The sequence below is a fragment of the Lethenteron reissneri genome, chromosome 51, assembly GCF_015708825.2.
Source record: "Lethenteron reissneri isolate LAM-NWPU_2019-01 chromosome 51, ASM1570882v1, whole genome shotgun sequence".
Classification (NCBI taxonomy): Eukaryota; Metazoa; Chordata; class Hyperoartia; order Petromyzontiformes; family Petromyzontidae; genus Lethenteron; species Lethenteron reissneri.
In genome coordinates, this window is record NC_083829.1 from 8,199,834 (window position 1) to 8,344,012 (window position 144,179).

General features: G+C 54.0%; 4 protein-coding genes across 6 annotated transcripts; 1 reads left to right on the forward strand and 3 right to left on the reverse strand.

Moving 5' to 3' along the window:
- Positions 1-1,140: 1,140 nt before the first annotated feature.
- On the reverse strand, positions 1,141-24,429 carry LOC133355642 (sarcolemmal membrane-associated protein-like). The gene is made up of 10 exons (XM_061573011.1): positions 24,347-24,429; positions 21,923-21,988; positions 21,163-21,333; positions 14,064-14,138; positions 12,689-12,858; positions 10,991-11,105; positions 10,460-10,577; positions 8,554-8,767; positions 6,704-6,844; positions 1,141-2,849 (listed from the first exon to the last, which is right to left on the reverse strand). The coding sequence occupies exons 2-10, from the start codon at positions 21,957-21,959 to the stop codon at positions 2,757-2,759; spliced, it is 1,134 nt and encodes a 377-aa protein (XP_061428995.1). The 5' UTR covers positions 21,960-21,988; positions 24,347-24,429; the 3' UTR covers positions 1,141-2,756.
- A 10,041-nt stretch (positions 24,430-34,470) lies between these two features.
- LOC133355660 (ataxin-7-like protein 1) lies at positions 34,471-73,124 on the forward strand. The gene is made up of 13 exons (XM_061573049.1): positions 34,471-35,142; positions 40,311-40,400; positions 46,670-46,774; positions 56,955-57,108; positions 57,344-57,424; positions 57,873-58,759; positions 59,795-59,880; positions 61,361-61,668; positions 63,374-63,722; positions 64,410-64,531; positions 64,651-65,809; positions 65,946-66,017; positions 66,427-73,124. Exons 1-13 carry the CDS (start codon positions 35,007-35,009, stop codon positions 66,433-66,435), a joined length of 3,558 nt encoding a protein of 1,185 aa, XP_061429033.1. The 5' UTR covers positions 34,471-35,006; the 3' UTR covers positions 66,436-73,124.
- Positions 73,125-74,742: 1,618 nt separating this feature from the next.
- TRMU (tRNA mitochondrial 2-thiouridylase) lies at positions 74,743-88,554 on the reverse strand. Of its 2 annotated transcripts, XM_061572988.1 has the most exons (13): positions 88,448-88,554; positions 87,632-87,773; positions 86,082-86,253; positions 85,151-85,257; positions 83,946-84,044; positions 81,372-81,544; positions 81,093-81,146; positions 80,181-80,247; positions 78,738-78,838; positions 77,905-77,953; positions 76,497-76,592; positions 75,968-76,050; positions 74,743-75,440 (listed from the first exon to the last, which is right to left on the reverse strand). In XM_061572988.1, the coding sequence occupies exons 2-13, from the start codon at positions 87,711-87,713 to the stop codon at positions 75,264-75,266; spliced, it is 1,260 nt and encodes a 419-aa protein (XP_061428972.1). In that variant the 5' UTR covers positions 87,714-87,773; positions 88,448-88,554; the 3' UTR covers positions 74,743-75,263. The 2 variants fall into 2 exon arrangements, with proteins under 2 accessions (XP_061428972.1, XP_061428971.1); XM_061572987.1 differs by having other exon boundaries at positions 87,632-88,515.
- Positions 88,555-96,220: 7,666 nt separating this feature from the next.
- On the reverse strand, positions 96,221-110,455 carry SLC35A2 (solute carrier family 35 member A2). 2 transcript variants are annotated; one of them, XM_061572970.1, is made up of 6 exons: positions 110,352-110,455; positions 104,543-104,647; positions 101,773-101,955; positions 101,399-101,550; positions 97,036-97,291; positions 96,221-96,681 (listed from the first exon to the last, which is right to left on the reverse strand). In XM_061572970.1, the coding sequence occupies exons 1-6, from the start codon at positions 110,389-110,391 to the stop codon at positions 96,254-96,256; spliced, it is 1,164 nt and encodes a 387-aa protein (XP_061428954.1). In that variant the 5' UTR covers positions 110,392-110,455; the 3' UTR covers positions 96,221-96,253. The 2 variants fall into 2 exon arrangements, with proteins under 2 accessions (XP_061428954.1, XP_061428955.1); XM_061572971.1 differs by lacking the exon at positions 104,543-104,647 and having other exon boundaries at positions 110,352-110,450.
- Between the last annotated feature and the right edge of the window lie 33,724 nt (positions 110,456-144,179).

The following is a 144,179-nucleotide window of genomic DNA, read 5'->3' on the forward strand; positions in this document are numbered from 1 at the left end:
CAAATCCAGCAGGCCGCCCCGTTTATTACTGCGGAGTGCATTGACCGTACAACACTCGCCATCTGCTTCACAGCGGACGTTAAAGATCCCGCGATGCCATTCGAAAAGAGTCGGGCATCGTACGTTGGCGACACGGCCAAAATTATAAAAAAAAAAATACCTGCGGTTGGCTCAATTGGGATTACATGGAAACATCGCCCTCCTGCATCCGTTGCCTGTGAAACAAAACGCCTTCGCGGTAGCCTTGTGCTATTAGGATGGCTTTACGTGTGCTCAATAATAATTACCTGAACTCGGACTCATTGAAATGCCAGAGTGAGAGAAAACGGGGCACCAAATCTCCAGCTGCAGCACAAGTCCAGATCATGGACATTCACGGAATCGTAGGTGGAGGCGCTGCGGTGAACGTGGACACGCCGGGTGGTGGGACTGGCAATTAAACGGCACGGCTAAAAAGCCACAATTGTTGAATTCAGGCCATGTGCAAGAGCAATAGCACAGCTGGCAAGGGTCCCGATGTATGGAATGCATTGGGGCAGCCCGTCCAACATTCCACACCCCGTGCTTCATAGCCTGGTGCTTGGGTACCACCTGGCCCATGGGTCTCGGTGCAGATGCACTGCTTGTACGCATTGTGTTAGTCTATAGGCTCTATGTTAGTCTATGGGAACCTATTCTAGTCCGTGAGTCTCTATGCGAGTCTCCAATCAGCACCTTCGATTAACGCGGCCGGCTACGTACGGTGCGAAATCAGTTCAACACAGACGCATACCGCGGGTCTCTATGCGAGTCGATGGGTCAAGATCCTCACAACGTCTGTGGGTCTCGGTGGCATAGCACAAATGTGCGGCACGAACAAGGTGCAAGCAATGAAACGGGTCCCAAACCCACCCTGTCCAATTTCACTCTCCCCCCTCTTCGTAGCCCGGCACTTGGTGTCCCCCCCCCCCCAACCGATCGGGAGTTGAACCCCGGGCGGACCGGGGTTCGCGTCGCGGTGTCGAGGGCCTTTCGACGCTGTTCTCCACGTGGCGTGAACGGACTCGACCGTAACGACTCGCAAACCGTCCGTGGGAAGCCTGCCATGCACCGACGCCACTGACACCCCTTCCCCCCGCCGCTACCATGCTCCCCACCTCGGCCCCCCCACCCGATCGCAGGTGAAGAAAGCACAGGCTGGAAAGAAAACCGTTGCACACAGAGCGACTTGTGTAGGAAATCTGCGTGACATTTGTAGGAAAGATGAGTAAACCCTGTTTCAGACTGAAAGAGGCTGCTGCAGCCCGAGGTGCAGTCCGCGCGTGTCAGTCCGTCCGTCTGCTTGCCTGCCTGTGTAGCCCAGTAGTCTGTCCCTCTGTCTTTCGTTGCGTGTCGGGGTCTGTTGTCTGTGCTTCTCTGGTCAGAGTACGCTTGGTCTGACACAAGCATCGTATTGACGTTGCCGCCACTTAGTGGTAAGCGGCGGCGGTGGAGGTGGTTGGTTCTTTATGCGTGTGCATGCGTCTGTCTGCCACTCGCGCAAATGTGGTTCGTGTATTGTGTGTCTGTCTTGCTGTGTGTTGCGGGGAGCGGTGGGCGCATAAGGTGCGCTACAAACCCCCGGCGACCCGAGTTCGATTCCCGTTCACGACCAACACCGGTGACGATTATTTGGACCTCAAATTAGTACCTGGTGCGGTGTGTAAACATCGCCACTGGGGAGACAAAGGCGGCCGGGCGTGGTGTTGTCCACCCACCCCCTCGTGTGCCGTGCCGGCCTTCATAGGTGTTCGCTAACAACACTTGCCCCAACAGTATGTTAAGGCTATTCGGGGGATCTTTGTCTTTGTAATGCTGTGTACGAGTGACTGTCTATGCTGTGCCTGTCTGTGTGACTCTTTGCACTCCTCTCGTTCATTGTATTGTTTTGCTGTTGTGACTTGCAGACCCGCTCATACTGGAACATCTGTGAAAAAGAGCTTCATGGCTCATCGGATTCCTTCAGTATAACACGAATAAAGATTCTGATTCTGTGCCTGTCGGCTTGTCTGTGTCCATCTGTCTTCACGTCCATCACTTCATCTACATGCCTATGGTCCGTGCGACTGTCTGTATTTCCATGTGCACCTATTGCCGTGTCCCTCTGGTCTGTGTTACTCGTCACCGTTAATCTGTGTGTGCTCTGCGTGAATGTTTACCTATCTCTGCAGTGGTCTGCTTGTCTCTGCGTGTGTCTGTCTGTACAGCAATCTATCGTGTCTCGACATTTGTCGCCTGCATCTGTGCAGCTGACACTTTTGCCAACGCATCATCCGTGTGCCTGTGGTTTTGCGTGTCCGTCCGTGTACGTCCCGTGGTCCGCCCGTCGTCTGCCTGCGTGTCTTCCTGTTTTCGCGTAAGGCAGCCAGCAGAGCTATGCTCCTCGCCGAGCTCTGACATTGAGAAGTTAATATTTTTTTTTTAAAAATGATTCGGATCAACAAAACACCGTGATTCTCGGAACGCTGCCTTTGCCCGCGTGCGCCGCACCACGTTCCAACGGGTGAACAAGATTGATCGTTCCACTCCGCCCAGCGATTGCGCAACAATCATTCACAATTAAGTCGTCTTATGATTTCTCAAACACATTGTTAGCATCACACGCACACACAGAAAGAAGGAAAGAGGCGACAATTGTCTAGCGTGCAGAAAATCCCGACACGGGGACTATACTTCCGTGTGTCGCCGATACCGAAGGTCGGATGCTGGAGCCCCCCAGATCCTTTTGATTGCAGCGTTCACGACATCAACTTGTTGATCCTCGGGATGACCGTCGCCACGGCAACTGCGATCACTATGGCCAGCATGGGGATACGTTTGATCCACGGTTTCTGGGAAATACACATGTGGGTGTAATTCTTACCACGTGTGTCATTCTCATCCTCAGAATGTGTCTATACACGTCTCATTATAACATCTTTAATGTATACTAGCGGTAAGTACCCGGCGACTAACACACAGACATGGACCCACACACATAGAAACACATCGACTTACACGCACACACACACACATATGGACTCACACAGACAGACATCGACTTTAGACACACACACATGGAGTTACACACACACATCAACTCACACACTCACACATAAACTTACACACATGTGTGTGTGTCTAAAGTCGATGTCTGGATGCTGCTTTGGTGTAATGACTAGCAAACTGGACTTGCATCCCAGTGGTCGCCGGTTCGATCTCTTGGCAGGGCAGCGCAACTGGGTTCTCTACAGTTAGTTGATTGGCGGGACATGCGTGGTGGGGTGAAGTGTGGTTACGTCTACCTCCTCTGAGCCGTGTTGCCAGCGTGGAGCAGCAGGGCCAAACACCCTCCAGAGGAACCCTACATCTCCATCTCGTGGAGGCCCTTCTACCGGCAGTGGTGTGAGCCAGCAATTGCAGGGCTGCACCTTTATATTGTTTTTTTTACATATAAAAACGCAACATTCAGGCTAACAGAGAGAAAGTGAGGGTGGGGCGGATGAGTGAAGAGGTGAGTATCCGAAGATACAAATTGAGGAGGAGGAGCATTGTGATAAGTGGCAGGTGAGAAGAGGTGATGGGTTGTTGACGGCTGTGGGTGACGCCACGTGAGGATGACGTAGGAGGTGAGGACCCAAACTTCCAAATTGAGGAGCATCGTGGGTGAGCAGAGGTGATGGGTTTGACGGCTGTGGGTGAGGCCAGGTGAGAGAATGGCGACGGGAGGCGAGGATTGGTAGGTGCAGGGTGAGGAGCATCGTAGGAGGCTCGGGCCGATGGTGAACGCGGGGAGGGAGTGAGAGCGGGGAGGGAGCGAGAGCGGGGAGGGAGCGAGAGCGGGGAGGGAGCGAGAGCGGGGAGGGAGCGAGAGCGGGGAGGGAGCGAGAGCGGGGAGGGAGTGAGAGCGGGGGATGTTGACTACCTCGCCTGGTACACAGGAGGTCGTGGGTTCAATCTCAGACACTGAGAGATGTTGACTACCTCGCCTGGTACACAGGAGGTCGTGGGTTCAATCCCAGACCCTGAGAGATGTTGACTACCTCGCCTGGTACACAGGAGGTCGTGGGTTCAATCCCAGACACTGAGAGATGTTGACTACCTCGCCTGGTACACAGGAGGTCGTGGGTTCAATCCCAGACCCTGAGAGATGTTGACTACCTCGCCTGGTCTACAGGAGGTCGTGGGTTCAATCCCAGACCCTGAGAGATGTTGACTACCTCGCCTGGTACACAGGAGGTCGTGGGTTCAATCCCAGACCCTGAGAGATGTTGACTACCTCGCCTGGTACACAGGAGGTCGTGGGTTCAATCCCAGACCCTGAGAGATGTTGACTATCTCGCCTGGTCTACAGGAGGTCGTGGGTTCAATCCCAGACCCTGAGAGATGTTGACTACCTCGCCTGGTACACAGGAGGTCGTGGGGCCATTGACCGAGCAACCCAACGTTTCTACCAGCTCCCTCCGCAGGAATGTGTTCAAAGCAGTATATATCACGATGGCAACATGTTACAATTACACAAAAAGTTACAAACGGTTGAATGAGTTATCGAGTTTTATCAACCATTTTATAAATGCCTGTGTGTTCCTCCAACTGCTGTGCGGACAACATCGAGACGATAAATTTCGATTTAAAGCTTTCGTGACTGCAGGGATTCATCTTCTTGGTTCTTTCGGTAAAGTCACGTAGAAGGGAAATAATAAAATAATAAAAATCAAACAATAAAATACAATTTTAAAATACTAAAAATTAAACGTCATAAAATACAATTTTAAAATAATAAAAATAAAACATAATAAATTACAATTTTAAAATAATAAAATACAAGTTTAAAATAATAAAAATAAAACGTAATAAAATACAAATTTAAAATAATAAAAATCAAACATAATAAAATACTATTTTAAAATACTACAAATTAAACATAATAAATTACAATTTTAAAATACTAAAAATAAAACATAATAAAATACAAATTTAAAATACTAAAAATAAAACATAATAAAATACAATTTTAAAATAATAAAAATAAAACATAATAAAATACAATTTTTAAATAATAAAAATAAAACATAATAAAATACAAATTTAAAATAATAAAAATCAAACATAATAAAATACTATTTTAAAATACTACAAATTAAACATAATAAATTACAATTTTAAAATACTAAAAATAAAACATAATAAAATACAAATTTAAAATACTAAAAATAAAACATAATAAAATACAATTTTAAAATACTAAAAATAAAACATAATAAAATACAATTTTTAAATAATAAAAATAAAACTAATAAAATACAATTTTAAAATAATAAAAATCAAACGTAATAAAATACAAATTTAAAAGACTAAAAATAAAACGTAATAAAATTACAATTTTAAAATACTAAAAATAAAACATAGCAAAATTATTCTCGCGACGTTTCGGCCACAATGCAAGCAGCCGTCCTCAGGTGAAGACCAGGTTTGTCTTCTACGTGACTTCACCGACGGAACCAAGATGATCGAGACGATAGTTTGATTCGTTCCAAATGCAGTGGCGGCTCCTGCAAAATCTCTCAGGGGGGGCAAATGTTTGGATGATTGATAAGGATAAGGTCCACCCATGCAATGGATAAATTAACAGCTTAAGCATGTGAAGGCAACTTCACTTCTTTAATATTAATGAAAAATAAAGTGACTCTTACAATAAAAAAAAAAAAAAAAAAAAAAAAAAAAAAAAAAGAGAGCGGGGAGGGAGTGAGCGGGGAGGGAGTGAGAGCGGGGAGGGAGTGAGAGCGGGGAGGGAGGGAGAGCGGGGAGGGAGTGAGAGCGGGGAGGGAGTGAGAGCGGGGAGGGAGTGAGAGCGGGGAGGGAGTGAGAGCGGGGAGGGAGTGAGAGCGGGGAGGGAGTGAGCGGGGAGGGAGTGAGCGGGGAGGGAGTGAGAGCGGGGAGGGAGCGAGAGCGGGGAGGGAGCGAGAGCGGGGCGGGAGTGAGCGGGGAGGGAGTGAGCGGGGAGGGAGTGAGAGCGGGGAGGGAGCGAGAGCGGGAGGGAGCGAGAGCGGGAGGGGTGAGCGGGAGGGAGTGAGCGGGGGAGGGAGTGAGAGCGGGGAGGGAGCGAGAGCGGGGAGGGAGCGAGAGCGGGGAGGGAGCGAGAGCGGGGAGGGAGCGAGAGCGGGGAGGGACGTGAGCGGGGAGGGAGTGAGCGGGGAGGGAGCGAGAGCGGGGAGGGAGCGAGAGCGGGGAGGGAGCGAGAGCGGGGAGGGAGCGAGAGCGGGGAGGGAGCGGAGCGGGGAGGGAGCGAGCGGGGGGGAGGGAGCGAGCGGGGGGGGGAGCGAGAGCGGGGAGGGAGCGAGAGCGGGGAGGGAGCGAGAGCGGGGAGGGAGCGAGAGCGGGGAGGGAGCGAGAGCGGGGAGGGAGCGAGAGCGGGGAGGGAGCGAGAGCGGGGGAGGGAGCGAGAGCGGGGAGGGAGCGAGTGCGGGGAGGGAGCGAGAGCGGGGAGGGAGCGAGTGGGGAGGGAGCGAGAGCGGGGGGGGAGCGAGAGCGGGGAGGGAGCGAGAGCGGGGAGGGAGCGAGAGCGGGGAGGGAGCGAGAGCGGGGAGGGAGCGAGAGCGGGAGGGAGCGAGAGCGGGGAGGGAGCGAGAGCGGGGAGGGAGCGAGAGCGGGGAGGGAGCGAGCGGGGGGAGGGAGCGAGCGGGGGGAGGGAGTGAGCGGGCCCCACCTGGCTGGAATCGTCGTCTCCCTCGAGCGAGGTGAGCAGCTCGTGGCAGCGCTGCAGCTCGGAGCCCAGCCAGTCGCGGTCGTTCTCGCTCCATTGGCAGCGCTCCTGCCACTCGACAACGCGCGCACGGCTGTCCCTGTACTGCTCACGCGTGCGCACAAAGAACAAGTATAACCCGTAAAAACAAAGTTTTTCACTATAAATCCTTTATATGCGTGGCGGCTAGAGTCCTCTCGTCCTCTGGCTTGAGATGGCTGCCACCTATGGGTCAGATGATTGTCTGCCAGTATTAAGCAATTGGTAATTAAATATTTAATTTGTTTTCCCTAAACAGTGTAAAATTTTAGAAAAAATTTTTCACGAACATTAATTGTCTCGCACAACGAGTCTGTGCAAAATGTTAGCTCGATTGGATCACGGGAAGTGGGTTAAAAAACGACCGAAAGATTTGCACGGTCGTAAGCAAGCAAGCAAGCACGCAAGCAAGCACGCGAACTTAATATAAAGGATTTATAGTGAAAAACTTTGTTTTTACGGGTTATACTTGTTATTGTTTAGTTTGTTTACCCAGGAAGGCCACACCGAGCCTCAAGACTTTTCTTTAGGAGGGTCTTGCCAAGTTTTCGCTGTCGGGAGCGATGTTGCTGTCGCTGCTGTGCAGCGATGGTGCAGGTAAATGTTCAGCATTGGGATGTTTGGCCAATACCAGTTCCACTGTGTGTGTGGGTTTAGCTATTTCGGAGAGGGAAATCGGAGAGAACCTGGGGGAAACCCGTGCAGGACAGGGGGCGAACACACAAATTCTACGCAGAAAGCGGTGCCTGAGTCGGGAATCGAACCCAGACCCCCCTTGCTGTAAGACATCTGCTGTGCCACTACTCTGCCGCATCAACAGACTGCTGGGGCAAGTGCTGTTAGCGAAGGCGCACAACAACAACACCAACAACCGCCGTTCGTCACTGAGCCAGGCTAAGTGCACTTCAATGCCACGTGAAGTATCCAAGCATCATCTTCTTGTTCTTTCGGTAAAGTCACGTAGAATGGAAATAATAAAATAATAAAAATTAAGCAAAATAATTCTCACGACGTTTCGGCCACAACGCAAGTAGCCGTCCTCAGGTGAAGAACAGGTCTGTCGAGGAGACAGAGTCTGAATTCAGACTGAATTCTGTTCTTCACCTGAGGACGGCTACTTGCGTTGTGGCCGAAACGTCGTGAGAATTATTTTGTTAAATGTTTATTATTTTATTATTTCCATTCTACGTGATTTTACCGAAAGAACCAAGAAGATGAATCCCTGCAGTCACGAAAGCTTTAAATCGAAATTTATCCAAGCATCATTCGAGGGAGGTGACGGGATAGAGTCATGGGACAGCCCCGTTTGGTTCAGGAAGGCTGTCCCAGTGTCCCATAAGATTTGTGAAAATCTGAATTTTTCTTTCTCCAATATATTCTTGCCTTGTGCTTGACTCAACATATTGGCAAAGCCGGGCCTTACTCGAGTAGTGGGCAGGGCCTTTGAGCAGCAGCAGCAGCCGACGCCACCATCAGAAAGAGTGAAGATGTCGCTCTGAGCGATAGAGTTGTCGTGGCTATGCGCACCTACGTGGAGCTGACGGTGAGAGGGGCTGCCAGCTCACCCATGTCTCCCAGACGACACAAGGCAGCTTTACCCACCGTCTCAGCGGTGCCAGCTCTCGGCATCTCTGTCCGACTGGACATCTGTGAGACGGCTGGACATCAGTGACAAAGAGCTTTACGGCTAATTGTCTTTCCTCCAGTAGACGTAATGAAATATTCCGGCTCTGATTCTGCCCTCCGAGCTCGAAGCAAATCCGACGCCGCGTTACCTCCTCCTGCATGAACTGGGTGCGATCGCGCGTGGCACGCAGCCTATCACGGAGCTCTGTGCCCGAGGCCGCGTCCCTGTCGCTGAGCTCCATGCCGGGGCCGTCGCCCTCCCTCTCGCTGGCATCGCCGAGGCCGGCCGAGCTGTCCACGCGCTCCGTGTCGGCGCGCAGCTCCGCCACCTCGGAGCACAGCTGTGTGTTCCGCTCCTTCGTGCTGCCCGGAGGAAGGTTGGGGAGGGGGGGGTCACGTGGTCCCCGTACGGTCAATGTTCCCATTTATTTTATTATAGACCTTGCTGAGCACGGGCACACATGTGGTACAAAATACCAAGCGGTCAGCAACAAGCAGCAGCAGCAGGTTCTAAGAGATTTTGGGAAAGAGACGATGATGATGATGATGGGAGAGGGGATTCCACAGTGGGGCAGTGCGAGGAAAGACTCAGAAAGGGCAGTGAGGTGAGCTGCAGTGTGGCGAGTGCGTGGGTGAGAGGGCGAATAAGTGGGCGAGTGGTTAAGTGTTGTTCTCAGCCTGCAGTGCGAATGGAGTAGTGGCCACGGGAGGTAATGGCAGGGGAGTCAGCCTGCAGTGCGAATGCACTAGTGGCCACGGGAGGTAATGACAGGGGAGTCAGCCTGCAGTGCGAATGGAGTAGTGGCCACGGGAGGTAATGACAGGGGAGTCAGCCTGCAGTGCGAATGCACTAGTGGCCACGGGAGGTAATGACAGGGAGGTCAGCCTGCAGTGCGAATGGAGTAGTGGCCACGGGAGGTAATGACAGGGGAGTCAGCCTGCAGTGCGAATGGAGTAGTGGCCACGGGAGGTAATGACAGGGGAGTCAGCCTGCAGTGCGAATGCACTAGTGGCCACGGGAGGTAATGACAGGGGAGTCAGCCTGCAGTGCGAATGGAGTAGTGGCCACGGGAGGTAATGACAGGGGAGTCAGCCTGCAGTGCGAATGGAGTAGTGGCCACGGGAGGTAATGACAGGGGAGTCAGCCTGCAGTGCGAATGCACTAGTGGCCACGGGAGGTAATGACAGGGTTGTCAGCTGTGATTGCGAAGGGACTGGTAGCTCCGAGAATTGTTGAGAAGTGAGCGTGGTCAGGTGATGGAAGAGGCCGGTAGAGTCTGCTGGTGGAGCGAACGTCCAGAATCAGCGAGAAGGTTCGAGAAGGGGGGCGTGGCCTCGGCTGGTATATAAGGGGGAGATGCGCGGTAGACGTGGGGCTCTTCCAGTGGGGGTCTCCGCCTGACGTGGAGTGAACGCGTCTTCAATAAAGTGCCACCTCAAGGGAAGCGTGTCAAGTCGTCATCACACAAGCGAAACGGAGAGGCGTTTAACTGTGAGACGCCCTCAGTCTCTGCAGGAGTGGCCCACGCTGTAATTGTTGGGTGGCTCCGTCACGATTAGTGCAGGAGCTGCCCAGAAACGAGTGTTGGCGCGGAGCCAGGCAGTCGGGGTGATGGTTGGTGGGTGAGCAGGGATGAGTGATGGGGAAGTGATGGTTGATGGGTGAGTGATGGTTGATGGGTGAGTGATGGTTGGTGGATGAGGAGTGATGGTTGATGGGCGAGCAGTTGATGGTTGATGGGTGAGTGATGGTTGATGGGCGAGTAATGATGGTTGATGGGTGAGCAGTGATTGTCGGTGAGCGAGGAGTGATGGTTGATGAGTGAGCAGTGATTGTTGATGGGCGAGTACTGATCGTTGATGGGTAAGTGATGGTTGATTGGTGAGCAGTGATGGTTGATGGGTGAGCAGTGATGGTTGATGGGCGAGCAGTTGATGGTTGATGGGTGAGTGATGGTTGATGGGTAAACAGTGATGGTTGATGGGTAAACAGTGATGGTTGATGGGCGAGGGGTGATGGGTGAGGGGTGAGCAGTGAGGAGGAGGAGGCATCACCTGAGTAGATCGAGCTTGAGCTGCGCGAGCTGTCCCTTGAGCTCCGACTTCTCGTCCTGCGCTCTCTGGAACTCCGCCTTCAGCCGCTGGCACTCCCTCTCGGCGCGCTCAAAGTACTCTGCGTGTCGTCGTGGGGGGGGAGGGGGCGGTCGAGGGGGGAGGTCGTTGGTGGGGGGGGGGGGCAGTTGGGGGGGGGTAATTGGGGGCGACGGGGGGGTGGGGGTGCCCAGCCAGTGACGATGTCTTTGGCTGCACTCAAAACGGAGCGGCTTTGCTCAGACCGTCGGTCCGACGTGTGCCACTTGGCTATGTCATCATCAGCCGCTACACGCTGGGCGTGGCTGGTAGGGGGGGGGGGGGTTGCCCACCTTCGGGAGGCGAGATGATGGGGGGGGGGGCGGCCCCTTTCTTAGAGGGGCCACTCGGTAATCGAGTCCGATCCTCGGGTCGATTGGTCGACTCGGCGGGCAAATGGTTTGCGGTGCGAGCGTAGCGGTGGTGGAGGGTGGTGGTGGTGGGGGGGGCACGCACCTCTCAGCTGAGCGACCTGCTCGTCCACTTGGGTCTCCTCGCTGTCTCCCGGCGGTGCCGAGCGAGTGGAGCCACACGCTCTCTCGAGCTCCACCCGAGCCCGCTCCAGCTCCTCCTGCCACCGCACGCACGCGCGCACGCGCACGCACGCGCACACACGCACACACGCACGCGCGCACGCGCACACACGCACGCACGCACGCGCACACACGCACGCACGCACGCGCACACACGCACGCACGCACGCGCACACACGCACGCACGCACGCGCACACACGCACACACGCACGCGCACACACGCACGCACGCACGCGCACACACGCACGCACGCGCGCACGCGCATTCATCATTGCAGCGCGTTCATTGCGGTGCGACGTGGATTCTTCGGCGCCTGGCGTGCTGACGTGACCGCATCTCAAGGCGCTGCCAAGAAAACACTGGGCACGTTTTGTTGCCAGATAGAAGGGTAAAAAAACAATTATCATATTTTTACTGGCAAATGAGGTTCCAATGGTGTAAATGCTTACCCCGAGCTCTCATACTCTGATGGTGCATTGTCTTTGAGTTGCGCGCCTTTTGGCGTCATCTGGTCCAACCCATGTGAGACTAGGCTCTAAGGAAAGCTGTCTCGGGTGTGGACCAATCAACTTCAAGGACAGTGCATACATTATCAGAGTTGTGTTTTTTTTGCATTATGACTGCAGGTATTGTGGTCTATGCAAACATGACTCCTTGTAAAAAAAGGTGTCAGTTTTGTTGCCAGATAGAAGGGTAAAAAACCAATTATTACTGGGCACGCTGTTTTAACGAAGTCGCGTTTTCACGCTGCGACGTCCTCGATGCTCAAGCCGAGACCGCCAACTCGTCGGGCTCGAGAAGAGAAGGTCTGGACCCAGCATCTCAGCGGTGCCAGCTCAACACCTCTGGACCTCTGAGCAAGTGCTGTTAGTGAGCACCTGTTCCGGGCTGGTTACAGCACCATCCTACACTCGTGAGCCAACACGGGGGGGGGGGGGGAGGGGGGTGCTAGGACATGTTGAGATGTTAATGGCCACGGATGTTGGTTGGTCGTGGACAGGAATGGAACTCGGGTGCCAGCTTTGCAGCTCGAGTGCGCAGGCGGTCCAACCACGCCGGCAAATCGGACGAGAAGTCCCCGCTGCCATCCTTGCGGCGGAGACCCACAGCGGCGACTCGGCACGCGTGGGCATGGCCATGCCCTGCCGCGTCCCCCCTCCCCCCGCTGTGGCCCCCCACCCCAACACGCCCCCCCCCCCGTTGTGACCCTCCACCCTGCTGTACCCCCCCCCCCATTGTGACCCCCACCGCTGTAACCCCCCCACCCCGTCGTGCACTCCCCTCCCCCCCCCGCTGTGGCCCCACCCCCCACTGTGGCCCCCACCGCTGTAACCCCCCCCCCACCCCGTCGTGCACTCCCCTCCCCCCCGCTGTGGCCCCCACTCCGCTGTGCCCCCGCCCCCCCCCTGTTGTGTCCCCCCCCTCCTGCTGTGCCCACCCCCCCCCCACTGTGGCCCCCACCGCTGTAACCCCCCCCCCACCCTGTCGTGCACTCCCCCCCCACTCCGCTGTGCCCCCCACCCCCCCTGTTGTGCCCCCCCCTCCCCTGCTGTGCCCACCCACCCAGCCCGCTATGGCCCCCCACCCACCCAGCCGCCCCCCCCCCCCCACGCCCCGTACCTGCAGCTCGGCGATGTCGGCCTCCTGCTCGGCCGACACCTGCTCGGCGGTGGCGCTCAGCGCCGCCATCTCGTCCTCGACGGCGGCGGCGCCGTCACGCTCGGCGGAGATGGCGCCCTCGCGGTGCTCGCGGAGCTCCTCCATCTCGTGTCCCACGGCGCGCAGCTCGGCTGGGACGCAGCGCACAGAGACAAGAAGGTGCCCCGTGTAGCGGTTGGCGAGCAGCGGGTACCAAGAAGAGCGACACGGCGCACACGAACTAACATTTAAAAAAATTAACCCGTAAAAACAAAGTTTTTCACTATAAATCCTTTATATGCGTGGCGGCTAGAGTCCTCTCGTCCTCTGGCTTAGAGATGGCTGCCACCTATGGGTCAAATGATTGCTTGGCACCATTAATCAATTGGTAATTAAATATAATTTTTTGTTCCTAAAAAGTGTAAAATTTTGGAAAAAAATTTTCACGAACATTAATTGTCACGCACAACGAGTCTGTGTGGAAAATGTCAGCTCGATTGGATCACGGGAAGTGGGTAAAAAAACGACCGAAAGATTTGCACGGTCGTAAGCGCGCAAGCAAGCAAGCAAGCGAACTTAATATAAAGGATTTAAAAATATATATTTTGTTTTTCCGAACAGGTAAGGCCCACTGAGCTATCTAGAAGCGACCTGGCCATCACAAATGTTAGCTTAATGAAGTGGGATTATCATCACGTGGACACGTTTAGCAGCCAAATACTCTGAACGCGTGAATGTTGATTCTAAATGTGGAGGGAAAAACCGGAGGACCCGGAGAAAAATTCAAGCGACCACGAGGAAAGAGAGACACGCAAACTCCAAACATACAGCAGACGTCGGTGTTGGGATCGAACCCACGATCTCATGTATACCAGGCGAGGTAGTCAACATCTCCTAGCCACCGTGACGCCCCTCGAGGAGTACGGCCGCCTTTGTCTCTCCAGTACCGATGTGTACACATCGCACCGGGTAACTCATTTAAGGCTGAGTCGACCGAGGGGATGCCCAGGCTCAAGATATAATCGTCACTGGTGTTGGCTTTGAGCGGGAATCGAACTCGGGTCGTAGGGTTTGTAGCGGCAGTGCACTCACCACTTGCACTACCGCTTCGCAGACGTGCGCGCACCGCAACGCATGCGCGCAGAGACCGCTTGAGCGGGCGCTGTTCACGATCACCTATTGAACCGAGTTCACGTCAATGATGGTGAACGATGCTACAAGCCGCCCAGCAGATTCACGCTTGAAAGCAAGCGTCTCAAACTTGTGAGCAATCCAGGTGTTCCGGGCGAAGGGAAAGTCGTGTCCAGGGTGGGGGGGGGGGCAGCAGAGGAGATGGAGTGACGGACCCTCCCAGTACCTTGCAGGCTCTGGATCTGCCGCAGGTAGCCCTCTGCCTTCTGCGCCGACTGGAACTGCTCCTCCTCGAGCAGCACTGCCAAGCGGGGACGGGGAGACGCAAGAACACACGGAGAGATCACCGCCACCGCCGCCGCCGCCGCGTGCTCTACACACACCGGTGGAGCGAGCAATTAATTCTAGATTTGAAGCTTTCGTGACTGCAAGGATTCATATTCTTAGGTTTTTTCGGTAAAATCACGTAGGTAAAAAATTAAAATTAATAAAAGTAAAATAAAAAAAATAAAATCACGACGTTTCGGAGGCAACACAAGCTTCCGTCTTCAGGTGGAACCGTCACAGCACGATAGCTGTATCAAGTAAATGAGGTGCGAGCAATGTTTGCGGGCGCCTGTTAAAGTCGGAGCGGCGCAGGGGCGGGTCCTGTGGTAAGCAGGGCCGGGTGAAGGTGCTTGTAGGCCCAAGGCACTTCTGTTTCGTCGGTCTTCAGTGATCACTCTTTACAAGCTGGCACTGCTGCTGTCCCATGCTACTACGACCGACGCTGTCACCATGCTTGTCTCAGGTATAGCACAGCAACGCCGCCTCGCCTTTCCTCGCACTGCCCTCTGTCGAGATTGTGCGATAAGCACCATTTGAAGATGCTGTCGATAATTTTGCAATTTACAATTTTTTTTGAAAAAGTTCATCTCCGGTGTTAATTTATCTCACCGTATGATGAAGAAAAAATAACGACTGACATGCTTCTTTGGAAAACACTTAATCTATCCTTGCGATATAAATGTATTTATGCAAGAAGATATCTTGGTTTACACTTTTAATGATACAAGCATATTTATTTATTTATTTCGTAGACTCTTTCGTTTTCGTAGGCCCTCGGCACAGTGGATACTGTGGCCTATTGGATAATACGGCCCTGGTGGCAAGCACCACGTCTGGCAGTCTTCGTCTTCCCAGTGCTGATGTGTACACAGCCCATGAAGTTATCATTTAAGTTCACCGAGATGGAGAAGGCCCAGAATAAGTTTTGATAATGTAGTGACACAGCACTGACTGCTGTACAGCAGCTGCAACTGCAGGTGGACATTTAGCGCACACGCCGTTGAGCATACACACGGTGCGTGTGCCGGCAGGGCGGAGGAACTGGGACAAGGGTCACGGTAGACCTCGTGGGGAGGCCCCTGGAAACATCTGGTGGGTTCGACAAGACGGAGAGCGAGAGCTCCTTCGCCCGATCATTGCGCGGCCGGACAGTAGTTGGCTGTTTCGGTCGACGCCGTCGGTGCAACACGGACATGGTCGTGTCTGGGCCGGGTCGTACGGCAGCGTGGTCGTGGGAGGGAGAAGGGGGGCCGGAGTTTTTGGTGTGAACGCGAGAGATAATAAGGAGGACGGTGACACCTGCGACAACCTCGTCGCCGACTGAGTGTGCGTGCGCCGCACACCACCCGCACACACACACTAGCCTCGAGAAGAAGGAAGAAGAGACCTACGACACGACAATAGGACTTGCTACAGATGTTGGCCGTGGCCGAGAATCCAACTCAGGTGGCTGGCTTCGTAGGGCAGCGTGCTAACCACTGCGCCACCACTCTCCGCAGAACTATGAATTATCTCACACTCACAAGAGGATGCACAGAGACACGGAGACACCACGTAAAACAGATGCACTCACACACAGAGAGAGAGACACTCTTACACACAAAGACAAAGAACCCTGTAAAGTCTGTAATAGATTTTTGGGACAAGTGCTTTTAGCGGGCACCAAAGACAAAGATCCCCGTATAGTCTGTAAAAGACTGTTGGGGCAAGTGCTGTTAGTGAGGAACTGTGAAGGCCGGCACATTTAACACCACGCCCAGGGCGCCTTTGTCTCCCCAGTGACGATGTTTACACACCACAACAGGTACTCATTTGAGGCTGAGTCGGCCTAGGGGAGTCCCATGACCGGTTCAGATAATCGGCACTGGGTGTTTAACGTGAACAAGAATCGAACTCGGGTCACTGGGTTCGTAGCGCAGCGGGCGGACCGTTGCACAACCGCTCCCAACACGTGCAAGGTGATACACTCACACTCTCACACACATAACGATACACTCTCATACACACCGTGATACACTCTCATACACACAGTGATACACTCTCATACACACAGTGATACACTCTCATACACACAGTGATACACTCTCATACACACAGGGATACACTATCATACACACAGTGATACACTCTCATACACACAGTGATACACTCTCACACACACAGTGATACACTCTCATACACACAGTGATACACTCTCATACACACAGTGACACACTCTCATACACACAGTGATACACTCTCATACACACAGTGATACACTCTCATACACATAACGATACACTCTCATACACACAGTGATACACTCTCATACACACAGTGATATACTCTCATACACACAGTGACACACTCTCATACACACAGTGACACACTCTCATACACACAGTGATACACTCTCATACACACAGGGATACACTATCATACACACAGTGATACACTCTCATACACACAGTGATACACTCTCATACACACAGTGATACACTCTCATACACACAGTGATACACTCTCATACACACAGTGACACACTCTCATACACACAGTGATACACTCTCATACACACAGTGATACACTCTCATACACATAACGATACACTCTCATACACACAGTGATACACTCTCATACACACAGTGACATACTCTCATACACACAGTGACACACTCTCATACACACAGTGATACACTCTCATACACACAGTGATACACTCTCATACACACAGTGATACACTCTCATACACACAGTGATACACTCACATACACACAGTGACACACTCTCATACACACAGTGATACACTCTCATACACACAGGGATACACTATCATACACACAGTGATACACTCTCATACACACAGTGATACACTCATACACACAGTGATACACTCTCATACACACAGTGATACACTCTCATACACAGTGATACACTCTCATACACAGTGATATACTCTCATACACACAGTGATACACTCTCATACACACAGTGATACACTCTCATACACACAGTGATACACTCTCATACACAGTGATACACTCTCATACACACAGTGATACACTCTCATACACAGTGATACACTCTCATACACAGTGATATACTCTCATACACACAGTGATACACTCTCACACACACAGTGATACACTCTCATACACACAGTGACACACTCTCATACACACAGTGATACACTCTCATACACACAGTGATACACTCTCATACACACAGTGATACACTCTCATACACACAGTGATACACTCTCATACACACAGTGATACACTCTCATACACACAGTGATACACTCTCATACACACAGTGATACACTCTCATTCTCACACACATAACGATACACTCTCATACACAGTGATACACTCTCATACACACAGTGATACACTCTCATACACACAGTGATACACTCTCATACACACAGTGATACACTCTCATACACACAGTGATACACTCTCATACACACAGTGATACACTCTCATACACACAGTGATACACTCTCATACACACAGTGATACACTCTCATACACACAGTGATACACTCTCATACACACAGTGATACACTCTCATACACACAGTGATACACTCTCATACACACAGTGATACACTCCCATACACACAGTGATACACTCTCATACACAGTGATACACTCTCATACACAGTGATATACTCTCATACACAGTGATATACTCTCATACACAGTGATACACTCTCCATACACACAGTGATACACTCTCATACACACAGTGATACACTCTCATACACACAGTGATACACTCTCAACACACAGTGATACACTCTCATACACACAGTGATACACTCTCATACACAGTGATACACTCTCATACACAGTGATATACTCTCATACACACAGTGATACACTCTCACACACACAGTGATACACTCTCATACACACAGTGACACACTCTCATACACACAGTGATACACTCTCATACCCACAGTGATACACTCTCATACACACAGTGATACACTCTCACACACACAGTGATACACTCTCATACACACAGTGACACACTCTCATACACACAGTGATACACTATCATACACACAGTGATACACTCTCATACACACAGTGATACACTCTCATACACACAGTGATACACTCTCATTCTCACACACATAACGATACACTCTCATACACACAGTGATACACTCTCATACACACAGTGATACACTCTCATACACACAGTGATACACTCTCATACACACAGGGATACACTCTCATACACACAGTGATACACTCTCATACACACAGTGATACACTCTCATACACACAGTGATACACTCTCATACACACAGTGATACACTCTCATACACACAGTGATACACTCTCATACACACAGTGATACACTCTCATACACACAGTGATACACTCTCATACACACAGTGATACACTCTCATACACAGTGATACACTCTCATACACACAGTGATATACTCTCATACACACAGTGATACACTCTCATACACACAGTGATACACTCTCATACACACAGTGATACACTCTCATACACACAGTGATACATCAACACACAGTGATACACTCTCATACACAGTGATACACTCTCATACACAGTGATATACTCTCATACACACAGTGATACACTCTCACACACACAGTGATACACTCTCATACACACAGTGACACACTCTCATACACACAGTGATACACTCTCATACACACAGTGATACACTCTCATACACACAGTGATACACTCTCACACACACAGTGATACACTCTCATACACACAGTGACACACTCTCATACACACAGTGATACACTATCATACACACAGTGATACACTCTCATACACACAGTGATACACTCTCATACACACAGTGATACACTCTCATACACACAGTGATACACTCTCATACACAGTGATACACTCTCATACACACGGTGATATACTCTCATACACACAGTGATATACTCACATACACACAGTGATACACTCTCACACACACAGTGATACACTCTCATACACACAGTGATATACTCTCATACACACAGTGATACACTCTCATACACAGTGATACACTCTCATACACAGTGATATACTCTCATACACACAGTGATACACTCTCATACACACAGTGATACACTCACATACACACAGTGATATACTCTCATACACACAGTGATACACTCACATACACACAGTGATATACTTTCATACACACAGTGATACACTCACATACACACAGTGATATACTCTCATACACACAGTGATACACTCTCATACACAGTGATATACTCTCATACACACAGTGATACACTCTCATACACACAGTGATACACTCACATACACACAGTGATATACTCTCATACACACAGTGATACACTCACATACACACAGTGATATACTCTCATACACACAGTGATACACTCACATACACACAGTGATATACTTTCATACACACAGTGATACACTCTCATACACACAGTGATATACTCTCATACACACAGTGATACACTCTCATACACACAGTGATACACTCTCATACACACAGTGATATACTCTCATACACACAGTGATATACTCTCATACACACAGTGATACACTCTCATACACACAGTGATACACTCTCATACACACAGTGATACACTCTCATACACACAGTGATATACTCTCATACACACAGTGATACACTCTCATACACACAGTGATACACTTTCAAGGGCCCCGCGTTAAATGCTTTCAAGCTGTCAATTCCGTTTAAATTTCGATTTAAAGCTTTCGTGACTGCAGGGATTCATATTCTTGGTTCTTTCGGTAAAGTCACGTAGAAGAGAAATACAATAAAATAAAACAATACAATTATCACGACGTTTCGATTGCAACACAAGCAATCATCATCAGGTGTGAAAACCACAGTAAGAAAAAAATCCGGTTCAGTGAATCTGCACTTGCTCTATTCCTAGGGTACTATACTACGAACGACTGGGTGTTTAAGGTTAGCGATTTGTCGTATTCTCTGGCTGTATAGTAAATGAAAAAATACAATTAATTTACTGTGCAAGTTAAAAAACTAAGTGTTTTAATATGTTTTTTTTAGTTAGGGCTCCTTCATAACATATGCTACAGGCCCCGCACGGGCTTAGTTCGGCACTGGCTCCAGCGCTTAGCAGAATTGGAGTCCAATGTCCCCACTGACGGTCCTTTATGCCCACAAGCTCAGGGGCTGCTGTGGAGGCCGCACAGCTCTTGGCGACAATCCCGAGATCATCCGGATCGGTGGGAATGGGTTGACCATATTCCTTAGGTTTTTTCGGTAAAGTCACGTAGGTGAAAATTTAAATTAATAAAAGTAAAATAAAAAAAAAATAAAAAATGTTATATACAAGGACTGTTTTCTTGAAATTTATCTCACTTGATACAGCTATCGTGCTGTGACGGTTCCACCTGAAGACGGACGCTTGTGTTGCCTCCGAAACGTCGTGATTTTTATTTAATATATTTTTTATTTTATTAATTTTAATTTTTCACCTACGTGACTTTACCGAAAAAACCTAAGAATATGAATCCTTGCAGTCACGAAAGCTTCAAATCTAGAATGGGTTGACCACCAAGAATCGGCTGCCGCGGGGTTAGGTGTTGGGCAGTAGATGGTAGTCGTACAGCAACATCCATCGTTGTCCTGTAATTGTTGTGCTCTTACCTGCCTCCCCCCACCCCGTGTCTCCCTGTGCCCCCCATGTCCTTGTATCTCCCATGTATTCCCACCCCAATATCCACGTCTCTCAGCATCCCACATCGTCCTATGCCCCCCGTGCCCTTCCGTGTCCCCTCTTTCTCCCCGCGTCCCCATATTCTATGACATCTTCCATGTCCCTCCATGCGCCCCCCCCCGTGTCCCTGCGTGTCTCTATCTCTCTCTCTTGTGTCCATAACCCTCCGACGTCCCCACCGTGACCCCCCGTGTCTCCATGAACCCGTTGCGTCCCCTTGGTGTCCCCGCGTCTCCCCGTGCCGCGGTGGTGACCGTCACCCTGCAGCTGACGACATTTCATCTCGCTGCTGCGAGCGACCTCGCGAGCGCTGGCGAGCTCCCGACGTAGACGCAGCAGCTCCTCGGACGGCACCTCCTCCTGCTCCTCGTCCACCACCCCCTCCTGCTCCTTCTCCTCCTCCACCACCACCGCCGCTGCCGCCGTCGCGTCTACCCGGGGAGACACCGCGCGTAACGAATTCCCACCCGCACGCGAAGCGTACATGCGTTCGCTCCGTCCGTCGTAACTCTCGGAGCGACGGCGCACGGCGACGTGAAGTTGCGTCGCCGTTGAAGATTCGCAGCGGTGGAGACATCCGGTCAAGTTTGATCAGTTTTACAAAATTTGGTGATAAGGGACACAAAAAAAAATCTGCACTGAAAGTATTGATCGTTGGCATGCGGGGGGGGGGGGGGGGTGACATCACCATGTGCGATGTCGTCACTCGACAACCCAGCTTCATTGCAGCCGTGACCCTGAGGTATTCGAACCCAGGACCTCGGTGGTGTCTAGCCCAGCACCCGGAATTCTAAGGCACCACCTTGGCCACCGTCTCAGACGCGACTGCGACAGAGGGACCCCGACCCTAGCCCACGAGCAGCCCTCTAGCGGAATGTGCTAACCACCGCGCCACCGCTCCACCGCCCGCGGAAAGTGTGAGTTTGCTTGAAGACAACCGTCACCCCTCGCCCAAAGGGAGTGCTGGATGCTGCGTGGTTGGGTTCTGTGCGTCTTTTGCCGTCGGTGAGTTCGACGAACCTGGCACGGCGACACCATCCTGGGTCTGGTCGTCCATCTTCGCGGAACAGCTGCAACGGCAGTGGCCTGGGTGCAGCACCCCGATGGTCAAGAGCGGACAGAACGTGACAGCAAGGCACAGCAGGTATCGTCGCGATTGTGGCAGCAGGTAATCGATTATGTCAGCTGAATATACAACAGCATTGATCACAGAGTTGATGTTGTTGAGTCGAGGGCAAGAATAGCTGAAGTCGGACATCAGAAGAGAGCATTCCGCAGCAGGCGATGTGTGCACCAGCTGACAGGATCAGACATCATATCACAGATAGCATTACATCGCACATCATGAACCACCACCCTTCGTCACGTACCACTCATCATCACACCCCACCCATCACTACACACCACCCATCATCACACCCCACCCATCACTACACACCACCCATCACCCACACCCCACCCATCACCACACCCATCATCACCCCCCACCCATCATCACACAACAACCGCTATTGACTACGAAGTGGCGTTCACGTCACCACGGCGCTTGTCCAGGCTATGTGCACGTTGAGGCCACGTGAAGTGTCGAACGCCCGCTGGCAGGAGGTCACGGGACAGACCCATGTGCCATGGGTCGACTGACTGAGATGACTGGCCGATGCACCGCCTGTGCCCCCTACACCACCCATCATTACATACCACCAATCGACACACACCTACGATTAGCACGCTTGCCTACGTACGGTGCGAAATAAGTTCAACATACATAAATACACCTCACCCATCATCACACACCCACCCATCATCACACCCCATTCATCATCACACACTATACATCACACACCCACCTATCCATCACACACCATACATCACACACACCCATCATCACACACCATATACATCACACACCACCCATCATCACACCCATTCATCATGACACACTATACATCACACACCCACCTACCCATCACACGCCACAGATCACACCCCCACCCATCATCACACCCTATTCATCATCACACACTATACATCACACACCCCACCCTACCCATCACACGCCACACATCACATACCACTCATCATCACACACCGTACATCACACACCCACCCACCATCACACACCATACATCACACACCCACCTATCCATCACACACCGTACATCACACACACACACCCATCCATCACGCGCCACACATCACACACAAAAACAAAGATCCCCCGTATAGCCTGTAACAGACTGTTGGGGCAAGTGCTGTTAGCAAGCACCTATGTAGGCCGGCACAGCACGCGAGGGGGTGGGTGGCCAACACCACGCCCGGCCGCCTTTGTCTCCGCAGTGGCGATGTTTACAACACCGCACCAGATACTCATTTGAGGCCGAGTCGACCTAGGGAGGGGGGGGGCCAGGACCGGTTCAAATAATCGCCACCGGTGTTGTTGGCCGCGAGCGCGAATCGAACCCGGGGCCGCCTGGGGTTGCGCAGCGCAGCGCAGCTGAGCGCTACACTACCGCTCCCCACGCCCCCACCCATCATCAACACACGGCAGATAAACGGCTGTCGCTATGAAGCAGCAAGTAACAGCAGCAGCAGGAGGAGGTGTTGTTAACCCGGTGGGTTTTGTTGGTGTGTGTGTGTGTGCCATCACTCGGTGAACGAGGGGCCTCACCCAACCCGACTCGGCGCCGCTGCTAAAACCTCCGGCCGCCGTCGCCACGGTCGCCCAGCACCACGGAGAGCGACCACCATGGGGTGGGCCACGGAATTTAGAGGCCCACCCAGCACCACGGAGAGCGACCGCCACGGGGGGGGGGGGGGGCACGAGCTCGAGGCCCACCCAGCACCACGGAGAGCGACCGCCCCGAGGGGGGCCACGGAGCTCCGGGGCCCACCCAGCACCACGGAGAGCGACCGTCACCGGATGGGCCACGCAGCCCGAGGCCCACCCAGCACCACGGAGAGCGACTGCCCCGGGGGGGGGGGGGCACGAATTCTGGGGCCACGGATCTCGCGGTCGCCCCGGGGAGGCCGGCACGGAGGTCGCGGCTCCGTCTGCTTCTCCTCCCCACGCCCTCTCGCCCATCATTTGGCACTTTGTGATTCGCGCGACTGTTTGCAGCAAGGGTTTTATATTTACATCTACGTGCGTGTGTATGGAACACGGACAACGACAGTGTAGACCGCGCGTCATTATAAACGTACATTGCACGTTAAAATGCACGTTGAAGACGCGATGCCGGGGGAAGATGAACGCGATATGCATGGGGGCAGCAGCAGCAGTAGCAGCAGTAGCAGCAGCAGCAGTAGCAGCAGCAGCAGCTTAAGCAGCTTAAGCAGCAGCAGCAGCAGCAGCATTTCGCCGTTACGTAGCCTACGAAGGTTAAGGGGCAGAGCGCCCTCGATCAGAAATTTACGAGCCCCTCTCAACCCAAGGGTGACACTTACCTCGCGATTTGTGGAAAAGACAAATGCAGTCGAGGAACCGTGGCTGAGAGACGCCCGATGAGAGAAGAAGACTCCCCGTCACCCCCTCTCCGCCCGCACGGCCCGAGTTGGTACGGTCCGGCGAGACGAGCGAGTCGATCGACGCGGGCTATTCTATTTGCTCAATCAAGGGGGGGGGGGGGGGGGGCTTACAACGACGCAACTTGCACCGGATGTCCAAGATTAATTCACACGATCTGGCATTGGTGCACAGGCACAAACAAATAACAGAAGCCCCACACGTAGGCGACGTTTCGGACAATGGGCCGTATGCTATGACGGGCACCTGCTGGGCCTGAGACATCCCCTACAAAACGAATGTGGTGGTCTGAGCATTATGTCCTGTAATTAGTGAGGCTTCTCTGGGCGGTTTTATATTATTTAAACGTGCATACGGAAAGTGTCCTGGGTCTTATAACCAGGGGCCGTCCATAAATGACGTCACGCACCTGGGGGGGGGCTCAGACATTTGTGACGATGTGTAACGAGAGGAGGGGGGTTTGAGAAATATGACGTCACATCAAAATGCGCAACTTTAAAGAAATATAGACAACACGTTCTACTTAATTAAATAGACTTTTTAATAAATGTTTTCTCCTACTACATCAGAGTGCAGCGACACATTAAATACGCACTACAATGACAATAGTTTACAGCGTTTTGAAGCAAGTTTTATTTTGGGGGGGGGGGGGGCAGAGCTTTGTGACGTCATATTTAAGGGAGGGGTCTGACTTTTTGTGACGCCGTGTGAAGATGGGGGGGGGGGTCAAAAATCGTCCAAAATCGCGTGACGTCATTTATGGACGCCCCCCATCGCCACCTCTCCACGCTTGACCGCCCCCCTGGGTGTGTACGGGGTCAGGGTCAGGGATACGCGTCAGCGTTCAATGGTTTACGTTAAAGGGTTTGGGTGAGAGTTGAGGCTACATAGGTAAGAGCAAGAAGGGGTGAATTGCCGGTGGTGACGTCACTCCTACTAAGCGTCCAACGGCGTCGTGCGAGTGTGGAGTTGTGTATTGTAAAGTTGGCACAGTATGGGGGGGGGGGATACGGCTGGTGCGTCTCTGCCGGTCATCTCAGTCAGCCAACCCATGGCACCTGCTGGGTCTGTCCCGAGATATTTGCTGTCAGCAGCGAGCCTTCAAAGTGCACCTGGCCTGGCACAGGCGCCGTGGTGACGTCACTTGGTGGTGAATGGCGGGTGTTGGTATCGCATTGTAAAAGCTGCGTTACTACAGGTGGCCACCAGAAGGCATCACGTAGCCATGGATTGTAAACATTGTGGTAGTACACGCGTGGTCACCAGAAGGTATCACGTAGCCATGGGTTGTAAACATTGTGGTACACGCGTGGCCACCAAGAGCACGCAGCTATGTATTGTAAACATTGTGGTGCTACACGCGTGGTCAGCAGAGGTCATCACGTACCCATGGATTGTAAACATTGCAGTGCTACACGCGTGGTCAGCAGAGGTCATCACGCAGTCATGGATTGTAAACATTGTGGTGCTACACGCGTGGTCACCAGAGGGCATCACGCAGTCATGGATTGTAAACATTGTGGTGCTACACGCGTGGTCAGCAGAGGTCATCACGCAGTCATGGATTGTAAACATTGTGGTGCTACACGCGTGGTCAGCAGAGGTCATCACGTACCCATGGATTGTAAACATTGCAGTGCTACACGCGTGGTCACCAGAGGGCATCACGCAGTCATGGATTGTAAACATTGTGGTGCTACACGCGTGGTCACCAGAGGGCATCACGCAGTCATGGATTGTAAACATTGCAGTGCTACACGCGTGGTCAGCAGAGGTCATCACGTACCCATGGATTGTAAACATTGTGGTGCTACACGCGTGGTCACCAGAGGGCATCACGTACCCATGGATTGTAAACATTGTGGTGCTACGCGCGTGGTCAGCAGAGGGCATCACGTAGTCATGGGTTGTAAACGTTGTGGTACTACACGCGTGGTCACCGGAGGACATCACGTAGCCATGGGTTGTAAACATTTTGGTGCTACACGCGTGGCCACCAAAGGGCATCACGTAGACTGAGTGGTAAAGTGTTGTGATTCGTTCAACCTGAAACATCGGCCCGTAACTCGAATCAGCCACTGCTCCCTGATGGATAAACTTCAAAGCGCTTGAGCAGTTAACATTCACGAAACAACACGCGACTTGAGTGGAAAGCTCGTTTATTAACGTACAGTAACGGGCGCTTGTGTTGCGCCCGAAACGTCGTGATTTAATTTATTTTATTTTCTACCTACGTGACTTTACCGAAAAAAACAAAGAGTATGGATCCCTGCAGTCACGAAAACTTCAAATCTAGATTGAACGTACAGTAACTTTCAATGCAGTGTTTTTTTTTATTTTCACCATAACAACCAAAACGCACGTAGACGTCTTTCACCCGCGAAGATAAAATGAGTGGCGTTATAATCGGAACTCGGTGTCAGCGCTGGGGTGGAATCCACGATGAGCGAAGGACTCCTGTAATTTGCACACGCTGGCAGTCACCGCACCCCCCCAATCCGAGTACTATCCAGGCTCAGACCTGCTTAGCTTCTGAGATTTGACAGGATTGGGCACATTCCAGGGCAATACGCACACACACTCTGCGTTATTAGATTTCGGGCAGCACTTATGACAGACAAGTGTTCACATCCAGAAAAACAAGTTTTGAGTTCAGGAGCAATTAGATGTAACACCTGCAGTATGAACGCAGCAAAGCTGAAGCCAGATGTGATCATGGTGACGGTGGAAGAGCGGTTCCTTGAATGATACGTGGTTGAGACTACCCATTCGCCACACTTGAGAACGCGGTTCAATTATGGGCGGCCGAAACCCCGATTCGAACCCAGCGTCTCAGTGGTGCCGTCTTCGTGTGTCTGACCTGAAGAGCAAAGAGCATAAGCCATCGTCACGCAAACTCCGGTCATCCTCGCAGCAGTGCCTTGTGGCTAACCATCGAACAAAGATGGTCACTGCATTCCACGTTTTTCAGACGCGCTTCTGGGGCCGTCTGGAACGCTCTTGCTTCCGATATTAGGAAGCCACTGGAGCTATACACTTTAAAAATGTGTTATGGAAAACGAATTTCTTTAGAACTGCTTTTTACATGTAGTTTTCTGTCCTTACCCCGCACCTCCGATGAGCATGGCTAGCTACGTACGGTGCGAAAGAAGTTCAGAATACGATACATACACACGTGTCATCTGAGTGACAAACGGGAGGCGTGAAGCCACGTGGTGGTGTGGGGGCCGTTGGCCCCCGGGGTCCCTCCCGCCTGCATCCCCTATTCGTTTACGTTACCCCACCTCCCTATTACCCGCTACGGTTTCGCCGGCATTCGAACGCGACACCCCTACTATTTACAGCCTCGCGCCGCGCTCCCACGCTGCGAGCATACGTGCGCACATCATCATCAATCAAACGTCGTGCTCGCAGTATAGCCCTGTGCGGCACGTTACCAATGCGCATCCGTATTATACACGTAGTGAACGTGCGCGCACACACGCATACAGCTCCACACGCGATACCCACTTTTGCGCCGCTCTGCGCAGCGCGCGCCGCCTGCTGGCCGCTTACGTTATGAGCGCGCACCTGGGGGACGCCGATTACGCACGCCGCGAGCTTACGCACACAGTACCACACGCGTTCCCACACGCTCACACTGCACGACAAGATCACGCGAGACCACGCTTCGCTATTAATGATTTATTATCCGCTACCTGGAACTAGATGTTAAATCAGTGAGTCGACGAGGCTGGCCTACGCTGATACCTCTATACCTATTCCCGATTTATCTGCTATGATTCTAATTCCCCTTCTTACTCACTGTTAAGTGTCCACGGCGGTCCGCTGATCCCGGTGCTCACCGCGCGCCTCGGTGCGTCGCACGGACGTCCGGGTCGCTGGCTGGAGCTGCGTCTGGTCGCCTGGCGCTGGAGTAAGAGAGCGATTTCCCCTCTGCGCTCCTCTATTTATCCTCCCTACCTCCAAAGGGGATGCTGCGCTGAACAATGGGCTCGTGCACCCCAAGCCCGCGCACGGCAGTCCCCAGGCGCTGTTGATATGCTAATCAGTGAGCGACGTTGGCGGCGTACATCCTAATTACTCCCTTACCCTTCCTAACAATGGGGCCTGCGCGCTCAAGCGCAATTATCCCAACCCCCCATGACTATGCGCAACAGCCCCTGTGACCCCGCTATTCATGCTGTCTCGTGCCTCCCCTGCTTGCCCCGTCGACTCGTGGGGGTGTGTGTGGGGGGAAATGCGCCTCAACCGCGGTGGCCGAATGCCCCACGCCGCGACCACACCATATTAAGGCCGGCAGCAGCGCCGCGGTACCACGTAGCACGGGGGAGGTCATCCAATTCCCTGATCGCCGGAAACCGTGAGAATTAATCCCGATAAGGGTCTCTCGGATAAAAACCGGTCGATCAGGTAACCTTCCCTTCCAGCTCTATGGGGGGGGGGGGGGGGAATGCGTGCGGGTGTGTGCTTATGTGGGGCGGGTGATGGGGGGCAGTGCGGTGGGGGAAGCCGGGCGGCTCCCTGGCTCGGCAGAGCGGCCCCGTCGCTGTGGCACCACAGTGGTGCTGGTGAGACGGACAAAAAAGACAAGGACCCCCCCCTTTCGCCTGAACATTGTTGAGACAAGTGCTGATAGCGAGTAGCACATATAAAGCCCGGCACGGGACACGAGGTGGTAGGTGGCCAGCACCACGCCCGGCCGCCTTTGTCTCCCCCCCGCATTCCCATGCCTACAGCATTATCCAGGTACTTACCAGGTTCCAAACCAGCTTAGCTCTCTCAGATCTGCACCGGGTATTCATTTGAGGCTGAGTCGACCTTGGGGAGGCCCAGGACTGGTTCAGATAATCGTCACTGGGTGTTGGTCATGAGCGGGAATCGAACTCGGGCCGCCGGGTTTGTAGCACAGCGCGCTAACCGCTACGCCACCGCTCCCCGGGGCAGACGCAGAGGTACCCTCCGAGAAGAGACCCCACGTGACCCCCTAGGTAAGATGGCCGCTTCATGCGGCACGCGTCTATTGTACATCAGGTGGCGGCGGCCACCTTGCCTGGGGGGACAAGTTCAATCGGTGTCAGCACAGCAGATTGGAGCCGAGATTATAAAAACACATTCCTGCGGAGGGAGCTGGTAGGCAACGTTGGGTTGCTTTGTCAATGGCCTGCAGGGTCAACGGCGGCGTGGTGTATTCCGCAAATATGCCCGACTGTGAGGGCGGGCACAGGCCGGCGTGAGTAGGTTAAACGTTGAGTTTTATAAGGGCACCACGGGGTGACCAGCCCCTCCCCACCCAGCCCCACCCCTCCCACCCCCCACCCAGCCCCACCCTCCCCACCCAGCCCCTCCCCACCCTACCCCTCCCCACCCAGCCCCTCCCTGCACGACGGACGGACACAATAATCCCCTGTGGGCTGGTGTAACCAGGAGGTTCCTACCAGTAAAACGAGGTCTACTCAACACACCAGACATTAACACCAAACGATAAGCATCGCAGAGGTGCCTTGGTCAGACTCTACAAGCCTTAGTTATAAACATTAGGGGCCGTCCATAAATGACGTCACGCACCTGGGGGGTAGGGTCAGACATTTGTGACGATGTGTGACGAGGGGGGAGTTTGAGAATGTGACGTCACATCAAAATGCGCAACTTTAAATAAATATAGAATTGTTATAACAACACTAATTGTTATAACAACACTCCTACAACATCAGAGTGCAGCGCCAGATTAAATAGTACTACAATGACAATAGTTAAATTTATTTTCAAAATGGAAATATGGTTTTGGGCGGGGGGGGGGCAGAGCGTTGTGACGTCATATTTGAGGGGGGGGGTCTGACTTTTTGTGACGCCGTGTGACGAGGGGGGGGGGTAAAAAATCGTCCAAAATCGCGTGACGTCATTTATGTACGGCCCCTTAAATTACAAGAGCCTTATCCCAGCTCTATGAGCCTAGTATTTAAGAAAGGTGCATGAGTCTGGATCAATGAGCATGTTTAAAAACGCCCGCCTTCACCAACCCACGGTGACCATCGTGGTGAAGTATGGTCAACAAACCCCCACGACCCGCACTGCGTGGCGGGGCCCTCATCCAGCAGTGGATTGACACGTGCTCTGATTTCTTCACACACTAAGCCAGACACCAAATGATGGAATTGGCCAACCATCCACATGTAGCAGGATCCTCGCGAGAATGGCCTTGAGACTCAATGAGGTCTGCCTAGGCAAATAAATGCAATTGTTATTACCTCTTCCATTAACACCACTACTAAAATGTAATACTTATAAAGTGCCTTTCACAGGTGATAAACAAAACACACACACGCCGCAGGCTCACACCAATAAAACCCAATCCTAAAACAGAGGATTCAATAAATAGTAATACATTTCCATGTATGTTCACGTGACCACTTTGTTTATTTGGCTGTGTTGGGCGGAGGAGGGAGTACAACACACGTATGTATGTGTGTCTGTATGTTGAACTTCTTACGCACCGTACGTAGCCTGCTGTGCTAATCGGAGGTGTGAGGGGAAGGACAACAAACTAAACACAAAAAGCAGTTCTAAAGAAATTAGTTTTCAATCTAGATTTAAAAGTGCATGCTCTCGTGGCTTCCAAATATATTTATTTTACTCACGCAATCTGACCGAAAAATCAATTATGAATCGAAACACAACCTATGTAATTTTCAAAGCAATTGTGTCGGTAATCAGAAAATAATGGTTGTGGAAATTGCGTTCATGTTCTGGTTTAAAAGGCCGAGTTACCATGAGAACCTTGACGCGCATGTCTGCACGGCCGATTGTATGATTCTAAATTGATGTTTCGGTTAATGAATGCCATGTATCCAACACCACAAATGCTTTATTCGCTTAGCTTTTGTCATTGTGGTGACAACTCAGATGACTCTTGTGAATCGTGGTCTCTTGAGTTCTCACGAGGTCCCACAAAATCAACTTAAGACTATTTCTCGTGCCAGAAACCCAAATCTGACCAAATGACAGCATGGAGCTTTTGACTGCGGTGAAAATGGTAAATATATTCCAATAATGTAACTCTTTAGACATGATTGTAAGGTTTATGTCAGGGCCCACTATTCGGCCTTGTCATCACAATCGATTTTCTGTTAAATTCCACACTTGTTTTGTTAAACAATTCCACGCGCTTTGGATTTATAGGCATCTAACATTTCAGCCGCAACTCAACAAGCTGGGCAAAGTAACAGGACGTGTGCGTCACAGGAACCACAACAACAGGAGGAGGAGGGTATCATGAGTGTATATTTTAAGTCGTGTCATTTGAAATTGGTTTATGTTTTCCATAATAGAGGTTTTTTTGGGTTAGATCGCGTAAATATATAAATGTGTTGTTAAAAGCCGCCACCACCCGACACAGCCAACTCGTAAGGGCTGACACGTAAACAGAACATGCCGATTCGTCACTAGTACAGCACTAGTGTGTAGTGTAGTGTGTAGTGTATAGTAGTGTAGTGTATAGTAGTGTAGTGTATAGTGTAGTGTATAGTAGTGTAGTGTATAGTGTAGTGTATAGTAGTGTAGTGTATAGTGTAGTGTATAGTAGTGTAGTGTATATTGTAGTGTATAGTAGTGTAGTGTATAGTGTAGTGTATAGTAGTGTAGTGTATAGTGTAGTGTATAGTAGTGTAGTGTATAGTGTAGTGTATATTGTAGTGTATAGTAGTGTAGTGTATAGTGTAGTGTACAGTAGTGTAGTGTATAGTAGTGTAGTGTATAGTAGTGTAGTGTATAGTGTAGTGTATAGTGTAGTAGTGTATAGTGTAGTAGTGTATAGTGTAGTGTATAGTGTAGTGTATAGTGTAGTATACTAGTACAGCACTAACCGGTGTGTTGGAGAGCCAAGCCACAATATTTACAATCTGGGTACGGCATTTCGCCAGTAATTACAACTAGCTTCATCAGGCGACAGCCAGATTTGGGTCGGCAACAGGAACCAGTGCCAACAATTGCCCAACGTCTGCGGTCCTATATTCAGATGTTTACCTAACTCCATTAAGGTCACTGCATAGGCGAGATAGTCTGATACTGGAATAGTCAGTGGGACCTGGGACAACGACAGCGATGTAGATGTGGATATAGTTAACAAATATATAATTCCCTTTATTTGTCCAGGAAAGTCTGACCGAGTTTTAAAACTCTTTTTGGGGAGACGGGCATTGAAATGTTCGGCCAATTTGTTTTGTGTGTGTAAGAAGAACGAAAAACCTGGAGAAAACCCCATGCATTTGAGGTTACACTCAGCACTGTGTGTTCTTGGCCACCCCGCATTTCCATGCCTACAGCACCATCCAGGTACTTACCAGGCTCCAACCCAGCTTAGCTCTCTCAGATCTGGTGGATCAATTTGGTGACACTGCGTTGGCTGTGATGCACAGATAAGCAGAACAGAAACTCAACACATTTGTCAATAACGCTGTGGTCTTAAAATAAAACACGTTCCTTCGGAGTGGGCAGGTAGGAACTTGGTTGGACAGCCCATTCGTGCACGACAGACAGAAAAAATTAACCTGTAAAAACAAAGTTTTACACTCTAAATCCTTTATATGCGTGGCGGCTAGAGTCCTTTCGTCCTCTGGCTTGAGATGGCTGCCACCTATGGGTCAGATGATTTCTGCCAGCATTAAGCAATTGGTAATTAAATATTTTTAAAAAATTCCCTAAACAGTGTAAAATTTTGAAAAAAAAGTTTTCACTAAAATTAATTGTCACGCACAACGAGTCTGTGTCGAGAATGTCAGCTCGATTGGATCACGGGAAGTGGGTTAAAAAACGACCGAAAGATTTGCACGGTCGTAAGCAAGCAAGCAAGCACGCAAGCACGCAAAGCAAGCAAGCGAACTTAATATAAAGGATTTAAAAAGAATCCCTGGTGGGCAGTGTGGAACCTGTTGTTCCTACCTGTAAAAAGATGCATATTGGGTGTAATTTCAGGCAAAGAAGAAGAGCCATTGCCCGAAACGTTACCTATTTTCGATAGTTTCCCTCCAGAGCGACAGTGTTAATGATGAAAGGGTGGTTACATTTTTGTTTTTTATCTGATGAGATCACGTGCATTCACGGGAGTGTTACCACCAGTCCAGGTTTGAGCCAGTGTAGTCCGGGTACTGGCATCTGTGTTTGGGTGGCAAGGGTTTGATTTATGCAGGTAAAACATTAAAGTAAAATAAAATATACGTCGTGATTTTTATTTTATTTTACTTTTATTAATTTTAATGTTTTACCTACGTGACTTTACCGAAAAAACCTAAGAATATGAATCCTTGCAGTCACGAAAGCTTCAAATCTAGAATTGATTTATGCAGTTTCGGTATTGCTGTGTGGGCGCCGTGGTGGCTATGAGATGTTATCTCGCTCGCCTGGTATGCAGGAGGTCGTAGATTCGATCCTAACCCTGACACCTCTATATTTGGAGTTTGCGTGTTCTCCCCGTGGTCACGTGGCTTTAGAAGCATGCATTTGAAATATTTCGCTGCTAGAAATTTGCACGTGATAAGCCACTTCGTTGAGCTATCATTTGTGGCCAGGTTCCTTCTGAAAAAGAGGCCTTACCTGGTAAAAAAAAAAAAGTTTTGCAATTAATAGTGTTGAACTTTATTGCAGTAAACTTCACAGTTTTGATCACAGACCCAGGCCAACTGAGAAATGTTCCCGGGATTGGTCTGCAGTGGAAAAAGTCTCGACCCGAATTGACAATGATTTGGTCTTAGGCGTTGAATTGTGGCTAACTTTGCTTTGTGAGATTTGTGGCATCACCCTGGCAATCAACGAGGTGCTCTTGCAAAGTATTTATTGATCTTCAGTTAGAATTTCAGATGCAATTCCCTGCATTCATTCAAAATACACCATTAACCATCACCTTTTAGCACCAACAGTTAATTCTCCACTGTCGGCTGCAAACACGGGCACTGAAATGGGAGGGGAGTCGATAGGTCGTTGTCGGGTTAAAATTTTTTTTTTTAACTTCCAGCTACGTAACGGGCGCTCGTCTGTGTGTATATTACCACCTAACAAAGCCCGACGCTCACTTAATGGAGTGTGTTGGTGGCTTGTTTATAATTAATTTACTCGCTGCCCAGCAGGCAGCCGATGCTGCTGCTGCTGCCCCCATGGTGGGGGTCCGGGCGGCTGTCGGGGGCGCCGCGTGCCGCCCTCTAGCGGCCGCGTCCCGGCCGCGCCACTAGCCGAGCCCCGCGGCCACCCAGCGCCTCAATGGCGGCCTAAGGCGGCGCCCTCCCGTGTTGGCCTCCCGTGGACGCTCGCGAACGCATCCGACGTCGGCGGTCAGAAAGGAACAGCGCATCGAACCCTCGGGTCTCTCGAGCGTCCGGGCGGCCTCACAAACGGGCGTCCGGGACCGATTTTATCGGCGGATGTCGACGGATTGTCCCGCTGCCGGGCGGGCCGGGCCGGGCGGGCCGGGCGGGCCAGGCGGAGCGGACAAGGCGGGCCGAGTGGGCCGGACGAGGGCGCGTGCCGGCCGGCGGGTCCGGCTAGGCGACGGCGAGGCTCGGCCGCGGCCCCGGGGAAGGCGCTAGGCCGCTCATGGCGGCCGCGGACGGGGAAGGCGGTGGCGACGCGCAGAGGGAGCGGAGAGGGAGGCGGCTACCGAGCCCCGAAGCGTTCGCGAGTCGACCCTGGGCCACCCTGGTGGACGCGGCCAGGGTTCAGTGCGGGGATGGTGAGCCATGGCGGTTTCTTTATTGTGGGTGGTTTTGGGGGGGCGGTCGGTCGGTCGCTTCGTCATCATCATAAGTGGGGGGACACGGGGTGATGATGATGATGGTGGTGGGGTCGATCTTGCGGTCGCTTGTGTTGAGTGGTGATGTTGGTGGTTGTCGTTGCTGTTGCTGCTGCTGGCGGTGTTGCGCTTTGGGTCGACTCGGCCCCGTCAGAGGAACGTGCAGTTGGCAGCGCTCGCCCCTTGTGCACCGCGCGCGTGGCTGTCCCGTCATGTGAACGTGGAATGGCCGTCCTTGGCTTCAGTGTGTTACGCTCGTCGTTGTCGTGATTTGAATTATTCGACTGCGTCATAGTAATGTGGAATGACTCCTGTGCGTGGTACGATTCGGCACGACTGACCCGTCACGGTAATGTGGAATGACCACGACTGGCCTCCTTTACACCTTGCGCGTGCTACGCGTTGGCATGACACCGCCTCGCCATAGTAACGTGGAATGACCGCTGCTGGGCTCGCCTTCAATGCGCGCCTCGCAGACGCTATGTTTGTGTGTGGGGGGGGGGGGGGAACATGGTCAGTGCATTGGGAAAAGTCTGGCACGGGTTTTGTTGCGTTTCGTGTTGTGCGTGGCGAACGGGCGAGGGCGGTGAGGAGTAAGTGACTGTGACAGCATTTGCCACATCAGTGGCGTGCGTTGTTGTGTTACTGCCGTGTTACGTTACAGATGTCTGTTACAGCATCAGGCGCAGGCACTTGACCATCGTCGCGGTCAGTCAGGTCGCCAACCATTGCATCATTGTGTCTCGTTCCACGCGTGCACCACTCAGTCCTCCTTCAGTCACTCATTCCCCACTCGCGCGTTGCATCTCGATCTGCATCCTTCCACCGTCGTTCCATCATTTACCCCAATCCCAACCCATCCATTTACCCCAATCCCAACCCATTAATTTACCCCAATCCCAACCCAACCATTTATCCCAATCCATCCATTTATCCCAATCCCAACCCATTCATTTACCCCAATCCCAACCCATCCATTTACCCCAATCCCAACCCATTCATTTACCCCAATCCCAACCCATCCATTTACCCCAATCCCAACCCATCCATTTATCCCAATCCCAACCCATTCATTTACCCCAATCCCAACCCATCCATTTACCCCAATCCCAATCCATCCATTTATCCCAATCCCAACCCATTCATTTACCCCAATCCCAACCCATCCATTTACCCCAATCCCAATCCAACCATTTACCCCAATCCCAACCCATCCATTTACCCCAATCCCAATCCAACCATTTACCCCAATCTCAACCCATCCATTTACCCCAATCCCAATCCATCCATTTATCCCAATCCCAACCCATCCATTTACCCCAATCCCAACCCATTCATTTACCCCAATCCCAACCCATTCATTTACCCCAATCCCAATCCATCCATTTACCCCAATCCCAACCCATTCATTTACCCCAATCCCAATCCATCCATTTACCCCAACCCATCCATTTACCCCAATCCCAATCCATCCATTTACCCCAATCCATCCATTTACCCCAATCCCAATCCATCCATTTACCCCAATCCATCCATTTACCCCAATCCCAACCCATTCATTTACCCCAATCCCAATCCATCCATTTACCCCAACCCATCCATTTACCCCAATCCCAATCCATCCATTTACCCCAATCCATCCATTTACCCCAATCCCAATCCATCCATTTACCCCAATCCATCCATTTACCCCAATCCCAATCCATCCATTTACCCCAATCCATCCATTTACCCCAATCCCAACCCATTCATTTACCCCAATCCCAACCCATTCATTTACCCCAATCAATCCATTTACCCCAATCCCAACCCATTCATTTACCCCAATCCCAATCCATCCATTTACCCCAACCCATCCATTTACCCCAATCCCAATCCATCCATTTACCCCAATCCATCCATTTACCCCAATCCCAATCCATCCATTTACCCCAATCCATCCATTTACCCCAATCCCAATCCATCCATTTACCCCAATCCATCCATTTACCCCAATCCCAATCCATCCATTTACCCCAATCCATCCATTTACCCCAATCCCAACCCATTAATTTACCCCAATCCATCCATTTACCCCAATCCCAACCCATTAATTTACCCCAATCCATCCATTTACCCCAATCCCAACCCATTAATTTACCCCAATCCAAACCCATCCATTTACTACACCACTCGATATGCGACCCCCCCGGTGGCTCAGGGGTAGAGCGAGAGCTGCACTAAGTCGGAAGGTTGCCAGTTCAAATCCTGTTCCAGGAGGGGGGGGTTCAACTCTTCAAATAAAAACAATTTATTAACACTTTGTAGGGAAGTAAATTGTGGTTTAACACGTAGGCTTTCGCGACCAATATCATCCATAATAGAGGTTTTTTTGGGGGGGGGGGTTTATCGACACATTTATATATTTACACGATCTAACCCAAAAAAACCTCTTGTAAATTGTGCTTGTCCCATGGGGTGGACTTACTCCCGCCATAGGAATGTAGAAGTGCCCATCACTGGCTCAGGACTGTTAATGGGATGCGCACCATCTCAATGCTCGTTTAGGGCAGCACGTGGCTTTGACCTGACTTTCACATGGGCACTTTGGCCAGATAGAAGGGGCCACTTGAGTGCCGCGTGGACTCGTGGCAGCCCCGGTGATGTTTTGATGTTGACCTTGGAGGGAGCTGGACGACTGCCTGGTGACAGCGGCGAGCCCAGTGCAAGGCGTCCATCGATGATGATCCGATCCGTTGTTTTAAACTGCGCTTTGGCACGCTCGCGGGACACGCGGGGAATCGCGAGCGCAGGAAAGCCGTAATTTTTCTTCGTGAAAAACGCTGCCGAATGTTTCCTTTAAGGCTAATGGTTAGAAAAATGCGCGCGCATGCGCGGGAGAGAGAGCGCGGGACAGGTGAAACGGAACAAACGAGAGAGGAAGTGCGGACGAGATGGCAAGTACAGACGGAAAGGAATGAGACCCACTGTACCAAACGATGAAGGTGGTACAAAGCTGACCGTACGAATGAAAGGCAGCACAGACGATGGGACGGGCAGTCGAGACGGTACAAACGGGGCAGAACACAGTGCAAACTAGACACGCTAGACATGCAGGACAAATTAGTCAATGTGGAGCAGATGTACCTTTGCAACCAAGGCTTTCCGTCGAAGCTGCCAGTCAAACTCTACCTGCATAGTCTGAACTTCCTCCTAGCCGTCCATGCTGCCGACTCCCCTGCCCCTGACTGACGACCTCTCTCTAGAACATAGATTTGCCCAATATCTTGGTACAGTGTCGGTAGGTGCGGGTTGCATTTAGATGCTCCAGTAAATAAATCCACGTATTGTGGAGACCCATAGACTTGCATAGAGACCCATAAATTCACACGGAGACCCACACACAATTGAGACAAAATACACTGCAGTTGATTCTTGAATCGAATCATGACCTGGAATCATGACAATTCATAAAATTCTCATTACTCTTTATCTGGCACACCACCACACCTCTGGCTATGACAGTGGCTAACACGAACGTGCCACCTGCTGCAGTCTTTTTACCAGTGACGTGAAACATTTTTGGTGAGCACTCAGGCTCTGGTCACGAGTGAATTGTTCTGTGCCCAGCGAGCAGCGTGAGGCCCGTATTCTTAGTCACGGCTGAGCTCAGGCTTGGCTCTGCCTCAGCTTGAGCCGGCACTGAGCACGCTTCCCAGCCACGCTCAGGATTTCCACGGAGCTCTGCCTGAGCTGGGCTATGGCCGAGCCGCTCGCGCGTCGCTGAAAGCAACGAAGCGGCTTCGAGCCCGGAGCATTAGAGGCCGAGCCGGAGCCGAGAACAAGGCCCTGAGGGTCCCTGGAGGAGCCACGGGGGGACCCCCGCATTAATCGTCACGAGGCGTAGCGCTGACACAACACGTGTAGCACCGGCCAACGCGAGCGTGGTGAGCGGACAGCGCGGAAACGCGCGGTTCATCACAGCTGCCACAAACCCACAGCACACGGGCCTGGTCCCGTGACCTCTTGCACACGGGCCTGGTCCCGTGACCTCTTGCTCGCGGGCCTTTGCCATTCCACCGGGAGCCTCGGCTTGCACCTAGGCAGGCACAGGTCACACAGGGCAAGTGGTGGGTAATGGCGGCCGAGAACGAGGTGACGTTTTTATGTCGCACAGGGTTTTCCCACAAGCTCAATCTGCTGCTGGATGTAAGCCCACGCCATTTCTGTCACGGGCACGGGGAGAGAGGGGTTTTCGCCATACTTCACCATGCTGGTTAGTACAGGTTGGTGATGGAGGAGGCCCAAATATCACCAGCCACAGCCGGGAATCGAACTTTGGTCACAGTAATAGTGCGCTGAATACTGAGCCACTGCTCTTGCCCCTTGTATGTGTGCACATGCCAACAAACAGGTCATATTGGTGGGGTTGCTCAGTGTTTTGTGGGTGCTTGTGTGTGCAAGCGGATGTGAATGTGTGTTTTCAGGTAAAAGGTCACGTGTGTTTGTGTGTGTGTAGGAGTGGCTACAAGCCTTGTGACTTGCGGGTCATTCCTGGCCACGGCAAACATCAGTAACGAGCGGTATCGGAGCCGCCGCTAGGTTGACGAGGCCTGAATGAGGAGCTGGTGTGATGTCTCAGAAACATGAGCACTGGGGAGATGAAGGCAGCGAGGTGTGCGTGGTACTGGCCATGCCCTCATGGCTTTAATGGGTGCTCGCGAACAGCATTTGGTTTTACGACTAATAACACATGTGTTTGTGTGTGTTTGTGTGTGTGTGCATATGTATTTGAGGAGCGATAGTGTAGCGGTAAGCGCGCTGCGCTATGAACCCGGCCACCCGAGTTCGATTCCCGCTCACGGCCAACACCAGTGACGATTATCTGAACCGGTCCTGGGCCACCGCTAGGTCGACTCAGCCTCAAATGAGTACCTGGTGCGGTGTGTAAACATCACCACTAGGGAGACGAAGGCGGTCGGGCGTGGTGCTGGCCACCCACCCCCTCGTGTACCGTTGCGGCCTTCATAGGTGCTCGCTAACAGCACTTGCCCCTACAGTCTGTTAAGGCTATACGGGGGATCTTTGTCTTTATCTTTGTTTGTATTGTGCTCCTCTCTCTGTCCCAGGACCTTCTGACTGGGAGGATGTTGGTGCCGCTGGCACTGGAAAGGATTCGTCGCACAAGAACCGTGAAGTCATGCGGCTCAACAGAGAAGGTGACGCGGTGGGGACGTGCAATGCGTGCGATCGGTCGGACCTTGACCTCGCTAGCTGGATGGCTTAAGGGGGGCAGTTCCACAAAGTAGGGAAATCTCTCGGTCACAAAGTCGCAATCATCCAAACACATTCAACTCTCAATGATTTTCCAAGCTCTGAGAATTTTTTATATCGGTTTTACTGTCTTGCGACGCACCACGCCATTCTCTATAGCAGAGAATCTGGGAAACCAGTGCGCCAAACTCTGTGTGTACCAGAGGTCACTTGAAGGGACCTCATTAGGTATTTCTGTGATAGCTGCTTCTATGGGCTGGGCAGTTAACACGCAGTGAGGTGGCACAGTGGGAAACAGGTGGTGCATCTGCCAGTCATCTGAGTTGTTCAACCCATGGCACCTGCGTCTGTCCCGCGACCTCCTGTCAGCAGCGAGCCTTCCACACGTCACGTGACAGCCTCATAGTGCACCTAGCCTGGCACAAGCACCTTCATGGTGACATCGTAACTTGATGGCGAGTGGCGGCTGCCGGCTGCTTGAAATTGTGCCCAACGCACGCGTGGGTTCATTGTTGATTTTGTCGTAATTTTCCAGCGTTGGAATTGTTAAAAACATTTAATAATCACAAATAATTGGCATTGTGCACTAGTATTCTTATTATCATCATCTAATATACATTGAGGTTTTATCTCAGCTGTTTTTTCTCCATGACCCTGTTTTTTGTTTTCATATTGTTTTAAACCTAAATTCCTGCATCACAACTATAATAATACAACTGCGTACAATTCTGCGGTGGTGCTGATCTATGGCTCTCCGCTGCATGTTCAGGTCGTGCCACCACCGCGTGTTGGTCGGCGCGATGTTGTCTGACGTTTGGCCCCACGCGCTAAGAGCTTCTTTGGAAACTGAACCTTCATCAGGAACTGAAGAAGGTTCCAGCGCGTGGAGCGACGAGTCGGACAACATCGTGCCGAACAACACGTGGTGGCACGACCTAAACACACCGGATTGTAACGATGATAATATTATTCTAGATATATATTTAAACATGTGTTCATTTGGGAAAGTTTCTGGGTGTGTGAAGACTGTTTTCAGCAGGGTTCCCGTTTAGTATCTTGGCCCTGTGTTTGATAACTTAGCAAATATACACATTACAAAACTTGGATTTTGGTTTCTATCTGCACCACATGTGACATGCATGTATGGGCACAGCTCATTGTCAATCCACTGCTGGATGAGGGCCTTCCCCACGCCTTGTGGATTGTGGGAGCTGTTTGACCAATACCACACCGATCAGTGCCGGTTGGTGAAGGTGGGGAGCATAGTCATTGGAGCATAGTGCAGTCCAACAGTAGATATTATATTGCTGCGCTGTCCTCTGCTGATAACATGGCCCCATAGTGGCCTATGTAAGACATGTACATGGTGGTTACCCATCCAAGCACTATCCAGGCTCAACCCTGCTTAGCTTCTGACCAGATCGGGCGCATTCCGGGTGATTTGGTTTCATAACCTGTTTATCAAGAAAAGGAGGAGATCTTCACCCAGTCTGAAGAACTGCTTCTCTGCATTGGCATGTTTGGCCAACTCCATTGATGAGAGTTTGGCTTTGTGGGGGAGGAAAACGGAGAACCCGGAGAAAACCCACCACGCATAGGGGTTAACACTCAAAGCACCACACAGATAGATTCAAAATTCAAGCGCTGTACTGCTACCTACTGGGCACTATGTAGCCCAAGATCACCTGGCATTCCCATCCAAGTTAAACCCAGGCTCAACCGTGCTAAGCCCTTTGAGATCACGCGAGATTGGGTGCACGTGATTGGGCCTTCCCATTGACTACTCGTGATGTGACGCTCCATCGAGTCGTGGATTCAAATCGGTTCTGATGTTCACTTAGTACCTATACACATTGAGAAGCGCGCGTGAGGTTATGTAAGATTCAAGCAATCGTCGTGACATAATTGGTTTCTTTTGAGTTAGAGCGTGTAGGCATGATGTCAGAGCTATACCCCCTCCGCCACCCAAGACAGCCAAACACATCAGTCATTGTCACAAACCGGTTACCATGAAAAAGCAAGATTAAATTATGAATCTTAACATTGATCACGAAAGCCTGCGCATGGAAATAGTTGCCGTTAATCACCAGGCCCGAGCCTGCTTGGCAGGCCGTCGTTGACAAAATGGAACATTGCGCTCGAAGCGATACGTCCATCGCACGCCAGCATTGCGCTTTACATAACAGCTCCGTCACAACGACCCTGCCCATCGCTGCTTCTCCGTGCGCACTCACGGACACATGCACACACACCCACGCACACACATATGCACGCACGCACACACATATGCACGCACGCGCACACATGTACATGTAAAAACAAAGACGGAGAGAACCTGTAGCACCATGCAAGTTGTTGGAGCAAGAGTTCCGTTAGCGAACATCTATGAAGGCCGGCACAGCGCACTGGCGAGGGTGCAGTGTGGCCAGCACGACGCCCCGAGCACTTGATGATGTGTCCTGGTGTTGATGTGTTTTCTATGAATCGTACCACCTACTTGTATAAGCAGGCCCCAGACCGGTCCCGTTATCGGTCACAGATGTTAGCGTTGAGTGGGAATCGAACTCTGGTGGCAAGGTTTGTAGCGCAGCGCCACACGTGTGCACACACCTACATACGCGTACACATGCCTACACACGCCTACACACACCTACACATGCCTACACACACCTACACATGCCTACACACACCTACACACCTGCACATGCCTACACACACCTACACGCCTACACACACCTACACGCCTACACACACTTACACATGCCTACACACACCTACAAATGCCTACACACAGCTACACATGCCTACACACACTTACACATGCCTACACACACACCCACATGCATACACGTGCGGCACGCACACTTGCACACATGCGCACGCACGCCCGTCGCGTTTACGTAATGCAGCCGTCCTCCAGTGTCGTGGCCAGACAGTGCGTGCGAGCGTGTGCCCGCGCGTGTGTGTGCCTGCGTGCGCCTTTGTGAGAGGGTGTGCGTGTGTGCCAGGGAATGCGTGCGGGTGTCGTGTCCGATCATTCTTTCGTTCTTTTTTCCATTGGTCCGTCTGTCTTTTAGTTCAGCACGGCGGTTGAGGGTTGTGCTGCTATAGGCGAGGGGTCAGGTGGATGGGGCAGGGGTCAGGTGGACGGGGCAGTGTGCACGTGTTTGTTGGTTCAGGAGACGCTCAGCCTATAACTGAGTTTTATCTCCATCATCGATGATGACGACGATGGCAGTAGTAGGAATAGTGCAGGTACTGTGCCGTGTAGCTGTGATTAGAATTGTTGTTTGGCTATCGGTAACAGCACAGTGACATTAGTAACAGCGTAGCTCAACAACTAACGGCTTAGCTCCACCCTGACCCCTCCGACACCTCCGCTGGAATCACAATAGCCGCTCGATGCCGCTGCTGCTGCCCACTCTCAAAATATTTTGCGACCAATTATCTCCCTTTCACAGGCTCGTTAACGGCTCTTTAATAAGGCGACTGGGGTGCGAGGAGGGGTGGGTGGGCTGTGCCTCCTGGCAGCTGTGGCGGGGATGGGGGGGTCGGTTCCTCCCTCGCTCGTTAAGGGCCGCTTAATGACGTGCTTTAACCACCGCTGGGATAACGGGCACTCGGAGGCGTTCCGCGAAGGTTGTCTCAATTGCCGTCACCATTTAGCCAAATTAAATTATGTTTTGTTTTTTTAATTTATCAAACTGGACTTCTGCACGCCGACAGCCTGCCCCGTGCAGCCTGCACGCCGACAGCCTGCCCCGTGCAGCCGGCACGCGGACGTTCTTCAAGAGGCACTGGTTCAATCTCCCGTCGCGGCAGTTGAAATAATGGGGGACAGATTTCTTGCTGGGAGTCTCCACCCAGCAGCGTCAGCAGGTGCACCGCAGCGAGTGGGTCAGCAGTTCGCGTGTGTCGTGGGGTAAAGTGTGGGTACACTCCTCACCCACCGCTCCTCAGACAAAATATCCTCTCTCGAAGGCTGTCTCAAGCTGAGTTTCTTTCCGTTAGCAGTAGCGTCAGTAATACATTGCAGTCTTGCGCCTTTACCTTTTTAGATTTTTTTTTCCAGTTTTAAATGTTAATTTGACAGACACTTGTGTGTGTACCTCTAGGTGTGGAGAGCGGTAGTGTAGCGGTTAGCACGCTGCACTACGAACCCCGCGACCCGGGTTCCATTCCCGCTCACGGCCAACGCCAGTGACGCTTATCTGAATCGGTCCTGGGCCTCCCCTAGGTCGACTCAGCCTCAAATGAGTACCCGGTGCGGTGCGTAAACATCGCCACTGGGGAGACAAAGGCGGCCGGGCATGATGCTGGCCACCCACCCCCTCGTGTGTCGTGCCGGCTTTCATAGGTGCTCGCTAACAGCACTTGCCCCGACAGCCTGTTTAGGCTACACGGGGGATCTTTGTCTTTGTACGTCTACGTGCGCGGTTTCTGGTTGACTTGTTTTTTTAATACAATCTATATGAACTTGGTTGGTGTTTGTGCCTTTCTGCGATTACAGTAACTGTACTGGTGGGAAAACATGTAGAGAGGTAACAGTCGAGCAGGCGGATTGGTGAAGCTATCGGTGCTTTTGAGTGTCACCCCCTCCTTGTCCACAGTGCGGTTTTCTCCCGAGTTCATCCGGTTTCCTCCTACGTGAAGGCCAAACTCTTAATTAGTGGAATTCGTGGCCAAACATCCCAACGTGTGCAGCACCCTCTCAGCGAGGCTTTTCTAGTCAATTATAACTGATATTTCCTTAATAAACAGGTGATGTTATATTTCTATCATGTGTCTCTCCTCAAGTGCACCAGACGAACCTAAACAATGATGTTTTGTGCAGTCATTTGGAATGTTGACAATCACAACCGCCACCACCATCACCGCTGCTGCCTCTACCATGGTCACCACCACTAGTACGATCACCACGACCACCATCACCATGACCACCACCACGACCACCACTACTGCCACAATCACCACCACGATGACCATCGCGACCGCCACAACCACCACGAACACCACCACAGGCACCCCCACTTTCACCACCACGATGACCATCGCGACCACCGCTACCGCCACAACCACCACCACGAACACCACCACAGGCACCCCCACTTTCACCACCACGATTACGCTCGGCGTCACCGCCATCACCACCGCCAGGCTCCCAAGGGAGGCATCTGTCTAGGCTGCCCACTCTCCCTCCTGCCTGCCGTCTGCACGAGCCTGCGACGGAAACGTTTTATTAAGTAGCCCCGGAAGGCGGGCAACCATCTCGCCGGGGAGTGTGTGTGCATGTGTGCATCCGTCTTTGTTTTTGTGTGCGTGCGTGTGTCTTTGTGCGCGTGTGCCGAGTCGGCCTCGAATGAGTACCTGGTAGGGTGTGTAAACATCCCAACAGGGGAGACAAAGGCGGGCAGGTGTGGTGCTGGCCACCAACCCCCTCCTGTGCTGTGCAGGCCTTCATAGGTGCTCGCTAACAGCTGTTGCCCAACAGTCTGTTAAGACTAACGGGGGAGTGTGTGTGTGTGTGTCTGCCTTCTTGCGTCTGTGTGCGTATCTTTGTGTAACTGCGTGCGGTGCGTGTGATGTTGCTCATTTAGAGCTGGAGGCCGGAGAAACCAAACGTGTAAATGTTTGGATGCAGATATGAAATCCGTTGGTAATTAATTATTCACGCAAATTTAACAGAGTTGTAGTTGCATTGGCAGTGGCGCACCATCGCACACAACGAGGAACTCGGCACCTTCGTCAAGGACACCGTCTCCCTCAAAAGAAAAGATAGCACAGGCAACGTTTCGGGCAATGGCCCTGCTTCATAGTCACATCAATTATATTGTCTCGCGGGAAAGAACAAAAGTGTACGCTTACACACGTACAGTTCGTGGCCCGTTGTCAATCCACTGCTGGATGAAAGCCCCCATTGAAGGCGTTCATTCCCGCACCGCGTCGGCGTCGCGGTCCAAATTTCTAATTTGTACAAATTAAATAAAAATGTTTACCCGCACGGGGGAGAATAAAACGCGCGCGGCAGCGTCGCCGCCCCCCGCGGAAAACCCCGCGGCGAAAGGAGCAACGGAGGGAGCAACGGAGTGGCGAGACTCAGCGAGGTTCCCCCCGCCGCCTCCCCTCCCCCGGGTCGTCTGCCCTCGCTAAGGAGCGCGGCGCGAGCAGCCGGCGCTCACCGTCCCTGACCGTCCCTTGCGCCGTCTCGTTGCAGACATGCACCTGTTTGGACACTGCCCCTCGCAGGACGAGTTCTACCTGGTGGGGTGCCGGCTCTGCAGCCGCTTCCTCAAGCCGCAGGCGCTGCAGGCGCACTACGGTGAGTGCTCGCGCGCCCCCGGGGCCCCCGGGGTGTCTGCGGCCGGCGCCATCGGGGCGGCGAGGGTGGAGGTGGCGCGGTTGGTGACGCTCGCGCCTTGCGGCAAGAGGTGCCCGGTGTTCGGTTCACTCTCTGAGTCAAGTTTGTGTGTGGTCTCCCCCTGTTCTGCAGAGTGTGAGTGAGTGAGTGGAGTTTGTATGTTCTCCCCCTGTTCTGCAGTGTGGGAGAGAGAGTGTGAGTCGAGTTTCTATCTTCTCCCCCTGTTCTGCAGAGTGTGAGTGAGTGTGTGGAGTTTGTATGTTCTCCCCCTACTGTGCAGTGTGAGAGAGAGGATGAGTCGAGTTTGTGTTTGTCCCCCTGTTGGGCAGAGTGTGAGTGAGTGGAGTTGATATCATCTTCTTGGTCCTTTCGGTAAAGTCACATAGAATGGAAATAATAAAATAATAAAAATAAAACGTAATAAAATAATTCTCACGACGTGTGTGGAGTTGATATGTTCTCCCCCTACTCTGCAGAGGGTGAGTCGAGTTTGTGTGTTTGTTCTCCCCCTGTTGGGCAGAGTGTGAGTGAGTGGAGTTGATATGTTCTCCCCCTACTCTGCAGTGTGAGAGAGAGGGTGAGTCGAGTTTGTGTGTTCTCCCCCTGTTGGCAGAGTGTGAGTGAGTGGAGTTGATATGTTCTCCCCCTACTCTGCAGTGTGAGAGAGAGGGTGAGTCGAGTTTGTGTGTTCTCCCCCTGTTGGCAGAGTGTGAGTGAGTGGAGTTGATATGTTCTCCCCCTACTCTGCAGTGTGAGAGAGAGGGTGAGTCGAGTTTGTGTGTTCTCCCCCTGTTCTGCAGTGTGAGAGAGAGTGTGATTCGAGTTTCTATCTTCTCCCCCTGTTCTGCAGTGTGAGAGAGAGGGTGAGTCGAGTTTGTGTGTTCTCCCCCTGTTGGCAGAGTGTGAGTGAGTGGAGTTGATATGTTCTCCCCCTGTTCTGCAGAGTGTGAGAGAGAGATTGTGAGTCGAGTTTCTATCTTCTCCCCCTGTTCTGCAGTGTGAGAGAGAGGGTGAGTCGAGTTTGTGTGTTCTCCCCCTGTTGGCAGAGTGTGAGTGGAGTTGATATGTTCTCCCCCTACTCTGCAGTGTGAGAGAGAGGGTGAGTCGAGTTTGTGTGTTCTCCCCCAGTTCTGCAGAGTGTGAGTGGAGTTGATATGTTCTCCCCCTACTCTGCAGTGTGAGAGAGAGGGTGAGTCGAGTTTGTGTGTTCTCCCCCAGTTCTGCAGAGTGTGAGTGGAGTTGATATGTTCTCCCCCTACTCTGCAGTGTGAGAGAGAGGGTGAGTCGAGTTTGTGTGTTCTCCCCCTGTTGGCAGAGTGTGAGTGAGTGGAGTTGATATGTTCTCCCCCTACTCTGCAGTGTGAGAGAGAGGGTGAGTCGAGTTTGTGTGTTCTCCCCCTGTTCTGCAGTGTGAGAGAGAGGGTGAGTCGAGTTTGTGTGTTCTCCCCCTGTTGGCAGAGTGTGAGTGAGTGGAGTTGATATGTTCTCCCCCTACTCTGCAGTGTGAGAGAGAGGGTGAGTCGAGTTTGTGTGTTCTCCCCCTGTTCTGCAGAGTGTGAGAGAGAGATTGTGAGTCGAGTTTCTATCTTCTCCCCCTGTTCTGCAGTGTGAGAGAGAGGGTGAGTCGAGTTTGTGTGTTCTCCCCCTGTTGGCAGAGTGTGAGTGAGTGGAGTTGATATGTTCTCCCCCTGTTCTGCAGAGTGTGAGAGAGAGATTGTGAGTCGAGTTTCTATCTTCTCCCCCTGTTCTGCAGTGTGAGAGAGAGGGTGAGTCGAGTTTGTGTGTTCTCCCCCTGTTGGCAGAGTGTGAGTGAGTGGAGTTGATATGTTCTCCCCCTGTTCTGCAGAGTGTGAGAGAGAGATTGTGAGTCGAGTTTCTATCTTCTCCCCCTGTTCTGCAGTGTGAGAGAGGGTGAGTCGAGTTTGTGTGTGCTCCCCCTGTTGGCAGAGTGTGAGTGGAGTTTACATGTTCTTCCCCCGTTGGGCAGAGTGGGCGAGAGTGTGAGAGTGAGTGGAGTTTATACGTTCTCCCCCTGCTTTGCAGTGTGCGAGGGAGTGTGAGTCAAGTTTGTGTGTTTCTCCCCCTGTTGGGCGGAGTGTGAGAGCGCGAGAGTGGCGTTTGTGTGTTCTCTTCTGGTTCTGCGTGGATTTCCTCCACGTTCTCTGGTTTCATTCCCTCCAAACAAACAACACACAATGTCGCTGGCATTGGCCAAACATCCCGATGCTGAAACATTACCTGCAAATGACTCAATTATAATTACCTGCAGCAGCAATGTCGCCCCTTCATCGAAAACTTGGCAGGGCCCTCCTGAAAACGAGTCTCGAGACTCGGTGAGGCTTTGTTTGGTAAACAGGCACGATCATGATTTAATGCTCTCCACAATCGCACGAACGGTTATTGTGTGTCGTGTATTATATAACTTTGCATCAAACTAGTAGTCTTATGTTAGAGGGTCCTTGGCTGTAACATCTAGCAGCTCGCCAGCATTGCTTAAAGCTTGCGGTGAATCAGTCTTGAGGCTCGGTGAGGCTTTCCTGTGTAAACACGCGTCATGATGTTGAATAATAAAATAAGCCCCTGTAAGAACCTCAGCCAGGTCCCACACAGTACTCATCCTATTAACTGCAGTCAAATCCCTTCGGAGCCTAATTCCGGAACAAGCAGTCACGGCCAGGATTCCTATCGCCACCCGAGACCAGAGGTCGCAAACGGGTTTTGATTCCTTACCCGTACCCGGCCGCACCAGGGTCGGAAAAGGGTACCCGTACCCAATACCCGGCCGGGTAAGGGTAGCCGGGTATCGGGTAGGGTACGGGTATCGGGTACCCGATTGCGACCTCTGGGATGAAGCCATGTTGCAGGCGCGGGTGGGTTGATTCTAGGAACTTGAATTGTGAGAAGAGACAAGACGTTGGGAAATGAGTGACAAACGGTTACTCACCAGTGACTCACGGTCTACCCGTACCCGTACCCGGCCGCACCAGAGTCGCAAACGGGTACCCGTACCCGGCCGGGTACAGGTAGCCGGGTATCGGGTAGGGTACGGGTATCGGGTATCCGGTTGCGACCTCTCCCCGAGACCCCATCTCTCCGTGTATCATCGGTCATGTCATGCGTCGCTCTACGTCGTTGGAGCTTGAACCTCACGCCATTAATTCCAAACGGTGATTACAATAAGTGGCCTCATGCTATATATTTAAAACAAGGTTTTGCTGGCTGGCTTCCTGCCTGTGTGGTGGTGACGTCACCGAGCACATCAGCCGTGATGACGTCGCCCGCCTCCCCACCCTCGACCCGGCCGTGGATTCCCGCGCAAATGCGAGAGAGGAGGGAGAGGAGGGAGGTGAAGGAGGGCGATAGAGGAGGGAGGAAGATAGGAGAGCAAAGGGGCAGGGAGAAAGTGAAACGGCGTGAAATGTAGAGGAACATAATGAATGTCTTTGGGTTAGATCGCGTGAGCATAAATATCTCGTAACCCTTCACCACCCGACACAGCCAATTAGTAAGGGATTTGTCAGGTAAACACAACGCCGATTAGTTACTGCTTCAGCCCACCGGTGTGTTGGAGAGTGAATCGACAACACGAGGACAGCGAGGGAAAGTGACAAGCAGTGGGAGAGGGAGGATTAGGGATGAGGTAAGAGATATTGAGATGAGAAAGGTACGTGTGGGAATAAGGGAAGTGGGGTGAGAGGTGAGAGAGGGAGAGAGATGGGGAGAGAGATGGGGAGGAGGGGGAAGTGAGGGGACAGAGGGATAGAGGAACAGAAACAAAGCAAGACATTGCGATGTACAGTGCAGAGAAAGCAAGAGAACGGTGGAGAGAGACGAGGCTCCATTTAAGAATTCAGGTTTTGCTGGGTGGCTGGGAGGGACGGACGGACGGACAGTCACGTCCAAGAGACGCCCGAGGTTGCGAGTGATAATTAAAGCGATGATGACGGTGATGATTAAAGCAGAACGAAGTGACATTGATGACGTATGTTGCTACGCGCCAGCGTGTGCCGCCACGGCCGGCGGCGCTATGCTCGCGGCTCCAGTGGGAAGGTTCCGGTGGTTCTGGCCGCGGGTTTGCGGGCCGCGGATGGCGACGGCGATACCGCCGGGGTCGCGGCGGCGGCGGCGGCGGGTGACCGCACGCACCGCGCAAAATTAATCTCCGCTCTCGCGTGAAATCGGAGAGTGGCGTGTGGCCCCTCGCAGGCAGGCGGCTGCTCGCCGCTGCTCTGCTATTTATTTATTTTTCTCTGTGCGTAAGCGGTTTGGCCGGGTGGGAGTGTGTGGTGGGGGGGGGCGGGGGATGTGGTGGCGGTGGCGGCGGCCTTCGATTCATCTCCCGCCAATTTTCGCCTGACCTCCTCCACCGTGACCCCTTCTCCGTTGCCGAGTTGTCCACGGGGGGCGGGGTAGGTGGAGCGAGAGTGGGTGGACACGGTGAGGGTGGGTGAGCGGGGTTGGTGTGTGGGGTAGGTGGGGTGAAGGTGGGTGAGTAAGGGGGGTGAGGGTGAGGAAGGTGTGATGAGTGTGGCTGGGGGTAGGTGGGGTGCGGGTGGGGTGGGTGTGGTGTGGGTGAATGGATGGATGGTTTTAGATGGGATGAGGGTTGGGGTACGTGGTGTGTGGTTGGGGTAGCTGGGGTCAGGGTGGGTGGGTTGGGGTAATGGGCGATCGCGATGAATCATTCTCACGAGGTGGGGCGTTATCGAGGTGCTTGTGTGGTTTTTGGGGTGCACGTTGTGAATGTGCCGATGGGACTTGCTGGAGGGGTGGGTGGATCCCGTGGGAAGGAAGGCGGCGGTGACGGTGGTTGCGGCATGGAGAGGGGGCCGGTTGTGGAGGGATCTACGCATTTCTCCCTCGCTTCGTTAACCGCACAGCCGGCGTTCAGCGCTGAGCCTCTCCACGCCCCAAACACCGATTGGAAAGCCAAATTGCCGCTCCACAGCCAATATAGACCGGCTAGGCGCAGTGGCGCTTGTAAGCCCAGGACAGCCTCGCTCTGAGTCCGAAGGCATTTTTCAGGAGGGTCCTGTGACGTTGGGAAGTATTGCAAACGCCGGGTGCATTGTACGTTGTTTAGCTACGGGAGGGAACCGGGGCACCCAGAGGAAACCCATGCAGGACAGGGGGAGAGAAGAGAGAACGTACAAACTCCACACAGAAATCGAACCCAGGCGCTTCTCTTGAGCGAGGCAGTGTGGTGGTGAGGCGGTGAGGCCTGTGAGTGGACGCATTGCTCCGACATGAAAGGTACCCGGTGGCGGTGTCGTGATTATTGCGCCCCCCCCACTCCCCGCCCCCCCCCCCCCCGCCGACAGAGATGGATCGCGTGGTGCCTTCGCCACGGGAGCCCCCGCCGCGCCCCCGGGGCTCCGGTAATTTTAGAGCGGTGCTGGGCTCGGTAATTTTGGCTCGTGCGTGCGTGTGTATTTTTAGGGGCGTGCGTGCGTGCGTGCGTGCGTGGGGGCACGGCGATTGTCGGCAGGGCACTGGGCAGGTGGAACCTCCTCCCCCTTGAGGTGGACTCAGCCTCGCTTTTGCAACGAGAGGCACGGGGTGCTGGAGGTCGATGAGCCGGCGTGCGCGGTGCGGGCCACCAACGCAGCAGCAGCCGTTGCCGCTGCAGCCGCCGCCGCGATCGATTCCCAAAGCTCGCCACGCACGCTGACTTTCTCCCATTCGTTCCGCGTGCTGTCTAATGGGATAACAGCTCCCCCCCCCCACCCCACTCGAGGCGTCTACATTCACCCCCTTGTGCACCGTGTCGGCCTGCATAGGTGATCGCTAACAGCACTTGCCCCAGCAACCTATGTAGGTACACGGGGGCAGCTTTGTTCCCTTGTGCACTACATCGGCAAGTGGCCTCGGAAGTGCACCTCGCCTGGCACGAGCGCGGTGGTGACGTCACTGCCACCAGGTGGCGACTGGCTGCTGCTCCTGCTGCTACTGTTGCTGTCCTGTTGTGTATTGCCTCTCCAAACAACACCTGGGATGTTTTCATTCATTCTCCTTGTTATTGGCGTGTGTGTCTGATTACTGTATCTCTGTGCATGTTTGCGTGTGCGTGTGTCTGTTGCTCTCCCTTCTCTCTCTTCCTCTACGCATTCACCCGTCACCTGACATGACCCAATGCCCTCCTCCATCTCCCTTTCTTCCTCTGCCTCCCATCTCATCGCCATCCATCTCCCACCCATCCTCACCTCCCTCCATCTTCCTCCCATGTCCCTGCCTCCCTCTGTCCCTCCCATCACCCTCCCTCCAGCTTCCTCCCTCCACCCCTCCCTTCTCCCTCCCTCCCTCCCTGCCTGCACACCATTTGCCAGCACGCATGTATCACCTCGCTTGAACACACACGTACACACACGCGCACGCACACACGTACACACACGCGCACACACTTACATACGCACGCTGCACGCTCTCTCGCAGATATGCACACATGCACGCTGCACGTACACAAACAAAGACCAACATCCGCTATATCGTCTTAAGAGAATGTTGGTGGGTCTGCTGTGAGTGAGCTTCTTGAAAGCCAACATGGATGGCCAGTGCCCCGCCAGGCCGCTTTGTCTCCCCAGCACCGATGTTGACATACCACACCACGTACACATATAAAGCCTAGGGGAGGCCCAGGACTGGTTCAGATATTAATCACCGATGTTGGCCGTGAGCAGAGATCAGACTCAGGTCGCCGGGTTCGTAGTGCAGTGCACTAAGCCTCTGTGCTACCGGTCCCCGTACGCATATACAAGACAAAAGACAAAGATCCTCCGTATAGCCTAAGCAAACTGTTGGGGCAAGTACTGTTAGCGAGCACCTATGAAGGCCGAAACGGTGCATGAGGAGGTGGGTGGCAGCACCACGCCAGGCTGCCTTTGTCTCCCCAGTGGCGATGTTTCCACCTTTCACCAGGTACAGGCTAGAGAAGATGTGGGCTGATGTGGTACACAGGAGTATATGGAGTTGAGTAGACGATGGAGGAGGCTCGGAGGCTCGTGAAGAACGCTGCTGCTGGGCAGTTGGAGGCAGTCGCCTTCCAACAACAACGCAGGGCAGAGGAGCGACGCTCACAACAACAAGCGGAGCGCTGGGCAGCTAAAATGCAACAAGTTGGCACAGTGGGGGAACAGGTGGTGCGTCTGCCAGTCATCTTACTCATTAGCTCATGGAACCTGGGTCTGTCCCAAGACCTCCTGCCAGCGAGCCTTCGACACTTCACGTGGCCTCAAAGTGCACCTCGTCTGGTACAAGCGCTGTGGTGATGTCACCGCCACTTCTTGGTGGATGCCGGCTGTTTTTGTTGTCCGTGTATGTGTGTCCATGTGTGCAGTAGTGTAGTGGTTAGCGCACCGCGCTACGAACCTGGCGACCCGGGTTCGATTCCCGCTCACGGCCAACATCTGTGACGATTATTTGAATCGGTTCTGGGCCTCCCTTAGGTCGACTCAGCTTTAAATGAGTACCTGATGTGTGTAAACATCAACACTGGGGAGACAAAGGCGGCCGGGCGTGGTGCTGGCCACCCACCCCCTCGTGTGCCTTGCCGCCGTTCATAGGTGCTGCTCCGCTAACAGCATTTGTCCCAACGCTCCGTAAGGCTACAGCGGGGGTCTTTGTGTGTTTAATATGACCTTGAATGAAGGTCGCTGCTTTCGGATGACCCAAGCAGCTGGGAGCGCGCACAATCATCATTCACAAACACACGGCAGAAAATCATCTGTCACGCACACACGCGCACGTTGTCGCACGCAGCCCCGCGCACGCAGTCGCACGTACGGAGGCACGCACGCACGCACGCATGTGCTTGTGCACACGAGACAAAGATCCCCCGTGTAGCCTACGCAGACTGCTAAGGCAAGTGCTGTTAGTGAGCACCTTTGAAGGCCAGAATGGCGCACGAGGACGTGGTGTGACCAGCACCACGCTCGGCCACCTTTGTCTCTCCAGTGCGTTTGATTACCGACCGAGAGCAGATCCATGAATAGCCCTGAGCACACATTGAACTTGGGTCGCTGGGTGCGTAACGCAGTGCGCTTACCACTGCACTAATCATGCGCACGCACACATGCATTCGCATACAGTGACGCACACAGTCAAGCACACAGTCACACATACAAACACAAAACTCACGCAGTCACACAACAGCAACAACAACCGCCATTCGCCACTAAGTGGTGGTCAAGTCACCACAGTTGTGCTAGGTTAGGGGCACTTTTAGGCGACGTGACGTGTCGAAGGCTCGCTGGCATGAGGTCACGGGACAGACCCAGGTGCCGTTGGTTGTCCGACTGAGATGACTGGTAGATGCACCAACTGTGCCAACTCGCGGTTTAGCCGCCCGGCGCACCGCTCGTTGTCGTGAGTGTTGCTCCTCCGCCTTCCGTTGTTGTTGGAGGACGACTGCCTCCAACTGCCCAGTAGCAGCGTCCTTCACGAGCCTCCTCCATAGAGGCCGATCTTGACACACAGTCACACATACACACGTGCAGCCACACACAACAAAGATACATACAAAGATCCCCCGTATACCCTGAACAGACTTGTGGAGCAAGTGCTGTAAGCGAGCACCTGCTAAGGGCCGACATTGCACACGCCCTGGCCTGGCCGCCTTTGTCTCCCTCACACCAGGTACACACACACAGTCGTAGACACGTGCACGCACGCAGTCAAAAGCGCGCACAAGCGCACACAGTCAGACACGCACGCTAATTTGTTTCCATGACGATCGCTGGGAAGCAATTCCAGCGTGGTTTCTTTCTGCCCTGAGCTCCTCCGAGCTCCTCCGCGTGCGAGCGCCCTTCCATTGCTGCACCCCGTGCGGGCGACTGTGTGCAGGAGTGCGTGCATGCATGCGGGAGCGTGTGTGTGCGTGTGCGTGTTTATCAGATTTATGTATCTATCTGTGTGGGTGTGTGCGCTTGCACGTGAGAGTGAGCACGTGTGCCCCGCTGCTTTTGTGCGCGTGTGTGTGCACGAGCAAGTGCCTGTGTATTTGTGTCGGGCCCGGTGGGGAGCAGTATTGTAGCGGGTTAGTGCGCTGCGCTACGAGCCCGGCGACCCGAGTTCGATTCCCGCTCACGGCCAACACCGGTGGTGACGATTATCTGAACCGGTGCTGGGCCTCCTCTAGGTCGACTCGGCCTCAAATGATTACCCGGTGCGGTGTGTAAACGTCGCCAGTGGGGAGACAAAAGCGGCCAGGCGTGGTGCTGCTCACCCACCCCCTCGTGTGCCGTGCCGGCCTTCGTAGGTGCTCGCTAACAGCACTTGCCCCAACAGTCTGTTAATGGGCATATGGGGTAATCATTGTCTCTGTCGATTATTTGTGCCGGGGGGGGGGAGGGGGGGGGGGTTGTGCGTGCGTGCATGTGTGTCAAGACGCAGAGACGGTAACGCTGAGAGAGACAGAGACGGAGAGATACAGACACGGGGACAAAGGGAGACGGAGACATATGGAGACACGGCTCCTATCGCTCGCCAATTAACCACGAATTGGATGTCTTGTTGCAAAGGTTTATAAAAAGACAGCGTCTCTATCACCACCAAGCATATCGTGATCTTGAGTAATTATGTTGATGACAGGAATACCGCTAGCAGGGCTGTGAAACAAATCACCTGGGACACGCCCAATCTCATCAATGCTCTGAAGCTAAGCAGAGTTGAGCCTGGATGGTGCTTGGGTGAGAAACCACGATGCATAGCATGTGCTATAGGAAGCTGACGCTGTGGGGCTACGCTGTGGGCAGCAGAACGCGGCGCAGAAATATATTTTGCGCTGTACCCGTGCGCACGGTGTTTCCGCTCGCCAGTAGTAGGTCGCAAGTTCGGCATTGTCCCTGCACGGTTGGTGGAGTTGGTGGTCGCGGTTTGTGTGGATGATGGCAGCACGTCCGTGCCACGTGGAACGTGGAGTTGCGCCGAGCGATTCCGGGTTGTGCGCGCGGAGCCCCCAGCCGGTCTCGTCTGAATGCCTCTCCCGCTCGCACCGCACGCACCGTATGATACGGATTGACCATTCGCGAGGACGGATCCAGCGTGGACGAGACACTGATGTCCCTGTGCTTTCCTGCCCTTGCGTCTCTCCGTGCGTCCATGTGTATCCCGCCCCCCCGCCCCCCCTGCCCCCCGCGCGATGCAGAGAGGCGACACCGTGACCACGCGGTGACGGGTGCCGCCACGCAGCCTCCGCCACCCCCCGCTGCTACCGCCACCTCCACCACCTCCGCCGCTGCTTCCGCTTCACGCTCGGCTCGCGAGCTGCGGGAGCGACAGCGACGCTCCTCTCGTGCCGGGTAAGACCCCCCCTCCCTTCCCCCACCCCGCGTTTGTCCGTCCGTGGGTTGTACAGCAAGTAGGATGGCTGCCCCAGGCACGAGATCGGTGAGCATCGGTGAGCTGGGCATGGCGGTGGTGGCGCTGTGTGCTCGGCCGATGGCACGCTCGAATTTAGCATCGTGGAAACGTTGGAGCGGTTAAGCGGGATGGAGGTTAAAGTGGTTCGTTGTGGCGCGGTGTTTTGCGGTGCAGGCCATTGGTACGGGTGCGGCCGGGAGACCGAAGTCGCAATGCCAGCGCCTCCCAGCCGCCCAGGTCATCGGACAAGCAGTGGTGAGGCTGGGTCACGGGTTGGGGGTCACGGGCAGTAGTAGTTGGTTGGCGGGGTGAGGGTCCGCGGCGGTGCGCTGCTGCGGGGACGGTAAGCCGCTCGTCACGGGCCGCCTGTTGCAGATGCTCGCGGTTCACTCGCGGTTCAATTCCAGTGGCCGCCCTGCTCATTACCGCGTTGTTGTGTAGTAACTGTCATCGTACTGCCCGCCGTCTGGATGTTGGAAAGTCCCCCCCTGATGTTAAGAGTTGGCCATTGCGTGCCGTCGTCACAGTCCAAACACGACCTGCAAATGACTGGATTGGGATCACACGGATCACACACACAGTTTCAATCTGTGTGATACGCACAACAGCTACCGATGATGATGATGATGACGCGGCGTGCGGCGATGACAGTGACACTGCTGGCGGCGATGATGATGATGAATAACCCCCCTTTCCCTTGCAGCACCAGCGCGCCCATGCCCATCGTGAGTCTACAGAAACTCGACAGCGCCACCACTCCCCTGCGCACCACCACTACCACCACCTCTTCCTCCTCCTCCTCCTCCACCACCTCCTCCACCGCCACCTCCGCCAATACCTCCTCCTCTAGGCCGCCGCCTCCGTCTGCGCCACCGCCCCCCTCCTCCGTCGTGCGGAACTCTTCATCGCTCGCTCCCAAACAACCCACGGCGCCAGCGACCAGGCCAGCACCATCATCGTCATCGCCACCCTCCACACCTCCACCACCGCCGTCGTCATCTTCATCATCATCAAAACCACAGGGTGGCGGAGGCGGCGGCGGCGGCGGTGGGGGTACAAAGACGCAAGCCAGGCCCGAAGGCCCCAGGGTGAACTCGCTTTCTGCTGGTAGCGGCGCCACCTCTTCATCGTCGTCGCCGTCGTTGTTGTTGTCTTCCGTCAAATTGGGATCGTCGAACTCGGTGTCGCTGCCGGTGCGGCAGAACTCTACCGCTGCTACCTCATCGGCCGCTCCCCCTGCGCCGCTCTGCGGGTCTCCCGTTCCTCCTCCGCCTCCTCCTCCTCCTCCTCCTCTTCTTCCTCCTCCTTTGCTGCCACCGCAAGCAGCGGGCGGAGGCAACGGCGGTGGCCGGCGTCGCCCCCCGCCGGCGTCTCCCTCGCTCCGAGCCGGAGCCGTCGCCAACAGCAGCAGCAACAACTACCACCACCACAACCACCACCACAACAACAGCAACAATAACCACCACAACCACAACCACGGCACCGGAGCCAACGCGGCCGCGGTCGTCCCGAACGGGAAGGGCCCCGCCGCGGAGATCGCCCGGAGGCGGGAGGACGGGAGGAGCGTCCCGCACCGCAAGGCGGCGCTGGGTAATGCGCATGCGGGCGCCCGGGCACGGTCGTGCGTGCAGTCATCTCCCTCTTCGCCTCTCACTGCTACCCTCTGCAGCCGTGCGTGTGGACTCCCTTCATCGCTGCCTTGCTCTTGAGTGGGTCGGTGGGTGGGTGAGTGGGTGGGCGGGCGAGTGGCGAGTGAGTGAGCGGGTGAGTGGTGAGTAGGGGCGCCGTGGTGGCCGCGATGTGAACTCCCTCGCCTGGTATGCAGGAGGTCCTGGGTTTGATCCCGACCCTGACGCCTGCTGCTGTATATTTGGAGTTTGCATGTCTCTGTCCTCGTGGTCGAGTGGATTTTCCTCTGGGTCCTTTGGTTTTTCCCACATTTAGAAACATTTGGCTGCTATACATTTCCACCTGATAATTCACTTCGTTGGGCTATCATTTGTGGCCAGGTCGCTTTTGAATAAGAGCGGTATATCTCAGTGCGCCTTACCTGGTCAAATAAACATTGTTTAAATCGTTTTTAGTAATAGATCAGTGAATGTGTGTGTGTATGTTGAACTGCTTTCTCACCTATACATCACCAACTGTGCTAATCGGGGGTGCGAATGCGGGAGTGTTTGAATGGGTAAGTGAATGGATGAGTGGGTGGGTAAGTGAGTGCGTAAGTAAGTGGGTGACGAAGTGAGTGGATTAGTGAATGGGTGAGTGAGTGCTCGGTCAAGTGAGTGAGTAGGTAAGTGAATGGGCAAATGCGCAGTTGGGTAAGTAAGGAGAGGGTGAGTGAGTGGGTGAGTGAGTGGGTTAGATGTTTGCTACACTATGGCTACAATACCAATGCATGTCGCCGTCATTGCTGCTGTCGTAGCCCCAGAGTTTATTTAACGCGAACGCTTTGCGGATTTACAAAGCGCGGGAACACGACAGCGGCTCCAAGACGTGAAACGCGCGAGACCAGCGCCGCGAACGGTGACGACCGTCCGCAAATACGCGACGTCGCGTCGCCCGCGACGACGACTCCGTGTTCCTGACTTTGTCCCCGTTTTGCGTTCTCCCCGCGGGCGGCAGCGCGAGAGCCGGACGCCGGGCGGCACCGTGGCGGCACGGACGTGGAGAGCGGCCGGCGGCCCTGCCTGCGCTCGCTCGCCTGCAAGGTCAGCAAGCGCGCGGTGGTGCACCGCCGGCGCGCGGCCCCCGCGGTCGCTCTGCCGATCAAGTCGGTCGATGAACGTTTTTGCGTTCGTACGTCGGCCCTCAGGACCGGAATCGCAATCGCATAACCAATGCAGGTTACGCGATCGCGGAAGCAAAGTTTGTGGGGAGTAACAGCCATTTTATATACTTTTTAGGCATAAGCATTTCCGAAATAACACTTGCTACCCAGGAACAAACATTTTGTTCGTGTAATTCGGCAAGGCCACAGCTCCTTGCGTGTCGAATTAACAAGGGTTTGCTGTAGATGAATTCCGTGACGTCACTTCGTTCCATGACGTCGCAGAAACGTCGTTACCAGAGGTACATACGACAGAGGAGGCATCGGGGGATGCGTTACAGGACATCGGAGGAGGGAGGGCTACAAGGGGAAAACATTGCCGCACCGTAGCCTTCACTTTGCTTGGTTGAAGGTGGTCGTCAAGGTGGACTGCGCCAACCCCTAACGAATGTGCCACTTCACCTTTTTGAACGGCTTCGCATGATTTGTGAAGATATTTTCGTAAAAACATTTTCGTGCAAAAATATGGGGACCCCAAGGGTGGCCCCCTCCATGGCCGACTTCGTTATAAAGGAGCTGCTTCTTTCCCAGAGGATTACTTAACCACAGCCAGCTCTACATTCATTATTATCCTCCATTAAATCTTCATAAAACATCTGCCAGCCATACATTCCGTGATATTATTTAAATTATTTTTTGAAGACTCTGGACGGACAGTCGTTTCCCTTTATCCGACGAAGGGAAAGCCCACAGAGTGAGAGCCGTGTGAGCAAAGCAACGTGCCCCAGATGTTTGTGGGTCTCGCCCTGGGGATGCGATCCCTCGTCAGAAGATCAAGGCAGTCCGGAGATGGCAGCAGGGACAGAGACGAGCAGTCGTGAGTGTAGTAAAACACAATGTGGATTTTTATATTCGAATGAACGTCAGTCAGAAAGGTTGCCCGAGTCGGAAATTGAACCCAGGCGCTTCTTGCTGTGAAGCCCCAGTGTCACCACTGCGCGTCCCCTGTCGCCCTAGAGGGTCCAAATGTGTCCGCATCTGGAGACGGACGCTCTACAGGACACAGAGGTCACGTTTATCTTATAGAATCAGAATATTTATTTAATCGGAATCGGAATATTTATACTGCAGTGGCAGCTATAGGTCTGTCTCTATGCGAGTCTATGGGTCCTGTGCGAGTCTATGGGTCTCTGTGTGAGTCTATGGGTCTCTGTGTGAGTCTATGGGTCTCTGTGTGAGTCTATGGGGAGAGGCAGTCGGTCATAGGCAGTGTGGTGAACAAGGGGCAGGGGAGTCGACAGTGCGGATGGCGGGGAGAAAGGAGTTCCAGACTGGGGGGAATTATTGTGCGATGACGTCTCTCTCGTCCCGCTAACCCCGGCTCTTCTTGTGTCCTCTCACCGTGCCGGTGCCACGCACAGACCCCCGCCTCACCGGGCCAGCGCCGCTCGGCTCACTCGCGCCGCAAGGGCAACGGCACCGCCGCCGACGTCGCGGCGACGCCGGCCCCGGAGCACCGCTCGCGCTCGCACAGCCGCGACGGAGCCCGGCATGGCGCCGCGCCGCCCGGGCCCTCGCCGGCGCCGCCGCCGCTGCTCGCGCCGGCCGCCGGAGCCGGGTGGCGCGGGGAGGACGTCTTGACGGTGCAAGCGGACGGGGCGGGAGAGGATTGGGCGGGCGCTGGCGACGGAGTCAACGCTTTGGCCAAACTCCGCTCGTTCAATCCCAGGTGACGCTTCGGGGTTCGGTGAGGGTGTGGTGGTGGTAGTGAGGATTGAGAGAGCGCGGTGAGAGGTGTGCAGTGTTCGGTGTTTGTGTACGGGTAAAAAAGATAAAGGAGCAGCCCTGCAATTGCACGAGAGGGAGCTCTGGCCTACGATTCCGTGCTGCACAGATGCCTTGCAAGAGCCAGGACTGCCCACGCGTAACCCCGCCACGCATTGCCTGCCGACAGACTAACTGCTGCGTGGAGAGAGGCGGCGTGGGGATTTGAGCAACGGGCACCATTGTTTTAACGGCCCTTCCGGGATATTGGGGAGGTGGACTCTGGGAGAATGTCAGCATGCAGGCTGTGTGAGAGGGGCTGCTCAGGGTGTGAGGCGCATCCATATCCCATGGATCGTGCGCGCCCCTTTGCTGCACCACCCATAGCGGCCGTGCGCGGTTTAGCGGCCGCCGCGGTTGCCGTGGCGGTTCCCTGGTCCCCCGGCTTGGCACCGCCCCCCCCCCCCCCCCCAGCTCACTGGCGCCGCTAAAAGCGTTGAGCTGGGCCCCCGGGGAGCGGGGCCACGGAGAACGGTGCCGAAATAACCAGCGGCAGCAGCTCCCCGAGCGAGACGGAGGTGTGTGCAGAGAGCGAGAGAGTGTGAAATGAGTGAGCGAGCGGGTGGGTGTGGGTGAGTTTGAGTGGGTGAGTTTGAGTGGGTGAGTTTGAGTGGGTGAGTGCATGTGCGAGTGTTAGCACTGGTGCTGGCCTTCAAAGGTGCTTGCTAACAGCACCTGCCCCGAAAGTCTGTTGAGGCTACTACACGGGGGATCTTGCGAGGAGGTGCGTGAGTGTGTGTGGGCGTGCTGCGCTATGAACCCGGCGAACTGGGCAGTGCTTGTAACTTACTCCGATTCAGTCGAGAGCAGCATTATCTTTTCATCAACTGCGTAACGTTGTGTCAAAGCTTCCAGGTCTGTCGCTCCACACGAAGCTAAATGCCTTTCACGGCAACAGTTGTGCCCTCCCTTCTCTGTTTGAAGAAATGTGGAGCCCTCTAAAGGAACATCTGCGCCCGTTTGAAACATTCAGGATAGCCTGCCTATGGTCCATGCTGGGTTTAGCCAAATTGGATTATATGAGGAGCTTAAAGATCCTTGAAAGATCTAGACACGGTCTGGGTCATGTAGCCCGCATTCCCAGCCACTGCATGCCCCCAAGTAGCTTCTGTTTGACCGGATAGAGCGGGCTAGAGAAGAGATTAGCTGATAGGGTGCAGAAGGATGCGGAGCTGATCGGACCCGCCGAAGGCTGGTGTCAGTGGTGTCAAGATAAGCTTTTGTTGAGGAGGCTCATGAAGGAGGTCAGAAGAGGTCAGAACAGTTGCCGTCCAGCAGCAGCGGAGGTCAGAAGAACAGCGAGCGGAGTGCCGGGCAGATAAAATGGAGTGAGTTGTCACAGTGGGGAGCACAGGTGGTGCATCGCCCAGTCATCTCGGTCGGTCAACCCATGGCACCTGGTTCTATTCCGTGAACTGTCAGCGAGCATTCGACACTTCACGCAGCCTCAAAGTGCACCCCAGCTTGCCACAAGTGCCGTGGTGGCGTCACCGCCACCTGGTGGCGAACGGCGGTTGTCGTACGTCTAGATTGTGCGTCCGCCGCAGCCGCGGTCTCACACGTACGTGTGTGTGTCTGTGTGTGCGCGCACCCATCGGTGACCTCCACAGGTCCCACACCCGTAACCTCCATGCGGTAACAACGGTGGCGGCTCGCGGTGGCAGCGGCGACGGCGGCGTTTCAACCTGGCCGTCCCCGCCACCGCAGCAGCAGCAACAACCGCCGGCGTCGTCGTCATCATTTGAGAGTGGCGAGGCTGCCCCTCCACCGCCCTTCTACGTGGTGGGGGGCAGCCCCTGCCCCCGCGGTAGCGGCGCGGGGTGGCACACGTCCAGCGACGAGGGCGGCTGCCCCGACGAGCCGAACGGAGGGGCGAGCGGCGGGGTCGGCTCAAGCGGCGGTATCGGCGACTTGGGGAGCGAGGGACTGGTGCTTGCTAGACACCCGGCACCGCTGGGGGTGAGTGTGGTGGGCGCACACGCCACGCGCGTATTGATACACAAAGACAAAGATCTCCCGTATAGCCTCAATAGACTGTTGGGGCAGGTGCTATTAGCGAGCACCTATGAAGGCCGGAACGGTGCACAGGGGGGTGGGTGGCCAGCACCACGCCCGACCGCCTTTGTCTCCCCAGTGGCGATATTTACACACCGCACAAGGTACTCATTTGAGGCTGGGTCAACCTAGGGGAGGCCCAGGACCGATTCAGATAATCGTCACTGGTCGTGGCCGTGAGCGGGAATTGAATTCGGGTCGCCAGTTTCGTAGTGCAGCGCTCCCCACACACACACACGTATAGATACACACACGTGTGTGTACAGATACACGTGTACACATACACACACACACCTGCGTACAAATAGAATTGCTCTATACAGGAGGTCATCGAAGGCGTCTGACTCTTCAGCTTTGCCTGCATCCCTCCACTGATGTTCGTGTTCAGTCGGGCCGTAAGCCGCCATCTCCACAACCACTCCTCGCCTGATTTCCCACACCTCGCCGCCACGCTCCCACACAGCCTTCATGCTTCTGTTCAAAAGAAGATCCGGTTCCCTGTTTGGCAGTTTCCTGCCCGCATTGGAGGACTGTCCACCCCTCGTGGTGACTCTGCCCCTGCACCTCTCCCACCGCCCGCCCCCCCCCCAGGTGTGCACGTTTGGCGCGCGGCAGCTGTCCCCCGGGCTGCACTCGTTCTCGCGCACGTGGGGTCACTTCCGCGTGGCCTTCTCCTGCATGGTGGAGCGCCACCTGAGCACGCACATGTGGAGGTGAGCGCCGGCCGTCGCCGTCCCTCCGCCGCCCCCTCGCGCCGATCCTCGCCGCTCTTCGCCGCCCCTCGCCCCAAAAGTCCTCACCACGGCTCTCCCCTCTCCCCGTCCCGACCCAGGAGAATCCCCGCGGCGTGCGAGCCCTTGCCGCCCACGATGCCCGTTCCAGCCGCCGTCGGCACCGCGGCCGCCGCGTCCTCCTCCTCTCGGCCCTCCCCGTCTCCTGGCAACTGCGGCAAACGCGTCGCCACGGCGAGCGCCGTTCCGACTCCGTCCCCTCCAGCGCCGCGCCGCTCGCCCGCGCCGCGCAAACCCGGCAGGTGCCGCCCCCGGCCGGGGCGGCCGGCGAGCCGCGAGGCGACTCCGCCGAACCCGGGCAGCGCCGCCAAGAAGAAAAAGTGCAGCGTCGCCGCCAGCGTCGCCCCCGCCGCGGCCGCCGCGCCCTCGTCTTCCGCCTCTTCCTCCTCCTCCTCGTCGTCGGCCGCGGCCCCAGGGCCGGACGCCCCCAAGCGGAACTGCGTAGCTCTGTCGAGCGGCGCCGACTCGGGATGGGTGGCGGCCGCGGCGCCGGCGGCCGCGGTGCAACCGCCGCCGTCGCGTCGGCGCAGTTCGCCCTCACCGTCTTCATCGTCCTCCTTCTCGTCATCGTCCTCCTCGTCGTCCTCCTCGTCGTCTTCGTCATCGTCGTCGGGGTCCTCGTCCTCATGCTCCTCCTCGTCGTCGTCGGCGGCGTCGTCGCCGCGCCACCGCGGTAGCGGCGGCGGAGCCGGCGGCGGCGGAGCCGGCGTCCGAAGCGGCGGGCACCGGCAGAGGGCGGGTGCCAACGCCGCCGCCACTCCCCCGGCAACGGCCGTGGCGGCGACACGTTCGCCGGCGCTCCCCAGCAAGCAGCACCATCGCCATCACCACCACCATCACCACCACCACAACCGCCACCAGCAGCCGCAGCAGCCGCAGCAGCCGCAGCGGAACCAGCCCTCCGCTGCCAACCACGCAAACTCGCACACACCGCCCTTCAAGCCGCCTGAAGGCAAGAAGGGGAAGGGCGGCGGCGGCGGTGGCGGCGGTGGCGGCGGTGGTGGCGGTGGCGGCGGAGGCGGAGGCGGAGGCGGAGGCGGCGGCGGCGGCGAAGGCGGCGGAGGCGTGGAGGGCCGGGCGGCGGGCCCGACCCTGAAGGCGAACAAGGTGGCGAAGGCGGTGGACATGGACTGTGTCCACGCCAGGACGCACGGAGCGCGGGGCCACAGAAGCAGCGAGAGGACGCTCGTCGGGCGGCACGTGAGGGCGCACGCACGCAAAGTTCCAAGCCGAGTAGTCGCGTGTTCTTGAAGCGCGTGTCCGTGTGCGCGCGTTGACGTGTTGGGAGCCTCGTGAATGCGTGCCGGTTTTACAGAACGCGCTTTCGTTTTGACAGGACAAGAGCACCGGCCTGGCGTCTCCCGGCCGGCAGAGGCCCTCCTCCACGCCGAGCCCCCTGCACCGGCCCGTACGACCTCCCCCCCCCCCCCCCTGCACCGCCCTGTCCCCCCCCCCCCCCCCCACGATCAGATTTAATTGGGATCACGGGCACAGCAGCAATCGCGGCCTACTGGCAGAGTAATGCCGGCTTGCTGGCCAGGTTGCACCACACAGGGAATGGGGGGGGGGGGTGTCATTTTAAACACGCGTTGAGGATACGGTAGAATGGAGGGCGGCTTTTGTACAACACGACTCATTGTGTTATAAAGAAGACATTCATCGCTTGCTTTTGTTTGCTCAGCACAGTTGTGTACTCCACGTTTGGGTCACTGCACTTCATGTTGAGTTTTTGCAATGCACGTTCTGTTTGTGCTGCACCTTGAGTCATTGTTACTGCGCGTTGAGTCACCTGTTGACGTGTATTTTCCTGTCGTCAGGCGAGGTGACGATGGCCGTTTGGCACAGACGAGGGAAGGAAAAACACGACGACTAAAAACGCGAAGCAACCGACGGAGCAGGCGCCGAACGGAGCAGGCACCAAACGGCGGCTCCCCGGACAGCCCTGCCCGGCGCCAAGTCACTGCGGGACCCCGCTTTAAACCCCCCTGCTGACTGCGGGCCCACCCACCCACCCCACCAAACCATCGCTCCCGGGGTCGTCTTCATCGCTGCCCGTTTTCCACCAAAAAAGAAATGAACACGAACTCGCGGACGTGGCTGCTGCTGCTGCTGCAACGGGGGGGGGGAGGGGAGGAACGGCACGTTGGGGGAATTTCGCAAATTCAAGAAGATGCCCCGGTGGTGGGGAACTTTTGGCTGGTTTTACAGACTCGCGCGAAACACAAGTCCAAAGATGCACTCGGCGCGACACGACCCCCGCCCAGTCCGAAGCCTGCCGCCGTCGGCGTCGGCGCCACCTCCCGGCGAGCCTCGCGCCGTGGCAGAGGGTAAAGTAAAAAAACTGGGACGTTGCAAGCAAGTGTTACTCCGACGCAATAACGGGGGGCGGGGCGGGGGGGTGGGGACCTCGAGGGGAGTTCACGCGCACCGCTCTGCAGGGAGGCCGCCCGCGTCTTTCTTTTTCTGTTTGTTCTTCTGTCGCGAACATATTTCCCGTCGGGTCGCGCTCGATTTTTTTAAAAAGAAACAAACTTCTTCACCTGCTGCCTGGGGGCGGAGAGCAAACCCGGAGGAGGTTTCGGGGCAGAACTGGAGTCCGTCGCGCTCGCATCGGGGGAGATCGCGACGCTCTTCTCGGTCGTTCTCCGTTCGCTCGGCGACAAACTCCGAGACGCCTTCCTACCCCGCGCGCCCCGTTTTTTTCATCGTTTAACTTATCGCGTTTTTAATTTCCAGTGTAAATTTCGATCTCAACAGGCTTGTACGAATTTTATTTAATTTTGATTTGGGGGCCGATGGCCCTCGACTCTGCGAGTGTCGGCCGCTCCTGAGCTGCTACTAACGGTTTTCCTGCAGTCGACGTCTTTCTAACGTTTGAGCCAGAAAAATTAATTGTACTTTTTTTCTTTTCGCCGGTAGAAATTCGGGTGGCGGTGGGTGGGGGGGGGGGGACTCGAGTCGTGGACACTGGGTAATCGCGCTCACAAACGCACACTCACTCGCTCGCTCTCTCTCTCTCTCTCGCTCCTCTCTTATTTTTTTTTCGATCAAATCAGACTTTAATTCGTTGCAACAAAAAAATCGCAATACATAGTTGCTTCACGGGCATGAACAATAGCAATGAAATTCTAGGCAAAATAAAATCACGTTGTAACATGTTTCTAGCGAAGGGATCATAAAAGTAACGCAACATAATCATAATTAAAAATTATGTTTTAAAAAAAAAGTTAGGAGTCATTCAATAATTTTGAAGCCCTCAGATGCCCTGGCAAGCTGTGCCACACGCGACTTGCGTGGCACAAATGAACAAAAACACCACACCAATTAATCAACACGTCGCTCCTCTCTCTCGCTCCTCTCTCTTGCTCCTCTCTCTTTTGTTTTTACGATCAGTGGAAACAAGAAGATGCTTGGTGTAGTCGGCACTTTGCTTCGTTCATCATTTCGTATTTTTTTTTTACTTTGCTTTATTTAACCCTCTCTCGCTCACGCTCTCGCTCCCTCTCTCGCTCACTCTCTCGCTCACTCTCTCGGTCACTCTCTCGCTCACTCTCTCGCCCACTCTCTCGGTCACTCTCTCGCTCACTCTCTCGCTCACTCTCTCGCTCACTCTCTCGGTCACTCTCTCGCTCACTCTCTCGCTCTCTCTCGTTCTGCACGCAGCCCTTCTCGCAGTCCAACGGCCTCCGACGGGTAGCTCATAATTGCATGCAGAGCTCCCCGTCATCTGCCACTGAGCACACGGCCTCCTCCATCGCCCACTGCTCCTTGAAGGCCGGCACGGCGTGGGTCAGAAACGTGATTGGGATGCCCAACCTCTGGGACACCGCGATGAGGTCATTGACCAGGAAGATGCCGTCGTGGATGGTTCGTCCGGGGATGGTGTAGGACTGGTCCCTGTTTACGACTTGTGCAATCACCCCTTTCAGTCGCAGGGAGAGAGCCTTCGTCAATATTTTGTAGTCTGTGTTCAGGAGGGACACCGGACACCAGTTTTGTAGGTGCCTCAGGTCTCCATTTTTGGGAAGCAGAGTGAGCACCGCCCTCCAACACTGAGGCATCACCCCGGTGACAGAGGCTTCCTCCAGCACCTCTCTGTAGTCCTCCCGTAGGGATGGCCAAAAAGCGGCGTAAAACTCCCCTGTTAGCCCGTCTAACCCTGGGGATTTATTTGGGGCCAGACCTCTTGCAGCTGCGTCAAGGTCATTCCTGGTGAGCTTTTGCTCTAGCAGCTCTTTCCCGTCTTCCCCCAGGGTGGGTAGACCACTCCATGCCTCCGCCTGGGCCGCTCCCGATGTTTCTTCAGGAGAAAACAGGCTGCCGTAGAAGTCTCTGATGATGGTCGACTTCTGCTGGAGTTCGTGCGCCGGGACACCGTCACCATCAAAGAGGCACTCCATGGATTTGCGTCTCCCGTTCTGCCTCCCGAGGGAGTAGAAAAGCGGGGGTCCCGTGTCGAGGTCGGTGATGAGCTTCACCCAGGATCGCACAAACGCTCCCCTCGTCTGCTCCTCCTGTAGGCCTTTGAGACGCTCCCTATTCTCGTATTCTCTGAGAAGAGCAGGGTCACTGTCCTCGGCGAGACGACTCTCCAAATCGAGGACTCGTGCTTCCATGTCGGTGATGTCCGCGTTCTTCAGTCTGGCACAACAGCCTGGTGTGCACTTTTCCCATATCCCACCACTGGGCCAGCGAGTCGAACTGCGTTTTGGTTTTTCGCCAGAAGTCCTCGAATATTTCTATGATGGCGCCATCCTCCAGCAGCGAGTTGTTAAAATGCCAGTGGGACGCACCCTCGCGGGCCCTCTCCAGCCTGACACGGAGCACGATGAGGTTGTGGTCCGTGAAGGGTGCCGCCCTGATGCCAGACGTTATGGCGCACGTCACAAAGCTCTTAGAGATGTAAAATCTGTCGAGCCTGGACTGTGTCACCGAGCCATCGCGCCTCGTCCTCGTGTACGTGAACTGGCGTCGGCCCGGGTGATGTATGCGCCACACATCCACCAAGGCGGCATCCTCCAGTGGTCCCTGCATTTCCTTCTTCGGCCCAACTCCCCCCGGCTGCCTCCCCAAACGATCCAGGGCGCCGATTGTGCAGTTGTGGTCGCCACCCACAATCACGCACTCGTCGTCCGGGATCCCAGCCAGGTGCCTCCTCAGGAGGTGCAGGAACGGGATCTTCTCCTTGTTGGTACACGTTCAGTAGGTGGGTGGTGACATCGCCCATCCTGACCGTTACCGCGAGCAGCTTTCCCTTCACTTCGGTCTGGGTGATGAGCTTGGGATGTAACCCTTTAGCAAACAGGGTCGCGACTCCTCTCTCTCGCTCGCTCGCTCGCTCCTCTCTTTAATTTTTTTTCGATCAAATCAGACTTTAATTCGTGCAACGAAAAAATCGCAATACATAGTTGCTTCACGGGCATGAACAATAGCAATGAAATTCTAGGCTAAATAAAATCACGTTGTAACACGTTTCTAGCGAAGGCATCATAAAAGTAACGCAAGAGAATCACAATTAAAAATGATGTTTAAAAAAAAAAAGTTAGTTAGGAGTCATTTTAAATGGTGCTCAATAATTCTGAAGCCCCCAGATGCCCTGGCAAGCTGTGCCACACGCGACTTGCGTGGCACAAATGAACAAAAACACCACGCCAATTACTCAACACGTTGCTTCTCTCTCGCTCCTCTCTCTTTTGTTTTTACGATCAGTGGAAACAAGAAGATGCTCGGTGTAGTCGGCACTTTGCTTCGTTCATCATTTCGTAATTTTTTTTTTACTTTGCTTTATGTAACCCCTCCTCTCGCTCACGCGCTCACTCACTCTCTTTCGCTCCTCTCTGACGCTCGCTCACCCACTCACTCGCACAGGCAGGTCCCTGTTGCTTTCTAGAATCGCAGTTGGGGCCAAAATAAAAAAAACGCTCGCAAAGATATCTCTGAACGAGAAACGACGGCGGTCGCTGCGGCCGGTCCACGAAAGCTCTTCGCTGCGACGAACGAACAAAAGACTCCCAACCCCCCCCCCCCCCCTCGTGCTTCGATGGGATTCGCCTTCGTTTGTGCTCGTCGGCGCTCCCCAAGCGTCGATGTGTTTGCTGTCGGTCCCCGCGGGTGCCTGCGCACGCGGCGTCAAGTGGCATTATGGCGCGAGTGGAGGTTTCGCGAAGCTGAGCGTCACGAGAAATCGCACTCGTGGCGGGAGACGGTACAGCAGTCGCTTTGTTTTTTTATAAATTATTGTTGTTGTTGATCGAGTCACGCACACTAAGGCAGGAACGTGAACGCTGCGTTCCTCCCAGCGTTGTGTCACGGTGCAGGTTGACCGGTTTACCCAGGCCCCGTGACGATTCACGCACACAGCCCCCCCCCCTCCCCCCCCATCTCCAAGCCATTCCATTCGTTTTATTTTGCCGCAAGTCGTTTGCGTTTGGCCTTCGCGGCGGATTCTGAGCGCCTCCTGTGGCTGCAGGGTTTACACGACGCGAGATTTGAGTCCTCGCTTTGAATCTCGTTTTCATCAGCCACCGACACGCTCCGAACGCGGAGTGCCGGTGACCGTATGGACGAGATGGATTTTAGTAACTTACGTCAATTCAGATTTTCGTTTCCGGTGGTCGCCCTCGTCGCTCCGCGCTGGCGTCCATACCCGAGCGTGTCGGTGACCGCCGTACGAACTGCCCTCTACGCCCCCCATTCCCTTCAACAAATCGTCGTCGTCGTCAACAGCTGCTGGGCTCTGTCCACTGCCGGATAAGAGGGCCCCCTCCCCGCACCGTGCGCTTCCCACGAGGCAGAGAACGCCCAGCGGGAGGCGGTGACGTCGGGCGAACGCCGCGGCCGCGCGTGCGGCCACCCCAACGGCCACCCGTTTGTGGCGGCCACTCCGCGTGGCGCATTCCACCCCGGGGCCTGCGGAAATTGTTGGTTGTCCACGCGTGCACCTATTGGGGCGGGGGCCCGGTGTGTTTGTCGTTCAGCTCCGTGCGCGTTGTCGGTTGTTTTATTGGACATCGGTCCGGTTCACCGCGCACGACGTCCGCGCGAATCGGTGGAGCGGGCCCCCGAGTCTTGCGACCGACGGTGAATTCCGGCGGGCGACCGCAACGGACGTCTTGCCGAGTTCACGTGCCGACGCTTTTGTTCAGCCCGCTGGTGGACGGTGGCCTCCCCAGGCCGCACGTGGGTCTTGACCGTACTTCGCCGTGCTGGTCAGTGCAGGGCGGCGAGGGTGGGCAGGGTAGACGTAGGTAGAGTACATTGCTTTTTTGCTGCACCGCCCACAACGTAGCCTGTAGCACCTGCTATGCATGGTGGCCACCCACCGAAAAACACGATCCAGGCTCAAAATCCCGCTTCGCTTCTGAGACCGGATGAGATTGGGCACGTGTTTAGGGTATGGTTATTATTGCTGTAACTAATGAATGCTGGGAATAGGTGTTGAGTCACTATCGATGGGACACAGCACCTACTGAGGTATATATACACACACAGTACACACAGATATATACAGAGCCAAGAGGTCATGAATTGTCATCTTTGTTGGCCTTGATCAATCCACTGCTGGATGAAGGCCTCCCCAAGATGCCGATGTGTAGCAACGCGCCGATCACCACCTGCACACGAGCTGCTTTCACCGCTCCGTCTCTTTGGGGGACGTCCTCCCCGTCGTCGTCGGCCAACGATTTCAACGTGTGGACGATTTTATGTGAAAATATTCACGAATGCTTCCAGAGTCGTCCCCTCCCCCCCCCCCCCCCCAAAAAAAAAAAAACTACTTTGGGGGTTTGAGTCGCGTGTTCGCGGTGACGCCCGCGTCCTCCGCTTGATGTCCCCGCCGCTGGTACGTCGTTCCGCCAAAAACAAAAATACTAAATTCTCCGAAACCACGTCGCGGCCAACGCACGAGGTCTCGCCGCTATTCCGCGGTTTATTCCATTCGGCCTCGGGCAGCCGGTTTGCGTACGCAGCCCGCGCATCAATTCATAGTTTGGAATCTGTCAAATTGGAACTTTTGTCGTCGTCGTCGTCGCTGTTCGTCGTCGTAACCTTTCTCTTTTCTTGTTGCGTAAAAGAAATTTATTTTATTTTCACCTTTCGTTTCTTTTGTGTGTAAAAAAACAATCTCCCACCAGAACAAGCCATGTTTTATGAAATACAAAAGACCCAAACAGAGTACACGGCCGCGCTGGAAATGGTCAAACTGGAAGCGCACGACTTGAGGGGGGCGGTGGTAGAGGAGGGGGCGGTGGGGGGGGGGCCCCGGGAGAGATGCCCCCCCCCCCCCGGGGGAGAGGTGCCCCCCCCCGAAGATGGCCTGCGAGATGGAATCGGGACGCGAACGGCCCCGATTGGCAGCAAAAACCCCTTTTGCTTCAGCGATGTACAGTTGCATTTGATTTTTTTGGTAAAGAAATATGATGTGTATATGTAGATAAATATATATTAAATAATTTATACGTTATTTATAAAAAAAAGTGAAAATGGGGTAAAAAAAAATAAAGCGATTTGAAGTCAACTCGTGTTGCGGCTGCTCTTTCGTTGCGGCTGCTAACCGCTGTTCCACCATCATCATCATCGTCTTCAACCTTGGTCAGAAGCCGTCCCTATGGTATGGTGAATCGGGCCGACTGCCCTGGGCCCCGTGCTTTGGGGGGGGGGGGGGGTGTGGGGGTACCTCGCGCTTTGACGGCAGTGTCAGATGTCATACTTCCGGTTTAGTTTGAAGGGGTGGGAGGGCCCACGGGATTTGACCCGGACCCCGAACCCCCCTATGGACGGCCCTGGCCATGGTCAATCCGCTGCTGGATTAAGGCCTCTCCAAGCCGCTGCCACCTTTCGCAATCCTGCGGTGCAATGATCCACCCGGTACCGACACGCAAACTCATTCCATTGCTCCATCTCAGAGGTGGATGACCTCTGGGCGTGTTCCATTCATTCTGGAGATGAAATGTGAATCGAGGTGGCTGGGTGACTCGCACCAGAGGCCTGCCAACAACTGAGATCCTGGGTTTGAATCCTGGGTTTGAATCGCGTGAACCAGGGTCGCCAATTAACCGCGTAAAAATAAATTGTGACATTGAGTTCGTTTTACTCGAAAGTTTCCGATTTCGATGTCTTGGGTTTCTTTCAGTTGCGTCGCGGTCCACGTGAGGAAGTGCTGCCACCTCGTGTGGACAATAAGGGACGAACCCGGGATGGATTGGGTATAAAATAGCTGAACAACGTCTCCCACACATCGTCTGCTTCTGCACATACGAAAAAAAAAATTACGGCGCTATCAACAGCCCAATTGGCCCCCACGAAAGTCAACAATTTCAGCAGCATTGGCTCAACACAAGCAAACTAGAGCAGTTCTACGTTTAGTGTCTCGGCGCTGAACTGCCAGATGTTACAGACAAGGGGCCCTCTCTAAGACAAGGGTCAGAGTTCGACACCGTTAGATAATACACAACACACAAAAAAACACATTTGCGTGGTTGTTGGAGAATATTGTTATGCTTGTTTGGAAAATGTAGGGGATAGTTTCGTCTCCCAGATGTGTGGACAATGTCTAGAATTTGGGGGCACGGTTCCTGACTTGGGGAGCCTCCAGCAACGTCTGCCTCGATTCGTAGCTTGGCGGACGGGTGAAGTGGGGCAGCAGATAGAACAGTGTGGGGGGGAGGGGGGAGGGGGGAGGCGTAGGCAGGAGGAGGCCTGCAGGGAAATCTTCGTTGACCTGCGTCTCCCTCTGCAGGGAAGTTCACGGCAACATTGGAGAGCGACCGCCAAGCAGAGGTCGCAAACGGGATTTGATTCCTTACCCGTACCCGGCCGCACCAGGGTCGCAAACGGGTACCCGTACCCGGCCCGGGTACGGGTATCGAGTACCTGATTGCGACCTCTGTTGCAGGCGCGGGTGGGTTGATTCTAGGAACTTGAATTGTGAGAAAGAGACAAGACGTTGGGAAATGAGTGACAAACGGTTACTCACCAGTGACTCACGGCCTACCCGTACCCGGCTGTACCAGGGTCGCAAACGGGTACCCGTACCCATACCCGGCCGTGTACGGGTAGCCGGGTATCGGGTAGGGTACGGGTATCGGGTATACCCGGCTGGGTATGGGTAGCCAGGTATCGGGTAGGGTACGGGTATCGGGTACCCGGTTGTAACCTCTGCCGCCGAGCGCCGGTGAGGACGACTCGGTCCACACGGCGAGCGTGGCGTGCCAGGTGCGTCGGGGCAAAGCGCGTTTGCGCCACCGAGTGTGCGTGAGCGGAGGAGTCCGCGTGGAAGCGATGGTGGCGGTGGATCGTTACTCGCGCAACGGATTTGATTGGTACATTTTATATACTCTTAGTTCTTTCGGTAACGTCACGTAGGTAAAAAATGAAATAAAAATTTATAAAAATAAAACAATAATTTATTAATTTTTTACCTACGTGACTTTACCGAAAGAACTAAGAGTATGAATCCTTGCTGTCACGAAAGCTTCAAATCTAGACATTTTATATACACGTGTTCTTTTATTTTTAAAACAAAATATTTCACTTCAAAAATTCCTTGCGATGGAAACGTCTCGATTGTGGTGGTGGCGGCGGCGCGGCGTTCCGGGTACCGGACACGCGTCTATTTCTACCTCTCTCCCGGCAACTCATTTCAGGCCGAGCGGGCCTAGGGGGTTCCCAGGCGCAGGGTGGCTGCTTGCGCGTGCGTGGGGTCGGTGTCCGTGGGGGGGTCCCAGTGCCGGGGGGGGTCCCCCCCTCCCCGCCGCAAGGAGTAGACGGAGGGGCCCACGTGCACAATCTCTCCGCTGCCCAGACACTCATCGCCATGGTAGAACACGGCAAACTGGGGGACACGTGATAGGGGGACACGGGGACACGGGGACAGAGGGGGACAGGGAGACAAGGGGGACGGAAGGACGGGGGTATGGGAAAGGGGCCCACGGGGACACGAGGATAGGGAGGCATGGAGACGGGGAGAGAGAAGGGGATGGGGACAGTGAGACGGAGAAACACGCGGGAGACACGGGGAGGGCAGAGAAGAGGAGGAGCGAGGCAGCCAACGTGAAGAGCACCTGTGACGTGAAGGGTTTACATGGGCATGCCAAGGTGTGTCTCCACGTGTCACCGCTTGTCTCTACGTGTATAACTGTGTGTCCCCACGTGTCTCCGGGCGTCTACACGTGTCCCCTTGTGTCCTCCCGTATCCCTGCATATCCCCGCGTGTCTGTGCGTGTTCCCGCGTGTCTGTGCGTGTGTCCGTGCATGTTCCCGCGTGTCTGTGCGTGTCCCTACGTGTCCGTGCGTGTCCGTGCGTGTCCCCGGCGTGTCCGTGCGTGTGTCCGTGCGTGCGTGTGTCCGTGCGTGCCCCACCTGTCCGAGGGGCGGGGCGCGTACTGGCTGGGCGAACGCGACCCACGCGGAGCCGTCCGGCTCGAGCCTCAGGGTGCAGCGCTCTGCGGAGGTGGAGCCACAACGCGCAGGTCGGAGGCGGCCAGGAGCTGCCGTGGCGGTGGTGGTGATGGTGGTGGTGATGGTGGTGGTGGTAGTGATGGTGGTGGTGATGGTGGTGGTGATGGTAGTGATGGTAGTGATGGTAGTGGTTGTGATGGGGATAATGGGGGTGATGGTGATCGTGGTGGTGATGGGGGTGGTGGTAGTGATGAATGTGATGGTGGTGATGGGAGTGATGGATGTGATGCTGGTGATGGTAGTGATGGATGTGGCCGTGGTGATGCTGGTGATGGTGGTGATGGTAGTGATGGATGTGACGGTGGTGACGGTGGTGATGGTGGTGGTGGTGATGGTGATGTTGATGGTGGTGATGGTGACGGTGGTGACGGTGGTGGTGATGGTGATGGTGGTGGTGATGGTGATGATGGTGATGGTGGTGATCCCTCACTGAGTGGCATCTGGTGGTGGAACCGAGCGAGCACCTCCATCCTCCCGCTCCTCGCGAGCTCCGTGGGGGGCGCCCCCCACATCCAGTGGACACGTCCTGCACCACCATCAACATCACCACCATCACCATCAACATCACCACCATCACCACCATCATCAACATCACCACCACCACCATCAACATCACCACCATCACCACCACCATCAACATCACCACCATCAACATCACCACCATCACCACCACCATCACCACCATCATCAACATCACCATCATCACCACCATCACCATCATCACCACCATCACCACCATCACCACCACCATCATCACCACCATCACCACCATCATCAACATCACCATCATGATCAACATCACCACCACCATCACCACCATCATCATCACCACCATCAACATCACCACCATCATCATCATCACCACCACCATCACCACCATCACCACCACCATCACCACCATCATCAACATCACCACCATCATCAACATCACCACCATCAACATCACCACCATCACCACCATCATCACCACCACCATCAACATCACCATCATCAACATCACCACCACCATCAACATCACCACCATCAACACCACCACCATCATGACCCCCATCAACATCACCACCATCAACATCACCACCATCGCCACCATCATTACCCCCATCACCAACATCACCACCATCTCCATCACCAACATCACCACCATCACCACCATCACCACCATCGCCACCATCGCCACCATCAACATCATCACCGTCATCATTGTCACCCGACAACGGCTCATGTGACCCCCCCCCCCCCCCGCCTCTTCCCCGCAACGCCACGACTGCCGGCACCACCATTCCCTTGACGGACCACGGACCGCACCAACTCCCTGTTGCCGTCACTCCGCCGAGTCTCCCGCCCTCGTCTCTGGACATCCGCGTCGGCGACGCCCGCAGCCCTCACCCCTCCAGCCTCTCGGCTCACCCACGCCGAGCGCCGCGGCGCCGTTCTCTACCCGAGTCGTCGTCCGCCGTGTCCACCGGCTAGGGCCCCGCTCGTTCACCGTGTCCACCGGCTAGAGCCCCGCTCGTTCACCGTGTCCACCGGCTAGGGCCCCGCTCGTTCACCGTGTCCACCGGCTAGGGCTACGCTCGTCCGCCGCCCTCCGTGCCCTTCACCGGCTCCCCTTTTCACGGTGAACACCTGCGACGATTATCTGAAACGGTTCTGAGCCACCCCTAGGTCGACTCGGCCTCAAATAAGTACCTGGCGAAGTGTGTAAAACATCGCCACTGGAGAGACAAAGGCGGCCACCCGCCCCCCCTCGTGCGCCGCGCCGGCCTTCGAAGGTGTTCGCTAGCGGCACTTTCCCCACCAGTCTGTTGGGGCTACACGGGGGATCTTTGTCTTTGTACCTGTGCTCAGGGTGCTGCGCTGCAGTGCTGGGTGCTCGTTGGACGGAGCCTGGGGAAGGGACAGAGAACCGCAGTGACAGCCATGAGGGTGCTGCGAGTGTCGCCGTGACGGTGACAAGGTGAGGGTGACGAGGTGAGGGTGCTGCGAGGGGGACGGTGATGGTGACAAGGTGAGGGTGGCGCAGTGATAGTGCGGTGAGTGTGACGCGGTGTCTGTGACGAGGTGTGACGAGGTGAGTGTGACGAGGTGAGTGTGACAAGGTGAGTGTGACGAGGTGAGTGTGACGAGGTGAGTGTGACGAGGTGTGACGAGGTGAGTGTGACGAGGTGAGTGTGACGAGGTGTGACAAGATGAGTGTGACGAGGTGAGTGTGACGAGGTGAGTGTGACGAGGTGTGTGACGAGGTGAGTGTGACAAGGTGAGTGTGACGAGGTGTGACGAGGTGAGTGTGACGAGGTGAGTGTGACGAGGTGTGACAAGATGAGTGTGACGAGGTGAGTGTGACGAGGTGAGTGTGACGAGGTGAGTGTGACGAGGTGAGTGTGACAAGGTGAGTGTGACGAGGTGTGACGAGGTGAGTGTGACGAGGTGTGACGAGGTGAGTGTGACGAGGTGAGTGTGACGAGGTGAGTGTGACGAGGTGTGACGAGGTGAGTGTGACGAGGTGAGTGTGACGAGGTGTGACAAGATGAGTGTGACGAGGTGAATGTGACGAGGTGAGTGTGACGAGGTGAGTGTGGCAAGGTGAGTGTGATGAGGTGTGACGAGGTGAGTGTGACGAGGTGTGACGAGGTGAGTGTGACGAGGTGAGTGACGAGGTGAGGTCACTCACCACGAGCACGTCGCCCGTATCGACGTCCTTCTCCACCACGAACCACGCCGAGCGCAGCCCCCCGATCCGCGCGCGCTGCCCGACCGTCAGCAGGAACGCGCCTGCAGGGCCCCCCACACACACACACAGTCACACACACACAACAACAACCGCCATTCGCCACTAAGTGGCGGTGACGTCACCACGACGCTTGTGCCAGGCCATGTGCACCTTGAGGCTACCACGTGAAGTGTCGTACGCCCGCTGGCAGGAGGTCACGGGGCAGACCCAGCAGGTGCCACGGGTCGACTGACCGAGATGACCGAGATGACTGGCTGATGCACCACCTGTGCCCCCTACTTGTGCCAACTTGCTGTGCTTTAGCCACCCGGTGCTCCGCTCGTTGTTGTGAGCGTCGCTCCTCCGCCCTCCGTTGTTACTGGAGGGCGACTGCCTCCAACTGCCCAGTAGCGTCCTTCACGAGCCTCCTCCACAGAGGCCGATCTTGACACCGCTGGTACCAGTCATCGGCAAGTCCACTCAGCTCCACGTCATCCTGTACCACATCACTCCATCTCTTTTCTAGCCCGTGCCGCGCCCGTTTAGCCCCCTCGATCCGGCCGAACAAAAGCTGTTTAGAGGCATGCGGTGGCTGGGCATGCGGGCTACATGACCCAGCCAACGCAGCCTTGCCTGCCGGAGGAGCTCACCGATGGGACTTTGTCCAGATCTTTCAAGGATTTATGAGCTCCTCACACAATCCAGCCTGGTTAAACCCAGGATGGATCGTAGGCAGGCCAGCCTAAATGTTTCCAACCGGCGAAGATGCTCCATTAGGGGGGTCCACGTTTCGCAAGCGTAAAGAAGGGAGGGAATGACCGTGGCCGAGAAGACTTGAAGCTTCGTGGGGAGCGACAGACCAGGTACCTTCCACACAGCAGCGTTACGCAACCGATGAAAAGATATTGCCGCTCGACTGATTCGGAGTGAGATCTCTGCTGTTAAACTGGAGCCAGTCATAAGCACACTGCCCAGGTATGGGAAACTCTCCACTCTCTCCACTACTGCCCCATCACACACAGCCCCCCACACACACAAATTAGGGTTAGGGGTTAGGGTTTATTGTCTGTTGTGTGTTGTGTCTGTGTTGTGTCTGTGTTGTGTCTGTGTTGTGTCTGTGTTGTGTCTGTGTTGTGTGTGTTGTGTGTGTTGTGTCTGCGTTGTGTCTGCGTTGTGTCTGCGTTGTGTCTGCGTTGTGTCTGCGTTGTGTCTGCGTTGTGTCTGTGTTGTGTCTGTGTTGTGTCTGTGTTATGTGTGTTGTATCTGTGTTGTGTCTGTGTACGTGCTGTGTTGTGTGTGTTGTATCTGTGTTGTGTCTGTGTACGTGCTGTGTTGTGTCTGTGTTGTGTCTGCGTTGTGTCTGTGTTGTGTCCTCGCTGCTGTTGCCAGCGTGGCTCCGTGCACCTTTGTGTTGCCCCAAGACGCGACCGTCCTCGAGCGACACAAAGTTCCCGGGACGGGGCTCCAGGTACTGGCACCAACGGGAACACACAGTGACATCAACACCCACGCACCCCCTCCCCCTCCTCCTACTCCTCCTCCTCTCATGAGCATCAACATCAACATCATCATCCTCCTATCATCAACATCCTTCATCATCAGCATCCTCCTCAACTTATAACGCCGCACGGTATCCACTCATCGCTCTCGTAGAGACGACTCAGAGAGAGAGAGAGGACGACTCAGAGAGAGAGAGAGGAAGACTCAGAGATAGATAGAGAGGACGACTCAGAGAGAGAGAGGATGACTCAGAGAGAGAGAGGATGACTCAGAGAGAGAGAGGACGACTCAGATAGATAGAGAGGACGACTCCGAGGCGGCAGGAGGAGGAACCACAGAGAGCACGGCGCGAAAGAAGTTGGGCGCACACACGCACGCACGCACCCACCCACCCACCCACGCACGTACCCACCCACGCACGCACCCACCCACGCACCCACCCACGCACGCACGCACGCACGCACCTACCCACCCACCCACGCACGCACCCACGCACGCACCCACCCACCCACGCACGCACCCACCCACCCACGCACGCACCCACCCACCCACCCACGCACCCACCCACCCACCCACCCACGCACCCACCCACCCACCCACGCACGCACCCACCCACCCACCCACGCACGCACGCACGCACCCACCCACGCACGCACCCACCCACCCACGCACGCACGCACGCACCCACCCACCCACGCATCCACCCACGCACCCACCCACGCACGCACCCACGCACCCACCCACGCATGCACCCACCCACCCACGCACGCACGCAGGGCGTTCGCCGGCGACCGGTCGCGGCCGCGCTCTGCTCACCTCCAGCAGGAAGTTCTCGAACTTCCTCTTCCCGATGAAGCACATCCCGACGCTCTGCGGACGGAGACAGCGAGAGGCGGCGCCGCGTTAGCGGCGCGGCACGGGCACGAGCCACGTTTCCACGCGCACAATCTCATATTTCTCCTGCACGGTGATCGGGCCGCAGCCCGTCGCCCCCCCACGCGGATCACCCCCCGTCAAAGCGACGCGGCCGGCAGCACGCCGCTCGGTTGGCTTAACCCTCGAAGCCGACGTGCCGAGTTCGATCCCCGGCCGCACCTCTCTGCGCTGCAGGACGTGGTTGAGGCCGGCCTGGGCGGCCACTCGCCTGACGAGGGCCTTGGGCAGGCCGCCCACGGGGAAGAGCGCGTGGCGCAGGGCGCTCGCCGGCACCTGGCTGAGGAAGAAGGTCTGGTCCTTCGCGGGGTCCGCGGAGACGAGCAACCGCACACCTACGTGGGCAGAGACGCACGGGGAGGGGAGAGACACGGGGAGGGGAGAGACACGGGGGGAGAGACACGGGGGGAGAGACACGGGGGGAGAGACACGGGGAGGGGAGAGAGACACGGGGAGGGGAGAGACACGGGGAGGTGAGAGACACGGGGAGGAGAGAGACACGGGGAGGGGAGAGAGACACGGGGAGGGGAGAGAGACACGGGGAGGGGAGAGACACGGGGAGGGGAGAGAGACACGGGGAGGGGAGAGACACACGGGGAGGGGAGAGAGACACGGGAGGGGAGAGACGCGGGGAGGGGAAGAGACACGGGGGTGAGAGACACGGGGAGGGGAGAGAGACACGGGGAGGGGGAGAGGACACGGCGGAGGTGAGAGACCACGGGGGGAGAGGGACACGGGGCAGAGACACGGGGAGGTGAGAGGACACGGGGGGGGGCGAGACACGGGGGGGGGAGAGAGACACGGGGAGGGAGAGAGACACGGGGAGGGGAGGAGAGACACGGGGGAGGGGAGAGACACGGGAGGGGGCGACATGGGGCGGGGAAGAGACACGGGAGGGGAGAGACTATGGGGCATGTGAGAGGAAATCGGGGGGAGCCACGGGGGGGTGAGAGACACGGGGGAGGTGAGAGGACACGGGGAGGGGCGAGGACACGGGGAGGTGAGAGACCCCGGGGGGAGTAGACACGGGGAGGAGAGAGGACACGGGGTGAGGGGCCGAGACACGGGGAGGGGAGAGGACACGGGGAGGGGAGAGACCCGGGGAGGGGAGAGACACGGGGAGGGGAGAGACACGGGGAGGGGAGAGACACGGGGAGGGGGAGACACGGGGAGGGGAGAGACACGGGGAGGGGAGAGACGCGGGGAGGGAGAGACACGGGGAGGGGAGAGCACGGGAGGGGAGAGACACGGGGAGGGGAGAGACCGGGGAGGGGAGAGACAAACGGGGAGGGAGAGACACACGACGGGGAGGAGAGACACGGAGGGGAGACACGGGAAGGGAAGACACGGGAGGGAGAGACACGGGGAGGTGAGAGACACGGGGAGAGAGACACGGGGAGAGACACGGGAGGGGAGACACGGTAGAGCACGGGGAGGAGACACGGGGAGAGAGACACGGGGAGGGGAGAGACACGGGGAGAGAGACACGGGGAGGGGAGAGACACGGGGAGAGAGACACGGGAGGGGAGAGACACGGGGAGGGGAGAGACACGGGGAGGGGGAGACAGGGGAGGGAGAGACACGGGGAGGGGAGAGACACGGGGAGGGGTAAGACAACGGGAGGGATACACGGGGGGGTGAGAGACACGGGAGGGAGAGACACGGGGGGGTGAGAGACACGGGGAGGGGAGAGACACGGGGGGGTGAGAGACACGGGGAGGTGAGAGACACGGGGAGGAGAGAGACATGGGGGGGTGAGAGACACGGGGAGGGGAGAGACACGGGGGGGTGAGAGACACGGGGAGGGGAGAGACACGGGGAGGTAAGAGACATGGGGAGGAGAGAGACACGGGGAGGGGAGAGACACGGGGAGGGGAGAGACACGGGGGGGTGAGAGACACGGGGAGGGGAGAGACACGGGGAGGTAAGAGACACGGGGAGGAGAGAGACACGGGGAGGGGAGAGACACGGGGAGGGGAGAGACACGGGGGGGTGAGAGACACGGGGAGGTAAGAGACACGGGGAGGAGAGAGACACGGGGAGGAGAGAGACACGGGGAGGGGAGAGACACGGGGAGGGGAGAGACACGGGGAGGGGAGAGACACGGGGAGGGGAGAGACACGGGGAGGGGAGAGACACGGGGAGGGAGAGACACGGGGGGAGAGACACTGGGGGGAGAGAGACACGGGGAGGAGAGAGACACGGGGAGGGGAGAGACACGGGGAGGTAAGAGACACGGGGAGGAGAGAGACACGGGGAGGGGAGAGACACGGGGGGGTGAGAGACACGGGGAGGGGAGAGAGACACGGGGAGGGGAGAGACACGGGGAGGTGAGAGACACAGGGAGGAGACACGGGGAGGGGAGAGACACGGGGAGGTGAGAGACACGGGGAGGTGAGAGACACAGGGAGGAGACACGGGGAGGGGAGAGACACGGGGAGGTGAGAGACACGGGTTGGGGAAAGTCTGAACTGTCTAGCTGTTGCCGTCCACGTGCCCGCCCGTCTGTGTGTGTGCGGGGTGACGGCGCTTGTGCCAGGCCACGGTCTCAAGCGCCGTGGTGACGTCACCGACACTTAGTGGTGACGTCACCGCCACTTAGTGGTGACGTCACCGCCACTTAGTGGCGAATGGCGGCGGCTGCTACTGTTGTTGTTGTGGGCTGAGACAGCGGTAGCGCAGCGCACGAATCCGGTGACCCGTGTCGGTGGCGGAGGTTGGAGAGCGAGCGCTCACCGTGTGGCGGGTCCCCGCCGGCGCCGTACGTCTGGCCCAGCACCGCCTCCTCCTGCAGCGAGGTGCGTGCGTAGTGGCCCGTCGCCACCGCGTCCGCGCCTGCAGCGCCCGTCCACGACGGCGACCAAACACAAGATCCCCCGTGGAGGCTCAACCGAGCGCTGGGGGCAAGTGCCGTCAGCGAGCAGCGCCGACGAGTGGCGGCACGGCGCGCGGGGGGGTGGGCGGCCCAGCACCACGCCCGGCCGCCTTTGTCTCCCCAGTGGCGATGTTTACACACCGGGTACTCATTTGAGGCTGAGTCGACCTAGGGGAGGGCCCAGGACCGGTTCGGATAATCGACACCGGGTGTTGGCCGTGAGCGGGAATCGAACTCGGGTCGCTACACCCCCCGCTCCCCACTACAACCACCACCACAACCACCACAACCATCACAACCACCACCACAAACACCACAACCACCACCACCACCACAACCACAACCACCACAACTACCACCACAAACACCATGGCAGATACAGCAACTGCTTCTACGGCAGCCACCCCAGCAACAACGCGGCGTTGCCTGTCACCTTCATCGCACGCTTAGAGACCCCTCCCATCGACTCTCTTCCCAAGCTCTTGACGTTGACAGTTGTCCGAATAACCTAGCTCAATGCAAGAACATGTGTTAAGCTCTTATCTAATACAACTTCAATAATGTGGTGAGGGTGGTCGTGGCGGTGGCAGTGGAGGTAGCGGTGTTGGTGGAGGAGGTGGTGGTGGTCGTGGTGGTTGGTGGTGGTGGTTGGTGTTGGTGGTTGGTGGTGGTGGCGGTGGAGGTAGTGGTGGTGGTCGTGGTGGTTGGTGGTGGTAGCGGTGGAGGTAGTGGTGGTGGCAGTGGAGATAGTGGTCGTGGTGGAGGAGATGGTGGAGATGGTGGAGGTGGTGGAGGTGGTGGTGGTGGTAGTGGTGGTGGTGTTAGTGGTGGTGGTAGTGGTGGTAGTGGTGGTAGTGGTAGTGGTGGTAGTGGTGGTGGTAGTGGTGGTGGTGGTGGTAGTGGTGGAGGTGGTAGTGGTGGTGGTGGAGGTCGTGGTGGTGGCAGTGGAGAAAGTGGTCGTGGTGGAGGAGATGGTGGTGGTGGTGGCGGAGGTGGTGGTGGCGGAGGTGATGGCGGAGGTGGTGGTTAAGGTGGTGGTTAAGGTGGTGGTGGTGGATGATCTCACCGAGTCGCTCCATTGCGAACTGCAGCAGGTGGTGGAACTTGATGTGCCGGTTGCACAGGATGTCCGGGTTGGGGGTCCTTCCTCCCTCGTAGCCTCTCAGCATCGCACTGCCACCGCACGCACCGCACACACCGCACACACCACACACACCGCACACACCGCACACACCGCACACACCGCACACACCGCACACACCGCACACACCGCACACACCGCACAAACCACACACACCACACACACCGCACGCACCGCGCACACCGCACGAGCCATCATCACCGTCACCGTCATTCATCGATAGAACTGCCATCATCATCATCATCATGGCGATCACCATCGCAGTCATCATCACTGCCATCGCTACGACCATCGCAGTCATTCGCCATCATCACCACCGCCGTCTTCATGCGCATCATCATTCTCAACCGTCGTCATCGCCCTCGTTCTTAACATCATCGACTGGCATCACGGTTGTGGCAATTGCTGCCGTTGCCGGTTATAGCTGCGGTGGTGGTCGCGGCGTTGGCGATCGTTGTGGTGTTTGTCTCTGGGGTGAGGGGTGATAGTGAAGGCGGTCGTGGCGGTGACCTTGCCTGGTAGCTGTGGCTGTAACCACGGTGCCTGCGAGCAGACGGTCGTTGCGTGTTGGTGCGGTTTTTGCAGTGGCAGCGGCGGTGGTGGCGGTTGCGGTGGCCGTGACGGTGGCGGCGGTGGCGGTGATGGTGGCCGTGGCGGTGGCGGTGGTGGCGGTGGCGGTGATGGTGGCCGTGACGGTGGCGGCGGTGGCGGTGGTGACGGTGGCGGTGACAGTGGCGGTGGCGACGGTGGTGGTGACGGTGGCTGTGACGGTGGCGGTGGTGACGGTGGTGGTGACGGTGACGGTGGCGGTGACGGTGGCGACGGCGGTAACGGTGGCGGTGGTGTCGGGCCCCACCTGAACACGTCGTGCCAGTACTCCTTGACGAAGCTGACCTCCCGGAAGGGCACGTCGAGCTGGTCGCACACGCGGCGTGCGTCGTCACGGTCACGGTCCCCGGAGCAGGACCCAGCCGCCTCCTCGTCCGCCCGCTCCCAGTTCCTCATGAACACCCCGGTCACGCGGTGACCTGGGACACAGAACACGGGGAACGGGTGTTGGTTGGTTGTTGTTTTTTAACGGTTTTACTTCACTTCAAGTTCAAGTTCATGTATTAGGTATAGCCCTGTGAGCTATTCGGCTCTTGAATCGGGTGCAACCGCAACAAACAAAAAACATGAACAAGAAAACATCTTATAGTGACTAAGTGCAAACAGAAAATCCAAGAAAAGACAGCAAAATATTGCAGAAAAGGCACCGTACACCAACACTGTGTGCAAACATCCCAGTGGGATGCAAGTCAAACAACAACAACAACCACAAGACAACTTAGATTAAGGCCATCAGTCTAACTCTGTACTACAACAAACAAACATGGCCAAACCAAAAAACTTGAAAGCAGTGTCGTGGTCAAATCTTGTAATCAAAAGTTAGTCTTCTTCCTGTTGCCCAATCAATTCCAAATGTCGCACACGTACTCGGATCCGGTGACAATGCGTGCCTGTATTAAAATCGGCATCAATTAATCAACTAATTGCCTCCTTTCAAGCAATTACAATTTTTGTATGGACGGCTTATTAATTATATATTTTGTGGAGGTGAAAAACGCAGCGGTCCCTAAACTATGGAATCCGCTCGCCCAAGAAGCAGGCGCCACGTGTCTCTCGTCATCAAGATGTCAACAACTTCCCCTTGTACAATCGAGTTATTTACTTTCTAGTGCACTTTAAAATGAAGCCGTTGTTTTTTTAAAAATGAGTTTATTTCTCTTCTTGGTTCTTTCGGTAAAGTCACGTAGAAGGGAAGTAATAAAAGAATAAAAATAAAACATAATAAATAACATAATACATTTTTTATTTATGTTTTATTTTTATTATTTTATTACTTCCCTTCTACGTGACTTTACCTAAAGAACCAAGAAGATGAATCCCTGCAGTCACGAAAGCTTTAAATCGAAATTTGAGTTTATTTCATTAAACTCTCATCGGGGCTCACCCCCTCTCTCGCCGGACACTCTGCCTCCTCCCCCGTGGGCCACGTTCAAGAAGGGCCATTGCTCGAAACGTCGCCCCTTTCCCTCGTAGGCACACCACGCAGTGCTCTAGTTCTTCACGAGTGTGCACAGACGTTGTGTGTGGGTGTCAACGGGACCTGTACCTGTGCATCATCGCCACGCGTTAGTGACGGCACAACTCTTGATATTGACACCAAAGACAAAGATGCCCCCCCACCGTGTAGCCTGTAACATGCTGTTGGGGCAAGTGCTGTTAGCGAGCACCTATGAAGGCCGGCACGGAACACGAGCGGGTGGGTGTCCAGCACCACGCCCGGCCGCTTTTGTCTCCCCAGTGGTGTACGGCTCAGAGAGAGGGCGACTCGGTGACCATACTTCACCACGCCGGTCTCACCGCGTCTCTTCATGAGCAGGGCTGCCACGGCGCTGTCCACCCCTCCAGACACCGCCACGGCCACGTGTCGGGTCGACCCCATGGCAGCGGCGAGCCGCGATTACTCCAAGTCACTCGGGGTAACTACACAGGAGTGGGGTAACTACACAGGAGGGTTAGAGGGGTAACTACACAGCAGGTGGGGTAACTACACCAGGAGTGGAGTAACTACACCAGGGGTGGTGGGGTAACTACACAGCAGAGAGGGGTAACTACACAGGAGGGTTAGAGGGGTAGCTACACAGCAGGTGGGGTAACTACACCAGGAGTGGGGTAACTACACAGCAGAGAGGGGTAACTACACAGGAGGGTTAGAGGGGTAGCTACACAGCAGGTGGGGTAACTACACCAGGAGTGGGGTAACTACACAGCAGAGAGGGGTAACTACACAGGAGGGTTAGAGGGGTAGCTACACAGCAGGTGGGGTAACTACACCAGGAGTGGAGTAACTACACCAGGGGTGGTGGGGTAACTACACCAGGGGTGGTGGGGTAACTTAACCAGGAGGGGTAACTACACAGTTAGAGGGGTAACTACACAGCAGAGAGAGGTAACCACACAGCAGAGAGGTAACTACACAGGAAGGGTAACTACACAGCAGAGAGAGGTAACTACACAGGAGGGGTAACTACATATAGGTAGAGGGGTAACTACACAGAGTTAGAGGGGTAACCACACAGCACGAGAGAGAGTTTGGGGTAACCACACAGCAGAGAGGGGTAACTACACAGCAGAGAGGGGTAACTACACAGCAGAGAGAGAGAGTTTTGGGGTAACCTTGGAACGCGCGCTTTGGATTTCCCAGCGCGCATCGGCGCCGTCCCCTCCTCCCATTGGTCCGCGTCACGAGCAGTGGCCACGTGGGCGCAGCCCCTGCAAGTGCCGCCTCCAAACCACGTGGCCGCGCTCGCCCCGCCCCCACCCTCGCCCCGCCCCCACCCTCGCCCCGCCCCCACCCTCGCCCCGCCCCCGCCCCGCCCCCACCCTCGCCTCGCCCCGCCCCCACCCTCGCCCCGCCCCCACCCTCGCCCCGCCCCCGCGCTCGCCCCGCCCCCACCCTCGCCCCGCCCCCACCCTCGCCCCGCCCTCGCCCCGCCCCCACCCTCGCCCCGCGCTCGCCCCGCCCCCACCCTCGCCCCGCCCCCACCCTCGCCCCGCGCTCGCCCCGCCCCCACCCTCGCCCCGCCCTCGCCCCGCCCCCACCCTCGCCGCGCCCCCACCCTCGCCCCGCCCCCGCCCCGCCCCCACCCTCGCCCCCGCCCTCGCCCCGCCTCCACCCTCGCCCCGCCCCCACCCTCGCCCCGCCCCCGCGCTCGCCCCGCCCCCACCCTCGCCCCGCCCCCACCCTCGCCCCGCCCCCGCGCTCGCCCCGCCCCCGCGCTCGCCCCGCCCCCACCCTCGCCCTCGCCCCGCCCCCACCCTCGCCCCGCCCCCACCCTCGCCCCGCCCCCGCGCTCGCCCCGCCCCCACCCCCGCCCCGCCCCCACCCTCACCCCGCCCCCACCCTCGCCCCGCCCTCGCCCCGCCCCCACCCCGCCCCCACCCTCGCCCCGCCCTCGCCCCGCCCCCACCCTCGCCCCGCCCCCACCCTTGCCCCGCCCCCGCTCCGCCGGTGTTGAGAAATGTGACGTCACATCAAAATGCGCAACTTTAAATAAATATAGAATTGTTATAACAACACTAATTGTTATAACAACACTCCTACAACATCAGAGTGCAGCGCCACATTAAATACGCACTACAATTTCAAAATGGAAATATGGTTTTGGGGGGGGGGCAGAGCTTTGTGACGTTGTAGCTACAACACGTGTAGTAGCAGCAGCTACAACACGTGTAGTAGCAGCTGCTACAACACGTGTAGTAGCAGCTGCTACAACACGTGTAGTAGCAGCAGCTACAACACGTGTTGTAGCAGCTACTACACGTGATGTAGCTACTTGTGTAGCTACATGTGCTCCTACGATAATCCGTCACTGGTAGTAGCAACAGAAGATTGACGAGGAGGCGTCCGATCGCCGGTGGCTGGCATGATGAGACTGAGCGAGCGTCGGATTAGCGCTCACGCCCACGGCTGGCGGGCACTCGAGAGAGTGAGAGAGACATGGCACTTGGCCTACTCTTCCGTCGCCGAGTCAGACGCTTTTTTAAAGCGGCCGAGGGTTACTCTTTGGTTCTTTCGGTAAAGTCACGTATAAAGATAAAATAATAAATTAAATAATAGCATACTACGACGTTTCGATTGCAACACAAGCAATCGTCATCAGGTATAAAAGAAATAGCGACAAAAATCTAACCAGAAAACTTTTGTTTGCTATTTCTTTTATACCTGATGACGATTGCTTGTGTTGCAATCGAAACGTCGTAGTATGCTATTATTTAATTTATTATTTTATCTTTATACGTGACTTTACCGAAAGAACCAAAGAGTAATTCCTGCAGTCACGAAAACTCCAAATTAAAATTCGGCCGTGGGTTGACCGCCGTGCCCACTCACAATGCTGCTGGTCGGGACGGAGGCGGCAGGAGGCTGGGGAAAGTGATCAAGTGCCGTGCCGGGAGATCGAATGAAAACGTTGCAATTGTAACTAGAAGTGACCCAAATTTCGATTTAAAGCTTTCGTGACTGCAGGGATTCATGTTCTTGGTTCTTTCGGTAAAGTCACGTAGAAGGGAGATAATAAAATAATAAAAATAAAACATAATAAAATAATCAATTTCTCACGACGTTTTGGCCACAACGCAAGCAGCCGTCCTCAGGTGAAGAACAGGTCTGACGCTGTCTTTCCGACAGACCTGTTCTTCACCTGAGGACGGCTGCTTGCGTTGTGGCCGAAACGTCGTGAGAATTGTAATATTAATTGTATTATTTTATTATGTTTTGTTTTTATTATTTTATTATCTCCCTTCTACGTGACTTTACCGAAAGAACCAAGGAGATAGAAGTGACCCAGTTTGTCATCGGCTCCAAACGTCGGTGCATTCCCACCGGGAGTTTCCATCGCTCCCAAAGATCACACCTCTGTACGCACGGGATTCAAAATAAATATTTTTTATTTATTTACACCGCATTATACCAGAGAATCATTTCCCAAAATACCCAATTCCCCCCGCCCTCCAAATCATATTATTCACCAATATATACCCACACTTTGCCCCAACCGCATACATTTCTCATTCGGTCAAACACAGAGGCATAGATTGTAACAAATAGAAATTTGCCCGAAAAAACACAAACAAAAACCACGTGGCCTGTAGTTGACACGAGGTGATCCTTTTCTAGATACCCCACCGAGGTAACAGCGAGAAATTATAGAGAAAACAAAAACAATAGGGTAACAATAGGGTTATTTCAAATCCCCGATGCATGCCCCACCCATCTCAACACTCTACAACCCTCAACACTCTACAACCCTCAACACTCTCCTCTCAAATTTCGATTTAAAGCTTTCGTGACTGCAGGGATTCATCTTCTTGGTTCTTTCGGTAAAGTCACGTAGAATGGAAACAATAAAAGTAATAAAATAAAACATAATGATTTTATTATGCTTTATTTTATTATTTTTATTGTTTCCATTCTACGTGACTTTACCGAAAGAACCAAGAAGATGACTCTCCTCTCAGACACTTCAGTCAGCCATTGAGGTACATTAAGAAATCAGCGGGGTATCTCTAAATGGATCACTCACATGTTAAGAATTCCAGAACACCGAGCACGTGATCAAGTCTTCGCCACGCTGGCCAACCTGCAGTAACCAGCGCGGTGAAGTATGGCCAAAATAACCCCCCCCCGCCCGCCCGCCCGCCACGCGGGCCTCATCCAGCAGTGAATTCACGCGTTGCAAGCCTCCTCTGCTCGCGACGGACACCTGACCGACCAAGCATTAACACGGTTAGCTACGTACGGTGCGAAAGAAGTTCAACATACATACACACACGAGAGTAGCAGGGTGTGCGCGTGTGTTTGTGCGTGGTATAAACTCGCCACCAGGTCAATGGATTCATTCAATTTCGCACTGTGGTAGTGGCAGCGACCCCTGCAGCCACGGGGGGGGGGGGGGGGGGTGGGCGACGAGAACCCATGAAATGCAACGCGCAGAACGTGTGCCCCCCCCCCCACACCTTCAGGTTAATCCAAAAAAAATCACGAAATCGGACAGAAATTCCACACGATGCCCCAACCACATCCACGGCGACTCCAGCAGCAGCAGCCGGCGGCAGCGGCGGCATGTCCCGCGACTCCGTCACACGCGGCCCCTGGCGGTCACGGGGCCTCGCACTCACGCAACGGGGGAACCGCAAACAATCATCACCCGTCCCGGCGAACGAATTTTATCCGCACTGAGATTATTTTCGACGTGGCAACAACGTCGTGGCTTCTAATATTACCACCGTTCTCTGTCGCTCCGGCAATTAGCTTGTTGTTTTCTCGCTCGCGAGTTTGCACATTCCCACCGTGCGTTGTCCTGTGTCACTGCCGGCCTTGCCGACGACAGTGGGCTGTGGCCGTCCTTGTACCAGAGCTGCTTAGCTCAACGGGACTCGCCAAATAAAACGATAAAGCACGGGTCCTAGTCGCTCGTGACTCTGGCAAAGGCCCTCTGTACGCTCGGTGTAAACGGCGCGTTCTCGTTTGCCGTGCGACTTTTTGGATGGCGTCGATGGCACGAGCGACCGGCCGGCCCTCGGTTTCGGAACGGGTTCCCCGAGGGGCCTGGCGCTGCACCCGTGGCGAGGCCTGCAGCTCAACTCTGCAGGTCTGCGACAGCCTAGTGCCATACTAGGTACACCGAACTGTGGCACAAACATACACTCAAAGCTTAATATGAAAATGAGACATTTTTCAAAATGAAAATCATGCAACCGTGTTCTGTGTTAAATCATGAACGCGCAACGCCGTCCGTGCGCTCGGCGCAGTGTAAACAAAGTGGGAAGCAACTGCATTGGAAGGAACGCTTCCTCCTGCAATGGTGAGAAACATCGGAGGGAAAGTACAGGCTCGCGTGTCCGGCGAACGCCAGCGCGGAACAATTCGCGCGAACGGAATCCATCGCGAGTTATATTTCCTAACGGATCGCGTCTCCACTCGAGTTATCACGATCCACCCGGCCCCCCCCACCCCTCCGTTAAAGCCGGACGGACGTCGCAAATCAACGAACGCGTTCGGCACCCACGAGTTAGAGGGGTGCGCGCGCCGGGATGGAAGAGGAGGGTGTGAACGTGCCAAACTTGGCGGCAAGGATCGAGACGGCTGCTGTAGAGAAGGCCAGGGAATGTGATCGCCCTCATGGACTGATACTCTTGAAACTAGCGGATAGTCCGTCTTACTGCCCAGGTTGAACATTCGCTGTCGGTACCCCCACTCCCAGTTTGACCTATATCGGGTCCGTAATCGATTTTTTTTGGGGCAGGCCACGTGATAATTATCCGAGGTCAATTCATGTCGTTAAGACCCTCCGTCACCTGACGCGGCCAAAGTAAATGGTCACGAGTACAGGCGTTTTAACGGGCCAATGGTGATTGTTTCAGCTCACTCGCCAGTGAAGAATTCTCACAGCCAGATTTAGCCCAATTAGATTTGCGACGTTTCGCTTTAAACTTATCTGATGTGGTCTTGCACAGCGCCTTAATCCAAGGCACTTTACAGCTATTGTAAAATTGTGCCTAAAATGAAAGTGGTGGAGATAATGACAGGGGTTGTTATTAAAAGCATCTTCAGGACCAGATTCAGGAAGTCAGAATAAAAAGGTCCAGGTATCAGCTTATTAACGTGACATTATATTTTGTTTGTCTGCGTTGGGTGGTGGACAGTCTTAAAACCACAAACCTTCGCCAGCTCAATAAGTGGCCTAACCCACGAATCACTTACGGATCCTAATATCGGCTGCAAAAAAAACCCAAGTGTTAAGCCTACATCAGGTCAGTTCAACACGTAGGCTTTCGCGACAAACATCATCCACAATTCAGGTTTTTTTTGGGTTAGATTGCGTAAACGCATCATAGTCGTAGGTCATACAGAGGTCATCAAGCCAGAGCGAGCTCCCACTCGACGAAAGTGAACGAAGATGGCGCCGTGACAAACGCGTCGAGTTGGCGCTCGGTCTGGATCGGTAAGAATCTGTTCGCTGCGCTTATTTTGTATCAAAATATCGACGGCGTCACCGTTTTGTTGGCGATGCAGCACAACCCCCGAGTATCCGATGGCACTCGCCCCCCCAGTGAGATCAGCGACCGAGCGACCCAAACTCAATCATTGTCTTAAAATAACGACGCGTCAGCTTACAGTGCCGACTTGGCACAAACAGGGAACGCAGGGACGCAGATTCATTTTCAAATCCACAATCCCACCAACAAAAAATATCCATCCCAGGTTTTTAACCTCACAGTGAAAAAACACAAAAGTAACAATGCCACCGCCTCTACTCCGGAATGCGGCACGTGTCAAGATTTTTTTTTAAGGTAAAGGTGCAGCTCTGCAATGACTTACATATTCCACTGCTGGCAGAAGGGCCTCTAGTACAGACGGTATTTGGTCGACTCTTCCACATTGACCAGACGTGATGGAAGAAGTGGGCGTCCGCACACTCTAACCACCCCCGCCACGTGCGACCTGCCGATTGATTGAAGATGGTAAATGAATTCGCACTGCTGCTGGGTGGACGGAAGCGATGTGGAGGGGGGGGGGGATTGGAGAAACTTGCACCGTCGTCCCATCTGCAGATGGAATCAAACCGTCGCCCCCTTTGGATGGCGACGCCGGCGTGCTCGTAACCACCACGGCACACCGCGGCAGCTGCCTCCCCCCCCAAGATGTGCACACAAGAGAATTAAAACCATGTCCACACCGCAGCGATTAACCGCGCGCAAGTCGGCCGCGTGCGATAGATCGCACGTGGCCAATGCTCACGGTGGAAGGCGTCGCGACTCTCACGCGGCGGCCCACTCAGCGGCAGCCGTGATTGGCCACGACAATCCCGAAAGACGCAGCTGGTCGCGTCAAGGTGTGGGCAAAAGCAGTTGCGGACGAGGGTCAAAGCTTCGCAGGCGCGAGAGCGATTTCCTTCGCTCTCGCACGACGGATCGCTCGGCAGGCGCGGAGCCGGCTAACGGAGAGGAGGGGAAGGCAGGAAGACAAGGACTGGAGTTGCGGGGTGGTGGAGCGTGGAATGAGGTCGGTTAAATCGAAAATAATGAAAAGAATTAAGTGCGTGCAAAATCTTCCAGTTCAACGAATCTCACCGAACGAAAGTTAAGTCTCATTTATTTACTCGGCTCAAATAGCGCGCGACCGTTTGGTCACGAGTAAGTCTGTAAAAATCTATCAAAATGTACACCAAACATTTACGTTGTTTTACAGAAAAATAGTGTAAGTATAAACTAAATTGTCATTATTAGAAATAATAGGGCACAAGTTTTCAATTGAAAAGTGCTCCATCCCAAACAATAAGTCTTGTCACCCGCTATAAATCGTAGTCCAATTGCACCGATGTCTGCAGCACGTCAAGAGACAAACACACATCCACGTGGAACTCTCACAGTGGACAGTCCCCCAGACGATGACATCACAGAAGTACTTCTGGAGTCCCTTCAAGAAACCTCCAACCGGTAAAGCTGAAATTTTAGTCCTCAAAGCTGGACTCAACAAAATGAAATAAAAAAATTTACTATTTAACTACAAAGGCTTTTTTTGTTCGACGGTGGCTGGCCTACTGAGACCATCAACTCGCGCTGCAATGGAGACGCCGGTTTCATCACCGTGGTTTGGCGGTTGAACCCGGTTTCTCAGCCGTGCCGGCTCATTGTCTCTGATCTCACCCAGCCACCTCACCCACTCGACCGCTCGCCCAATCGCCCACCCACTCGCTCGCCCAATCGCCCACCCACTCGCTCGCCCAATCGCCCACCCACTCGCTCGCCCAATCGCCCACCCACTCGCTCGCCCAATCGCCCACCCACTCGCCCGCCCAATCGCCCACCCAATCGCCCACCCACTCGCTCACCCAATCGCCCACACACTCGCCCGCCCACCTCGCTCGCCCAATCGCCCACCCACTCGCTCGCCCAATCGCCCACCCACTCGCTCGCCCAATCGCCCACCCAATCGCCCACCCACTCGCTCACCCAATCGCCCACACACTCGCCCACCCACTCGCTCGCCCAATCGCCCACCCAATCGCCCACCCACTCGCTCGCCCAATCGCCCACCCACTCGCTCGCCCAATCGCCCACCCACTCGCTCGCCCAATCGCCCACCCACTCGCTCGCCCAATCGCCCACCCACTCGCTCGCCCAATCGCCCATACACTCGCCCGCCCACTCGACGATCGAACGTGCACGATTTTCCGAGCGTGTCGCGAGCGTCCAGAATGCATCTCAACGGCCGGACCCGGTACTGCCTCTGCACCTCCGGCACCAGCCACGACTCCGATCCGCCTGTATGGCCAGCGCTAGCTGAGCGAGCGAGCGACGGAGCGAGCGACGGAGTGAGCGAGTGAGCGAGCTGTGCACATCTCGTCTTAAACGCTCACCCCCACCCCCCCTCTTATCCCGTTGCCCTCCCCTTCCCTCCCCCGCTACCGCCAGCGCTCACGACTTTGCGGACAGCGCGGCCGCCCCCGCCGGGCCCTTCTCATCCTCCTTCTTGGCGGCGGCGGCGCTGGGCCGCGGCGGGAGGCTGTAAATGTAAACGGCGCCGATCACCATGGCCGCCCCGGTCGCGAACAGCCAGTCGACGTGGAAATCAAAGAGGAAGATGGCGGCGGCGGTGGAGACCAGGATGGAGAGCGACGTGGCGAAGCCCTTGAGGATGTTGTCGGCGTACTTGACGACGACGGCCACCAGCAGGCCGCCGAAGGCCTGGTTGAGCACCACGGCCCACACGGCGGGCGAGTAGGCGTGCAGGAAGCCGAGCCGCGCCACCTCGGCGCCGTCCTTGGACCACATGGCGAAGAGGCCGAGCGCCGTGCCGTACAGGCCCAGCTGCACGTTGCGCAGCCACACCGAGCCGCCCGAGCCTACGGGCAAGGCGGGGCGAGGAGCGAGGAGAGAGGGCGATGTGGTGCAGGGAGGAGAGGAGAGAGGGTGGTGGTGGTGGTGGAGGATGGGGATGGAAAGAGGAGGGAGAGAAGATGGCCAAATCAAATTTCGGGTACACTTGCTGTTGGCACCATTCTTACAGCGCAGGGCGACCACATCGGGTGGCGCTGCGCCTACAGACACGGCCTGCACTAGTCTAGCAGTAGGGGGCGACCGGCAGAGAGGGACGCAGCGGCTCGCTGGCACGTTCGCACGCTCGTTTGCTCGCTCAATCACCCGTGCACCCGCTCGCCCGCTCACCCGCACGCCCGCTCACCCGCGCGCCCGCTCACCCTTGAGGATCTTCTCAAAGTAGACTCCGGCGAAGCCCGAGGAGACGCAGGAGATGACGACGGCGACGAGGCCGATGGGGTAGCTCTGCTCGCCGCTGGCGGTCGAGGACTCGCCGCCGCCCACCTGCTGCACCTGCACGGCCGCCACGCCGCAGAAGAGCAGCAGCAGCGACCCCCACTGCGCCCGCGACAGCGAGCGGTGCAGCATCAGCACCGAGAAGAGTGCCGTCGTCAGGATCTTCAGCTGGTACGTGACCTGAGAGAGCGCGGTGGGGGGCGGGGGGGGGGGAGAGAGATGGCACGAGGCACGCGAGTTCGGGAGGCGCGCGCGACCGTCGGCACCATGTCCGACGTTTCACTCCACATGCTGGGAGCTTCTTCAGCCCTAATGCATACGCATTAGGGCTGTAAACCGGTAACCGTTTTCAGAATCGGTTAACGATCCCACGAGTCGGGTAGCGGCGATCGTTTGCCATGCAATTTTAGTGACGGATGCACAGATTGGCCACGTTTCTCATCAGGTAATGGCGCAGCCCTGCAATGTCTGCTGGGAGACGGGGCCTCAACTCGAGGATGCTCGAGCGGGCATTTGGCCTACTCGTCCACGCTAACCAGACGTATTGGAAGAGGCGAGCGTACCCACACTTTACCCCACCGCACGCAAGCTGCCGATCGACCAACAGGGGTTTATATTGCCGGGTGGACGGAGACGTTGGGGGGAGAAGCTTGCGACCTCTCGATGGCTGACCATCGACCCCACCGTGGCAGCCCCCTCCGTCTCTCAGCTAAACGGTCGAACGCGTCGCATTCATTGCTCCAGACATGTCTGTCCGTACGGCACCAGTAGTCGTTTTGTTTTTGCTGCATTTGGTGAATCCAAAAACCATTCCGACCGAAAAGCCGTAGCAACCAGTTAAAAATGGATTTTAAAAGTTCGGTGTCCGGGTGACAGTTTGGGAAAACTGGTTCGAACTGGCTAAGTTTTCCATAATCGCTCAGAATTATCATATGCATGCCTCCCCCCTGTGTACCTTACACTGCAGGTTAACATGCAGGAGCAGTTTGCGTTGCTAATGTTGCCATCGCTTCGTTAATAAGCAACGTTAATTGCAGCACAGAGAGCCCTGTTTGAATCTATTTCCAATATGGTTCTTTGTGCTGTAACGTGTTAAGGACGAGTCGTGGATTCACCTAAACTTTCTCAAATAAATTTGTGATTAGACGGAGATTATGTTGCTGGGCTCTCCACATCAAGTGCATAAATTGGATGGTTTTAATCTGGCCATAGATGGGGCTGCAATTCGGTCTTCCCGTGAGGTCAGAAACCTGAGTGTCATCCTAGACGCCAGTTTGACATTTGAGGACCACGTACGGAATGTTACCAAAATGTCATCTTCAATTACGCAACATGCCTCGACTTAAGACTTCATGCTGAGAGGCTGGTGCATGTCCTCATTTCGTCAAGGTCGGATTACTGCGCGGTTCATTGCTTGTTGGCTTTTCTAAAAATGTCCTGAAAAAAAAAAGACTACAATATATTCAAAACTCAGCTGCCCGGATATTAACCGGCTCTAAATCGCGTGACCGTACTCCCGTCACTGGCTCCCTGCGAAGTAGAGAAACCACTTCAAGATTCTTCTTCTCACGTTTAAGGCCTTGAACGAGTCGGCTCCCAAATATCTCACCACCGATCCGCTTAACTTTAATATCCCGCTGCGAAAACTTTGATATCCGCCGATTCTGTTCTCAACTCATATATTCCAAATAACCATCTGTCGTTCTGTGCGAGACAGAGGCTTTGTGCAGCCAGGCTCTGCGATTGTGGAATTCCCTTCCTGGATCCATTGAGAAATCTGAGCCTGTGGCAATTTTTTTCGTCTCAAAACTCACCGGTTTTTGCACACAGGCTTTCTCCGCAACTTCGACTTCGTGCGAAGGGCTTTGAGGCCTTGTTACGATTTGTGCTGTCGGAAAACCGAGTTTGTTTTATATTTATATTCTTATGACAAGAGGGAGATGCGCAGACGGAGATGCGGATAGTACAGTACACACATTTTGCTAAAGTACAGTGCGCACATTTCGTATGCTCTTTACTTGATACAGCAATCGTGCTGTGACGGTTCCACCTGAAGACAGAAGCTTGTGTTGCCTCCGAAACGTCGTGATTTTTCATTTTACTTTTATTAATTTTAATGTTATTTTTTACCTACGTGACTTTACCGAAAAAACCTAAGAGTATGATGGTGGTGGTGATGGTGGTGGTGTTGTTAATAATAGCTGCCCGGAGGCCCAGCTGTAGAGCGAGCGGCTCGCAATCGGAAGGTCGTGAGTTCAAATCCAAGTTCGGGGGAGGGGTTGACTCAGCCCATCATCATCGCTCAGGGGTCGATAAGATAGCTACCACTTTGTGTGGAAGTTCAACGGTGGTTGTCCAACAGGAATGTGGCGTTTCCACGACTGCATCCTGGCCCGTGTGGGTGTGATGTGACTATCACACACCGGAGTCTCAGTGTCTCACCCTCAGGCCTCGTGTTGACTGTGCAGCAGCCTCGCGTGGCTATGCACACATCTCACTTTGTGACTGAGGGACCGCAGTCAAATCTGCCCTACAGTGTCATAGGCTTAGGGACTGCAGCCTTTATTTTTAAAAAATGACCATTCGAGCTGCAGTGCAATTTTTATTTATTTTTGAGTCCTTGTTTTTGGATTTGGCTTAGGAAATATTTTGGTTAAAGCCAGTTGTTCACACCAAATATTCAGTTTGGTTCATTTATCGGATTTTTTACAGCGCAAACACACACACACGCAGACAAAGCTCCCCTGTGTAGCCTTAAAAGACTGTTGGGGGAAGTATTGTGAGTGAGCAGCTATGAAGGCCGGCCCTGCCACATGAGGGGATGGGTGGCAAGCACCACGCCTGGCCGTCTTCGTCTCCCCAGTGGCGATGTTTACACACCGCACCAGGTACTCATTTGAGGCTGAGTCGTCCTAGGGGAGGCCCAGGACCGGTTCAGATAATCGTCACCGGTGTTGTCCGTGAGCACTAATCGAACTCGGGTCGCCGGGTTCATAGTGCAGTAAGCTAACCGCTCCACGACCACACACACACAAAGATCGCCCGTACAGCCTTATCAGACTGTTTGGGAAAATGCTGTTAGCGAGTAGCACCTATGAAGGCCGGCACGGCACACGAGGGGGAGGGTGTCCAGCACCACGCCCGGTCGCCTTTGTCTCCCCAGTGGCGATGTTTACACACTGCACCAGGTACTCATTTGAGGCTGAGTCGACCTAGGGGAGGCCCAGGACCGGTTCAGATAATCGTCACCGGTGTTGGCCGCGACCGGGAATCGAACTCGGGTAACCGGGTTCGTAGCGCAGCGCGCTAACCACCACACCACCGCTCCCCACCGCACACACCACACATACATACTCACATCACGCACACCTACCACACAACAAGACAAACCACGCACACCACACATCACACACATACACATCACACACACACGCACACACAGACCACACGCACACCTACCACACAACAAGACAAGCCACGCACACCACACATCACACACAGACCACACGCACACCACACACATCACACGCAGACCACACGCACACCACACACATCACACACAGACCACACGCACACCACACACATCACACGCAGACCACACGCACACCACACACATCACACACAGACCACACGCACACCACACACATCACACGCAGACCACACGCACACCACACACATCACACACAGACCACACGCACACCACACACATCACACGCAGACCACACGCACACCACACACATCACACACAGACCACACGCACACCACACACATCACACACAGACCACACGCACACCACACACATCACACACAGACCACACGCACACCACACACATCACACGCAGACCACACGCACACCACACACATCACACACAGACCACACGCACACCACACACATCACACACAGACCACACGCACACCACACACATCACACACAGACCACACGCACACCACACACATCACACACAGACCACACGCACACCACACACATCACACACAGACCACACGCACACCACACACATCACACACAGACCACATGCACACCACACACATCACACGCAGACCACACGCACACCACACACATCACACACAGACCACACGCACACCACACACATCACACACAGATCACACGCACACCACACATCACACACAGACCACACGCACACCACACACATCACACACAGACCACACGCACACCACACACATCACACACAGACCACACGCACACCACACACATCACACACAGACCACACGCACACCACACACATCACACACAGACCACACGCACACCTGGAAGGTGGCTGCGGGGAGGTTGGAGATGGCCACGTACTGCAGGTTGTTCTGCAAGGTGTAGATGACGGCGGGCACGCCCAGCTTGAGCGTGTCCGCGGGCTGCAGCACGATCGACTCGTAGAGGTAGCGCAGCCACTCGCACATGTTGCCTGCGCCATCGCGCGCACGTCACAGTATTAGCATCACTACTACTAATGACGCTCGTCGACCCGGGGAAGCCTCGCTGAATCTCCCCGAGTTTCCCCGCGTCTGCACCGCGTCTCCGCACCGTCTCCCTGCGTCCCCACCGCGTCCTCCCGCGCCTCCCCCCGAGTCTCCCTGCGCCTCCCCGTCTGTACCCACCCAGCCCAGCCCACCCCAGCCCCGCTCACCGCGATGCTGCAGCAGGAGCAGCACGAGGCAGGTGAGCATCTTGAGCAGCTCGGCGAGCACCACGGCCGTCGTGTAGAAGAACTTGTCACCGGGCAACGTGCGCACGTAGCGGATGCTGAGGATGAGCGACGCATTCTGCACCACCAGCACGGCCAGACTCACGTACTTGAGTCGTTCTTTGCCTGACCACAGTGGGGGGGGTGGGGGGGTGGAGGTGGGGGGCAAGGGGGGGGGGGGTGGGGGGGGGCAAGGGGGGGGGGTCGCCAACGCCACTGTCAACCAGCGCCAACCTCTAAGCGCACAGCCAGGCTCTTTGGCGGCCGGCATGCAAACACGGTGACGGACACCACCACCACCACCATCGTCCAACAGACTCAGCCACTGTTAACCACTCAGAGCACGCGCCTACTCGCACACGTACATGGCGATAATCCCACCACACTGACCGGACCTTACACCGAACCACACTAGCCAGCCAGCCAGAACCAACGCCTAAACCTAACCACGATAGCCATCCAGACTCTACCCCTAACCACGATCACCAACCAGGCCCTAACTTGAACCACACCAGCCAGCCAGACCCTACCCCTACCGTTAAGCAATTAGCCAGATAGCCACTAGCACTAGCCCTACCCTTAATCACTCACCAGGAAGCCACTCATCACCTAGCCCCACCTCCACGTTATTCATTTGGTTTTGTTCACGTTTCAAATTGAAAAAATATTTTTAAAAAGACGACGGTGTGACTCGCTAATGGCCAAACATGCCAATGCCAATTACTCGACTGGGATTACACGCAGCGGGCAACATCGCCACCCCTACTGCAAAAAACCTGACAGGATGAATACAAGTGTCGGGCGTTGTGAGCGCCTGGGTGAGGTGGGGACGAGTGGGGGCCCTGGGACCCACGGGATTCAGGGCCATTGTGCGTCCCGTGTAAGCGTCAGGTCCGGCCTCTGGTTTCACGAGATCCCACGACGAGATGACGCGCGGTTCCACGTACACAACGGCAAAACAAAGATCCCCCCCCTCCCCCGTATGGTCTTTACCAGGCTGTTGGGGTGAATGCTGTTGTAGCGAGCACCTATGAAGGCCGGCATGGCGCACCGATGAAGTGGTGGGTGGCCAACACCACGCCCGGCCACCTTTGTCTCTACAGTGCTGTTTACAGATCGCACCAGGTATGGATTTAAAGGCGAATTGCCCCAAGCGAGGTCCAGGGCCAGTTCAGGTATTGGTCATCGATGTTGGCTGCGAGCAGGGATTGAACTCGGGTTTCGAGGTCCGTAGCACCATGTGCCCCAACCACTGTGCCACTGCTCCCCACCAGCGTGTGTCCACAAAGATAGACAAAGATCCCCCGTATAGCCTTAACAGACTGTAGGGGCAAGTGCTGTTAGCGTAGCACCTATGAAGGCCGGAACGGCACACGAGGGGGTGGGTGGCCAGCACCACGCCCATCGAGTCACACCGTCGTCTTTTTTCTCCCTAGTAGCGATGCTTACACACCGCACCAGGTACTCATTTGAGGCTGAGTCGACCTAGGGGAGGCCCAGGACCGGTTCAGATAATCGTCACTGGTGTTCGCCGTGAACGTAAATCGAACCCGGATCGCCAGGTTCGTAGTGCAGCAAGCTAACCGCTACACTACCGCTCCCCACAAACACATGTTCACTACGCAATGTGCAGTCGTGTTACAACAAAATAGACTGGCGACGATCCATCACCAACGTCAGCCATGGCCCCGAGCCATCATCGCGAGTTGTTGTCTATCCAGTGCCGGAGGAAGACGTCCCTACAACGGCAGCGAACCCGTCTCGCGATCCGCGCGATGCAATGAAGCCTGCGCACGAGCCGATCTCGTAGCTCCGGCTCCTTGACGGATGTCGTCTCGGACGCGTTCCCTGCCCTGGCGTGAATCTTGACCATCGGCGAAAGTCCCACGGAGCCGCGATGTGTCCCGTCCAAGCCCCCCTCGCTTTCTTTAATAGTCTGGATGATCATTGGAACCTCATTTGCCAAAAAACATAACTCTGATAATGTATGCACTGTCCTTGAAGTTGATTGGTCCACACCCGAGACAGCTTTCCTTAGAGCCTAGTCTCACATGGGCTAGACCAGATGACGCCTTTTGGCGTCCAACACCATGTGAGACTAGGCTCTAAGGAAAGCTGTCTCGGGTGTGGACCAATCAACTTCAAGGACAGTGCACACATTATCAGAAATATGTTTTTTGTTTGCATTATGACTGCAGATAATGTGGTCTATGTAAACATGACTCCTTGTAAAAAAAGGTGTCAGTTTTGTTGCCAGATAGAAGGGTAAAAAACCAATTATCAGTCTGGATGATGTCGCGAACCAGCATCCGCTCTCTCATCCACGTGCTCCTCTTTCCGTCTCTCAGTGTAGCCCCACGCACGAGGCGCTTCGGAGCCTCTTTGCTCGCTTTGCAATTTATGTTGCCATTGTACAACAACCCCATCGCCAACCGCGGACTTGCCAACCGCTCGTTCACGTGCACACGGTTTATTTAGTTGTACACCGATTTACCAACCGCGGACCTGGCAATTTGAGTATCCACGGGTTAAGCGCGGGTCCGCAACACGAACTTACAAATTTCGCGGGGGCCACGGTTCTCCTCCGCGCCACACCGCCACCCGAGGCGCTGCGCAGCTTACCGCCTAACATCAGAACGCTCAAGCGGCCGGCGTTCATTTCATTTAGAGGCGCAGCGCCGCTGTGTTTTTAAAGACGTTGTCCTGTACTCACCGCAGAGAACCGCAGCGGCACGACCGCACTCTGTGAGAGCTGGCGCCAACCTGTGCCACACGCCGTCCCGCATGGCCTTGTGGGTGCCTTGATACGTCTTCCGACCTGAAGACGTACCGATAAAGTTATTTTATTTTTTCTTCCAATTCCGACAACGTGCTGCACACATACGCCTGTCCACTCGATCTGTTATTGATGAGCCGGAAGAAGAGGGGGAGGCTAGGCTGAGGTCCTCCTCCTTCTAACCGCCCCTTCCCCCATCATCATCGTCGTTAATATTAAAGGCATGTAAAGTTAATGTCATGTTTATGTTTGATTATGTCATTGTGTCATGCACTGTATTGTATCCGCGTTTGGTGAACCAACATGGCAAGTCAGTTGACCTATGACGAGTCTGACTGTGGCCGTGGTTCCTCTAACCCCTGATGTCCTAAAGGCCCCCCAGTATTTTATCAAGCACGGATTTGCCTACCCGCGACCTGTTCCAGGAACCTAACCCCCGATGGCAAATAACATTGATGACATCATCATCAATGTTATTTCCTCAATGGCGAGTGCTGTGAGCGGGCACCTATTAGACACCAATTATGGCAGCCTCGGCGACAGGCTGGGAAGGTGTTGCCTGGAACCACGCCCAGCCGTCTTTGTCTGCCCAGTACTGATGTTGACACACTGCACCAGCTGCTCATTTAAGGCCAAGTCGACCTAGGAGAGAGCCCGAAACTGGTTCAGGTTTCACTTGCTAGCGATGTCGGGCTGTATCCAGAAAGAAAAAAATCAGGTTTGCCGGGTTCGTCGAGCATTTCCTAACCACTGTGCCACCCCTCCCCAAACAACTATCCACACACGTACGCACACGATCACAGCAGCTCCCATTGATGTTGAACCAGCTTTCATCCTGTACTTATCGTATTAAAGCGCACACTCTCTCTCTCACCTTTGCACAATCATCTGTGCACACACGTTAACTTTAAAGGCAGTGATATATTTAAACAGAACGACCCACCTTTACGGAAGTATGTATGTTCAACTTCTTTTGCACCTTAAGTCGCCAACCGTGCTAATCGCCGATTGTGTCATTTTACACCAAGATGTCATCATAGCCAAAGCCATGAAAGCATTTTATTCCTGACACACTGGCAGAGACACACGCACTGACAGTCCACCAACCGTGGTGTAAGCGAGCCTGGCTCTGCTGATGAGACGTTGAAAGTCGAAACCGGTCCAGTTTGCTCGTAATAATTCAATGCAACTGAACTGGAAAAATATCGCTCCCAGAAGGCCATGCAGCTGATGGGATGTGGAAAATGACACACAGATACGCACATGAAGAATGACTCGGACAGACACAAAACCAGACACACAGATACACACAAAGACAGTGAACAAAAATGTCAGACACCTCGACGAGACAGGCACACATACATCGTGACAGGGAGACGCACACACACACGGACACACACATATATAACCCACGAAGACAAAGCTGCCATCATAGGTGCTAGCAAACGCGCAAAAGCGCACGTAAAGTGTCACACGAAAGAGTGAAACTACTCACGAAGGTTAACTTGTATTGTTGTTCATAAAGACAACAGCTGAAATCTGCACTTCGTAAAATCAAGTTGAGAGCAATAAGATGAGTTGCCACGTCACGGACAAGACCAAGATGAAGATGCCTCGTGTCGGGAAAAGTGCTGTGAGCGAGCATCTATGAAGGCCGAAAGCTTGTGCCAAATGTCAAAAAGGTTACTCAGACCTCCGGTCAAACACACACCATACACCCCGCATGCACACGCACGCACGCACGCACCGCTCACACACCACCAAAATCCGCCATTCTCCACTCAGTGGCGGTGACGTTACCGCGGCGCTTGTGCCAGGCTAGGTGCACCCCGAGGACACGTGAAGTGTCGAAGGCTCGCCGCTAGGTCACGAAGAGTGGCGCAGTGACCTGCCGGGGGGTGCGGCCATTGGTCAGGTGGGGTCGCAACACTGTCGAAACCACCTCTCACGGTGGTAGTTGTAGCTTTGGCCATCACGGGGGGGGCAAGGGACCCTCTGCCCCCAAGGGACCCCCTGCCTCCACGCTAGTTACGGTACTCGTCACGGGACAGGTTCCATGGGTTGACTGTGCACCCCCGCCCCCCCCCCTACTGTGTCAACTTGCCGCGTTTTAGCCGCCCGGGCGCTCCGCTCGTTGTTGTGAGCGTCGCAACAGGACGACTCTATCTCGAGGGGGCAACTTTAGCCAGCACCTGGAATAGGAGGTCATAGAAGGCATCTGCCTCAAAGGGCCTTGCCTTCATCCCCTTCCACTGACGTGCACATCTTCGTTGGGGGGGGGGGGGCGTATGCGAGCCCCACAGCACGACTCGCGGCTTCACACGCCTCGCCTCCACGCTCCGATAACCCCCCTTTTGTCGTGTTTTCAACAGCAATGCCGCTCCCTGTTTTGTTTGGCAGTTCGCTGCCACGTAGCGAAGAAGGACCGGCCACCCCTTCATGGCCGACTGGAGCCACAAACCGGCCCACCGCACCGCCACGTACTCCACAGAGGTCCTGGGAAGAACGGGGAATGACAACAGCCTTTCCGCCACAGGAAGCGTTGGGACATTCCACGTGGCCGACCTGCAGTGGTTTTCTGGAGGAAGCCCGTGAGGGAAAGGGGGGGGTTCAATCCGTCTCCACGACGTGGGGTTTTGGCCAGAAGGGCATCAAACCACGCCGGTCCCCCTGGGGCCTCCAGCAACAAGGGCGATTGGGTGTTTCCACCGTGATATATGGTAGAAGCAGTACTAGTACTTTGGTAGAAACAGTACTAGTACTTTAGTAGAAACAAAGACGAAGATCCCCCCGTGTAGCCTTAACAGTTAGCGAGCACCTATGAAGGCCCGGAACGGCACACGAGCCGGTGAGTCGCCAGCACCACGCCCGGCCGCCTTTGTCTCCCAGACAATACACAACAACAACAATGCCCGCCGTTCGCCACTAAGTGGCGGTGACCTCACCACGGCGCCTGTGCCAGGCCAGGTGCACTTTGAGGCCATCACGTGAAGTGTCGAAGGCTCGCTGCTGACAGCAGGTCACGGGACAGACCCAGCAGGTGTCATGGGTTGACCGATTTGAGACGACTGGCAGACATACAACACCCACTGCCTCACACTCACCCAGGGTTGCGATTTCCGCATGGAAAATGCGGAAGGAGGGTTCAAATTTTCCCGCATTTTTGCTAAAGTCAACCGCAAACAGTGGAAAGACTACTCCTATGACCGCGCGCTTTTAACAACACGTTAATGCGTTCAATTGGAAAGGATACATGCAAGGCCCAGCATCACGTAGGGCTTTGAGTTACTGATTGGAATGAATATATGATTTCCGCATTTCCGCACAAGAACCACATACTTTATTCAAATGCGGAGCCGTGATTACGAGCACATGTACATGATGTATCCTTTCCAATATAACGCATTAACGTGTTGTTAAAAGCGCGCGGTCATAGGAGTAGTCTTTCCACCGTTTGCGGTTGACTTTAGCAAAAATGCGGGAAAATTTGAACCCTCCTTCCGCATTTTCCATGCGGAAATCGCAACCCTGCACTCACCTGAGCCTCACCACACTCACCCCACCCACTCACCCCCAGGCACACCCCACAGCGCCCACCTTAACACCACGTCCCACACACCCAGACTGGCACCGTCATAGCTGCCAAACCAATACGGTTTATACCCCGTATTCTTGTACAGAGAAAATTGAGTTTTTAGGTCCATACGGTGTACAGCCGTTTCAATGCGGGCAAAAAAAATCACGTCTGTTTGTGTTTCTCCCTTATGGTCGGACTTTGTAGGATGAACGTTGAGATTTATAAGGGGCAATAAGCTCTGAATTGGTCTGCAATAAGGTAGGCAGCACTGATAAGGGGTTGACAGGTATTATTATAGATAAAGACCCCTAGAGATCCATAGAGACCCACAGAGATACATAGAGACCCATAGAGATAGCTAGATATAGCATAGATGTCAACCCATACGGTTTACCCCATATTCTTGTACAGGGAAATTTAGTTCAGGTCCATACAGCGTACGGCCGTTTCAATACTTGGGCAAAGAATGCATTGTCTGTGTTTCTCCCTTGTGATGGGGCTTTGCAGGATGCACGTAGAGATTTGTAAAGGGCACGGGGTGACCAATGAGGTCTGAATTGGCCTGCAGTAAGGTAGGCAGCACTGCGATGTGAACAAATCAGTGTTGACAGGCGTGCACCATGCACCACAAACACCACCACCACTAGTTCAAGTTAACTTATTAGGTATAGCCCTGAGCCATTCAGCTCTTGAATCGGGTGCAACCGCAACAAACAAAAACATGAACAAGAAAACATCTTAAAGTGACTATGTGCAAACAGAAAATCCAAGAAAAGACAGCAAAATGTTGCAGAAAAAGCACCGTACACCAACGCTGTGTACACAAATCCCAGTGGGATGCAAGTCAAACAACAACAACCACAAGACAACTTAGACTAAGGCCATCATTCTAACTCCGTACTACAACAAACATGGCCTAATCAAAAAACTTTTCGAAATCACCAAAATAAAGCCATGAATTCTAGATTTGAAGCTTTCGTGACTGCAAGGATTCATACTCTTAGGTTTTTTTGGGTAAAGTCACGTAGGTAAAAATAAATAATAAAATTTTAAGAAATAATATAAATACAATTATAAATCACGACGTTTCGGAGGCAACACAAGTCTCCGTCATCAGGTGGGACCGTCACAGCCAAAATAACTATCATGGCTCATAAAGCCATGAAAGCGATGAAACAGTGATCATAGGAACTGTGACCGAATTTTCACTAAAATCACTTCAAAGCCATCGTAACTCTACAGGACTCAATTCTAGATTTGAAGCTTTCGTGACTGCAAGGATTCATATTCTTAGGTTTTTTCGGTAAAGTCACGTAGGTAAAAAAAATTAATGACAGTAAAATAAAAACTCTGATAGGTGGAATTCCTCCCCGCAGAGGGTATTAATTCTAGATTTGAAGCTTTCGTGACTACAGGACTTCCAATATTTCACAAAATGACCCCCCCCACACACACACTGCCGCTACTGGATTATAAAGACGCAGTCTTCCTCCTCCTCCCTAAAGTCTTGCCTCTATACACAAGAGGGGCGCGTTAAGGGTTGTCGTCTTCTTCTTGATTCTTTCGGTAAAGTCACGTAGAAGGGAAATAATAAAATAATAAAAATTAAACATAATACAATACAATTCTCACGACGTTTCGGCCAAAACGCATTTTATGATGTTTTATTTTATTATGTATTTAATGTTTTATTATTTTATTATTTCCCTTCTACGTGACTTTACCGAAAGAACCAAGAAGATGAATCCCTGCAGTCACGAAAGCTTCAAATCGAGGTTTGTCATCTTATAAGTCGAAGGGACACCCGGGAGACGAATCGATTTCGATCGATTCCTACTGGCGCGTAATCGATACAAGACGTCGACGGCTCACGTAGAGAATCGTCAAAAGTAAAACCGGCCACTATCGATTCCACCATTGGCCACGGTGAGCTACCATCGATTCCCGGAATCGAATCGATCTTTCACCATTGCCGTGAATGAAGCATCGATCTCGGCGAGTTACAAAAAAAAAGATCGAATCCTTAACACCAACAACCACCGCCGCCAAACCGCCGGCAATCAACGTTCTCAACTCCGTGACGCCAAATCAACGCGAGGCACCGCCGCTGACACCTCGGGGCATGAAGGGGTTAGTGGGGGGGAGGTTAGTTTGTGACTCTGCGCTCACGTTTTCCGTCGTGAGCCCCGGCCTCCTCCGCGCCCGCCATAGCTCCGACTCCTCCGCGAAGCCGCTTCACAATTTTTTGTCACCGGCGGCGGATGTAGACAAACTCTCACATTGACCACGCCCCCCGACCGCCTCTCGCCCCGCCCCCATCCGCCTCTCGCCACGCCCCCCGGGCGTCGCGCGCCACCCTAGCACAGCGCCGATTGGTTGCGGAGCGCGCGCGCGGAGGGAGGGGGGGGGTGCTGGGGTGGGGGGTGGAGCCTAGACCGAGCCTCTGACCAATCACGAGGCGGCACCGCTCCTGACTCCACGTCCACGCTTCTACCGTAAAGACCCCCCCCTCACTCCCCCCAGCGGCATCGTCAACAGCAAGTCAGGGCCGATCCACTGCTGGATGAACAACTTTTCAACTTTTCTTTCATTTCCCGTCCACATGTCACCCACCTTTACCCACCCACCTACCCCCCCACTCCGGATCATGTCGATGCAACAGCTCCCCCCACGCGAGCTCGTTTCGTCGCTCCATCTCCTGCGGATTTTTTGCGTTCCAATTCCGATACTCCAATTGATTATCGACGCAATTTCGTTTAAGAAAATAGTATTTTTTCGCTGAACGATTTTATTTTAAATTTTTAACTTCAGTTGATTAACTTTCGCAACGCATCGGATTTGCGTTCCAATTCCGATACTCCAGTTGGATAATCGTTGATTTTTTTTCGCTAACCGATTTAGTTTCTTTCATTTTTTTTTTACGTTGATTAACTTTCGCCATGTATCGCCATGTTAAACGTCACGGGGCAATGTGACATTGTTTTAGTATTCTTGGTTCTTTCGGTAAAGTCACGTAGAAGGGAAATTTGAAAAAAGTTAAAATTAGAAAAAGTAAAATTTTTCTTGCTGTGGATTTCACACCTGATGATGATTGCTTGTGTTGCAGTCGAAACGTCGTGAGAATTTGTATTGTTTTATATTTTTATTATTTTATTACTTCCCTTCTACGCGACTTTACCGAAAGAACCAATAATATGAATCCCTGCAGTCACGAAAGCTTTAAATAAAAAAAAAGTGTTTTTAGTGTTCAATGAACTCGGGGTGCGCGTATCGCAATGCGCGGCTATGTGGCGCAGTTCGGCCGAGTGGTTGTTGTTGTTGTGTCGACAAATGCAATTAGCGCGGTGATAATTAACGAGGTGCCCATCAAAACCTTTAGAACAACAACTGTCATGACCACCGCTTGCCCCGCGCGCTCTCCAATAGGTGGCGATACAGACCGCCTGTTCGTCTGTCATCACCGGCGAAATCAGACAGACAACGCTGCGTGTTTACACGGCAGGCAAGCAGGTCTCTTCTCCTATAAGGGGCCGTCCATAAATGACGTCACGCGATCTTGGACGATTTTTGACCCCCCCTCCCATCGTCACACGGCGTCACAAAAAGTCAGACCCCCCCTCCTTAAATATGACGCCACAAAGCTCTGCCCCCCCCCCAAAAAAAATCAAACATGCTTCAAATCGCTTTAAACTATTGTCACTGCAGTGCGTATTTAATGTGGCGCTGCACTCTGATGTTGTAGGAAAAAAGATTTCTTAAGAAGTCTATTTAATTAAGTAGAACGTGTTGTCTGTATTTATTTAAGTTGCGCATTTTGATGCGACGTCACATTTCTCAAACACCCCCTCCCCTCGTCACACATCGTCACAAATGTCTGACCCCCCCCCCCCAGGTGCGTGAAGTCATTTATGGACGGCCCCTTGTGTGTTTTTAATTTGTTTTTGGCAAACAAATAAATAACTGCAGACGTTTCGCCTCATTGTTTGTATTTGTTGTTGAGTTTTCTTTCTTGTGATTATTATTCGTTGTGAGTATTATTTGTTGTGAGCATTGTTCACTGTGAGTATTGTTCGTTGTGAACATTGTTCACTGTGAGTATTCTTTGTTGTGAGCATTGTTCGTTGCATTGTTTGTTGTGAGTATTGTTCGTTGTGAGTATTGTTCACTGTGAGTATTGTTCACTGTGAGTATTGTTCACTGTGAGTATTGTTCTGCTGCGCGTTACACAATTCCCCGTCGACCCAGGGCCCGTGTCCAGCAGCGAGGCTCCATACCGGCGAGCACGTGACCGCCTCAGGAGTACCACGTGACCGCCTCAGCAGCACCACGTGACCGCCTCGGCACCACGTGACCGCCTCAGCAGCACCACGTGACCGCCTCGGCACGTGGCCGCCCGGTCGAGTTGTGGAGTCGCTCCCGCTGGGCGAGGTGCTCCTCGCCGTCGCTCCGCGGAGACCCTCCGCTCGCGCACCGCGTGCCCTTCGGCACGGCGTCCGACGTTTCGCGGCGCTCCGCGAGCCTTTTCGGGGGATTCAATCGACGGAAGACGCTCCCAGAGGGGGGGGGGGCACGTGGCGCGACATGTCGAGGACATCGTCGATGACCATTTGTGACTCCGCACGGCGCGTTCGCGTGACCATTTCCGGCCACTAGGGGCCGCTACATCCACGACGATGTTCAGCACGTGGCTCGGGACATCATCACGATCATCTCGACTCCACCTCCACCAACCTCCAGTACAGAGGTCGCAACCGGGTACCCGATACCCGTACCCTACCCGATACCCGGCCAGGTACGGGTACGGGTACCCGTTTGCGACCCTGGTGCGGCCGGGTACGGGTACGGGTAAGGAATCAAAACCCGTTTGCGACCTCTGCTCCAGCATCACCACCACCGTTAGCAGCAGCACCACCATCAATAATCATCGCCATTCCCACCACCATAACGATCGCCCGTGTAGCCTTAACAGACTGTCGGGGCAAGTGCTGTTACCTATGAAGGCCGGCACGGCACACGAGGCGGTGGGTGGCCAGCACCACGCCCGGCCGCCTTTGTCTCCCCAGTGGCGATGTTTACGCACCGCACCAGGTACTCATTCGAGGCTGAGTCGACCGGCCCGGGACCGGTTCAGGAAATTATTACCGGTGTGAACAGGAATCGAACTCGAATCGCCGGGTTCGTAGTGGAACGCGCTAACCACTGCACTACCGCTCACCACCTCCACCACCATCACCACCTCCACCACCATCACCACCATCACCACCACCATCACCACCTCCTCCATCACCACCTCCACCACCACCTCCATCACCACCTCCACCATCACCACCTCCACCACCATCACCACCTCCACCATCACCACCTCCACCACCATCACCACTTCCTCCACCTCCACCATCACCACCTCCACCACCATCACCACCTCCACCATCACCACCTCCACCATCACCACCTCCACCACCATCACCACCTCCTCCATCACCACCTCCACCATCACCACCTCCACCACCATCACCACCTCCACCACCATCACCACCACCATCACCACCTCCACCATCAACACCTCCATCACCACCTCCTCCATCACCACCTCCACCATCACCACCACCACCACCTCCACCATCATCACCTCCACCACCACCACTTCCACCATTGCTTACAAAATCACCACCACTAGCATCACCACCACCATCACCACTAGAATCTCCACCATCACCACCTCCTCCACCACCACCATTACCACCGCTAGCATCACCACCTCCACAATTAGCGCCACTAAAATCAACAACAACAACAACCGCCATTCGCCACTAAGTGGCGGTGACGTCACCACGACGCTCGTGCCAGGCTATGTGCACTTTAAGGCCACGTGAAGTGTCGAAGGCTCGCTGGCAGGAGGTCACAGGACAGACCCAGCAGGTGCCATGGGTTGACTGACTGAGATAGCAGGCAGATGCACCACCACCTGTGCTCCCCACTGTGTTTCAAACCGGCGCCAATGTTTCTTTAAAGGTGTCTACATTTCACACGCGTATAGAGAAGGGAGGGCGTAACTGGTCTGTCGCTTCGACAGACCAGATGGCTTCCACACAGTGACATGCATAATGTCATGGGTAATGCCGCCTGATTTGGAGTGAGACCTCTGCTGCCAACACGGAGCCGATCATAAGCTCACTGCTCAGGTATGGGAACTACTCCCCTCTCTTCGCTCATGGGGGAGTTTAGGAGGTGGAGTGTTTGATGAAATAAAATACCTAGGCAGGTAATTTGTTTTCGTGGGGCTAATGGTTAGGCCCCACCTCTTAGTGGCACGCTCCAGGTTCAGCAGCAGAGTCTCTAAAACCTTCTCCGTGTGAGCAGCAATCACCAGATCATCAGAATGCATAATATGGTTGACCAATAGCGAGCCATCCCTTGACCGCACCCGGGCATCGATCAGCCTCCCATCGTATCTCTACCAAATGGAAATTACTCTGGTAGAGCCATGGAATGCTTCTTGAACTCCATGGTCAAAGAAGATGTTACGTAATAACATGGACATCCGGTGGACATCCTTGTCGCACCCCAAGGTGAACAGGGGATGGCTCTGACTCCCGGCCATGCAGCTTTACCCAGGCCTACCCACCATCATGAAGGTCCTTCATGATTGTGAGCAGACGGTCAGGGACTTCAAAAGCATGAAGAACAACCCAGAGCCCTGGCCTATTCATGGCATCACAAGACTTGAGCAGATCAATAAAGAAATCCCCTACACCTCCGCTGCAGCAGACGGATAGAGGAGAGCATGGCGTCTGTGCAGGACCACCTTGACCAGAAACGACATTGTGGCTCCGCAGAGCCTCTCCCGGGCGTGTCTGGCAGGGCGATGGGGAATCGTCTTTGCCGGGACCTTCACCGGCTTCACACCGAGGAGGGAGCTGCCTCCCTGCGGTCGTTGCGTTCAGCGTGAGGTCATCCTTGCAATCCTGCGAAGTCTGCGCTGTGGTCCAGGCAGCTGTAATGATGCCACAACAGGGCAGTCTGCACACAAAATCGTCAACCCCCGCCGCCCCCCACCACCGTCAGAAATTCGCTTGAGAGGTCATCATCTCTGCCCGGCGCTTTTCCAGGTCTCAGACTCTGCATCGCCCCTTTGTTCCTCCACAGCAGATGGCAACGTCAGCCATTCACTCGCGGGCCGGCGGGGGGGGGAGCGATGATAGTTCCTGCAATATTTGAGGAAGTGGAGCCCCAGTAGGGTCAACTCCACATTGCCCCATGCTGTGATTTGAACTGAGCGGTTCCCTCTCGCCGACGACCTCAGAGACATCCTCAGCAAACCTGTCCCTCAGGGTCGGAGATCGGAACACCGTTCTTTCCCTGAAGGGTGGTAATAGGCGTGGCGCTGCAAGTGATCTCTTTTTATGGCATCAAATAGTGATTTGTGATCGCCAGCTACCGAGGCACCGACGCCACCACTATACGAGAATGACCACCACCACTCGCACCACTACCGCCACCACCACCACTACCGCCGCCACCACCACTACCGCCACCACCACCACCACTACCGCCACCACCACCACCACCACTACCGCCACCACCACCACCACCACTACCGCCACCACCACCACCACTACCGCCACCACCACCACCACTACCGCCACCACCAACACCACTACCGCCATCACCACCACCACTACCGCCACCACCACCATCACCACTACCGCCACCAACACCACCACCAACAACACCACCATCATCTCCACCATCTAGGACAGGGGTGGGGAACCTTTTTTTTTGCCAAGGGCCATTTGGATATTTATAACATCATTCGCTGGCCATACAAAATTATTAACTACAAAATTAGCCTGTTATATTTGGCTGGAACTGCTTCTCTTTGGCGAGGCGTGTGATGTTCGCTGGTATTGATGATGTTGTTACTCGCAACTGCTTTTCCAAGTTTGCTCCTAGATTTATTGAATTTCGAGTCCCGCCCGCGGTTGCCTTGGCAGGGCCACACCAAATGATTTCATGGGCCTCATACGGACGTTCCCCACCCCTGATCTAGGACTTGCCACTGGAGCTGTGGTGACTCCCACTTAGAATCCACCAACATTGCTAGGTCTATAGAGGCAACGGCAGGGGGGGGGCAGGTGGGGATTTAATAATCATGATCATTGTGGTCAACTCTCGCGTCGAGAGATGGAATGGAACCCGGCACCTTCTGGATTACAAGTCCAGCGTTTTACTGACCATGGCAGCAGCAGCAGATTCCCGGTGATGAATGGGGCCGAAAGTGCGTTGCGGCTCGTGAAGCCACTGGCAGCGATGGGCGATTTAATATTTCACGACGCGCGTAAGAGCCGAGCCGAGAGACACCGGGGACGAACACGCGGGGTCGGAGAAACGCAGGGCGCAAATCACGGACATCAGAGTGACTGCGTGGGCAGGAAGAGTAGAGTGAGATGAGAGATGGGAGAGTGCGTGGAAGGGAGTAGAGTGAGATGAGAGGGGAGAGGCAGGAGAGTGCATGGAGGGGAGTAGAGTGAGATGAGAGGGGAGAGGTAGGAGAGTGCGTGGAGTAGAGTCGAGTGAGATGAGAGGAGAGAGGTAGGGGAGTGCGTGGAGGCGAGGAGAGTGAGATGAGAGGTAGGAGAGTGCGTGGAGGGGAGTAGAGTGAGATGAGAGGGGAGAGGTAGGAGAGTGCGTGGAGGGGAGTAGAGTGAGATGAGAGGTAGGAGAGTGCGTGGAGGGGAGTAGAGTGAGATGAGAGGGGAATAGAGTGAGATGAGAGGGAAGAGGTAGGAGAGTGCGTGGAGGGGAGTAGAGTGAGATGAGAGGTAGGAGAGTGCGTGGAGGGGAGTAGAGTGAGATGAGAGGTAGGAGAGTGCGTGGAGGGGAGTAGAGTGAGATGAGAGGCAGGAGAGTGCGTGGAGGGGAGTAGAGTGAGATGAGAGGGGGATAGAGTGAGATGAGAGGGGAGAGGTAGGAGAGTGCGTGGAGGGGAGTAGAGTGAGATGAGAGGGGAATAGAGTGAGATGAGAGGGGAGAGGTAGGAGAGTGCGTGGAGGGGAGTAGAGTGAGATAAAATGAGAGGGGAGAGGTAGGAGAGTGCGTGGAGGGGAGTAGAGTGAGATGAGAGGGGAATAGAGTGAGATGAGAGGGGAGAGGTAGGAGAGTGCGTGGAGGGGAGTAGAGTGAGATGAGATGAGAGAGGTAGGGGAGTGCGTGGAGGCGAGGAGAGTGAGATGAGAGTTAGGAGAGTGCGTGGAGGCGAGGAGAGTGAGATGAGAGGTAGGAGAGTGCGTGGAGGGGAGTAGAGTGAGATGAGAGGTAGGAGAGTGCGTGGAGGGGAGTAGAGTGAGATGAGAGGTAGGAGAGTGCGTGGAGGGGAGTAGAGTGAGATGAGAGGGGGATAGAGTGAGATGAGAGGGGAGAGGTAGGAGAGTGCGTGGAGGAGAGTAGAGTGAGATGAGAGGGGAGAGGTAGGAGAGTGCGTGGAGGGGAGTAGAGTGAGATGAGAGGGGAGAGGCAGGAGAGTGCGTGGAGGAGAGTAGAGTGAGATGAGAGGAGGAGGAGAGGTCGGAAAGGGCGAGTCCGTGATGGGTCTTGAAGACGCTGAGTGGGATCATGAAATTGATCTCGGACTGGGAGCCGGTCAAGGGAGTAGCGGATTCTGCTCATCAGCAATTTAGCAGCGGCATTTACGGAACTGCACTCACTCACACACACAAAGACAAAGATCCCCCGTGTAGCCTTGGCAGACTGGGGGGGCAAGTGCTGTTAGCGAGAACCTATGAAGGCCGGAACGGTACACGAGGCGGTGAGTGGCCAGCACCACGCCCGGCCGCCTTTGTCTCCCCATTGGCGACGTTTCATGTCGCACCAGGTACTCGTTTGAGGCTGAGTCGATCTAGGGGAGACCGGTTCAGATAATCGTCACCGATGTTGACCGTGAGCGGGAATCGAACTCGGGTCGTCAACTTTCGTAGCGCAGCGTAGCGCTAACCACTACGCTACCGCTCCCCCCACACACACACAGACACACACCACGCCGCACGCGCACACACGCACTTACACGCATCTATATAGAGGCAGTAAGTATATAAATGGACAAACGGATAGACGCTTCACGCATGAATAATTGATGGCTATAAGCCTCTAATGATCCTCGCGGCCACTTAGCCAGCGAATACATCCACGGGGGGGGGGGGGGGGGCCTGCGCGTCTCCCCCTAATGGGCGCAACCCACTCGGCCCCGCAGGGACCCACGCGTGGCCAGGGGGCCCGAGATGGGCACTAAATAATACAGAGTCACGCTGGCGCGGCGCGCCCAGTCGCGTACCAACACGCGCCACTTACACGCTCCCCTTCATGATAGCACTGCGCCCCTTGAGAGGACGGCCACACACACACACCAACTCTCACCCACTCCCACCCACCAACCAACCCCCACCCACCCACCAACCCCCACCCACCCACCAACCCACACCCACCAACCCCCACCAACACCCACCCACCAACACCCACCCACCAACTCTCACCCACTCCCACCCACCAACCAACCCCCACCCACCCACCAACCCACACCCACCAACCCCCACACCCACCCACCCACCAACCCCCACCCACCCCCACCCACCAACCAACCCACACCCACCCACCCACCAACCACCCACCCACCAACCACCCACCAACCCACCCACCAACCACCCACCAACCCCCACCCACCCACCAACCCCCACCCACCAACCAACCCCCACCCACCAACCTCCACCCACCAACCCCCACCCACCCCCACCCACCAACCAACCCCCACCCACCAACCTCCACCCACCAACCCCCACCCACCAACCCACCCACCAACCTCCACCCACCAACCCCCACCCACCAACCCACCCACCAACCTCCACCAACCAACCCCCACCCACCCCCACCCACCAACCCCCATCCTCCCAACAATCTCCCCCCCCACCCAACCTACCCCCCCTTCCCCCCCTCTACCTACCCCTGGTATACAGGAGGTCGTGGGATCGAACCCACGAGCTCCTGTACACCAGGCGAGGTAGTTAACATCTCCTCGCCACCGTGATGATAATGATAGAGAGAGAGACACGCAAACTCCACATATACAGCAGGCGCCAGTGTTGGGATCGAACCCACGATCTCCTGCATACCAGGCGAGGTAGTTAACATCTCCTAGCCACCGTGATGATGATGATGAGAGAGTGTGGTGGTGATGTTGATGGTGGTGATCTCTGTAGGGTGCGGTGATGGTGGTGATGTGTGTTGGGTGCGGTGATGTTGATGGTGGTGATGTGTGTTGGTGCATGGGGTGATGTTGACGGTGGATCAGGATCACGGAAGCTTAGACAATGGAACAACATCTGCAGAAGAAGATCAACAACAAGGAGCAGAAGCAGCAGAAGAAGAAACAAAAATCTCAACGAGGCGTGGAGGAGAGACGGGCAGAGGAGCAGGTGGTCTCGAGGGACGCCGTAATGGGTGGCCGGGAGGTCGAGACCAGTGACGGAATCGCAGCTAAAGGATCGGTGGGGATCGGGGGGGTGGGTAGTGAGCTTTGGGGGGAGAGAGGAGTGGGTGGGTGGGTGGGGGACGGCCTTCATCCAGAAGTGGATGGATCGTGGCTAATGACTATTGGGACATCTGTCGGGGGAAAAAAAGTTTAAATACTTATCGGATCACGACGTTTCGATCGCAACAACAAGCGACCGTATTCAGGTGAGATAATCAGACTGCTGTGGACGAGGCATTATATTGATCCGAGGGAGGGGGGGGGGGGTTGCCGCATCGGGCAAGAGGGCAGGGCCCCCCAGCAGTCTGATTCTCTCACCTGAAGACGGTCACTTGTTGTTGCGATCGAAACGTCGTGATCTATTCTTTTTTCTTACCCACGTGACTTTACCGAAAGAACCATAGAGTATGGATTCCCGCAGTCACGAAAGCTTCAAATCAAGATACTTATCGGATTCTTCTCGATTGAGATTCTGGTACAGATTCTGAGTCAGCCGATGGCGCGTGATCAATGTGTGTGCGTTGGGTCAGGCCACGTGGCCGTTTTGTTACAAACGTCGTGTCGTGAACCCTCCACCACCCCGACAGGATTGTCTAGTGCCGGATTAAGCTAGTGCGGGGCCTGTAGCATCTGTTATAAAGGGGCTCTAAATAAAAAAAGAGTAACAACAACAATATGAAAACATTTGTTTAACTTGCACAGTAAAGCAATTGTATTCTTTCATATGCTATACGGCCATATAATACGACAAATCACTAAATACCCCGTCATTCATACAAGTTGAAGGCGGTATAGTACTATAGCAATAGAGCAAGTGCAGAATCACTGAACCGGAATTGATGGCTTGAAAGCATTTGGCGCGGGGCCCTTAAAAGTGTGGGGGCCCGTAGCATATGTAGCTACTACACCTGTAGCTACTACACCTGTAGCTACTACACATGTAGCTACTACTACACGTGTAGCTACTACACAAGTAGCTTCTACACACACAGCTACTACAACACATGTAGTAGCTACTACGCATGTAATAGTTACTACACATGTAGCTACTACACATGCAGCTACTACACGTGTAGCTACTACACAAGTAGCTACTACACATGTAGTAGTAGCTACTACACATGCAGCTACTACACACGTAGCCACTACACATGTAGTAGTAGCTACTACACATGTAGCTACTACACATGTAGTAGTAGCTACTACACATGTAGCTACTACACATGCAGCTACTACACATGTAGCTACTACACATGCAGCTACTACACATGTAGCTACTACACAGCTACTACTACACATGTAGCTACTACACATGTAGTAGTAGCTACTACACATGCAGCTACTACACATGTAGCTACTACACATGCAGCTACTACACATGTAGCTACTACACATGTAGCCACTACACATGTAGCTACTACACATGTAGCTACTTGTGCTACTCGGATAATCCGGCACTGGGATTGTGACGTTTACTCCGATCCAGCTCCGCCTCGCCCGTGGCTCGAGTCTTCCCACTGTGCAGTGGGTTGGTGCTCATGATGGTGGCGGTGGTGGTGAACATAGCCATAGATGGTCGTTACGGTGGTGGTGGTGGTGATGATGATGACGATGGTTTTGGTGGTGACGGCGGCAGCCGATATCTCACTGTGAATCAGTCGAGCGGCATTTTATTTTCACCAGCTGCGTAACGCTGTGTTGGGAGCTGCTTGGCCTGCATGAACCATCACGCCAACTCCGGTGGTCATCCTCTCAATAGCAGCGGCGGCTTTTGGCTGCTGGCATCGAACACAGACGGCAGTCACCGCGTCGCGTGGCGCTTTCAGATGCGCTTCTGCGGCCGTCTGGAACGTTCTTCCTTCCGATATTAGGAAGCCACTGAAGCTATGCACTTTAAATCATCCAGATTGAAAAGAATTTCTTTAGAAGTGCTCTTTGTGTTGACCTTTTTGTCATTCCCCCGCAACTCTGATTTGCACAGCTACGAACGGTGTGAATGAAGTTCAACACATACATACTGTCGTTCTGTAGAAAGCGTTGAGTCTTCTCTGTGCTTTGGATACGTGGACCCACTCTCATAGAACATCTGCGCCTGTTCCAAACAGTCAGGCTGGCATGCCTACGATCGATCGTGGGTTTAAGAAGAATGGATTGTGTGAGCTCACATATCCTTGAGAGGTCTGGAAACAGCCCCATCAATGAGCTCCTCCGGCAGGCGAGGCTGCGTTGGCTGGGGCATGTAGCTCGCATGCCCAGCCACCGCATGCCCAAGCAGATGCTGTCTGGCCGCATAGAGGGGGCTAAATGGGCACGGCACGGGCTGAAGACGAGATGGAGCTGATGCGGTACAGGAGGACGTGGAGCTGAGTGGACTTTCCGATGAGTGGTACCAGCGGTGTCAAGATCGGCCTCTGTGGAGGAGGCTCGTGAAGGACGCTGCTACTGGACAGTTGGAGGCAGTCGCCCTCCAGCAACAAAGGAGGGCAAAGGAGCGACGCTCACAACAACTAGCGGAGCACCGGGTGGCTAAAATGCAGCGAATTGGCGTAGTGGGGAACCCAGGTGGTGCATCTGCCAGTCATGTCAGGCAGTCAACCCATGGCAATTGGGTCTGCCCCGTGACCTCCTGCCAGCGGGCGTTCGACACTTCACGTGGCCTCGACGTGCACCTAGCCTGGCACAGGCGCCGTGGTGACGTCACCGTCACTGTGACGAATGGCGGTTGTTGCTGACGGTGAAGTTGTTTGTAAAAGCTTCCCGGAGGCTCAGCGGTAGAGCGAGCGGCTCGCAATCAAAAGATCGCGAGTTAAAATCCTGGTTCGGGGGATGGGTTAACACAGCCCATCATAATCACTCCGGGGTCGATAAAGTAGGTACCACTGTGTGAGGAAGTTCAACAGCGGTTGTCCAACAGGAACGTGGCATTTGCACAACTGCATAGCTGACCGTGTGCGTTTGATGTGACTATCACCGTGATTAGTGTAAGTTAGTTCAAGGTTGATGATGATGATGGTGATCATAATGCGTCGATGATGATGATGACACTGATGATATGTCTATATAGTACTGTACATGGGGGCGATGATGAGCATAACACAGAATGCACGAATCGAGTGTATACCGTATGATGATGATGATGGTGGCGGTGATGATGTCAGGGATATGCATGCTGCATTGCGGTGATGTGATGCGTGGGAGGGTGGTGGTGATGGTCACGATGGTGGGTGTCGGCTCTGCCGGGCGGGGTGGTGATGGTGGTGATGGGTGGGGTTCTGGTGATGGTGATAATTGGAGGGGAGGGGTCCTGATGATGGGCGGGTAGTGATGGGTCATGTTGCTGGTGAAGATGATGAGTGGGTGGCGATGTGTGAGTGGTGGTGGGTGGGTGGTGGGTGGGCGGTAATGGGTGGGTGGGTGGTGATGGGTAGGTCGTGATGTGGGTTGTGATGTGTGGGTGGTGATGGGTGGTGGTGGTGATGGGTGGGTGGTAATGGGTAGGTATTGGGTTGGTAGATGGTGATGTGTGGGTGGTGATGTGTGAGTGGTGATGGAGTGATGTGGTACAGGAGGATGTGGAGCTGAGTGGACTTCCCGATGACTGGTACCAGCGGTGTCAAGATCGGCCTCTGTGGAGGAGGCTCGTGAAGGACGCTGCTGGGCAGTTGGAGGCAGTCGCCCTCCAACAACAACGGAGGGTGGAGGAGTGACGCTCACAACAACGAGCGGAGCGCCGGGTGGCTAAAGCACAGCAAGTTGGCACAGTAGGGAGCACAGGTGGTGCATCAGCCAGTCATCTCAGTCAGTCGACCCGTGGCACCTGGGTCTGCCCCGTGACCTCCTGCCAGCGGGCGTTCCACACTTCACGTGGCCTCAACGTGCACATAGCCTGGCACAAGCGTCGTGGTGACGTCGCCGCCACTTAGTGTCGAATGGCGGTTGTTGTTGTTGTGGTGATGGGCAGGTATTGGGTGGATGGTGGATGGGTGATGATGAGTAGGTGGGTGGGTGGCTAGGTGGCTGGGTGTGTGTGGCTGGCTGGGTGTGTGTGTGGGTGTGTGGGTGGGTGTGTGTGGGTTTGTGTGGTGGGTGGGTGGGGGTGTGGTGGGTGGGTGTGTGGCTGGGTGTGTGTGTGGGTGGGTGGGTGGCTAGTAGGTGGGTGGGTGGCTGGCTGGGTGTGGGTGTGTGTGGGTGGGTGTCTGGGTGTGTGTGGTTGTGTGGGTGGGTGTGTGTGTGTGTGGGTGGGTGGCTAGTGTGTGGGTGTGTGTGTGGGTGTGTGTGTCGGTGGCTGGCTGGGTGTGTGTGGGTGTGTGGGTGTGTGTGGAGGTGTGTGTGGGTGGGTGGCTGGGTGTGTGTGTGTGTCTGGGTGTGTGTGTGTGTGGATGTGTGGCTGGGTGTGTGGGTGGGTGGCTAGTAGGTGTGTAGGTGTGTGTGTGTGATGGTGGGTGGGTGTGTGTGGGTGTATGTGTGTGGGTGGCTAGTAGGTGTGTGTGTGGGTGTGTGTGGTGGGTGTGTCTGCTCACAATACTTAAGCCGGGGCTCGCTCTGGTCCCCGTCACTCGCGAGTCGCTGTCGGCTCGTGGCGCCTCCTCCGCCGCCCGCCGACGGAGCCGCGGTGCGCCTCGCTTCGGGCTGCTACGGTAACGCGACCCACCCTGATACGCGATATCGAACAACAACAATAACAACAACAATAACAACAACAACGCTGTTGTCTTTGTGTGCGATGTTAGATCATTCGTGAGCGATCAAAATGGCTTGCTAAGTTGTTTAGTAGAATAATGCGGTAAATATATGGGCTGTGTGTACGTGTTTTGTGTGTGCATGTGTGTGTCTGTGTGTATTTGTGTGTATTTGTGTGTGTATTTGTGTATGTGTGTGTATGTGTGTGTGTATATGTGTATGTGTATTTATGTGTGTGTATGTATGTGTGTGTATTTGTGTGTATATTTGTGTATGTGTGTATGTTTGTGTATGTGTGTGTATTTATGTGTGTGTCTGTGTGTATATGTGTATGTGCGTGTATTTGTGTGTGTGTTTATACGTTTGTGTATTTGTGTGGATGTTTGTGTATGTGTACGTCTGTGTATATAGGTGCTCGCTAACAGCACTTGCCCCAACAGTCTGTTGAGGCTATGCACGGGATTTTTTTATCTTTGTAGGTCAACTCAGTCCCCTAAATGAGTACCTGCTGCGGTTACTGGGAAGACAAAGGCGGCCGGGCGTGGTGTTGACCACCCACCCCCTCGTGTGCCGTGCCGGCCTTCATAGGTGCTCGCTAACAGCACTTGCCCCGACAGTCTGCTACAGGCTGTACGGGGGATCTTTGTCTTTTTTTGTGTTCGTGTATGTTATGTGTGTTTGTGTATGTGTGTTTGTGTATTCGTGTGTGTGTGTTTTTGTGTGTATGTCTATATGTATATATGTATTTGTATATGCATGTGTGTATATGTTTGTATAAATGAATCTGTATTTGTGGATGTGTTCATGTGTATGCGCGTTTGCGTATGTGTGTGGGAACGTGTGTGCCTTTTTGTTTGTGTGTGTGTGTTTGCGTATGTGTGTGTTTGTGTATCCCCTAGGTTGACTCAGCCTCAGATGAGTATCTGGTACGGAGTGTAAACAGCACTTGTCATAACAATCTGTTGTGGCTACACGAGGGATTTTATAAGTGTGTTTGTGTGTCTTTGTGTGTGTCTGTGTATGTGTTTGTGTATGTCTGTGTATGTGTGTTTGTGTGTGTATGTTGTATGTATGTTTGTGTACATTTGTTTGTGTGTGTGTCTGTGTACGTGTGTTTGTGTGTGTGTTTGTGTACGTGTGTTTGTGTATGTGTGTTTGTGTACGTGTGTTTGTGTGTCTGTGTGTGCGTGTTTGTGTACGTGTTTGTGTGTGTCTCTGTCTGTGTGTTTGTGTATATATGTATGTGTGTTTGTGTGTGTCTGTGTTCTTGTGTGTGTCTGTATATGTGTGTTTGTATATGTAGGTTGTATGTATGTGTATGTATGTTGTATGTGTACGTGTGTTTGCATGTGTCTGTGTTCGTGTGTTTGTGTGTGTGTTTGTTTATGTGTGTCTGTATGTGTATCTGTGTATGCGTCTTTGTGTATGTGTGTTTGTGTATGTAGGTTGTATTTGTGTATGTTTCTGTGCGCGTCTGTGTATATGTGTATGTCTTTGTGTATGTAAGTGTTTGTGAGTTGGGGGGAGCGGTAGTGTAGCGGTTAGCGCTACGCTGCGCTACGATCCCAGTGACCCGAGTTCGATTCGCGCTCACCGCCAACACCAGTGACGATTATAACTAAACCGGGCCTGGGCCTCACCAAGGTCGACTCAGCCTCAAATGAGTAAACACCTCATGCGAATGGTAAACATCGGAGAGAAAGTCGGAGTCCGGGCGTGGTGCCGGTCACCCAACCAAACACCTCGTGTGCCGTGCTGGCCTTCACAGGTGCTACCCGCTAACAGCACTTGCCCCAAAAGTATGTTAAGGCTACACGGGGCATATTTACCTTTGTCGTCCGAGGCCCGGATAGGAGTTAAGATAGATTTGCGCGGTTGACTTAGCGGCTAATCTGGGTTCGAGGAGGCGCGCCTATTAGCAGACTTGCGGTAATGCGCCTCAGGGGCATTCTCGTCTCACGTGGGCCAGGTGTGGAATGTTGCAGAGGCTCGCGGTTCAAACCTCGGCGGCCGCCCTGGCCACTACTGTGGACGTTAAAGATCCAGATTTAAAGCTTTCGTGACTGCAGGGATTCATCTTCTTGGTTCTTTCGGTAAAGTCACGTAGAAGGGAAGTAATAAAATAATAAAAATAAAACATAATACAATAATTATTTTATTGCTTTAAAATAATTATTTTATTATGTTTAATTTTTATTATTGTATGTTTTATTTTTATTATTTTATTACTTCTCTTCTACGTGACTTTACCGAAAGAACCAAGAAGATTAAAGATCCAGTGACGGCGTTCGAAACAGAGTCGTTGGCCATTGTGTACCGACATCACGATATCAAGGGGCGCCGGTGGCTAGGAGATGTCAACTACTTCGCCAGGTATACAGGAGGTCGTGGGTTCGATTTGACGGTGACATTTACCGTATGCTGTCAGCAGGAGCAGAACACGCGTAGCCAACAAGGACTCTCAAATTATTTTGATAATGTTGAAGTTCTGTGCAAAACTAGCGACTACTGGCCAAGACTAATCAGATAATCTATCGAAAGTGAAATAAATAAAAATAAATCGTTCGGATAGATACCGCCTTAGTGCTGCGTGGAAGCGAATCATCAAATAGTACATTGTATAAATGCATGCCTACAAAGGACAGCATACTTCAATAGGAATTACCGTCAGTACGGCTATTTTAATACACACAATGGACAGGAAAGACAAGATCAAAGGGCTCGCATAATGCGCTTGCATAATGTACGTTGACTCAGTAATCCCCTCCCCCACACATGGCGTAAGAGCGCAGAAGCGTGGTCACCACATCTACGCCTCTATATAAGGGACGAAACAGGTGGACTTCTCTCACAAATCTGGCTGTCGCCTGATGAAGCTAGTTGTAATTACTGGCGAAACGTCGTACTCAGTTTGTAAATGTTGTGGCTTGGCTCTCCAACACGCCGGTGTGCCGTACTAGCATACTACACTATACACTACACTACTATACACTACACTACTATACACTACACTATACACTACACTACTATACACTATACACTACACTAGTGCTGTACTAGTGACGAATTGGCCACGTTCTGTTTACGTGACAAACCTCACTAGTTGGCTGTGTCGGGTGGCGGCGGGTTTAACGACACATTTATAGATTTACGCGATTTAACCCCAAACCGGAATTGTTGTGGTAGTCGTGGTTGTTGTTGCTGCGGTTGTGCCTGTGATAGTTGTGGTTGTTGTAGGTTTGGTGCGTCGGCTTGGGGAGGCCTTCATCCAGCGGTGGATTTGACCACGGCTGATGGCGGTGGCGATGATGATGATGATGGAGTATTATTATAAGGGGTAGGTGCGTGGCACAGGTGACACACGTGACATTCGTGACACACGTTAGACAGGTAACACACGTTAGACAGGTGACACGCGTTAGACAGGTAACACACGTGAGACAGGTGACACGCGTGACATAGGTAACACGCGTGACACAGGTGCCGCTACCGCACCTGCCGCGTGTCACGTGACACGCAGGTGCGAACACAACGCAAGCAGCGTTCACGCACAGACAAAGATCCCCCGCGTAGCCTTTGACAGACTCATTGCGGGGGGGTGGGGGGGTGGACAAGTTTCTGCCAGCGAGCCTTCGTGCAGGTCGGCAGGGCCACATCGGACGCGGGCGATACACGGGGAGACCTTCATCCAGCAGCGGATTGACAAAGGGCGGATAATTGCTGTTGCTGCTGCTGCTGTTGTTGTTGTGTATACACAGATACACATACACAGCTGTCACGGTCCCGACCCCACCTGTTCGCCCACCTGTCAGGCCCCTCCCCAGGCACACCTCCCGCCTCCTGCCCCCCCCCCCCCTGCCCACCTCTGTGTACCCTCCACAGCAGTGGCTCTTCTTCTTAGCCTGGGGTGCATCTCACATCACCTGAGGTGCATCTCACATCACCTGAGGTGCATCTCACATCACCTGAGGTGCATCTCACATCACCTGGGGGTGCATCTCACATCACCTGGAGGGGGGTGCGAGACATGGGCAGATTTTTTATTTTAAAGGTTAAATGATCGATAACGCAAATTTAAACACAGGGCGCGCACATTACAACTCACTTTGTTTCATCAAACCCGATGTATGTTTTGCTTAGCGTTATACAGGTTTTTTTTGTACGATTGACACCTAAAGGGGTGCCATGCTGCAGTAAAGGTAAAGAACCACTGAGCTGTACAAGTGGCTCAAGCGAGCGTGGCTCTGCTGATGAGACGCTGAGAAGTGGAAACCGGCCAAGGGTCATTGGCTCGTGTTGGACCGCGTGGCTGATGAGATGTGTAAAAACAAATTTTTTAAACATTTTTTTAAACATTTTTTTTTCATGCGGAGGGGCAAATATTGTCCGCGGAGTTATTTGTATTATTTGTATTCTCCACAAGGACGCTCCATGATTACGCTGTGTGTGTGTCTGCATACTCACGTGTGTGTATGTGTGTCTGCGTGCCATTTATGTCTGTGCGTTTATTACGGGGAGCGGTGGTGCAGCGGTAAGGGCGCGGGTCAGAACGTTACAGCAACAAACAGCACCAACACACGATCGCAGTGCACAATATCTAAACAGTAAGCAAATCACTAAAAATACAAATAAAACCAAACACATTATTATTTATTTTACCAGCTAAAGCCCAATAAGCTCTTAGCGTCTTCTTCAGACGCGACCTCGCCAACACAAATGAAAGATAGCGCAACGAATTGGCTCATCATCACGTGGACATTTATAGCAGTAAGACAAATACAATAAATAATAATCATCTAAACGCACGTTTTTATAAACCCGGCGACCTGGGTTTGATTCCCGATCACGGAACAACACCAGGGACCATTGTCTAAACTGGTCCTGGGCCTCCCCTAGGTCGACTCAGCCTCAAATGAGTATCTGGTGTGTAGACATCGCCAACAGAGAGACAAAGGCGGCCGGGCGTGGTGCTGGCCTCCCACTCCCTCGTGTGCCGTGCCGGCCTTCATAGGTGCTGCTCGCTAACAGCACTTGCCCCTACAGTCTGTTAAGGCTATATGGGGGGATCTTTGTCTTTATCTTTGTGTGTATATGTGTGTGTGTATATGTGTGTGTGTGTATATATATGTGTGTGTATGTGTGTGTATGTGTGTGTGTATATATGTGTGTGTATGTGTGTGTGTATGTGTGTGTATATGTAGGTGTGTGTGTATATGTAGGTGTGTATATATGCGAGGAGCGGTAGTGTAGCGGTTAGCGCGCTGCGTTACGAACCCGGCGACCCGAGTTCGATTCCCGCTCACGGCCAACACCCAGTGACGATTATCTGAACCGGTCCTGGGCCTCCCCTAGGTCGACTCAAATGAGTCGCGTAAGTAACACACAAACGTTAGCTGATGTGTAAATGCAATCTCACCTTAATTTAAGGTGAAGGAGCCGAATGTGTACGATTGTTGTTGTTGTGTGTTGTGTGTGTTCTACGCGTGTGGTTGCGTTTTGTGTGTAATATTTGTATATACTTGCATGTGTGTGTGTATATATATACAGTATTTGTGTACTGCATATATTGTGTCGGTGGGCGATTCTCGCTCACGGCAAACACCGGTGACGATTATCCGAACCGGTTCTGGGCCTCCCCTAGGTCGACTCAGCCTCAAATGAGTACCTGGCGCGGTGTTGTAAACATCGCCACGAGAAAGACAAAGGCGGCCGGGCGTGGTGTTGGCCACCCACCCCCTCGTGTGCCGTGCCGGCCTTCATAGGTGCTGCTCGCTAACAGCACTTGCCCTGACAGTCTGTTACAGGCTAAACGGGGGGTCTTTGTCTTTGTGTGCATTGGGGAGCGGTGGCGTAGTGGTTAGCGCGCTGCGCTCCGAACCTGTGTCAGGAAGCTGAGTTTCACCCAGCGTGGTGTGGTGTAGAACATCGGCACTTGGGGAGACAAAGGCGGTCTAGCGCGGTCTGTATGTCTCCCCCCGTGTGTGCGCCGTGCCGGCCTTCATAGGTGCTCGCTAACCAAGAACTCGCTCCAACAGCTGTCAGCTGCGTTTGTGTACGTATCCGTGTGCAGAGTATATATACGTGTGTGCATATATAGGTGTACATGTGTGTACGTGAATCTCTTTGCGTGTCTGTATATCTCTGTGTGTGTGTCTCTGTTGTGTACACGTGTGTGTGTCTTTGTATTAATTGGTGCTCGCTATAAACGGCACTTGACCCAAACGTCTGTGAGGTTATGTGTGCCGCATCTACATTATACCTGTACACAGGGCAAGGCCGTAATTATAATAAAAATTGGGGGGGGGACACATATCCCCTTCAATATTCAAATATGCTCAAAATGTCCCCCCCCCCCAATATATGGCTATAAAAATATATAAACAACAATTTGCTAAACCTTAGCCGCAATATCTGGACTTGTCTTCATATAAATCAATGCATAGCTGTATGTTTATATGATTGTGGTTATGGTTGTACTTTATGAATCCCTAATCTCTGCCATTATATACAATGAAACAAGAAATGGTAAACAAGTAAAAACAGAGCAATGTAATACAATACACTATTAGACATTATTGTAAAAAATAAAAAATAAAAAGTCCATGCCATGCGTTAGTGAATCTTTAAATATTTTATGCAGGAAATTAGTTTTCAAATTTAGATATTTTTCTGGGTTGGGACCCCCAGACAGAATTGGTCCCCCCCCCCAATGTTGCCTCCATGGCTACGGCCATGGAGGCAACATTAAAGCACTGGTTTTTAACCTGGGGGTGCAATGGCCAGGGTCAACGGCGGCGTGGTGTATTCCGCAAATATGGCCAACTGTGAGGGCGGGCACAAGCCGGCGTGAGTAGGTGAAACGTTGAGTTGTATAAGGGCACCACGGGGTGACCAGCCCCTCCCCAACCAGCCCCACCCCTCCCACCCACCACCCAGCCCCACCCTCCCCACCCAGCCCCTCCCTCCCCACCCTCCCCACCCTCCCCTCTCCACCCAGCCCCACCCCTCCCACTTTTGTATGCACGACGGACGGACACAATAATCCCCTGTGGGCTGGTGGAACCAGGTGGTTCCTACCAGTATAACTGACTTTGTTTCCATACTCTTTGGTTCTTTCGGTAAAGTCACGTAGGTATTAAATAAAATAGATCACGACGTTTCGGGCGCAACACAAGCGTCCGTCATCAGGTGGGAAAACAAATAGAGATTGACTTTGTTTCATCAACTCCCATGTATTTATTAACATTGTAAAACAATAAATATTAGAATCAAAGGGGAGCGAGGCTGCACTATAAAGGTTTAAGAACCACTGCTCTAAGAAGTCTGTGCGAGTGGAGTGATCGTGGCTGCTGTTACGCCAATACACGATATGGTCGTGCATCCGTGCACAGATAAAACGCGACATTTTATTCCCATTAGCAATATCGGTTACGATTGATCTGAAAACCACCGCTAATTGCTGGAGCTAAATCTAATCAATGGATTGTCACAGCCTCTACCATCTGCCGTGGCCCCCGTAGTTTATATGGAGTGCTTTTGCCAAGAGCGTCTGGAATCTTCTTGGTTCTTTCGCTAAAGTCACGTAGAAGGAAAATACTAAAATAAAAAAAATATAACATAATAAAATAATTCTCACGACGTTTCGGCCACAACGCAAGCAGCCGTCTTCAGGTGGAGAACAGGTCTGCCGAGAAGACGGCTGCTTGCGTTGTGGTCGAAACGTCGTGAGAATTATTTTATTATGTTTTATTTTTATTATTTTATTATTTTCCTTCTACGTGACTTTACCGAAAGAACCAGGAAGATGAATCCCTGCAGTCACGAAAGCTTTAAAGCGTCTGGAATGTTCGGCGAGTGTGTGTTTAAAAAGCCCGACTCTGCTGATGAGGCCCAGACGGTCGAAATCGGTCCACAGTTTTGCTGTTTTAACAAATGCTGCTGCTGGATAATATGGGACTGGACAGGGAGGGACCATAGTTGGCTTCACATTTAAAGTAAATGTTGTTTGACCAGCTGAGATGTCGAGAGACCAGGGCAAGAGGGATCTGGGCCAACAACATTACAAAAGTGATCACGAGAAAAACAGAGATCGGAACGCAGACAACCAAATAGACATCGGAGAACAAACCACTGCGTCACGTGCCAAACGGGCCGACATATTCAAAGCGACATCTTACGTTTATTTATTTAAATATCGGCGTTACAAGAAGTTTTACCAGTACGTAGTGGACGGGAGGCATAATTGGCGTTGGGGGATGGGGGGAGAGGGTGGGGGGGAGGGTGCTGGGCAGGTGACCGCCCTCCCACACCCACAGCCCCCCAGGTGTTCTAAACTCGTTCCCCGAGGTATCCCCCCCCCACTCCGCCCGTGGCACGACAGTCATTGTGCTCGCCAATGCAGCACCCGGCAGGCACGGCGACGTCTGCACGCACGCACGCACGGTCTGTTGTACATCTGCACCTGTCTGTCTGTTGTGTGCGGTAAACCTCTGTGTGTATGCACGGTGCGTGTCTGTCTGTCTGTCTCTCTCTGTGTGTGTTTATTTTGTATATATGTGTGTTTGTGTTTGTTTAGCGTGTCTGACCGAGTGTATCCTCACGCAGTGCTTCGCTAATAGCAACTACCCCCGTAGCCTGCGTCGGCTACACGGGTGGACCTTTGTCTTCTTGTGTGCTAGCACCCACCGCGGTTACCTTTGTGTGTGTGTGTGTGCACGAGGGGGGTGTGCCTGGGGTAGCCATGCCGCTCCAAGTATGTGCCCTGCGCGTGTTCGTGCGCGTCGTTCGTGTGCGCGTGTCGCGGTTTAAGTTTTCAGTTTCATTCATTAGGTGCAGCCCCGTGAGCCATTCGGCTCTTGAATCGGGTGCAACCGCAACAAAACAAAAACATGAACAAGAAACGTCTCAAAGTGACTACGCGCAAACAGAAAAATCCAGGAAAAAAGCAGCAAAAGTCTTCCAGAAAAAAACATCGTGCATCAACGCTGTGTAAAAAAATGCCAGTGGGATGCAAGTAAAACAACAATAACAACAACCATAAGACAATTTAGATTAAAGTTATCAGCCTAACTCTGTACTACAGCAAACAAATATGGCTAAACCAAAACGTTTTCGAAATCACCAAAATGAAGCCATGAAAACAATGCAGCGATTTAAAGCTTTCGTGACTGCAGGGATTCATCTTCTTGGTTCTGTCGGTAAAGTCACGTAGAAGGGAAATAATAAAATAATATGAAAAATAAAAATAAATTATTTTATTATGTTTTATTTTTTAACTTTATTATTTCCCTTCTACGTGACTTTACCGAAAGAACCAGCGGTGGAGCGCACCGCACTCCGACACCCGGACACTCGGAGTGGCGTGTGATGACCAGCGCTGCCGGGTGAGTGGGTGAGGCGTAGTGGGGGGGGGGGGGGTGAAACAAAGGCGGTCGGCTCCTTCTGTAGCAACACAATCACCCCTTCCCCTCCCCCACCGCGTGGGATACCTGGGGAACCTTTGTCTCGTGACCCGCCGCGGAGTCTCGAGTCTCGGTGTTGCCGACTGGCCCCGCGGGCGAAATCCCCGTTCGGAGCTGCGTGGCCAGCCTCTACTGTTCCTGGGGAGTCTTTGTGTGTCTCCCTCCCCTCTCCCCTCTCCTCTCTCCCCTCTCTCTCTCTCTCTGGCTCTATGAGAGTCTTTGTGTGTCGGTGTCTTTGTGTCTGTGTGTGTCTCGGCTGTGTGGTCGCCACTTGGGAGCGCCTGGTATGCAGGAGGTCGTGGGTTCTATCCCGATCCCGACCCTGACACCTGCTGTAGATTCGGATTTTGCGTGTCTCTCTCATCATCATCATCATCACGGTGGCGAGATGTTGACTACCTCGCCTGGTATGCAGAAGATCGCCGGTTCGATCCCCCACACTGACGCCTGCTGCTGTATATTCGTAGTTTGCGTGTCTCTCTCTCTCATCATCGTCATCACGGTGGCTAGGAGATGTTGACTACCTCGCCTGGTATGCAGGAGGTCGCAGTGGGTTCGATCCCGACCCTGACACCTGCTGTATATTCGGAGTTTGCGTGTCTCTCTCTCTCATCATCATCATCGTCACGGTGGCTAGGAGATGTTGACTACCTCGCCTGGTATGCAGGAGGTCGCGGTGGGTTCGATCCTGACCCTGACACCTGCTGTATATTCGGAGTTTGCGTGTCTCTCTCTCTCTCATCATCATCATCGTCACGGTGGCTAGGAGATGTTGACTACCTCGCCTGGTATGCAGGAGGTCGCGGTGGGTTCGATCCTGACCCTGACACCTGCTGTATATTCGGAGTTTGCGTGTCTCTCTCTCTCATCATCATCATCGTCACGGTGGCTAGGAGATGTTGACTACCTCGCCTGGTATGCAGGAGGTCGCGGTGGGTTCGATCCTGACCCTGACACCTGCTGTATATTTGGAATCTGCGTGTTTCTCTCTCTCTCTCCGTGGTCGCGTGGTTTTTTTTCTCCCCGGGTCCTCCGGCTTTTCTCTCCACGTTTAGAATGAACGTCACCACGCGTTTCGAGTATTCGGCTGCCATAGATTTCCACGCGATTTTTAGCCGACTTCGTTGAGCTATCATTTGTGATCGCCGGGTCGCGTCTGAAGAAAAGCCACACATCTCAGCTGGGCAGTGCCTGATTAAGCCAGTGTGCGGGGACTGTAGCATGATGCCATAAAGGGGCCCTAAATTAAACCAAAACACATAAACATTAAAAAATAATTGTTTTTATCTTGCATAGTAAAGTAAGTGTATTTTTCCATTTGCTATACAGCCAGATAATACGACAAATCGCTAACCTTAAACACCCAGTCGTTCATAAAAATTGAAGGCGGTATAGTACTACAGTAATAGAGCAAGTGCAGAATCACTGAACCGGAATTGATAGCTTGAAAGCATTTAGCGCGGGGCCCTTGAAAGTGCGGGGCCCGTAGCATATGTAGCTACTTGTGTAACTACATGTGTAACTACATGTGTAGCTACATGTGTAGCTACATATGTAGCTACTTGTGTAACTACTTGTGTAACTACTTATGGAGATACACGAGTAGCAGCTACTTGTGTAGCTACATGTGTAGCACAACTAGCTAGCTACTTGTGTAACTACATGTGTAGCTACTTGAGCTACTGGGATAATCCAGGCACTGCAGTTGGGGCATTTACTGCTAAAATAAAAAATAATCGTCGATAATTTTTTCATTGAACCGCCCTGAGCTCCTTCCAGTTGATAGTGGGGGGGGGGGCAGCGTCCCTGTACCAGACCCCCCCCCCAAACTCCACTCGCTCGCTCGCATCGATCACCACCAGGACCGCGTCCAGACCGGGGTGAGATTCACTGGTGGCGTCGTAGCAGCGACGCAATCAGCTCAGGGGGGGTGCAGACATCGGTGGGGTTTGGCCCCCCCCGCCCCCCCACCAATATTTGAAGTTTGTCTCGCACGCTCGCCCCTAGGAGGCCATTCCATACCGCGGCCTCCTCCTCCTCGTGCTCTTGTCGCATCGTCGTTGACGCTCACGAGCCTCGGACGTTCTGACGCCGTAGCAGAGGTCGCAACCGGGTACCCGATACCCGTACCCTACCCGATACCCGACTACCCGTACCCAGCCGGGTACGGGTACCCGTTTGCGACCCTGGTGCGGCCGGGTACGGGTACTGGTAGGCTGTGAGTCACTGGTGAGTAAGCGTTTGTCACTCATTTCGGGTAGGGTACGGGTAGGGAACGGGTACCCGTACCCGGGTACGGGTACCCATTTGCGACCCTGGTGCGGCCGGGTACGGGTAAGGAATCAAAACCCGTTTGCGACCTCTGCGCCGTAGGCGGGCGCGCTCCGTGTTCACGAACAAAAACATTTCCTTTGACACTTTCTCCTTGTCGACGACATCTCTCCCGTGGTCATTGCCAAGGGGGATGGCTCACAACTCGGAGCTTTTGGTCATCGGATTGGGGGGGGGGGCAAGGAACCCCCCCCCTGCCCCCCACGTCTCGTGACGCTACTGGAGAACCCCCAAATGGGAGACATTCCCCCCCCCCCAGACTGCAACGTCCACCAACTCAGCCTGTCTCGGCTTGTTCCCACACGTGGGGGGGGGGGGGGGGGGGGGTGACGTGGGGGGGGGGGTGACGTAGGGGGGGGGGGGCTGCTCCCCACGTGGTCACCGGACTCCGGCAGGGCCTCCCCGTTGCTCGGACGAGTTCAAATTGAATCCGAATATTCCCGAAATCGAGTCCAGATTGCGATATTTTCGGATGCCCCAACATCAACAACAACAACGACAACAACAACATTGTGTACGTGTGCACATCTCTTTAGGAGCGTGGTCCGCGCACTGTGTTACGAACCCGGCGATCAGAGTTCCAATCCCGTTCGCGAACAGCACTTGCTGCCATACCAGCCTTGCGTTGACTATACGGGGCATCTTTGTCTTTGACAGATAGACGTGTGTGTGACGTGTGACGTTTGCGCATGTGTACATGCGTTTTATATATGTATCTGTATATATATATGTGTTTTTAAATGTCCATCTGCGTGTATATATGAATACACGAGTGTGCGGTGGACAGGGAGCGGTGGCGCAGCGGTTAGCGCACTGCGCTACGAGTTCGATTTCAGCTCACGGCCAACCTCAGTGGCGAATATCTGAACCGATCCCGGGCCTCCCTTAGGTCGGTTTAGCCTCAAATGAGTACCCAGTGCGGTGTGTAAACATCGCCACTGGGGAGACAAAGGCGGCCGGGCGTTGTGCTAGCCACCCACCCCCTCGCCAGCCTTTATAGGTGCTCGCTAACAGCACTTGCCCCAACAGTCTGTTAAGGCTACACGGGGGATCTTTGTCTTTATATTTATACAGATACACGTGTGTTTATATATACACACACGTGGGTGTGTAAACGTCTCTATAATTACCGTATTCTCTCCATTACAACAAGACACACATTTCCCACCTGGATTTGAAAGCAAAATTTGTGGATGCGTATTATAATCCGGTCGGGGTGTGTGCGTTGTGTGTGCGTTGTGTGTGCGTTGTGTGTACTGTTGTGTGTGTGTTGTGTGTGCATTGTGTGTGTGCGTTGTGTGTGCGTTGTGTGTGCCTGTTGTGTGTGCCTGTTGTGTGTACATTGTGTGTGCGTTGTGTATGCGTTCGCGTGTGTGCCTGTGTATGGGGAGCGGTGGCGCGTTTCGATTCCCGCTCACGGCCAACATCGGTGACGAATATTTGAGCCGGTGCTGGGCCTCCTCTAGGTCTGCTTCGCCTTGAATGTGAGCACCAGTTGCGGTGTTGCCGTGAACATCATCGCTGGGGGAGACGTGGACGGCCGGTCGTAGCGTCGCCACTGGGGAGACAAAGGCGGTCGGGCGTGGTTGCTGGGCCCATCCACCCACCCCCTCGTGTGCCGTTCTGACCTTCATAGATGCACGCGAACAGCACTTGCCCCGACCATCGGCTGAGGCTATTGGTTGGGGGGGGGGCATCTTTGTCTTTAGTACGGGAGAGAGCATATTCGTCGTCTAACTTTATTGAAGGTTGGAGGAGTGCCCCTTACTTACATTCAGCACAGCACGGTAACGCGCACGCGTTCGAGAGGAGGAGGAGGAGGTGGAGCGGTGGGGGGTGTGGAGGATGTTATTGTATTACCCGAGGGTCGATTTGGAAACGCGATCTCTCTCCCACCGCCTCGCAGCGTCGTGCTCATCACGATCATCATCAACATCATCTACCACCCCCATTAGGCGGCTGCCTGCCACGCACAGACAACAGCACCCGGGTAGCCTGCGACAGAATGTTGGGGCAAGTGCTGCGAGCGAGGAGCTGGAACGGCGCACGGGGAGGGGTGCGTCCAGCACCACCATTTGAGGCCGAGTCGACCTAGGGGAGGGGCCAGGGTCGGATCATCGCCGTTCGTGGTGTTGGTTGCACCGCTCCCCACACGGACAGCCACGCACAAATATATTTGTGTGTGTATAGCCTTAACAGACTGTTGGGGCAAGTGCTGTTAGCGAGCATCTATGAAGGCCAGAACGGCACACGAGGGGGTGGGTGGCCAGCACCACGCCCGACCGCTTTTGTCTCCCCAGTGGCGATGTTTACACACCGCACCGGGTACTCAGTTGAGGCTGAGCCGACTAGGGGAGGTCCAGGACTAGTTCAGATAATCGTCACTGGTGTTGGCCGTGAACGGGAATCGAACCCGGGTCGCCGGGTTTGTAGAGCAGCGCGCTAACCACGACACCACCGCTCCCCACGCACACAGACACACACACAAACACAGACACACACACAGACACGCACACAGACACACACAGACACACACACAGACACACACCCACAGAGACACACACACACAGAGACACACACACAGAGACACACACAGACACACACACACAGCTACGCACACACAGACACACACACAGAGACACACAGACACACACACAGACACACACACAGACACACACACAGAGACACACACACAGAGACACACACACACAGACACACACACAGACACACACACAGAGACACATACACACACAGAGACACACGCACACTAACACAGACACGCACACAGACACACAGACACGCACACAGACACACACACACAGAGACACACACACAGAGACACACACAGGCACACACACACACAGCTACGCACACACATACACACACAGAGACACATACACACACAGAGACACATACACACACAGAGACACATACACACACAGAGACACACACACAGAGACACACACAGAGACACACACAGACACAGACACACACACAGAGACACACAGACACACACACACAGACACACAGACACACACACACACAGAGACACACACACAGACACACACACAGACACACACAGACTCACACACAGACACACACACACACAGACACACACACAGACACACACACAGTCACACACACAGACACACAGACAAAGACAAAGACAAAGATCCCCCGTATAGCCTTAACAGACTGTAGGGGCAAGTGCTGTTAGCGAGCACCTATGAAGGCCGGAACGGTACACGAGGGGGTGGGTGGCCAGCACCACGCCCGACACACAGACACACACACACACACAGACACACACACAGAGACACACACACACACACAGACACACACACACAGACACACACAGACACACACACACAGACACACACACACAGACACACACACACAGACACACAGACACACACACAGACGCACCATTAAGACAATCTCACGATACAACCCGAGCTTGCCGCCTCCGTGACCCGAATTCACGGAATGGAGTTAAGGGGTCTCACATTTCCTCGCTCTGCCAAGTTCCACATTTACACCGGGCAGCAGTGGCCAATATGAATCCGCAACCATCACTCCATTTGCCCGGGGGAGGAGAGGAGGGGGGGGGGCGCGGGGTTGGTGGTTCACGGGGAGATTGCACGTACGTATTTCTATCGCACCACGCGTAGCCAACCGTGCTAATCGGAGATGCGGGGGAAGGACAACAAGCCGAACACGAAAAGCACTTCTAAAGTAATTACTTTTCAATCCGGGTGATTTTCAAAGCGCACGGCCCCGTTGGCGTCCTAATATCGGCAGGAAAGAGCGTTCCAGACGGTCGCGGGAGCGCATCTGAAAGTGCCACGCGATGCGGCGACTGTGTTCGATGGCCAGCAGTCAAAAAGCCGCCGATGCGAAGATGAGATTGTGGTGTGTATGCCTGTGTGTGTCTCTATCATCATCATCAGCAGCATCATCATCAGCAGCCTCATCATCATCAGCAGCATCGTCATCAGCAGCATCATCGTCATCAGCAGCATCATCGTCATCAGCAGCATCATCGTCATCAGCATCGTCATCAGCAGCAGCATCATCAGCAGCATCATATTCATCAGCATCATCATCATCAGCATCATGAGCAGCATCATAATCATCAGCATCATCAGCAGCATCATCATGAGCAGCATCCGCTGACAGCGCGGTACATTCCACGTTGCTGTGGGTTGTGGAGCGGAGGTGCAGCGGTTAGCGCACTGCGCGACGAACCCAGCGGAGCTGAGTTCGATTTTGCATTCGCGGTCGATATCAGTGGCGATTATCTGAACCTGCTTCCGGGCCTCCCCTAGAACGACTCAGCCTTAACAGTGCCGGACTAAGCTAGTGCGGGGCCTGTAGCAAGTGTTGTTATAAAGGGGCCCTAAATAAATAAGTAAGCACACAAATATTAAAACACGATTTTTTTTTACTTCCATAGTAAAGTAATTGCATTTATCCATTTGCTGTACAGCCAGATACTACGACAAATCGCCAATCTTAAACACCCAGTCGTTGATAAAAGTTGAAGGCGGTATAGTACTATAGTAATAGAGCAAGTGTAGAATCACTGAACTGCAATTGATAGCTTGAAAGCATTTAGCGCGGGGCCCTTGAAAGTGCGGGGCCCTTGAAAGTGCGGGGCCCCGAGCACATGTAGCTGCTACTACACGTGTAGTAGTAGCTACTACAAGTGTAGTAGTAGCTACTACAAGTGTAGTAGTAGCTACTACTACACGTGTAGTAGTAGCTACTACAAGTGTAGTAGTAGCTACTACAAGTGTAGTAGTAGCTACTACTACACGTGTAGTAGTAGCTACTACAAGTGTAGTAGTAGCTACTACAAGTGTAGTAGTAGCTACTACACGCGTAGTAGTAGCTACTACAAGTGTAGTAGTAGCTACTACTACACGTGTAGTAGTAGCTACTACAAGTATAGTAGTAGCTACTACTACGCATGTAGCTACTACACGTGTGTAGTAGTAGTCGCTACTACTACTACACGCATGTAGCGACTAGTAGTAGCTACTACACGTGTAGTAGTAGCTACTACACGTGTAGTAGTAGCTACTACAAGTGTAGTAGTAGCTACTACAAGTGTAGTAGTAGCTACTACAAGTGTAGCTACTACACTTGTAGCTACTCGTGCTACTGGGATAATCCGGCACTGGGACTGAACGAGTATTGCGTGCGATGTTAATACATCAGCAATCGGGCAGACAAAGGCTGACCACCCAGCCACCCGGCAGTCGTGTGGTCGTGCCGGTCTTCTTGAGTGCTCGCTCGCTCGCCAACAACACTTGGCCCAACAGTCCGCGTAAGCTACACGGGGGATCTTTATCCGTACATGTGTCTGTGGTGTATAGTGTGTCATTATGTAAACGTGTGTGTGTGCGCGTCTTGCCAGGGTCGGGATTTATTGGTGTGGGGCGGGGGGTAATAGAAGTGGAGGGGGGGGGGCGATGTTCAGATCTCTGCTCTTAATCGATCTTTAGCGGAACCCGAGTCAATTATCCCATCCCTAGGGAGGGGGGCAGAGTTGGATTCACTTCCTCGGCTGAGTGGGGAGTCGGGGGGGGGCGGGGGGGGAGGAGACAGTCAAGGTTTCCAGACTCGAACATTTGGTGCCATATCGACTAAGAGGTTAAAATCTGTCGGAAGGTCATTCTGAATCGGCACCACCACCATCATCATTCTCGTCTCGTGCGATCACTCTGCTCACCCCGAGCTCTCAATGTCCTGACAATGGCATTGTCCATGCGCCGTTCGCTTTTTGGCGATGTCCTCTGGGTCTAACTCTGTCTGAGACTGGGCTCTCAAGAAAGCTGTCTCTGGTGTGGACCAATCAGTTTCAAAGACAATGCATCAAATGATCCTTATGGCGGTTCTCCAGTATACCAAATAATACAAAATGGCAATTAAATATTGTATTTCTGGGTGTATTTCACTCCGCGACTGGGTTACCAATCAATCCGACATCGGTGCCACACTCCGCGATGTCGAAACGCAGCGAGGACGATGATTGCGCCGAGACCCTGAACGCTCGCGGTATGCACCGTAGTGGTGGTGGTGCATCGTGTACAGCTCGTCCAGATGAGTCGATTGCCGCGTCGCCGACCATCAACAGACTAACAGTGACTGCGTCACGGACATTATGCGAGAGCCGGGGCACTATGGCACCGCCACAAGGTTGATGTACTATCAGAGCCTGTGTTTTTATTGTGTTTGCATGTTCACCACAAGCATCTGTGGTTACTGCAGACATGATTCCTTGCAAAAAGGTTTCAGTTTGTTTAACACGTAGGCCTTTCGCGACCAATATTATTCATAATCAACGTTTTTGGGTTTAGATCGCGTTATTTATAAATGTGTCGTAACCCTCCACCACCCGACACGGCCAATCAGTAAAAAAGTGTCATGTTGACAAAAGACAAATAGTTCACTGCTTTAGCCCACCGGTGTGTTGACGCGTGAAACCACAACATTTACAATTTGAGTACAACGTTTCGCTGGTAATTGCATCCAGCATCATTTTCAGTTTGGTGTTTTAACATCTTAACACAACTGTTTTGTTGCCAGAAAGGGTAACACCTATTCTCATATTTAGATACTGGCAAGGGAGGTCCCATGATCCACTCTTCAATAACTCCGTAATTTTTTTGCTATTCGCCAGGCAACGTCCTCCGAGCTCGTAGCTGTACTCCCGTGGTGCCTGGCCACGTGTGATGAGATGCCTCGGCTCAGTGGCTGCTCTCATCATCATCAGCATCGTCGTCGTCGTCGGACGTGGGATTCATAGCAGCAGCTAAATAAGCTAAACGCGTACCCTTCGGTTCCTTCGGTAAAGTCACGGAGGTATAAAATAAAATAAATCACGACGTTTAGATCGCAACACAAGCAGTCGTCCTCAGCAGTGGAACGTGTGTGTGTGGGGTGTTTGTGGTGTGTGTGTGGTGTGTGTGTGTGGTGTCTGTGGTGTCTGTGTGGGTGTGTAGTGTGTGTGGTGTGTGTGTGGTGTGTATGTGAGGTGTGTGTGGTGTGTGTATGTGAGGTGTGTGTGGTGTGTGCGGTGTGTGTGGTGTGTGTGTGTGGTGTGTATGGCGTGTGTGTGCGGTGTGTGTGTGCGGTGTGGTGTGTGTGTGCGGTGTGTGTGCGGTGAGTGTGTGCGGTGTGTCTGTGCGGTGTGTGTGTGCGGTGTGTCTGTGCGGTGTGTGTGTGTGCGGTGTGTGTGTGCGGTGTGTGTGTGCGGTGTGTGTGTGTGCGGTGTGTGTGTGCGGTGTGTGTGTGCGGTGTGTGGGGTGTGGTGTGTGTGTGCGGTGTGTGTGGTGTGTGTGTGTGTGTGTGGTGTGTGTGTGCGGTGTGTGTGTGCGGTGTGCTGTGTGTGGTGTGGTGTGTGTGTGCGGTGTGTGTGCGGTGAGTGTGTGCGGTGTGTCTGTGCGGTGTGTGTGTGTGGTGTGGTGTGTATGTGAGGTGTGTGTGGTGTGTGTGTGTGTGTGTGGTGTGTGTGTGTGGTGTGTGTGTGCGGTGTGGTGTGTGTGGTGTGTGTGTGCGGTGTGTGTGCGGTGAGTGTGTGCGGTGTGTCTGTGCGGTGTGTCTGTGCGGTGTGTGTGTGCGGTGTGTCTGTGCGGTGTGTGTGTGTGCGGTGTGTGTGTGTGTGTGTGTGTGGTGTGTGTGTGTGCGGTGTGTGTGTGTGCGGTGTGGTGTGTGTGTGCGGTGTGTGTGCGGTGTGTGTGTGCGGTGTGTCTGTGCGGTGTGTGTGTGCGGTGTGTCTGTGCGGTGTGTGTGTGTGCGGTGTGTGTGTGCGGTGTGTGTGTGCGGTGTGTGTGTGCGGTGTGTGTGTGTGCGGTGTGTGTGTGCGGTGTGTGTGTGCGGTGTGTCTGTGCGGTGTGTGTGTGTGCGGTGTGTGTGTGTGCGGTGTGGTGTGTGTGTGGTGTGTGTGTAGCGTGTGTAGCCAACCGCTACTAATCGGAGGCGCGCTTCCGACAGCCCCGC

Coding starts and splice junctions, on each gene's coding strand:
- LOC133355642 (XM_061573011.1), bottom strand. CDS start 21,959: ATGGACGACCAGACCCAGGATGGTGTCGCCGTGCCAG. Junction 11,106..12,688: donor CCGACATCGCCGAGCTGCAG/GTACGGGGCGTG, acceptor GTGCGGTGGCAG/GAGGAGCTGGAGCGGGCTCG. Junction 6,845..8,553: donor CCCAGTTCATGCAGGAGGAG/GTAACGCGGCGT, acceptor ACGCGTGAGCAG/TACAGGGACAGCCGTGCGCG.
- LOC133355660 (XM_061573049.1), top strand. CDS start 35,007: ATGGCGGCCGCGGACGGGGAAGGCGGTGGCGACGCGCAGAGGGAGCGG. Junction 35,143..40,310: donor CAGGGTTCAGTGCGGGGATG/GTGAGCCATGGC, acceptor TCTCTGTCCCAG/GACCTTCTGACTGGGAGGAT. Junction 57,109..57,343: donor CGACGCTCCTCTCGTGCCGG/GTAAGACCCCCC, acceptor TTTGCGGTGCAG/GCCATTGGTACGGGTGCGGC.
- TRMU (XM_061572988.1), bottom strand. CDS start 87,713: ATGGGGTCGACCCGACACGTGGCCGTGGCGGTGTCTGGAGGGGTGGAC. Junction 84,045..85,150: donor GTTCGCAATGGAGCGACTCG/GTGAGATCATCC, acceptor CGGGCGCTGCAG/GCGCGGACGCGGTGGCGACG. Junction 77,954..78,737: donor ATACGGGCGACGTGCTCGTG/GTGAGTGACCTC, acceptor TCCCTTCCCCAG/GCTCCGTCCAACGAGCACCC.
- SLC35A2 (XM_061572970.1), bottom strand. CDS start 110,391: ATGGCGGGCGCGGAGGAGGCCGGGGCTCACGACGGAAAAC. Junction 97,292..101,398: donor TCCCCGCAGCCACCTTCCAG/GTGTGCGTGTGG, acceptor GCGCTCTCTCAG/GTCACGTACCAGCTGAAGAT. Junction 96,682..97,035: donor CTTTGAGAAGATCCTCAAGG/GTGAGCGGGCGC, acceptor CCTTGCCCGTAG/GCTCGGGCGGCTCGGTGTGG.